This window comes from Hyalella azteca, unplaced genomic scaffold (assembly GCF_000764305.2).
Source record: "Hyalella azteca isolate HAZT.00-mixed unplaced genomic scaffold, Hazt_2.0.2 contig1749, whole genome shotgun sequence".
In the NCBI taxonomy this organism is placed as follows: Eukaryota; Metazoa; Arthropoda; class Malacostraca; order Amphipoda; family Hyalellidae; genus Hyalella; species Hyalella azteca.
Genome location: NW_025932050.1, coordinates 98,774 through 208,100, shown reverse-complemented (window position 1 = coordinate 208,100; position 109,327 = coordinate 98,774). Strand labels below are relative to the sequence as shown.

Below are 109,327 nucleotides of genomic sequence, written 5' to 3'. Positions count from 1 at the left end.
ATACAATATTACCATGAAAATGTTCTTCTTTTAAATAAAACAAGTTTCAACTTCATAACGTTCTTAGTTTTTTATTTATTAACAAATTAAAAGGGTTACTTAATTCTGAAACACCCTGTATATTGCACACATATCATATTGCATTATATTATATATTGCATATATAACTATCGACTGCCGACAGTCTGCCAAAGTTCCCATTTTTCCGCGGATATTTTTACAAGATTTTAGATATTACGTTCCAGTCACGTGCCATAACTCTAATAAAACTAATAGGAATTCCATACGCCGGCGTCGAATCGATGGAGAAAAGAATATTATTGTTCATAGACATGCTACGCTTGACGATGTTCGTATCAAGGTTGTGATTGTGGACCTTGTAATATCATTGAGCAATATGTTTCACTGAGTACAATAATTGTGAATAATTAAGTATTGTACCTCTTTGAGCAATGGGGGGATATGATTCACATTGACACACGTCCTTAATTTTTATTTATTTGGTGCCTGAGGAAAAGCATCTATGTTAATTAATCACAAAACTTCGCATTATGTCTGTTATCTTTGTCTGCATTATGTCTGTTATCTGATGATATTTATTTTACCAACTTCCCTAATAAAAAAGTCACGAACAATTATTACATCAATCGCAACAGAAATTGATGGTTCTTAAATCCGCGAGCGAATGTTGCATGAAAGTTTAAATGCATTCCGCGTAAGTATTTCGGTTCTATGTGAGATGAAACTTGATAAACTTCTCCTTTATGGCTTGAAAGTTTCAATGGATTCCGCTGTATGTATATGGTTCATATTTAAAATAAAGTTTCATAAACGTCTGCATTATAGCTTGTGGGTTTCAATGGATTCCGTTGTATGTCTATGGTTCCTATATATGAACTTCCGCATTATGTCTATGGTTCTTGTTAAACGTAAACGCAATGGTTCTATGGTTCTTGTTAAACGTAAAAGCTAAAATTTGTTAAACGTCTGCTTTATAGCTTGAAAGTTTCAATGGCTTCCGCTCTATATTCATGGTCCCTATTTGAAATGAAGTTAAAGTTTGATGAACGTTTGCATTATAGCTTGTAAGTTTAGTTTATGCTCTGAATATCAACTGTCAGTTTGGTGGTCCACGCCCTCGTCCCACAGTGCTGGCAGCGCTTCATGCCTCGAGCATCCTCCCCTACATCTCCTGCTGGGCCGAAGATCCTGTACCGAAATCTTAAAATTATATTATTAAACCAAAAATTTGACAGTTTTCCCTTCCACTTTGTTCAAGCATCCATTGGACCGATATATTGCGTAAGCCGAAATTGCAGTAAATGAAAGAAAAATTATTTTTGTTTCACTTATTGTCTTTTTTTAGCGCATTTTCTCCTTTATGGAAAAAATTCACTATTGTGCTCGCCATGTCCGTCTGTCTGTCTGTCTGTCCGTCCGTCCGTCTGTCCGTGACCTCAAGTTTTCGTCGACGAGAAAATGCGCTCTCTGTCACTCACTGCTGTGAGTACTGAGTTATATTTTTATATAACTATTTTGAGTAATTTTACTTCCACTCATAACAATTTTGTTTTCATGTTTTCATGGTTTCCATTTTTCATTGTATTCAATGTTATTAAAATGAAAATACCGTACTTTATCTCTACTTTTATGATACGTTTTAGCTTCAAAGTTCAAATTTCATCTATTTTTATTGTGTGTACAATCAGTTAACATAAAATGTAATTAAGTAAACACTTAAAGTGAATATCGGTAATGTACAATAAACACAATTTACTATCATCGTTGGAGTAACGACCACCGTACAAGTTCTTGCTGATGTGTTTTTTGGTCCCCAAATTCTCCCCTCCGCTTCGGCCCATAAGAGCCAGCGCCGCCCCTGGGCGCGTTTGTACGGCCGCAATCACCGGCGCGGCGACCACCGCTGCGCGACACGCGCCCACACGCCTCCGGCTGCCTGCCTCGCCTGCCTGCCTCGCCTGCCTCCACCTACACAAATCTTAGCAGGCGTATAACCGGCCACTGATAACCGGCCACTGTATATTACTCACTCTTTTGCTTGCAATAAGCCGCCAAAAATTATAATGCATGTATAAGGGGGTAAATTTTTCAGCAGGGGCTCTTGAATTTGTTCGAAAATTTGACTAAATTTAAATCGGCATAGGTTATTCATGAAGAGTTCTAAATTATAATGATGCAGTAACTACAGTGTTCACTATTTCGTACAGTTGTATTAGAGTCGATGCATATATTTTACTTTCGCCATTAATACGTGTGTACGTGTGTCATACAAGAGGTAATTGTTATTACCATTTATCTAAACGTATATTTCAACAATATTAAACTTTTTCGAGTCAACAATTAACTTCAAGTAAATAAATTAATTTAATTCACTTATGTAATCATAGACTATCTTTCTATAATAATTTTAAAAAATATTCAGTCATGGAATTAAGTTGATCCATTTAAAATTTCCTCTCATGTTGCGGTTATCAACGAACAAACGGGGCCGCGATGAACTTAAAACTTTGGTTAAACATAACTTAATTCACAAACTTGGAACAGCTTTCAACAGTGAATTGTTAACCTTAGAATTGATTCATTTCCTATTTATTTAAACTTTTTATTGTATTTTTCTTAGTCAGTATGGGCGTTGAGCACTTTGTAAGGTCAATCTTTGTCATTTAGCTGGCAAGTTTTGCATACAATAAGTCATTTTCCAAGCAGGGGATCTCACCTTCCAACTTCATGCATTCATAATGAAAGAAAATAAATATCTTTGTACTAAACACCAGTGACGGGATAATTTCTGAGGAAATTGCAATGAACAAATTAAAACGTATACTGGGGTAAATATGAAGATGATTATGATAAGTTGAAGGATTTACAGAATCTGATGATCGTCCATCAAATCAAAAGCCATGTTTTTTATCGACCCTCACGAAATTATGCGTCATGTTCCGAAAAATAAGGGACCAATGACTAACCTTTATATTATTCAGTCGAGAGTACCTCAAATTTGTGGCTCACTTGATGAGGAATCACAGAATAAATCTCAGTTCTGACCTTGAATCACAGATTTCAACGAATTTCCTTCTAATTAGTATCCATGTCAAAGCCATGATTTTCTTGATTAAAATTGCCCAATTACAACCTTGCTGCTATCATTCCAATTCCGACACGATTTTTCCTTCACACCGTTTAACTTCCATCCCGTGCAGAAATGCTGCCTGTTTTGCTAAGCAAAAAAACAATAACGAGTAGAAAGAATTTTAGTCTCATTAGGACTCCCAAAATAAATATTCTAAATAGTAATTTCATTCATAGTTAGAATCAGGTTTATTGAACTCCTTCCACGAACAAAGACCTCAAGTCGACCTTGAGGTCATTGGTCCTGGAATGTCCAACCGTCTAAAGGCAAAAAATATCAAAAAAATATCATTTTTCTGCGATCAAAATTCATTGGCGTACCGTAGTCGGCGTCATCACGACGTAGCGTGGCCGGCGAAGTTCCCCCCGTAATATTCACGTCTGTCGTGTCGACAGCGGACGCATCTCAGCCACACATCTTCCTTGTCGCGTTTCATTCAACTTCCAATCTACGCTGATTGTTTGCATCCCACACTTCGCATGCAGGATGATGTGCACGTTTCACCTCTAACGAAGCAATTGAAAAACTTTTTTCGAAACGAAACACCGGTAAGACGAGCAAGGTTTTCTGTTTGTGCTCTGCAAGACTCGTGACATATAGACTCGACTAATGCAAAGAGAAAGTAAAAGCTCCATGCTGCAAAAAAATTTGCTGGCACATAGCGGAACCTTTCAGTGTGGGAATAGGATTGCACTAATATTTTTATAATATCTCTTTCATTATGTATCAGAGAGCCTTCCTTATAAAATTTTTAATCTAAATTTATGGCAGAGTAAATGATATGTTTCAGAAAAAATGTGTTGTTTGCAAACATCGATCGCTGCACGATAGTAATTTCAAAAATAACGAGAAAATCTCTCGTTTGGCTTTTTTTATATTATAAATACTTATAATGAACCTCATACTTTTTTTTTAACATCGTGTATAAATTACTGCTAAAACAAATGATGAAAATCATCTGAAATGCATAAGTTCAATTTAAAACTATTTTCCAACAATATACACGGATTTATATTCAGGTAGATTTCATAAATTCTAGCATTTACTTATTGTTAGTTTGGAAAGTAAAACAGTTCGAGTGATTCCATGGTTTCAGCGAAATAAATCCATTAGATCATGCTGAATTAATCGTTTTTTATTACATGAATAACCAGAGAAAATTATCATGAGTAACTATTGTAATCTAGAGTTGCAGAAGATTCTCAACAGAGATACTCAGAGAAGAAAGAGAGAACTATTTTCTTGTTATTACGGAGAATAACTGTTTTAGATATTTTTTTCAAAGTTTAGGGTTATTAAATTTTTAAGAGTATGCACAATGACTCACATAGCGGTAAACATTTAGTTTATAACTGCAAATTGAATACTAAATAACATATCAGCTGATCGATCAGAACGTTGTATCAACAATTGCTTACAAAATACAATTTAGCTAAACTGTTTGGAATTAATAAAATTTCTGCAATGACTGATTTTTGCCACCTTTAAAACAATATTTTTTATTCATTAGTAACGTATAAGTAGCGTATCAACAAAATCAACAGTGACGTAAAAATTCATACATGTATATGAACAATGAAGATACAAACTAAAATAGAATTTTAACTTGCATTATAATCACGTAACCGCAATTCCGTTTGAATTAAACTGAAAAGAATTTATGATTGATTACTTCTAGGGATGCTCATCTAGTGTGAGCAACTCTTATGATGCTCATCTAGTGTGAGCATCACTAGTGACGCTCATCTAGTGTGAGCATCCCTAATGACGCTCATCTAGTGTGAGCATCACTAATGACGCTCATCTAGTGTGATCATCACTACTGACGCTCATCTAGTGTGAGCATCCCTAATGACGCTCATCTAGTGTGAGCATCACTAATGACGCTCATCTAGTGTGAGCATCCCTAATGACGCTCATCTAGTGTGAGCATCACTAATGACGCTCATCTAGTGTGAGCATCACTAGTGACGCTCGTCTAGTATGAGCATCACTAGTGACGCTCATCTAGTATGATCATCACTGGTGATGTTCATCTAGTGTGACAGAATAGGAATGTTCATCCCATTCGGTTATTAGGAATATTCAAGTATTATCATATTTACGCTAATTAAGTTAGTAATTAATCAACACAATTAATTAATAATCACTCATAATAGTATATTATTTTATCTATAAATATCATTAGTGGGAACCAGTAGACTGAGCCGTCGTTGTGTTGTTTTTACTATCCTCGTAACTCGAGGATAGTAAATTAAAAGAATGCACTGACTCTTGTTCATACAAATTGGAACCTTACATGATTATTTTGTCTTGTTATCGCCAGGAAAACATTAACTTCTGAATTGCGTCGTTATTTATTCAAGGCAAGATTTAAAACGAGAAAAAAAAATGACAGGCTGTATCCCATGTTTTTTTCCCAATTGTAAATTTATTTAAAGCCAGGCGCCACTAAAAATAAAGATATATTGAGCATGTATTCTTAATACCTATCCTGGATCTATCATTCCATGGATTTAAAATTGTATTCATGGTGGTGAAAAGATGAGGCATTGCAGAATTCATGAAACATAATATGATATTTTATACATAATTTGTATTCGGTGTAGTATTAAATTAATTTGAATTTCGATCACATTTCAATAAAAAACCTCTCAGTTCAATGAAGAATGAGTAGGTTAACATTAATTCAGTTTGAGAGTTGTTGTGGAATTTAGGATTGACCACTCTGAAGAAATTCTCAAATTCCGCAATTATTTAACCCGATAAACATCTAAGTTACCCGATGATAAATTATTAAAAATGTGCACTGCCAAATTTCACTGTATAATAGCTGCAATTACTGTAGGAATTTTACTTTTTACCAAAACCACGACGTACCTTTCCGCTTCATCAAATTTCTGAATTTTTATGTTCAAACTCGAAGGACTTCAAAAGTTGTTCGATCCAATTTAGGCGCTTTCACTTTCAATACGCAGCTTCCTAAGTCATGCAAAGTTTCGAGCCTTTTGCTTCGGCAATTTTTCCTCCGATTTTTCGCTTCACAAGAAAAATACTCCAGTGACTTTGGAAACGTTTTTAGACGCACATTAAGTCGGGCACATTTGTGTAGAATAGACCATGCACTTAATTCCATTCAGATTAAACATTTGATGCATATATATTTAAAGAAAGATATAATGATATGGCGTTCGATTAATGTGCACATAAATGTCATTTTCAGATGCTCCATTTGTTTAACGCTACGGGATATTCAAATTCATCAGTAACGTATAGAAACGAACATGAACAATGAAAATACACACTAGTATTTTTTAATACGGAAAAAGTATAAAAGTAAGTAAGTAGATATTATCAGCCTTTTAGAAATAATTGGCAGCAACTACAAGCTGAAAATATGTCGCTTAAATACGCCAAATTACGTGATATTTGCTCTCCCCGCCCGCGGAAAAAATAAATGATACATTTCTCTAACTGCGATTAAGTTCCTAAATTTTCTAAGCTTCGTCGAACTTTGCTCGCAATTGGCAACGTCGGAACTTGTATGGCATTAGCAGGACATTTTAAGTGAAGTATTTAGTTAAATATGTGACGACTCAACTTGAGCAATCATGGAACAATCCTAAGTTTGCATGTTCCCGAAGTAAGGAATGATTGAGAGACGCATCTCCTAGACGTTATTGATGTAATTGTTATTGAGGTAACGTTAGACGTTATTGTTATTGAGGTAACAGTAGGAAATAGTGCGAAGAAATAGTCTGGAACAAGTTTTTCATTTAAAATTTTGTATGTGATTTATGTAGTGTTCCCGAACACTACATTGTAATAGTGATACATCCGGACGATAGGTGCGTAGTTAAGAGTTGGTCGAATATTGCCCCAAAAAAATTTTTCTGAAACAATAAAACTTAAATTGTGAGTTCCAGTTATAAAGAAACTTTATAATTATGAAAGAATATAATTTAATTTTTTGCACATTTATTCTACACTAAACTATACTACATTCATTTACCCTAGTTTTACCACGTTTTTCTTGACTTCGTTTCGTGTGTGTCTGTCATCAAAAATTCAAACCTTAATTTAGAGCACTTCTAAACATCCTAGTAAGTTGAAATTTGGCAGGCATGCTTATGCTGCCTAACAATTCAAGGTTTGATCATTAGAAATGATAATTTTGGAAAAAAAATTTTGAAAAAAGAAAATTTTTTAAATAAAAAAAAACTACAAATTCACGGTTTGGAATTGAGTTTTTTCTCGAACATCCACACTTGCCAACCCTGGAAATTGATTTCAATTGCTAAAATTGCTAACTAAAAAGTAGAAAATAAATAAATATAAAATATTTTTATAAACCACGTTTTTCTGGTTTTTTACAAAACTAAAAATAGTGAAATAAAACAAATAAAAAAACTTTTAAAAACCACGTTTTCTTAGCGGACAAAAAAGAAAAAGATTTACTCTTACATAACATTACATAACATTTTACATAACTTAATTGTTATGTATGAGTAAATGTTTTTCTTTTTTGTCCGTTAAAAAAACATGGTTTTTAAAAGTTTTTTTATTTGTTTTATTTCACTATTTTTAGTTTTGTAAAAACCAGAAAAACGTGGTTTATAAAAATAGTTTTTATATTTATTTATTTTATTTTCATGTTATATTGTATTATCAAAAGTAATAGTGTTCATTTATGCGCAGATTTGTGTTCATACATCTTTACACCAATTTTATTTGTATTCATTAAAATTTTTAATTCATTTATTCATGCATCTCTTTTTAGATATTATTCATACCCGAGTGCAGAGAGTGGATACAGGAAACGCCTATGAAAGCGAAGCGAAATTAAATTTTGCCAAGCAAAATGTTTAACGAAATTAGTAAGGTTCATGGAGATAATATTAACTTATAAGATCTTGTAATAAATGAAACTCACAGTCTGTAAAAATCATTCATTCGCTCATGACAAAATAAATGATGAAGTTCTTCGGGAAGAACAGAAAACATCGTCATCAGTATGACTTAGCTCGAAATCACTAAAATAATGAGGCTGTAGCGGGAGAATTGAGCAACATTAATATATCAGGGCTTCTGCTAGCGTGCCCTACGATAAAGGGATGATATAAAACAAGTCAATGAATATTTAAAATCCGAAAGTTTTATTTGTCTATTAAAGAGAATCTCATGACACGTTTAAATTCACCTATATAATTAGAAAGCGACAATAATACAACTAGAAGATTAAATTTAATGAAGTTTAACACGTTCTCAGCATATGGCTGAAGTGCGACTAATGATTAGTTCGTTCACGGTTACTTTTGAAGATTGGTGTGTATTTCTATTTTTATATTAATAACATATAAATCATTATTATATAATATAAAAGTGTGTGATTTTCATAGAAGTGTGACGGATCTTGAAACTAGAACGCTGCGCGCTCCAAGCGCGGTCGCTACAATATCACCGCTAATATGAATGCCGCGACGCGATTACATGCATTCTGATCCCGCGAAAAGCGCACGCTGCATTCACGTACCTACATATACGTTCGTAAACTCTCTCAAGCTGAGGGACTAGACGAGTCCAGCAGCTCACAGCTGTACAAGATGACTTGTCCAGCAGCTCACAGCTGTACAAGATGACTTGTCCAGCAGCTCACAGCTGTACAAGATGACGTGTCCAACTGCTCACAGCTGTACCATATGACGTGTCCAGCAGCTCACAGCAGTGCAAGATGACGTGTCCAGCAGCTCACAGCTGTACCAGATGACGTGTCCAGCAGCTCACAGCTGTACAGTGTGGCATCCATGTACCCCGTATGAGCAAGTGTACTCCAGAGTATACGGAGCAACTGCCGAGGGCACACGAGGGCGTATTGATCTCCATTGCTTGCAGGTCACACGTGTCGCTGCCTCGCTCCCTCGGACATGCACAGGCATCGGCTGCCCTCGCATTGTTGAAAATTTTGCTGCATTTTAATGTCAATTTAGAGCTATTTGCGCAAAAAATTCTCGTAAGCAATTATTTTAATTAATTACAGCATGAATTGCTTCAGTTTTATATACGGATAATGTATTTTGTTGTAATTTTAATTTTCCATAGGAATATGAGCCTCATTTTTAGCGATGCTCTCTAAGTCTACATCTTATCTGTAGTGAAATTATTTTTCCGTTCCCATCAGCAAAGTGAAAATAAACGTGGGTTAATGCACGTTTCTGAATTTCATTAAAACTTACTAAAACGATAACTCTTTATTTTTTTATACCTCATTCAAATGTGTTGTACTTTAGGAATTTTTGGAAGGACGAATATTATATGTGCAACTTCTCAACGTTATTATGTGATAAATTTATGCATCGGATCTTGAAATGAGAATTACACGCGTACTGAGGTATCTTTAATATGATTCATTTTCACTCTCTGTGCCGCTGATATTTCATTTATAAGATTTTTTAACTAGTAAACCTATAACAGATTAGTCTTCCCAAGTTAGAGAACTAAGTCGTGCTTTTAATTTTACCACAATTTCAGGGATGATTGCTCAAAATAACTCCTGGGCGTGCTGAACAATTTCAATGCAAACCAAAAGAAAAAAAAGAGGGAGATCAGATAAACGAAAATCATCGGCCAAATTTCATAAAAACTTGTCTGAACACTTAAAATTCAAGAGTTTCTCGTAATGAAAATTTCGGATAATAGTAACTGTTTCCCAAAGAATAATTTATTTTGTCGAGCAAATGCAAATATTGTTCCAGAGGCCGTAAAGGGTTGTTGGGAAACATATGGACTTACCGTAACGCTCAGGTTATTCAAATTAAGATATGGTATGAGAGATACACTGAATATAATCATGTTGCCAATGGAATTTATATGAATTGAGTTAAATGCAAGCGGCCGGTAAAAACGTTCTGCTAAATTTCGGAGATGGTTGGAAACTTCAGTAATGAGCTCAAAAACTCCTTGGTCTGAATTGTTTGACCAAATTTCGAAGAATGGAAAATTTTCTTTCATCCTTCAATGTCATATTAATTCAGGAGAGTAACTTAGTCGAGAGCCACGTTAGAGTTCGGCTATTATGTTAATTCTGTAATTAATGGGGTTGCTGCGATTTAATAGTCATGAAAATGGGCAAAACGAATCTATGTTGAAGTTTCAGCATCTGCCTCCTTAATTGTGCAAAAAAACGAGAACGTTTCAACCGGAGTAATTTCTTCTCGTCCCTGGTTTTCATTTCGAGTGAACTGAGGAAATGTACTTGGTCTCTGCTATATAATTGTTGAGCAACAAAACGAATTCCAACCAGATTAATTCTTACTACGAAAATTTGTTCCAAAAAATAAATAGACACATTTCCTCTCTGGTTTAATGAAAGCATTTATCATAAAAATTTATGTATTATAGACGAGTGTGATTTATTCTTGTCCGTTGATTTAACCCCAATTCAAATTTGCCAGAGATCCGATGCCATGCATTGAACAGCAACACATCTGCAAGCTCTGGCATGGATGCCAGGCGAAGTCTCGAAGAAACCCTGATGCCTCGTTTGAGCTCAGTTCAATTTTGATTAAAATTGTCCGCTGGTAATTGCAACGCGCGGTAACAAGTCAGATGCCTTGCACGTTAATCAGTTGCAGCTTCGAGCAAAGAGGCATTCCTATAGGAGCAGGGAGATATTCCTAGGAACATGGAGCTGTTCGTGGAGCAATGAGCTGTTCATTGGAGCAGGGAGCTAGCTGTTCATATGAGCAGGGAGCTATTCATCCTACACTTGCAACGTCAATATGAATTTCTGGAGAAGCGATTGACGGTAGGAATGCTGGTTGAAAAATGCTGATCTAAAGCTATGAAAGAGTTTATTTTGATGTTTCCTCGACTAAAAATAGAGGAAGTACGAGACAGATACCTTACATTGAGAATATAAAATCTGATATTACTCCCAATTCATTTTGGAATCGCATCCTTTTAATTTAAAAATCAATATACTATCTTAGGTAAGCCGAACAGGCCACATTCAGCTCGTAAAAGTTCAATGACCTCTTTACTCGAAATTGAATTGCATGCGATGAACATTAACCCCTGCAGTAATATTCCCCAGTAATTGTTAACCAAATTGGGCGCCTCCCTTATATCTAAGTTTAAAAGAGAAAAGGTAAACCAATTCCTATAACGATTATATTACTAGCACTTTCCACCTACAGACCGTGACCTGTACTATATAAGCAGAGCTGGGCAGCTCTACTTTGAAATGTAGCGCCGCTACCGCTACCGCTACATGCTCTAAATGTAGCGGGCGCTACCGCTACCGCTACATGCTCTAAATGTAGCGGGCGCTACCGCTACCGCTACATGCTCTAAATGTAGCGGGCGCTACCGCTACCGCTACATCCACTAGATTGTAACGGGCGCTACCGCTACCGCTACAGTAAAATGTAGCGCGCTACTTTAGCCGCTACAATGGCCAAAATTATTAGAAATCTCTTAATATTTATTGTTCTGCTATTGGGATTTACTCATTAACATTTAATGATAATAAAACCTTTTTAGAACATATCAATGCAACTTTATTGCAATTGACCTAACCGAACTAGTATGGGTTAGATACAGTAAATAAGGTTACAGTTATTTTAATGTTTTACCTTCCCTACATGGATGTGAATTTTAATCTACCAATCTAAAAAATTATCCACATATTAATATACTGTATATGTTATTATCCATATATAAAAATCAGTCTTTTTTGTATATATATGTGGATTATTTTTGAGATTGGTAGATTAAAGTAGACATCCATGTAGGGAAGGTGAAACATAAAAATAACTGTGTAAAAATAACTCTAAGCAAACTGAAAAATGAAAAAAACCTGTAAGTGGTAACTGGTAACAACTTAACAGATAACAACTAAAATGTGGACACTAGTAACAGGCTGAGGTTGACAACATTACACCGAAATCTTTCGTACAGTTTTATTCTGTAATTTATATTATGTGTGTATCAAGCTGGTTTTTAAATAATATTTAATACTATTAAGGGGACCGGCTACACTAAAAATCGGAAATTTTGGCTTTACCGTTTTCTTGACTCATTTTGTAGCTGCTGAAAAGGCGCGTCTAACGCACTTTACCGTATGTCTGTGCGTGCTATAATTTTTCAATAGTTTTTGCGTAATGCAGTTGTAAAGTTATGTAAAATGAATATTTTATATATATATTTATATATAAAAAGTCCCATTTATAGCCTGCTATTCACGTTAAATTGAACGTAAATAGGTCTAAAGACGCGTGCTGGTACCTTGAATGCAAATAATTAGCAATGGGAAAGCTTGGGCTACAATATCAAGACATTTTGGGCATATTCTTCTGTTTTCAATGAATTTTACATTATTTGGCTCCCCTGAACAATTTAAAAATAAAAAAAAACGCCATCTTAAAAAATTATAACTCCAACAGTTTTCAAGCTACGGCAATGAGAGACATACCATTCGATTTGTATAAACAATACCTAGCGACTCTCGAAGCTTTTTTTTAATATGTGCATGGGTGAAAAAAAATGGGAAGAACGCGAATAAAAAGAACGATAAGAAAAATAAAAGATCGGGGCTCTACAGTCGCTAGATATTGTTGTTACAAATCGAATGATATGTGTCTCGACATTGTAGCATGTGATTTGCAAAAGTTATAAACTTTTTTAGAGTACCCCTAATTTGCCGTTTTCTATTAATTCCACGTTTTTTTTCATTTTTTTTTAATTTACATGAACAAAAAGGTCTTAGATTTCTGTTTTACATATGTGTACCAAGTTTCAAAATGATCCGTCTGTAAACAAAAATGTTTTGTTGGAGGGAAGCCGGTCCCCTTAAGTAAAATCTAAAGGCTTTATCTATAAATGTAGCGGTAGCGCTGTAGCGGCAAAACCTCGTATCGCTACTTAAATATGTAGCGGGCGCTACCGCTACCGCTACATTGCCTTAAATGTAGAGCCGCTACCGCTACCGCTACTGAAAATGTAGCGGCCGCTACATGTAGCGCGCTACTGCCCACCTCTGACTATAAGAGTTGCAGTGCAGTTAACAACCATTCATTATACAGATAATGAATGGTTGACTGATCGTTTGGCTGATGTAATGACAGTTCGACTGATCTAACGAGGGCTCGAGTGATCTACTAATAGTTCGTATGATCTAATGATGCTAATTGGATGGATATAATACTGATATTAACAAAACAAATGAAAGTTTGATTGACCCAATAATGGTTTGACTAAACCAGAAATACGAGGGTATACTCTCTCTAACCTTGCTATTGTTACTGTAATACCGCAAACAGGGAGACAACCAATACACTTTTCAAGTTTTAAGATGAATGACTTAAACCGAAATAATAAGTGATGTTATGCTTTATGGTGGCTTTTTTATTAACTAGAAAAAAGAATGAATGGCTTGAACCGAAGTAATAATGCGATGTTAGGCTTTGTGGTCTGGTGGCTTTCTTATTGTCTAGAAAAAAGAATGAATGGCTTGAACCGACGTAATAAGCGATGTTAGGCATTATTTTGGCCTCTTTGATCAACTAGAAAAAATAATCAGCAAGTCGTTCTAAACTTCAAACTTTTTAGAACTCGCCTGACGTTTATACAAGCAGATGCTTTAAGAAGGTCTGGAAAAACAGCACATTAATTCATACAATTAATAATCATTTTTTTGTGTCTCCTCTGACACAAGCTAATGTCCACTCGATATTCCACAACAACAGATACATTATGTACTGCGTATCTATGTGTGTGTGGCGTAAGATAGCTTCGGGAAAGGATCGTGGCGTATGAGTGATGCCGGTTCACTACTTCACAATACGGTATAGACGCTAATTTATACGAGCTCTCATCGATGCAACGGATGGTGTAGGACATATGTTGCTTCCTACACACAACCTTACCAAAATGCTCAGCGACGATTTCAAAATTAATTATCTTATATCAAGTATACAAATGCATGCATTTATAATTGAAAATTCACTTGATATCGACTAGGGTATCTGCAATGAACTTAACAATTCATCACGTTCATTGATATACAAAACATCGAGTTGTTTTCCAGGTCGGGTAGACCTGGAAAACAATTTTTTGGTTCGATAAATGTCGATCTGCGCGCAAGTAAATATGCACTCGTTAATTGAGCGGACGTAAATATTGGCACAGTAGTGACGAAGTTTTAGCAACCGTCGAAATGACGGTTGCTAAAACAAAAATAATCCAATATTGGCAAGGAGGTATCTGCGAACCCCAAAGACTTTGAAATAAAAGCTCATAAAATCATTCGTTATCTCAAAAATTGGAGGGCAATTCTAGACGGCCATTGATGGAATGGCTCATCCACCTTTTTCCAGGCCGAAAGTATGTAATTATTGCGCAAAAGAGTTATATCAACTAATATCTTGTTCGTTGTTGAATATTATTATGTACTTCTAATGGGCTGACTGATGAAGGGTTGACTGATGGTTTGGATGATCTAATGAAGGCTCGAGGGATCTGCTATATAGTTCGTATGATCTAATGATGGTTGAACGTATCTAATGATGATATTATCAAATAAAATAAAGTTTGAATAATTCAATAAACCTAAGGATTTTTCTGATCTCAAGCAAGTTGCTCGTCTTACCGGTGTTTATATTTTATCCAAGAACTTAAGACGTTACTTTTTGAATAAACTATAAAATGACCAGTAATGGTCTATTTCCAGGTAGTCAATACGACCTGCCAAATTCGTTAAGCAGCAACTGTAGCAGCAGAAATAGTTGCTGTAAACACGTCTTCAGTCGAAGCGAAGAGAACACACCTCTAACAGCAATGAGCGAAAGTAACACCTTAAATAACGGAAAAAGGTGTAAAAGTAGCACCTCTTTATACACTCGCGTTTAGAGCTGCTACACATCCGTGTATAGAGCTGCTACACATCCGTGTATAGAGCTGCTACACATCCGTGTATAGAGCTGCTACACATCCGTGTATAGAGCTGCTACACATCCCTGTATAGAGCTGCTACACACCGTGTATAGAGCTGCTACACTCCGTGTATAGAGCTGCTACACACCGTGTATAGAGCTGCTACACACCGTGTATAGAGCTGCTACACATCCCTGTATAGAGCTGCTACACACCATGTATAGAGCTGCTACACATCCGTGTATAGAGCTGCTACACATCCCTGTATAGAGCTGCTACACACCATGTATAGAGCTGCTACTCCCGACAACAGCGTCGGACACATGAGCAGCTGTAGCTGCCACATCTGCTGCAGACGGCAGGCGTTGCATCGACCGCGGCTGGCAGAGCTCCAGCTGCAAGCGCCGAGGAAGCGGGACTTGAGAGAGACCGAGGGAACGAGAGTAAAGAGAGGGAATAATGACACTGAGAGGGAAGAAGAAAAGGGGGAAGAAGAAGAAAAGGGGGAGGAGGACGTGAAATAGGGGAGATGAAGAGGAATAGAAGAAAATAAGGTTTGACAAAGGAACGAGAAAATAAGTGTGAAATGAGGAAGTTGATAACAAAGGAAAGGGAAATGTAGAAAAGGAGAAAAGTTCAAGGAAGGAAAAAACTGAGAAACGAACATAATTATAGATGGAGAAAAACCCAGAGAAAGAAAGTAAAAATGAATGAGGAGGGAATGTATAAATGAAGCCAACGAGGGGAGGAGAGGGAGAATTTCTGAATGAAAACAAGGATTAGGGAGGGAATGCGAAGACAATTCAGAAGGAAGGAGGGAAGATATAGTGCGGTTAAAAATGTCAAGGAGTTACTGGAGCACATCTTGAATAAAGGATTGAACTCAACGTTGGGAAAAATGTGAGGTCAAAGTAAATGTTTTTTATTAAGCTGTTTTTCCGCCACCGGAAAAACAGCTGAATTTTTCAGCTGTTTAGCTGAAAAATTCAAGAATAGTATTCAAAAGTAGAAAAATTACAGCTATTTTTTCATACAATAGTAGAAAATAGCGCACATGAAAAATTGAGCAGAACATATTGAATTCAATTTGAAAATTTCCTATAATCAGTTGACATAGTTTGCATGTTCTGCCCTAATAAATAGTAATTATTTTCATTTAAATAACTCGCACTTCCTTCACAGTTCGCCTTATAAATATGAAAAGAAGTTCATGAATGCTCTCTTACCATCCTAACTATTTTCAACTCAGCAAATCGAAGTTTTTTTGTTTCGATTATATGAAAGCAAATGGGACTTTAAATGACGGTAAGGGTAGCCGTTGCTACGTGTCACTGGTGTAATTATTGTTTAATTATACTTAAAAATTCATCCTTTAAAAATAAAGGTCATTTTCACGTAACTTAAACTAAAATGACGGCGATCCCACTTGATTCGTAAGTCTGTTAGTCATTCCTGATGCATAAAAAATTATTGAATCTCAATGACATTGAATTCCCGTATAAAATTATGCATTATACCAACGATCAGAGACACATTTTTCAAAAATTAATTCACACTCTCATTGATTTCATTGCTGTACGATAATGAGAACGACAATGGAACTGAGCGCTCGTATCCTGATGTTTTTTCTGGAGTTGGTTGACAGAGCAGCGAGTGTGGGCGCTGATGCTCGTCGCAGCAGCAGCTCAGATGTGGAGTTGTTGAATAGTTTGCTAGTGCCTTAATTGGGGGCCACAGGTACTGCAACTGTACTGTAACTGTACTGCAGTTACACTGCAACTGTACTGCAACTATACTACAGCAGTACTGCCACTGTACTGCAACTGTCTGTAACTGTACTGCAACTGTACTGTAACTGTACTGTAACTGTACTGCAGTTACACTGCCACTGTACTGCAACTGTACTGTAACTGTACTGCAACTGCACTGCAACTGCACTGCAACTGTGCTGCAACTGTACTGCAACTGTACTGCAACTGTACTGCAACTGTACTGCAACTGTACTGCAACTGTACTGTAACTGTACTGCAACTGTGCTGCCACTATACTGCAACTGTACCGCAACTGTACTGCAACTGCTGTACTGTAAATATACTGCAACTGTACTGCAGCTGTACTGCAACTGTACTGCAACTGTACAGCAGCTGTTCTACAGCTGTACTGCAACTGTACTGCAACTGTACAGCAGCTGTTCTACAGCTGTACTGCAACTGTACTGCAACTGCTGTACTGTAAATATACTGCAACTGTACTGCAGCTGTACTGCAATGTACTGCAACTGTACAGCAGCTGTTCTACAGCTGTACTGCAACTGTACTGCAACTGTACAGCAGCTGTTCTACAGCTGTACTGCAACTGTACTGTAACTGTACTGCCACTACACTGCATCTGTCCTGCCACCAAATTACTGCGGCACAGCTCTGCTGTCCCGGTAATGTCTTCCACTCTCATTTGATCGCCCAGGCTGTGCGATGGAATTGTTTCCAAACATTGTCAGAAATTGAAGGCTTTTATGGCTCAAGTATGACGTATTTGTATCCATTCTATCTACTGAACCCTTTCCATCCATTGATCCCATTCCCTCTATTAAACTTATTTCATCCATTGAACCCATTCCAGCTAGTGAATTCATTCATGACTGTATAGCCCAAAGGAATTTAAGCAATTCAAACTACTCTTCAAATTAGATGATGCACTAAATTGTATCTGTCAACAACTAGAAGTTTTGTCTTTATGACTTCAGTTAGTGCCGGTGAGGCAATTTTTTATTATTTTGGTCATGTATCATCAAATTTAAGCGCGCTACTGAAAAAATTTGTTGATGCGGATTGAAACAAAAAAATGCTCGTTATTGCCAAATGCTAATTATTCACCATTATGCTTATTTTAATTATTTTCATTTTCACTGCCTTATTGCAAATATGACTAAATTTTCACGTTCTGGATAACATGTAACATGTTTTGCTTATTGTCTTTGAGCATTAATTTTCATTTGTTATTTAATCTTTGTTTACGAAACACCTATTGATTGAGACTTTTCAAATTAGTTGGTAATTAGTAATTCAAAATTAATTAGAACACCAATAGCTTATTTTTTCTTCCAATGTGTATACGTTCACGGCTAGACCGTTGCTATAAACACAAAGCTGAAAGTTTTTGTTTTTTTTTAACTTTTTTAACACGGGAGAAAAATGACAGGGGTTGTACTCAAGATGTATTCAAGTCGAAGATTGATGCACCAAATATGAGCATGTTTACTAATGTAAACATTTAAGCATAGAGATGTATTATGCACATGTCACACATAAACCTTCATGCCAGCTTCCAATCAAAAACTTTTGCACAAACTTTAAAAACAAACGCAAACAAATTAACTCGAGTAAACTTCAGTTATTTATGGCCAAACATTCTGTTCTTAACGAATCGCCTGTAAATTGTATGAATAAATGTTTCGATTCAATATAAGTAACAATTTCCTATGGAATTTTAGTACATATAGAATCTTTTTTCCGGGTTTTGAGTGCATTATACGAGATATGGCTTTTTCTAGTTTGATAACAAATAACTGAAATTTTCACAAGGCTGGTTATATTTTAAATCCCCTTCAGAAGATCATCTAAAACATTTTGTTGTTTATATGTCAAATGAGACTTGATTTTCCTACTGCAGACTGAAATCCCAAAGAGGCAGTATTTCTCGCTAAGAGTCCTATACACAAATAGAGTTCTACCGCAAAAGCTCTCCTCATACTTTATTCGTACTATTAAGAGCATAAATTTTTAAGGAAAAAGTCTCTACAAATATTACATTGCGATCATCTATTTGTGCAAAATTCACATGCAGAATTCACATTTAGCAATACTTGCCATTCATGGCGGTTATAGTTGTTTTTAAGGTAATGAACTAATTTCTTATTGATAATAAACTTCTATTTGTTCACCCTAATAAAATGTAGGAAGTTTATGTCTTACTATTCAAACCTTAAAAATTCGAATTAAGTCAAATATTAGCAAAGTGTCAAGTAAACAAGTTTTTATGTTGCTTGACGCCCATTGTACTATGTTAAACATAATTCGACTGAAGATTTCGCATTACAACATTTCAGGACAACACTGACTTGAATCTCAAAATCAGTAAATAATTTATCTACTCATTATTTTAACGTGAAGGCAAGTTGTATCAAAATCATGCAAACTAACAACTCCTCCTTACCATACATACAAATTTTAAACCTACATTCAGCCGAAAAAATATTTGTCGTCCCAATGAACAAATGGTTTCTTAGCGCACAATAATTTCCTGATGACTGGACCATAGAATATTTTTTCAAGTGCGCCCATTAATTGTGCAAACTTATCGCGGTAATGATAAGCATTGACAATCACATATTGGTTAATATAATTACTTTGTTTACTTCAAGTCCGCCTAGGATTGAGTGGGGATAATTTTCAGGATCTTTCTTTAAATTTTAAAAATCTCCATTCATGACATAACGATCTGAGGAAAATGGTCGTTATTTTTTAATTTACTTTAATTTCAATCAATTTATACTATCAAAATTCTGCTGAACACAAAATTTTGAACACACTCTCGCTAAGTTATTGATATCAACACGAGAGCGCCTAAGATCGCGACCTAAATATGGATACAAATTGGGGAACGAACCTTTCATTGAGAAGAAACGATAATTACATTTGACTAATTTCATATAATGGAAAAATTGATATTCTGAACATCAGGTAATTTTTAACCAACTTCTAGAAGCGATTACGTCTTAGTGAACTCCCGTCGATCGAGCGTTGCAAGACAACGCAAACATGGCAAAGTAAGATGAAGCAGATCCTACTTCAATGCAGCGACCATCACCCGAAATTTGTCGATACTTAAAGTAAAAGAAATCTTTATTGATGAAACATCATTAAATATGTCCCAAAAATGATCCAATGTATATTTTATTGGACATCTTCTTTGATATTTCTGGGTATATAATAATTTTAATGAATCTCTTATTTTACATTAAAATTTACGCTCGGTTTAGCAATCCTAATATTATAGAAGAACTTTCATGCACGTACGTGTTTCTTTTTATCTAGAGAAAAGCTCATGCAGCAACTACTACACAGGCAGCGCGTTCCAACCCTGGAATACCTTAAACTTCGAGTTTTCCGTGACATTTTCATAATGGCCCAATTATGTATGTTTTATAAATTAGATTAAATTATATGAATTTAAATGCGGACATCGCAACTAAAACAATATTTATTTAGAGTTCAAGCCCATTTCCATTATGTACATTCGAGATATTTTTTAACATGATATTGTAACGATAGAACCAATTAGTGACAAGAAGTGCCATAGTTAGCAAGAGTGCATTAATTACGGCACAATGAAGGTTATTATTCAGTATGTACCTTAGATAATTGAAATATCATATTGCCTTGCGTTGTAACTCGGTAAATATATTTTATTTGGTTTGTGTTTAATTACTGTACAGTAAATAACTAGAAATTAATTTAATTATTTAATGTAGCGAACAGTTGGTTTTGCACGGTTGGAACGCCCCTGCAGTCACGCTAACATAACTATAGTTTCCCTTATGAGCTACGGACTACTCAAGTGGAAGACATAATGTATTATGGAAGCCAAGCTTTAGCATACAAGTGCTAGTCAATCGTGAATGGAAACTCTGGAAGCTCTCAGGGTTAAGGGAAGCCTTATTGTTTTATAATTAATGCGGTAGCTCATCTATTGTTCTGGGAGATTATTGCTCACTCTAATATCCTGGTGGTACGATGCTGCTAGTCCTTAATTATGTCTAACAAATAACCATCAATTTGCGACAACTTTTAATAATTTACATCTACGAGCGTACAATACGCTTTCGACGGCGCTGCTCTAGTACGGAGAAATAATTCTGCAAATAACAATTCGGAATGGCATAGATTCTTGCGATAAATTGAAGTATCAATTCAATTATTCTGCCATAAATAATCAACGGTAAGCATGCGATTAAAAATTCTCATAACCTGAAGGAGAATAGTGTTAGGAAAAAGAGCTAAAACTTCTATGGAAAATCGGGTAAGGTTAAATATGCCCCTGTTTAGGTTCAAAGAATTCAACTATAATTAATACACTCGAAAATGACAGACCAGGACTGCGACTCCCTTTAGCTGTAGCAGCTGCTTGCTATATTCTAGGTTCTTTTATTGTTGTTCACATTCTTGATGCTATTCCTGGTACATAAAAAATTTGACTCGTTAGGGCCAATTTCAGAGGTTGGATCGTCTAGGAATGGAAATGCGGGGAAAAAATCTCAGGGAAAAGATTCTATGCCAACTTTCAAATGAAGATTAAGAAAAATTCTACGCTCAAGTGGAGAAAAAATCTACAGTTATTATTCCGTACTACATTTATTGTGGAACCGACGAAAGTTCAGTTCAGACATCTAGACGTTAGAAGGCAACTGCTTGCTAAAAGATCTGCTAAAGAAGGCTTCCAGAGAAGCTTCTTGCTATGTATTCGTTCTGGCTTTTTTATTCTATTTCACTGATTGATCGCATAAACTTTTAATATCATTCACGTGTAGGGATTATCGCGTGCCCTAATTTAATCGCTGGCATCTCAGGAAGGCAAGGTCTTTCATATTAAGGTCGTGTCTTGTTGCAATATTCAACTTTCAACACGAGTTTAATTCAACTATTATAGCGCCGGAAGTTGCTGCACAGGAGCTCATCCTTGAAAAAAAAAATCCGCTGCGAGTGCGCATTTATGGTTCAACAGGAATCCTTAGTTTCCTGCAAGGCAATCAGGAGCACAATTATTCATTGTGCGCTCACGGGTAAGAAATATAAATGTATGGCTCCATTTCCAGCCTGAATAATGGTTCTAAAAATGTCAAAGTCTTCTTATTTTTATACGACTGAATGACGGGAATATAACGTCAACTGTCACAGTGAGATTGAACTACTGTTTAACGTCTTAGATGAAAGCTTCATATAGGCTACTTTAGATATTGTTAACTCCATTCGGATACAATATTTTGGCACTGTCATCAGAAGTTCTCGAGAGGTCCTATTCCATCGAATTCGAATAATAAGGAATATCCTACCTGGGAATCATCAGCCTTCACAGCGATTAGTTATTTTTCAGTGGAAAAATCTGGATGCGTTATTTGCTTCTCCACTCATTTTCAATTCATGATCGGAAAATTTCACTCGGAGAATTTCGATTTTCAAAATTATTGAGCAAGCCCAACTTGAGGCTTGATAATATGCATTCACTTTCACCCTTTTTTGAACACACGAAGTCACGCCTTTTCCTCGGCAGAATTCATTACGTACTAAATTCAGGTTCGTTTCAAATAATGTGGCAGGACACTTGAACGTTAGCTCATTGCCTGAATTGATATTCAGTCCATTTTATTGAAGTTGAAGGTGAGAACTTTTTGGCATTGAAAGATGAAATAACTAACGTTAAGAAGTCGTACGATGCAATTAAGATGAGAGGATAATAGATAAAAAGTGCTAGTGTAGAATTAAAAAATTAGCGAGATATAAGGAATAATTACTCCATATAGAAACTGATAACGAACATCCTAAAAGAAATACATTTTCTATTCGAAGATTGTCTCATACTTAAAATTATATGAAGAATTATAATCGTTTCCGCATTCGATGAGAAACGAGCATAAATACTAAAGTATTGCACATCATGCATATAATGCCTCTATTATAGCTCGTCGTTCATATCTTATGCCTATATTATGACTCATGATCACATCTGAGTAAATAACATGCTGAAACTGAGTCATAATGCCAAGAAAAACCTTCAAGACTCTTGTATGGAACAAGGGCAAAGAGGCAAACAATATTAGCTCGAAGAGAAACACATAGCCAAAATTTTAAATTTCTATTGTATAAAACGTTCCTGCGAAAACATGATAAACGCTTAGAAATTACGGAAATACCGTAAAATTTTCTTAATACAATTCTATAGATAGGAAGAAATAGGCAATTGTACTATAAAAGCAAGGTGAATGCGAGAAATTTTCATCGACTTATACCTTGATAAAATTTTTCAAAGTTCCTTACATAGAATTTGAATGATCCTACGAGATAAAATGACGAGATTCAGTGGCGCGCTCTCCCTCGGCTACAGCAAAATCTCCCTGAAGGGTTTCTGCCCAGGCCGCACGTGCCATTGGACCGTAGGCAGACGGAGGGGAGATCTTGGAGGAGGGCGAGCGGCCTCTTGCTAGATAAAGACGCCTTTGTGTGTTTCCTGCATCTCCTGTAGACTCAGACCCTTGGTCTCCGGCACGAACAGTAAGGTAAAGACCAGCGCCAGGGCTGCTAAAGACGAGTACAGCCAAAACGTTCCATAGAGACCTAGCGTTTGATCCAAATCTACGAAGCTTTTGACGCTCGCAAATGAACAGGCGTAGCTAACTGACGCGGCGAGGGCACCGAAACCTCTATGTTTCAGAGGGAACAACTCTCCGATGTACAACCAGCTGATTGGCGACACACCTAAAGCAAATGCGATTTCAATTACTAATATGCAGAAGAGGGGAACCCAGTCCGACTGTCTCCATTGCTGACGAGCAAACATATTCTCGTTAGTGTCCAGCCCTTTCAAGTACACGTAGCCCCCAAAAGCGGCGAGCGCGGCTGACATCAACATGTTTGAAAACACCAGAAGTGGTCGCCGACCTACGGTGTCAACCAAAGCTGATGACGCCATACCAGCGCATATCTGTACGAATGCTACAACAACAGCTGCACGATAAGGATCAAGACCGACGAAAGTTTCAGATAAAATTGGCACAGCGTAAAAGTTGAAAGCATTTGCACCACTGAACTTCTGGAAGACCATGAGTCCGCACGTGACGAACAGAGGACGGAGGAGGTCTCGGAAAGCAAGGGAAGGCGGCTCAATTCCTTCGTGTCGACGGAACGTTGCGATGTTTGCCTTCATTGTAGTGAGTTCCCGAGACACATCTCGGCCGCTGCGAAGCCAAGAAGGGTGAAACCGAGGCTTCAGTTTCTCTGCCGCAGTAAAGCAAATAACTCGGTGTTTCTGGTATGAGCAAAGCAGCAATGAAGAGGCAAGTTGGGGCAATGGCTGTCACGGTGGCAAGCTCCCTCCAGTTCAGAAAGGCCCCAAGGAGGTACGATAAGAGCATTCCAATGTTACTACTTAACTTGGACAAATTACACAAGCACCCTCGTATATCAGGGTGGGCGATCTCGCTTATGTAAACTGGGGTTACGACTGCAATGATCGCTGTGCACACGCCACCGAAGAAAGATGCTACGTAAAGCATGTAAACATTACTAGCCACCACCGTCAGTACCCAAGACAGGGCGAAGGGGACTGCCACCAGGCACAGAACTTTTTTCCTTCCATATCGTATGGACATTCCAGCGGGCAGTGATCCAAAGAATGCACCCAGGAGAGACAGCGATGCCACCCAAGAACCTTGATCCTGAGAAATAAAGATTAAAACTTATTAAATATTTCGCTAGGACCTATGCTACTCTCAGCGTAACACCGTTGAAGGCAAAGATTATAATAAAAAAATATGCGTAATAAATATTGGGCTAGTTCATCTAAACTGGCATCTCGCACTTTGCCAGGGAAGTCAAACATCCGAATTCAAATATTATTGATCCATACGTTTACGAATGACTGAATTACGAAAACACAGAATCTATTGAAATTCGCTATCATCGCATTAAAGCTCTGAAATAGTTTCAGATAATGTATTATTTTTACATAGTACACATTTTTTTATGTCATCCAAATTAATAAAATAATTCACATTACTACAGTTTATTAATCGTGAGTAGATTAATGGGTTAAATTTCATTTCTAATAGTGTCGGGATTAACCTTGCTTATGGATTATTCTTCTATACTACAATAATATTCACCTTGCTGATGGAGAAGTGCTGACCCTGAGCAGAGAGGGCGGCCATGGAGGCGAGGGCTGGCGAGGAGTAGCCCTTGCCGAGGCCGGCGCACAGCGGCCCGATCGCCACCGCTAGCGTCGCGAGGACCTGAGCATGGCAGCACTGACAGCCTCAAGCCGGCCGTCGTAACTTATTGCAAATACTAACTCCTATTTAACAACAGCCCATAACCGTCGGTAAAAACTGCTTGAAAATAGTCACTTCTATGGACCAAAAGCCTACAGTCGTGAGTCGTCGGGGAAAGCTGCTTGTAAACTGTCACTTTTATTGACAAACAACCTAGATTTATTTTGTGAAAACTGCTTCAAAATAATCTCTTCTATTGACCGTCAGAATGAAGTCGTCGGTAAAAGCTGCTTTGAAATAGTGAAGAAAAAGAAAACTAAACATGTAAAAATTGGATAAAAATGCCCATTTTGAAACTTCACATTTCACGAGCATTCCAGTTAACAAAAATGTAGAAAAATTCCTCCAAATTAAAGCAGTCTTCTCACAGCAATCAATCTGTGAAAAAATACAAACTCCCAAAATATCTCGAGGTTGACATTACCAAGAAACTCGTGTCGATAAGTTTTCGCATCACGCTCGTTCAAAATTCGAGGTTTAACATTCATTTCAGAATCCCCGTATAAAGTGTTAACGACTGGAAATAGCGTCTTCAAATCTTAACTTAGACGGATCTCTGTCACTCTCAAAATGAAATGGTAACGGGACAAATTTGAGATTTAAAGAGGACTCGATGTAGAGTAAACCAGAGCATGATAAAAAAATTATGACGCCGGGGCAAGAAGATGAAGATTGCTATTACCAATAACAAAATTATATTACTAAATCAATTAATCCAAATGACAGCATACGTTTAATGAAAGTCAATATGCTCATCAAGCGACATTCAATTCATTCGCAAAATGGAGGTTAAAATGAAAAACTACATTGAAATCGTGCAAAAATTCAATCTTTAGGAATATTTAACACTAAAACATAAAGTTTAGTAGTGGTGAAAGTATTGTATACCATTTACAAAGTATTCGATTACGAAAACACGAAAAGCAACTTCATGGCATGGTTAGGTTAATGTTTACCAACTGACACAAGAAGATTTTCAGTCTTCACCTTGACATTACAGTTAAATTTCTTCCCTCCCTGAAAATCGTGAATTAGGAGATTAAGTTACCAAGGATTCCCATGTCGAAGTTTACCATGGATATCCATGTCGAAGTTTTTCAAATACTTTTGACCATTTTGATGGATTGCGCCAACTTTGTCTTGCCTAAGCCAAGGAGTGTTCGTTACTTATCAACTTAGGTGATTCTATCGAGACCATTTGGGCTTGGGCAGAATGAATCGATAACTAGACAAGCTATTTTTACATTGATATGGGAGATAAATGATAAATTTAATAATATGACATTATAATCATCAGTCGTTCATTATTCAGAAACCCGAGGCATCGTGCATTTTAGTATTGCGTTTCAAATGCTTATTTATATAGTGTGTCGGGTTTGGTAGAAGAGATTCACCATTTAAAAATTTTTTAGTAGTTAGGACCGTCAGCTGGTATTTCCCGCAAAAAAAATTCATATGCTCTAGCTCCTATGCAGTTGTGGGATTAACTTCAACTGAAACCTATCAATTTTATACATAGTTAAACGATAGTTATCTGATAACTGTTACGGATCATTTTTAATTTATAAGGAAACAGTGTAACAAAAATCTTTACGAGAGCAAGCAACGTACAGAAAGACAAATACCTTGAGGATGGAATGGAAAAGTCAGAAGGGTTTACCAGTTAAAAAAATCGTTACTCGTTAATTGAGCATCTCCTAAAAAACTTAATTGAACGGTAATTTACCGAAGAAAAAGACGGCTTCAAAGAAGGAAGTGTAAGTCGTTACGAAAGTTACCTCACCTGTGTACAGTGTTGTGGAGTTGGAGACCTCATGTATATGAACTTGCTGTCGGGTGACTTTTTATTCATGTTTCGATTCTTGCAGAAACTAAAATTAAAATTAAATAACCTTCTTTTCGGTGGCTGGGACCGGTTGTCATCAGGCCATCGATAGTGGTTAGGAATTGTTTTGTAGTTCGTGTAAGGTGCACTCAGAGACGTTTCGTCGGTCTGGGTCGAAGTCTGAGTGACGTTCGATCCGATATGATGATGATAGTTGTTCATGCTATGGTTGTATGAGAGGGGCGAGTCAAGTGTTGTGTAAGGTCGGGAGTGATACATGTAAGAATTTGAATGATTCTCCAATGGATTACTCTTACTCGAATAATGACTTATCCTGTCCATTTCGGCGTGAGATTCATACATATCAAGATGCAATGATGTTGCTGGTCGGTACCTGAAGTCACCAAGTCCATATTCTTCTGACCGCCGTGAAGGTCTCGAATGTGAAGGATCTTGGCTCGATGATGAGATATTTTGATCTTGCTGTTCCTGGCTTGCTGTTCGATCAAATTTATAAACAACCCTGGATTTGGCAATGTTGCGTCCTTCTTTCAATATCCTGTATGCCTCATCTTCATCGGCTTCTGCGCGCTTTTGGGCTCTGGCATCTTCCTCTAGAGTTTTTGTGTGCAAAAAATCTTGGTAGGTTGTGGACGAGCGCTTCAGTGGTATGTCGACACTCTTGGCACTTTCAAGCGAAGAGTTTCGGCGATGCTTAAAATGTATTTCATACGGAGCATTGGCATCGTTTCCCTCGGCACCGTACCCTTGATTCTTGTCGTATTTTGAATTACTGTAGCTTCGAAAATTGAGAAGCCTTGAATCTGCTTGACGCTTTTTGAAACTTTGACTGTAAGATTCAGATTTTGATGCAAGCAATGGCGCTCGTTTGCCTGAAAACAATTCAGCAGTGGTTTGATATCTGCTAGAGATGACATTTTCTGGAGGATGCAACGAAGAAGAACTGCCTTGGAGAGACATATCTGGAATGCGACTTCGTGAATTCGGAGGAAGAGAAGAACGTTGCCATGAATTTTGAGCTGAATTTGGTGACCGAGGTCTGGTGCGAGCTGGGAGCGAAGACCTCTGCCAAGCCGGAGAAGTTTCTCTTGAAAGTGAAACTCGATGAACATTTGCACGACTGGAAGAACGATACTTAGATTCATCCTGATTGTTAGCCGAAGATCGATCAGGCCAATTTCTACTAGGGGACTTATGAGTCACATCTCGTTCCAATGACCGCGAGCTTGTCCTGAGATGAGCATCGTTACGTATGGAATCTTCCCGCATGCTTCTTGGAGAGTGAGGATCTCTGTAAGACCTGCTAGAAATATTCCTCTGGCTACCAAACGAATCGTAGATAGGAACGTTGTCTGCCGACAAATAAGGTCCTGCTCGCAGGTGAGATGACTGGTACTCTCGACGTCGTATTTCAGTGCGGGAATAATCGTTAGCTGCACTGAAATGTGCCCGAGTTTCCTCATCTTCTTCCTCGTAGACCCCAGGCAGCCTCTCTTGGTGGATCGATACGGGAGGCACTGGGAGAGACCGCTTGGGTTTGTGCGACTGCATCGCGGCCTCAATTTAGGAATAATTATTTAATTTTGACTGATTTAAAGCGGCTTACTTCGTTTCATGCGTCTAATCGAAACTTAATTATCCTCCTTTGTTATTTAAATATTTTTTATTTTGGAGATGGATTCTGCTTTTTTATTATTATCGCATTGCATTTACGAGAAGAGTATTTAGATTTTTAATTTAATAATTTTATTTAAAAAAAAAACATATATTTTGGGGGGGGCTTTTAGTTGTGAGTACACGTTAACAAAATTTTTCACAAACACCCTCTGAAAATAGATGAATTGTGACCTAAATTGGATCCATGAAAATGTCTGCCGTCAGACTTTGGTGGGAATACCGCCCTGAGTATCCTTGTCACGTTTTTCCTCTTGTATTGGCATCACGGGGCCATAAATTCGTTGCGTCTGAAGATTTCCCGGTCGGTCGACCGAAAAAACTTCGATGTTCACTATCGCTTTCGGTCGCAGTCCGAATTTGTTAGCAGGTGAACTTGTGCGAATATTTGATGCGAGCTGAAGATCGGATCAAAGTTCACTGCTGCCTGCAAGAAAGAGAAAACATGAGGTTATTGAAATACCGATCTAGTTTCCATACTTGTCAACATGCACGGAGTTTGCATTCGACAAATTGAGAAATATATAAGGCGAGCGAAACATTTTATGTTATATTTTATGTATATTTTCGTCAGTTATTTCAAAGCAATATCGGCTGTTCAGGCCCTCGTGTTAAAAGTTCATAAATAGGGAAAGCTCGTTCATTGACCCTTAATAAGACCGTGAATATTTTTGTGTACAGCTTGCGTAAGAAAATATAAAACATTCTTTACATTTCGTTAATTTGTCGTGATTATTCCCTTTGGTGCTTAAAAAATTAGTACAGAATTCTTAGTTTTCATGCACATGCTTAACCAAGAACATTCAAATTACACTTTAATTAAATATAGTTAAGAATATACATTATATATTATTTTGTCGTTAGATATTCGCAAGAATGTTCTTCTTTTCACACTTATATTACTAGATTTTAATATGTTCTTATCGAATAGTAAGTATATTCCTGATCCTGAACAACGCCATTTTTCCTGTCCTGTCAACGGCATGCAGGATCTCACAAGACACAACCGTCTCTCTAACTCTGGGACGAGTCTCTCTTCCGTGTCTCATGAGGTAATTTCCTGCGAAAGTCTGCAGTGAACAGCACCATCTACGACAGCTTGCGTGTTCGATGACATCGTCGTGACGGCACAACTTATAATTAATGAAGGGACCGCCGTATAATGCCTACATAAATCACCATCGCTTGCACTACATTGAGTTGATTGGGTGAGATAGCAGCGAGATTAGAGACCATCTTTGCAGTATGCATGGGAGCTTGAAAAATGTTATTTGCAAACAAGTTGTTGAAAACGTAATTTATTTGAGGCAGTAACTTATACGATGAAATTTGAGCTACGTCTAATGAAATTGGTGGGAAATGAAACAATTTTTAGGGTAAAAAAATTTCGATGTAATTCGTGGCATTTAATGACCCTGTACCCCTGCGTAGGTAAATATTAAAGTCTAAACTCCTATGATAAAGCTAACACGTTTTTGCATTTGTATTACGTACAAAATAAAGTTGGTGCAAATGATTTGCCATAAACCACTGACCTCAAAAAAAATAGAATATACTGTATTGTTGATTAACCTTTTCATGCACCTTCAGCTCCAGAGATTTGGGATTTATGAACGAATTCCGATTTGGAATTCGTTTAACAAAAAGTGATTTAGTTCCGTTCAACGAAAAGGTGATTTTAATTTTTAACTTTATTTTTAATTTTTTAGGCCGACTCCAGGATTGTTAAATTAAAATCCCCGAGAATGGTTAATATTTCGTTCATCTGTTTTTCTCCGCTGTTTTTCAAGCCATCATACTTCACCTAAATGAATGAATACTACCCCACTGCAACAAGACTATCATTATATTTATTGCCAGGCACGTTACGATAATCGATCACGAGTGATGCGAGCCTTCAACTAGGAGTTCATGTCGATGAATGAGGCAAGTAATTATAGGAGCGCTAGCGTCGGCTCACAAACAAAAGGTGAGTATAGCGAGTAGAATACCGTGCTTGTGAAAATAACATTTGGAAATTTTGCGCACATCAAAAATGAGCATATCAAGAGGGTGAGAGCACATACAGCTTCTCGCATGGTTGGTCTAATATTAGTTCAACTATGAATACATTAATTGCCACTTTACCAAGATAAACCCAGACAATTAAAGTCAAATTACTCAAGTGAATCACACCTCTACTGACCTGCTTGTATATACTGCGCCAATGACGCAGTTTGCTCGCCTGCTTCTGTGATAGCTTTTAATAAACAATGTTGGCTGTCAGAATAACGGGTTTACCAGATGGATAGTTTTCATGTCGTATGTTCTACATGTTGTTTCAATGTTTCATGACCTCCTAACGCTTCATACAAAGGTAATAATGTAAACCTTTTCATGATCAACATATGAACGCCCTATGTTATTCACGCTTGCTAAAATTTCCATAAATTGTGCGCATAATTCGTCGAGAACAACCGTTGCGGATTGTCATTAACTTCTCCACAGGTAAAAATGTTACTCATACCTTAATTTTCTCAACACTTTTCTAAGTTAAATCAGAAATGTACACCCTTTCTTTATATAAAAAATATTATCAAAAGACCAGACTGTGTTGTTTTTGCTCAACACATATGTTACGCAATTCAAAATTATTTTTTCAACAAAATCATATGAAGCTATAAGCTATCAACACTAAGTAATTTTCCAATAAAAATTGAATGTACTTTTCTCCACGTGCATCCAATAGACCAGAATTCAAAAGTATTCATTTAAAACTGCTGCAGCAAATAAAATGTAATGTCACTGGTGTGTTTTTATGCCAAAATAAGAAAAACTCCAACCTTTTTACCTTACATTTTCTAAAAGATTCCAGAAATTTTGGACCATTTCCCGGGACCTTGGGAGGCTGTCGCGACAGCCGTCAACGACCACGAGCTGCCCCAGTGACATCGTTAGAGGCGGTCATCCCTCGCGCTGAACCCTACCAGGTTTTTATTTTTTTATGCGAGTGAATTTTCCATTTAAAAAAAAATAAAAAATTCAGCGTTCTTTCATAGATATGAAAGGTTCTATAATAGAATGGTGCATACGTTCGAGGGCCTTACGCTGATCGCACATTTGTATTAAAGTCTCGTACCCAATTCGCAGAGTTTCTCACCTTGCAGAAAAGAAAGTTCTCTTGCCGTGGTTATTCCAGGCAGTGAATGAGTATTATGACAAAGATTTTTAAGTAAGGTTTAGGTGTATTGGTGACCAATACGCATGCTCTGCTTTGATTTTATTACCATTACTTTGTTTCTCATGCAAGATTGATATTCCATTCCTCACTTAAAACTGGGAGACTTAAATTCAATCATTTAAAATATGATTTTCAATGCGCTAATATCAGCAAACCACAAGCGCTAACTTTACTGCATAAATTCTTCATTCCCTTTTCTGTACTTCCACTCTTACCACCGTATTTTTTATGGCTCGTTTAAAACCTGAATACGATTTACCAAACAAGTATGGATCTATTTCAACATGTGCGTAATTTCAGTATTGTACGTTCACTAAAATAATTTTCTATGGATTCAATATCATTATTTTATTAACTCTTACAATTAGGAATTTTAACTACAGTACCTAAAATATCGAACCACGTTGTTAGACTTTCAATTTCACCTTCAGATCAATGCCACACATTTTTCTTCCATATAGCATAAGTTCCGATGTCACTCAATTCCATTGGAGCTAATCATTATCTAGAATAGATTTATCATTTCTTTTTCTTACTTATTTCCAGAATCTCGCATTATTTTTCACTCTTCCGCTATTGTTGTTCGACGTTCCTCGTTAATTATACGGCAACGAATCGTTGAACCTTTTTAATTTGCCGCCCGTATTTAGGCACAAAACGAAGCTGTTTTCCGGCCGCTCAAAAGCAAAGGGACTTGTGACGGAATCTTTTGATCTTTTCTTTGATGTTCACACTGACGTGATCACTTTTACTCGTCCTCTTCATGTTTCATTGATCGTAACTTTTCGTTAAACGCTCTCTATTCTTACTCTTTTCTTCGCCTGTATATCTAGTTTTACTCAATGTGTCACGTTATTTGTTATCATTCATTTATCATCATTCATCATTTATCACTATCACATTTATTTATCATCACTAATATTAATAATTTTTTGACCGAACATTGTTTCTCTGTTCATGTCGATTTCACATGATCTTTCTTATCCTCCTAATTTTCTCGTATTGATCAGTCGGCAGCTCTCTTTTTTTTTAATGTAGCTTTTCCAATGGTTAATAATATTGAAAGCCTTATCGTTGCCTCCATTAAATTGCACTATTAATTAACTATGGTCTCGTTTAAAAAATTGATATGGTCCGTATAGGCGAATCGCGAATGCAAGTTCAGCAGCCCTAATTGTAAGCCTTGGTAAAAAAATAAATCAAAATTATTTAATGGATTATCGTCCAAAAATTCCTGAAAATGGGCTACGGAAGGCTCGACGTTGTAAAAAAGGAGCTCATATTTTCTTCCTTTTTTGCAACCAATCTAAGGGGGGTGAAATGGACTATCAGAGTATCAAGAAACTTGCTTTTGTTGTCCGGGTAGATTAATGCTGTCAGGTTCCGTGGAATTATTGCTTTCCCATCTGGTCGTCAGATATAAGAGTTAGCATTGAATATAATTATAAATAAAATAAAATAATTATATATAAAATAGCATCAAAGACTGTTTAGCTAACTTTTAATTTAGTCTATAAAAACGCATGTAGAAGTAAGCGACTTATAAATGACCCCCACCAGAAGATATCATTGGATAATGACGGTTTATTAGTTAAATCTACGATATAATAAGCTACCTCAAATTGTATTTTATATGAATATTGGGAAATAACGAGTAGTCTACCGTGCTGCTAGATCATGTAAACAGAAAAAGACGAGAAAAATTTTGGTGTTGCAGCGCCTATAAAACTACATATTAACAGAGACTTCGTGGAAGAGATCGCGAAAATAGCTTCAATGAAAGAATTATTAGCGAACGTATACAAAAATGCAGATTTCATAGAATTCAAGTCGCATAAAATATTCAATTATTTTTCATCAGATGTATAAATGACATCGGCATGTAATAAAACGTTACTCTCATAATACTTTTTCTTCGCGACATAATTAACGTCATCACAAACTCTAACTTTCAAACTTACGTAAAAATAATGAATAAATTCCTCCAAAGTAATACCACTTTTTACAAGCTTTCGCATGTACTTTAGATTATATTGCTCACACATTTTCAAAAAAAATACGAACTTTCTGCCTCAGATATATATTCATGATTAGAGGGTGTAACATAAAACAAAACCCCCTGGAGACGAAACGAAGTTTTATACGTGAAAATAACGCGGCCATAAATAAACATTTTCGTGAACTGACAGCCTGCTGAAATACGAGTTGTGTTCTCCGTGATTCAGCCTCAGGTGTGTTGATGGCGCCGTGTTTGCGGATCCGGAGTTTGATCCGCGCGCCGCTTGCGACGCCACACACGAAGCAGCGTCTCGAGTGCCAAGCTTGTGATGAAATTAAAACTTGACATCGTTTGTGGATGGCGGCAGCCAGAGACATGATACATCTAGCAGAGAAGCTTGTGCATCTTCGATCATTTGTAGCCTGATTGTCACCACTAAAATATGTAGATTAATTCTTCAACATGAAGCAATAATCACTGCATTATGCATTTGAAGTCGCAACAGAATGCGGTCATTAATTGAAGCATGCAGCATCAATCATTTTAGCATTATTATCGTTCACTGCAATATGCAGATAAATCATGCAACATGCAGCAGTATTCATTGCTCAATGCAATAGAAGTTATAGCAGCATTCGGTCTTTAGAAGTAAGAAGTTGGTCGATCAATGAAGCATGCAGTCTTTATTTCAGTAGTTTGTTGCATCTAATCCAGCAGCGCATATATCAGCAATGGGAGCAGCAATTCGTGTAACGCAAAACTTTACGAAGCATTAATATATAAAGCAATTGCTGCCGCACATGTACTGCACAAAACATAAAGTCATAAAGCAATTATTGAGATCAAAGTAGCATCAGTCATTAACAATCGGTGCATATTGATGAGCAGCAATCAGCCCCACATGAAGTAGCAATCAATCAACAAGCAGCAGCAATCTCAGCGCAGAAAAGCGTTGCTATGCTCGTTGCCATAACAACCTGTTTTCCCTGTTAACGGTGCCATGCACGTGAGAGTTTATTTTTCATTCATTTTACATTCGGTAATTCAAAATTTATAGGAATCTCCTCGCAGATTTGTTATTTTTATTGATTGTGATATCAACTAATTCACTTATTTTAGTTAATTCCTTATTTATAATTTTTCCATAATCTTACTAGATTACTTTTCATCATCTTAATTAGTTCACATCATCTTTCGTTCCTGAAATGAGTATTGAGTTCGTGCACTGCTAAGGGACACTGGTCGATAACGCCAGTGAAGTCGGCACATTGTTCAGCGTTGAAAACATTTGATTGCTTCCAAGAATGTTGCCAGAGTTGGCCTAGACCAAAAGAACTGCAACTTGACGCTGCAAGTCACGAGAGTTGTTCTTGGAGTCGCACTCAATTTCACGGCAGCGCTACAGTCACGGCTATAAACTTGACGAAAAGATTTGGCTCAAGTCAACCCAGTTTTGATTTAGAACAGAACTTTGCTCGCTTTCATTTCAAAAAACGATGCTGATAAATCAGAAGAATATATATTTTTCTCATTTTACACTTTTATTAAGCTAGCTATTTTGACTTCGGTCGAATATTGTGACGATTAATTCCTGATACAAAATTTTGGTAATTCACCTTTGTTCGTAATCCTTTCTTTCTCGGTGTAACACCTCTGTATATAAGTACAGACTGTTAACACGAAAATTCCTCATATAATTTTAAATAATGAAAAAATTTCTAACTCTCATCAAATATGAAGCTTTATTTCGTTCATAACACAATTCGTGTTCAATTTTAATCCCCTGTTTCATCACAACCATCTCCACGTGCCCATGATTAAGGTGGTTACAGCAAAGCTCCTCTTTGCATAGACCGACGAAGCGAGAAAATGAGACGCTAAAATCTCAGCAGCTTCTCGAATTAATCCTAGGTGTTATAGCGACTAATTTAGCTTCGAAAATGCACTAGCTAATTAGGAGCTTGTTTGATGCTAAACAGCTAAATTGTAGACTTAAACCATGAATTTCCCATCGCCAGGCCATTAATTTCAATTTGTGAATATTTAAACTAAGTGAAATAGATTTAAGTGTGTCAAATGGAGAGGTGAATATAATTTTGTCATTCGCTCGCGGGAATCACTATGAATCGTAAAATTTCCATGAATAAATGTTATTTCGATAATAAAACTTTTACTTGAAATGGGTAAACTGCTGTACAAATAATATAAATTCGAATAATTTATTAAATCGTATTTCACTTCACGTGATAGAAAATTTCTATGGTTAATTTTTCGACAGAACAATTATTCATTCATTCAAACATAAATACGCATAACTTTCTTTGGAATTCGTAGTTTCCACATATGTTCAAATTTATATTTATTTTTCAATCGAACGTTAACAGCTTTCCACACATATGGTCTATATTCGCTTACATTGGAAAGATGGACGCCTCGATGTCTTGGACCACACGCCTATTGTATGAGTGTGTCTTGGTCAAACAACTCGACGGCGATTCCAATTAAACGAGAGAGTAGCTGTCGCCAGACGCTGGACATCCCTGTTGCATATTGGCACCGGATCTGCCGGAAACCCGGTATATTGGCCGGATATGAAATTTCATGTTGGTACGAGCCGGATGTGAAATCTGGTATAGACACAAGCCGCATGTAAAATCCGGTACTGACCCAATTACGATGCGCAATCTGACATTGGTGCTGGCTAGATGTGAAATCTGGTATTGGTGCAGGCTGAATGTGGAATTTTTCATTGGCGCAGGCCGAAAGTAAAGTCTTGAAGATTCCGCTAATTATAGCTAAGTTTAACATTGGATGTCCCTACAGTAGGGATATCACTGTAGGGACATCCAATGTTAAACTTGTTTATAATTAGTTGAATCTTCAATTTTTCTAATAGAATCAATCCTTTCGTAAACATCCGAACTACTTCTTTAATTGACTTCTTCTTTCTTCTTTGGTTCAGTTAACTGGGACTTCACTACAGACTTGTCCACCAATATTCGGGGTAAGCTCTTAAATAGCTCCTTAATTGCTCCTCAAACTTGTAACGTACATTTCCTTGTATATCGATTGCACCTAATAGCGACTTTATTTTAATTCGTATTGTATTTCATTTGTACTACAGGTGCAACATACGGATACCTATACACTTGAATACACTTTCACAACACTCGTCTTTCTCGAATAATTCTGTTCTAAATCCCTCTTTGCGTGTAACTTAGCTTATAGCGGTCCTGAACCAAATTACCGCAATTATCTATCATTGGCGAAGGCTGGATTTGAAATCTAATATTGTTGATGGCCGGATTTGAAATCTGGTATTAACACGAGCCAGTTGTAAAATTATATTTGACACCCTGGATTGTGCAATGCGCATCCACTGTTGCCACAGGCAAAACGTAAAAACATTCATAAGCGTAGTCGCTCATTGTCACCGGCCATAAATCAAATTTTGTTTTGGCGATAACTTAATCTGATCTGATAACTGATATTCTCGCAGGCTGATTATAAAATCATACGTTGGACTAGGCAAATTTTAATATCCAGTATTGGATGGTAATGGACTATATAAAATGTTGGTTTTGCGTGACTTCAACTGCAAGTGTAAATTTGAGAAATTGACATTTGCAAGCTTATTTTTTATTTGCATGAAATTCAACATTGACGTTGGATGAATTTTACCTTTTACATTGACCAACTCGGACAATAAATTCAGCAATATCGTAGCATATCCAACAATATCCAAATTCAAATTGATGCCAAGATTTCTCAAAATAATTCAGTCTTCATGTAGGGGTAGAGTCTAGGTTCCTCTCATTTCTTCTACTTGACTATGGATACGCACAGGAAATTTGTTTAACCGTTCAGCTTAACCGTCCAGCACACGCTGGAGTTGGACAGAGAACTGGAGTTGGTCTTCCTACGAGAAATGTTCGTATGTATATTAATGAAGTTTCTAGGACAGGAAAGACGGAAGGTCGATGAAAAAATGAGTGCCAAAGCGAAGGGAGCGCAGAGAGAGGAATCACAAAGCGGGTTCACGGAGAATTTGCTCCAGGTAAACACAAGAAGATCAATCTGCCGGAGCGCTGATGTCGACAGCGTGTCGTAATTAGAAACGCGATGAAATAGGACGATGATGTTGACGCGATCGTAAATGTAGTCGTAGGAGGTTAACGACTAAGCGGCACACCTCCATGCATGCTAATTACGAACCATTATACTGATACGCAGCGTATCTCATTACCCGGCTTTCTTCATCGAAATTTGTCTGCCACTTTTTACGAGGTTGCCGTCGCAGTTAGAAGTTGATTCTGAGTTCGAAACCTTCAAATATTAGGTGGCAAACGGTGCTTATGTAGTGAAATAGTATGATTGCTGTGGTGTGTATGATGGTTAGTTTGTGTCGTTGATATGTAAGACATGAAATAGGGATTTTTCACATGAAAGGGGTGTCTCGACTGCCGGAACAGGATTTTTATGTATAGGCCTCTTATACAGTACTTAATAATGGGAGATGTACTCATCTTGCAACCATAACATTTCAACGTGAACAGATAGACTATGAATGGTTAACTGGAAGATGAATTGTGTTGATAGAGTGAAAGGACGATGAACGTAAATGAAACGAACGTACAATTGCATGTAGAATTCATCAAAGCTGACACAAAGATTTAATTTACCAAATGGGATGCATTTTCGCTCATGTTTGTACGTAATTTTTCGATTCTCGACCGATTTTACTAAGCTTATTTCAATTATTTCTAAAAATAATACGTTGTAAATGGATTGAAAATTCATAGCATGCCTGATTAACTTTATGAATTCAATATAATATGTACTAAATATTATATTAATGTCAATTAGGATAACTCAGAAACTGTTTTGTACTATCATGCAGAATCCTAGTTTCTGAAATTGATTCCAAAACGGAAATTTCTTCCGAAGTTCCTGGAGACTGCACATGACGGCACCAGGCAACATTTGCTGGAAAAGGCAGAGCTTCGTATTGTGCCGGCGCTGACAAGATCCTCGTTTGAAGAGCCAGCTAATTAATTTCTTTCTGTGTTCCTCATTTCTCTTCACTCAGTTTTGTTTCTGTTGACTTTGGGAACTCGTGTAAAGTTGCTACCAGGAAGTGAGGCTCCTGCATGGTAGCTACAGTGACGAGGAAAACTGGGGGCAGCAATTCCATATTTTCTGCTTGTTATCTATAGTCGCAAGTTATAACAGAATCTTCATTTCCAGCTTGCGAATAAATAAATTTATAAAATTATTTTATTAGATGCTGATGCTTTAACGTGAAAATCTAATTTCCAGTTTAAATATTCACTTTTATTGTTAGGATTCAATTAACAGTTTTTGAAGTGAATAATAAACTGAAACAGTGCAGTAATATCTGTGACTTAGTGTGCAAAAAAATTTTTGTGTCTATGAATTCGGCATCGTTGTTCGGTATCATGAAACGTGCGTGATCATTTATTCGAGCTCGTATAGTACGCCGACCATGTAAATAACGGGAATGCGAATTCATGCGATACAGTTTTATGGAAGAAAATTGTTGCAAAAATTTGCTGCTCAATGTTGTCAATTTTAAAACGGAATTTTTCCTAATACCAGCGTTAACTTTGACCAAACAGAAAATTTGACAATGATAATAACAGTTTGTTAGGTAGCAGTAACAAAATAATACAAATCCCACCAATCTATAGATACTAAAACTTTCTTAACTTTATGATCTTCAATTAAAAAGTGAACTATCTTTCATTTTGCTGCGGCATTTTCTCCAAGCAATTTGGCTCGCTAAGTTCCTTGATTGACGCTAATGCTTTCGGAACCTCGAAACCCATCCTCAATTATCCAATGTTCGACGAAAATATTTTCTCCTCGTGAAAACATGTATTTTGTTTCCGAATTTTAGGGAAAAGATGGAGTCATAAAGCCCGGCTTCGACACGAGACCGGACGTGAGCACAGTTTAATATATAATTTTTATATCATAGTTTATATATATGTAATGCTCAGTGTTTCATATTTCAGCCTGAACTTACGAGTAAAGCGTTGAGAAATCCTTCAATAGCAGAAAGTCATTCATGAATGATTTGAATTTTGAAATATTAAACAGAAGGTATTCTAGTGAAAAATTTTATAACTTTCTCACTGTTAATTATAGACATGGTAGATTGTGAAAATGAATTAGGTGCATACGCTCGACATAATTTCATTACTAAATCGACGGGTGTTCGAAAACGACATTGTTTGAACGAAAGATTGCGTATTTTATTGAATTTAAGTCAATTTTCGATGCAATCATCGTCCGTTGATCTTAAATCTTTGAGATGAGCAGTTCGAGCGGATGACCGAGTGTCCCAAACAGGGCAGTAGGTCTGGTGGCATATCGAAGTGCAGTGCGGGGGCATTAGCACCCGTAGGAATAGAACAGGAGTTGGTGCTGTCCACAGATACTCTCGTAGGAATAGCACAGAAGAGAGTGCGGTAGCAGATACTACCGTAGGAATAAAACAGGAGTTAGTGCAGTCTGCAGATACTCTCGTAGGAATAGCACAGAAGAGAATACGGGGGTCAGATACTCCCGTAGTAATAGAAGAGGAGTTGGTGCAGTCGGCAGATACTCTCGTAGGAATAACACAGAAGAGAATACGGGGGCAGCACACTGACACTCCCGTAGTAATAGAACAGGAGTAGGTACGGTCGGCAGATACTCTCGTAGGAATAGCACAGAAGAGAGTGCGGAGGCAGATACTCCCGTAGGAATGACACAGGAGTTGGTACAGTCTGCAGATACTCCCGTAGGAATAGAACATGAGTTGGTACGGTCTGCAGACACTCTCGTAGGAATAGCACATAAGAGAGTGCGGGGGCAGACACTCCCGTATAGGAACTGAGCAAGAGTTGGTGCAGTCGGCAGACACTCTCGTAGGAATATCACATAAGAGAGTGCGGGGGCAGATACTACGGCGGGGCACAGGCTCGGCAGCTCATCTTTAGGATGCCCAAAACAGTTCGAGCCTCGATGGGGCACGCGCGCCCTCCTCGTCGGTGGGTGCAGGGGCGCGAGTTTAGGGTCATTGAATTCCCTCCTCCAGCACACCCTTCACCGAACAACATGAATTGTCATCATATCATAAATAATTAGACTACCTAATAAATAAAATCATACTGGATTCTCTCATTTTGGTTTATTTGCGAATGATTTTTTTATTAAAATGGAACATGAGTGACACATATAGAAATAAATGATAATATAGTATTAAATAATTAATAAAGCGCCGAAGCTAGCATACACCGTACAATTTATTTGTTCCGTGATTCAGGATATGTTCAAAAGTAGAAACAAAAAATGAAGTTTGGTAAATTAGGTTCTGATCCTGCTTTCGAAATTAATTGTCATTATCATGTAATCAGCACAGCATTGTCTGTAGATAAACTATCACCAAAATACTTCATAAAAAGCATAAATTTTATGAAACTCATTATATGTGTATTGGTATAAAACATGTGCGTATTTCATACCTCATATCGTATAAAGAGAAACGTTGGAAATTTTGCGAATCTAAAAATTATTTCCGCATTGTTAAGAGACTTATTTTTAGTTTGGTTTCCTATGGTTTCCTTGCTTTCCGTTGGTTGTGGTTTGGTGTTCATTTATTATTATTTTTTACTTGAGCACATGATTGCATAACTACACTACTTCATGTCGGCTCAACTCTACAACTCCATTGTACACGTGCTACAGGTATTTCCCATTACACAAGTCCAAAAGAATTTGATGCCATCAGGTTCACTGATTTTTTTAAAAGAATGAAACGACGCGAAAATTTTTACTTCAAAAAATGTTTAGACGGACCTTAGCAATTCGATCTTTTCTTCTATGTAAATTACGTCAACGAAATCGCACATCAACAGCAATTAAGAAATTCTGCTTCCGCGTTCCGGTCAAAGGATCGCCGCTTTTGATTGGTTTTTGTATGGAAGTTAATTGAGAGCTTCCTGGAGCAATCAGGCTCTTCGCTTGTCACTTCAACGCAATTTAAAAATTCAACTGCAATTTTTTTCATAATAATTCTAGTAAAATGAACTACCTATCTTCACTTGCTAGGAAATAAAAACGATGATCAGCATTCAAGCGGATAGGTACTGCGGGCACAAATAATTTTTCAAACGGACTCACTAAACTCGCATCTTCCTTTCAAAGCAATACAAATCAAGTTTTAACATGAATTTAATTTCGTTGTATTTGTACGTAAAACGTTCATCAAATTTATGGCATACGGTCATGATGTAAAGCTATGGTATCAATGATAATTTGCAACTATTGTGTTCCGTGGGAAACACCAGGAATATCGGCGCTTGCAACTTAGATAATAGTGACTTATAGTTCATATAGAATCACAAAAACTAGAAAAAATATAACTCAGTGCTCACTGCAGTGAGTGACAGAGAGCGCATTTTCTCGTCGACGAAAACTTGAGGTCACGGACAGACGGATGGACGGACGGACATGATGAGCGCAATAGAGCATTTTTTCCATAAATGAGAAAATGCGCTAAAAATGCCCTCACACTGGTTGACGCAGTGCAATTTCCCCTCGTTTCCTCAAAGTCGTTTCCTCATACATAAATCGTTGCGTAAAAAAAATAATCTTTGCATAAATAAAATTATAGACTAAACAGTGAGGCGTAATAGTCTTACCAAACTTTAGGTCAGGGATAAATTTTGTGTAGTGTGCATGTGTGATAGAATAAAATAATGAAGTACCAGACGAATGATGGAAGAATCACACGCGAGAAATGATGGTGAGGAGGAGAGACAACCCACAATTAGGGATCATTTTACCATTAACGGAATTTCTACAAACTTTCATTGCTCGTCTACTTTTAATAATTGCTTTTCCATGAAAGTGGTGTATTTCTATCTGACATTCACATTCTTTAGAACTCAAAAGGGGATATGCATTTATAAAATTCAGGTTGTTGGAATCCATCCTCAATGTAATGCTTGAACAGATAAAGTAAAAAGGAGCACCATATAGCTGTATTTGATTAAAATCAGAGATAATTTTTATATATGGCGACATTCGTTCGAGGATTGCGTTACAAAATACGCGCAGTCATACAATATATCGTTCATGCTCTCTTTTGGACTCCAAAAACTACACGAGGAGATATTTTACGCTCAATAATATATGTTTCCTAGAACCCAATGCTCATTGGAGTGTCTTTTATCGGACGCTCGGCACCCTCGAGGGTTTGTGATGGTCATCGAAAAATAAGCCTCCTGGACTCCTAAAGAGATGAGACTTTCAAGAAGGTTCTCATAAATTCGTATTACCTTCATTGAAATTCACCGAATAAGGCTCAACGTATCACTGCGAATATCTCGTTTGCTGGTTGTTATTTCTGAACGACTCTGTGTTCATTCTAAAACCACTGGGAAAAATCATAAACGGGCGTCAACATTTATAACGATCGTAAGCAAACATTAATTTCGGTGAATGAATTTCTATCAGTTTATTCTTCATTATCCACAATCACCACTCGATCGTTCTCACTGAGTCTGTTGAGTGGCTTGCTAATTAGGGAAGCAAAGACCGGCCACATTCCGCAAACAAAAAGACTCTCCCGATCTAAAACTCCATTCCAGCTGTTCTAATCTGGCCAACGATCGGTTTCTAATGAGGTTAACTAATTCTATATACAATCCAGGCAACCAATTCCATTACACTAATGAAACTTCAATACTTTCCGAAAAATTCTTTTCGATACAATATAATACAATAATAATAATTTCGATAATTGTTCCTGGCATGTGCAAACTTTTTCGCAAAGTAACTGACCTAAAATTCTTATTCGGTAAATGAAATTATTCGTAGTTGCTCTTCCATTTAAAATTTTTCAAAGAGCTGTAGAGGCGTTGAGATAAAATATGCTCTCATGTCAATTATTCGAAGAGTTTTTACAACTCATTTTCATATCATCTGCATGTTTCATTGAAGTTTCGAAACCTAAATATGAATCATGCTCGTCCTTCCAATTAATCATTGCGCGCCAGCTGCAGTCAGTCGTCGTCAGCTGGCTCAGTACAGTAATAATTAACGAGTGTAGCGGCGCTCTTTCATCAACAGCTGGGTTGCTCCCACGCATGCCTGACAAATTTATGACCAGCCTTAATAATTTGTAAAAACATCAACTCTACTAAAAATAGCCTGCATTGGTATGAGAAATACTTGATCGTCCAACTATTACGATCAACTATGTACTACTGATTAGAATAAGATTAATCTAAGTAATTGAATTTTTTGATGCAATTTTTACATAATGTTGAATAACTATGTACATAAACGTAGACCTGAGCGGCCTCATTTCATTAACATCTGTCATTACTTCCGGTATACTCACATGAAGTATTCATGATTTTAAAGGTGGCCACCAAAATATTCGTGACATGAGCAGTTGCGTGCCTGATCATTTGTGATCATACATAGCAACATCGATTAATAAGTTTACCCTTTCGTCTAAATTTACGGAGGAGACGATACGGATGTCAGTATACATCGAGGTAGGATGTTCATGACATACGAAGGCTGAATTATTACGCTTTGTAACAAGGCTTGCTTGTGCTTCGATCTCCGGTCTTTAATTTTAAACAGAAAATTATTATATAGTATGTTTGTAGTGTTATCATGAATTTCTACAAGCAACTCAGCAAATTAGTTGTAAAGAGACCCCAATTTGAGTAGTGATGTTTTTCAATTCCGATATACGCTTGTGTTGTCAACTCTAAGTATTATGGTTATAGGAAAAACAGTTAAGTAACTGTGTAAAATGTATGTTACTGATGGCGACCGATACATTTGAACGCCTATCCCGGACTATTATTGATGTAGACACGAGTAACTGGAAATTACTCGATAATACTGAATGTATTTCATACCTATTAATCAAAAGAGGAGTGTGGTATTCTATTCTCACATCTTAATTAAACGATACTTATTCGTACGCCTAGCCGGTTTACATTCGTTATTCATAGTAAATCTGCAATTAGATTCATTGACTTGAGCAAGTCCTGCAACTGAGCGACCTAACCTCTCGAAAACTCGTTAAAATTAAAACGTATCGCGATCCTTGAAAAAAAACTCCAATATCCACAGACCAAAAATTCTGAGCAGGTCTAAACGCATAAAAAAAGATGAGCCTGATGCCCCTCTAAAAGCTGTCTCTCGGAACGAAATCCGATCCGCCGCTCCTGAATATTCATAGTCTTTCGCCGTGAAAAGTTTCAAGGATTCTGGTCCAATTCGAGATTTCGATTTGCGGTCTGCTGATGGTAGCAGTGACCAAAATCTTTGATTTTAAAACGTAATAATTGAAGTTTTGGATAAATATTTTAGATAATAATATTTTTCTATCGATTCATTAACTTACTATGAACAATTTATATTCGAATGCAAGTAATTGTGATTCATCAGATAAATTATTAAGGTAGGTATTTACGCACATATATTTTGCAATTTAATAACTTCGAACCAATGTCATTCTCCTTGCAAGCAACGCAGCGACTAGAATATTTGTCATGCATTTATTCAAGGCGAATTACGCACACATGGAGGAGTCCAGACAACGGTATATGAGCTCTTGATGAATTGCCAAGCAGTGTTAACTAAAGATTTACTTTTTAATCACAATAGAATGCGTCAATTTATTCCTTCTTCGCATCTTTAAGAGAATTGTTTATTTCTCTTGTACCTACATGGATCTAAACTAAGTACGTCTTTGACTCAGACGCACAAGTCTACCAAGCGTAGAATTTTCGACGACTTTCATTTCTGTTTCATAAAAAAAATTATTTTACATCCCACGACGGCGCGAGTCAGACTGCGCGATACGCAAACTCATTTCCTCATGTGCGCAGATATCATTGCGTCAAACTTTATCGCTATTTTCCATTCTCTTACTTTCGTTTATATTTCGTACCCTTTCACTAAAATACCAGTGGCGTTGAAAATCCTCTGATTCGGCTACGTTAATTGCCAACAACTTCTAAGCACCCAGTGATCAAGAGCTGAAACGATCTCTTTGTAATTTATTTAGGGTTGGCTGATCGTCTAATAGTCTAGGATTATATCGAGCTTCTTGAAAGACCATGCATTGCATCGGCCATTTGCGGGGTTTATTAATACGGTCTGCAGACTAAGTGGCAATCGAGAAGGAATTTGATGAAACGAGATAAGTAATCGCATGCATGAATCACACGCTCTGTATATCTTTAATTACTATTGGAGGCTAAATTGGAAATGATGTAACACTGGCTGGAGAATAACTCTTAGAATTTTTTTACATTAACCGAAGTTCTGATAGGGAAATGACTGAATTCGAATGTTCATGGAAGGTTGCAAAGAGCTGGTATTGAGAAGCTTTATTAACGTAAGTGAATTTTGCAAGTTAATTCCTCGTTTTTTGGTGTCAAAATTGCGTCGATCACGAAATGATTTCCTCAGCTTGTCATGGATAATAGTTAGGATGATACTGAACAATATAAATTTATAATAATACTCGAAAAATTAAAGAAATGCAATATATTTTCTAATGTCAGAGACTGTTATCTACATCGGCCGCTGTTCCAATTCAATAAAATTTCAAAACTTTTTTATCTATAATCATTTTTTACCACGTGTTTCTTAGCTTCGTTTCGTGTCTGTCTGTCTGTCATCAAAAATTCAGACCTTAATTTAGAGCTCTTCTGAACATCCTAGAAACTTGAAATTTGGCATGCATGCTTATGCTGCCTAACGATTCAAGATTTGATCATCAGAAGTAATAATTAAAAAAAAATTATAGAAAAAATTAAAACAAGTGAAAAAAATTAAAATTTCACGGTTGGAATCGAGTTTTTTGTCGAACATCCAGACTTGCTAACCATAGAAATTGATTTGAACTGCTGAAATTGATAAGCTAAAAAGTAGAAATAAATAAATATAAAACCATTTTTAAAAACCACGTTTTTAGGTCTTTACGAAACTAAAAACGATGAAATAAAACAAATAAAAACACTTTTAAAAACCACGTTTTCTTAACGGACAAAAAATAAAAACAATTACTCTTACATAACGTTACATGACATTTTACTTAACTTTAATGTTACGTAAGAGTAAATGTTTTTCTTTTTTGTCCGTTAAGAAAACGTGGTTTTTGAAAGTTTTTTATTTTTCAGTTCTAAATATTGCAGAATTTTGTGGATTTCTACAATAATATATGTTAAAAAAACTCTAATTTCATGTCTAAGTTTATCGAATCATAGCAAATTTCAGAAAGTTAGTGATTTCATATCGTCTATATTCACGCCACTCGCCATTCATATAGTGCATCTAAGAATAAACAACTGCGCTACAACAGTGCAAAGGCTCAGTGCAGCGAGGCACGTTGAGACCCAGGATTTAGATCGCAAAAACTCCCTGCACAAAAGAGCACCGGCAGTAATTGCCAAGATCAGAGTAATCCTTTTTTTCGGTATCGCTGCCAAATACTAACTCTAGTGTTTCTTCTCGGTTAAAAATTCGGATATGGAAGAACCATTTTGTCTAAAATTCAGAGCATGCCTCAATTTACCGATGAACATATCATCTCTTAATAAATTTAACCTATTGAATACGCAAACGTTTGTCTAAATAGATGAATAAATATCAAACTGTGTCCGATTCTCATATTAATTTCCTTTGTAATCATCAGAAATGCAACGATATAATGAATAATTTTTTTCAATTTGGCATGTGCTTCACTTCTCAGCGATTACTCATCACTCTTTTCCTTTGCAGAGTGGGTGAAATTTTTACTTAAGTTCTTCTTTAACACCTGAAATTAGGACTTTACTCCTGAATAATATTATGAGATCCTTGACGACTCATACGTCGGGAATCAAAATATTTTTCTCGTTTTGTAAAGCTGCTCGAGGCCGTTGGAGGTAACAAGAAACACATGCGCTCCACGCTTGTGTACACACAAAGTTTTAGACAGCGGAAGCCGCGGCAAGTTTGAGCCGCGGTATTTCATACGAAAGTTGCCGTCCTTAAATAATGCAAGTCTCGTGGAATCACGGGCATTTACTTGCACAAGAATGAGCGGTGTTTCATTCCTTTCTCGAGATGGCCGTGGAAATTGCATCAGCAAATATTGTCTTTTTGTTTATGTGAAAAAAGCGGTTGAGAATATCCAGAGGAGTATTTTTAAATCTAGAGATGATAGTAAGTGCGGAGTCATCGCTTAGTGCTGATACTTCCATAATTTTTTAAATTTTCTAACTGTTTTAAGATAAAATTCAAAAATTATTGTCCGGATTAATTTATAATTGCCAGCTACAGTTTCACACGTCACAATCTTGCTTCACAGTAGAATCTCGGATCTTATGAAGTCCCCAGAGAATTTAAAATGCCCGTTCATAATCAAGATGAAACATTTAATGAACCGACGGATATTTGATGCAATAAATCAATGTTTCTATTTACTTATTTAATGGTTTCATTATAACGCGTTTTGCATTTACTAGGAATAGGTTCAAAAAATATTTACCAAAGCGTTAGTAGACATGAATAATAATTTATAAATGTAAGAAAAGCAAGCCATCAGTGAAGATGTTTACATAACAGTTAGTGGCAAATATTTCGGCACCTTTCAGCAAAATTTTGTCTTGGTTAAATGCCAGCAAATACCTAGGTTTTATTCTTCATGATAATAATTATATGATCAGACATTACAAGCAAAAAAATACATCTGAATAGACCATTTATGAATTAAAATTGTAGTTTAAACCAATCAGCATTCATCTGTGATCATTCCACCAACTTTTGAATCCATTTTCAAGAACCGCAAATTTTCCCCCACGTTTTCCTGTGGCCAGTTTCTTATCTTACCCAAGAAAAGGAAGGCTTCTCGGAGCCGGGAGTCCGTTGGTCATCGGCCGGACTAAAATTTGAAGCCAACCACAGCTCCGGGCATCGATTTCCAATAAAGTAAGTCAAACATCGAGGAACCTCGAGTGCCGTACATGTTCAAGCGCCAGCCTCTGTCATCACAGCTCCCAGATGAATCGTCGCAGCGATGATAAATGAACTACTCAGCACATTGCGATCCATAGATTGTAAGAGATTGTCGCGATTCAGAGATTTTTACAGTACCAGAGATTTTCACGATCCAGAAATTATTACGTTCCAGAAATTATCACGATCCAGATATTATCGCAATCCAGAGATTGTCGCGATTCAGAAATTTTTTACATTACCAGAGATTTTCACAATCCAGAGATTAATACAACACAGAGATTATCACGATCCAGATATTATCGCAATCCAGAGATTGTCGCGATTCAGAAATTTTTTACATTACCAGAGATTTTTACGATCCAGAGATTATAACGATCCAGATATTATCGCCATCCAGATATTGTCGCTATCCAGAGATTGTGGCTATCCAGATATTGTGGCCATCCAGAGATTGTGGCCATCCAGAGATTGTGGCTATCCAGAAACTGTCGCGATTCAGAGATCGTTAAATTTCCCGAGATTATCACAAAACATAGATTGTTATAGACTCAGAAATTATTTTAAACCCTGAAATTTTGCGATCCATGGATTTTTCCAGATCTAAATATCGCAGGATAGTATCCTGTTTTTTAATAACTAAATCTTATAGCACTAACCGAAATTAAAACATTTGTAGTTATATTCGACTAAATCTATAATTTATAATGGTAGAATGAAGGGCAGATTTTGAATAATTCTTTGTTTTTGGTTCCGTGATTTCATTTCTGATTGTCAGTTTGATTCTGTGACTTCGTTCTCGAACAGGATTGTTCAGAATTTAGTTATCCCTAATGTCCCTAATCCCGTTAATAATAATAATAAAGCAGGGCTCGGCTAATAAGGGAAAGACATGTTCAATCCCACATTTTAAATAGGACATATAACTCCCATCTGACGCTCGTTTCAAAAGGAATCTGTTTTGACGCATTTTAAATTAATTTTATGCATAACGATTGAAAATCAAATTTAAATTTTTATTCTATATCACTTCTTCCCAGTTGGTCGATGCCTCCGTATTCCCCATTGCTTCCGGTACGAGTAAATTTTCACATTCAGCAGGAAATAACCTGACGTGACAAGTGTGGTGGATTAGCGTCCAAAGAGCCCTAATCAAATAAACATAACATAATAAACATAAACAGCCTTAACATAAATCTATACGGCGCCTGACTACAAACACACACACAAACTTTGAAAAATAAAAAGAAAGTTACTCACCTGTAATGATTTGTAGACAAGAAATTATAAGTAAACCAGCTATGTTATCTCTTCGGATGACAAAATAGTCAATTATATAATTATCGACGTGTTTTGGGGCTGAGGGTGCGATACTGAGTTTGCTGTTTTATAAAATGTTGTGAAATTTTTTCATCATTTCAACGGACGTCAGCAAAGTTTGTGGTCAGTTTTAGTTCAACACGTTTTAATGATCGTTCAATTTGACCTACAGATCACAAGGCATCAGCTGGAAAAACGTGTCCCAATAAGATATCTTCACAACTAATCCGATATAAGAAGTTATTACATTTGATTGCATGAATAACAAATGTAACATATCATTGCAGGTAAAATATGATAATTTTCTTGGCCACTTCTTTGATTTTTAATATTGTTTCATCCGATATAACAATAAATTTCATAAATATTTTAGCAAAGAAACTGATTTGATCATCAAATCTTCATGTCGCTGCCTGACGGAACACTCGAAATTGATCACGGAGATTCCGCACTAAATTTTACACAATCTCCCGCGACAGTTTGCTTGAAAGACACATTCACCGTTGAAAGTGCATTAGGTTCCCGACAGTTTTGTTTAGAATCAGGTACACTATTCACAGTTTTATTGATATGTAGAACAATCGTTTTTCCCGGATATATAGGTTTGATGAACAACACTCATTTGATGGCTTGCAGCACACTCATCGGCAGATTAGGTGATTATCAACACGGAAGACGATTTGGAAGACGACAGTCTTGGTAGCATATCACTCAAACACTTAATTAATATAAACTTGAATAGTTCCTTATTGGTAACAGAAGAAGACTTATGTAGAGATATGAGAGAAAGAAATTTATTTAAATATATTATGGAAGTTTTCGGTTCAGTATTAAACGTTATTAGGGACATCGCATGTTTTTCAAATGCACTGGACCAGAGTAGTATATTCTTCTTTCCTCTTGGATAAATATAATTGATATGCGTCCGGTTAATTGATTGTCGGCGCTCACAAATTTATCTGAGTTAAGAATTCAATCTTATTAGGTAATAAAAATTAGTCATGGACCTAGAACTCTTTTTCCATGAGCAATAATGAAGAAGCTTTTGTGAATTCAGAAATTCTGATTGACTTTCCACATCTGGTGAAGTCCACCGAGCCTTCAGATCCTGCAGGAGTGCAGTTTCCTTGGTCTGATACGAGCCTGTAACCAAATACGCATTAGTCAGCTTAATCGAAAAATCAAAATACATTAAAAGAAAACTGAATTCACGTTCAATGTAAAACTTTTGTTTAAAATACTGCAATTAAAGAATTAAATGAAATCAGCTGACGGACATTCATGTTTACTCGTGTACATTTATTTATATATTCGTGTAATTAATATTTATATGCGGAGTTTATACGTTTATTTATATACGTGATTAAGTATTTTAGCACTGGAAAAAATATTAAATTTTCTAAGAAACGCAAGTTGGAAAGAGTACTTCACTCAAAGAATTTCAGGATCCTGTGAAAATTTGGCGATCAGACATGAAGATACTTTTCAACAAAAGTCTACGGTTATTGATTTTAACATTTAATTAACTCATTGATTTAAATATCGCCATATGTATATTAACAAGATTTCCCAAATCTCATCCTTAGAACCAAGAACTAAGATTGTATTTTAATTATAATAAGTAAAAATGTTTAAATACCGGATTTGTATCATTGTTTTTTAGTTGAATGAATGGAATACTAATGATTTAAAAGATGGATTTCAACTTAGAATTTAAAGACTCTAATTTCAACGTCCTAATTTACACAGAAGATAGAAGTATATTTATATATAAAAATATTTCAGCTTTATAGAGCTAAATGACAGTAAGTTTTCAAATTAAAAAAATTTTCTTAAACCGGGAAAAAATTACCCGGTTTAAGAAAATTAATAGAAAACGAAATGTTGTTTAGGGCCATATCATTATTCCATCATTGTATGAAAATATCTGACAAAATTAGAATGAAACAAGCAGCGCCGCACTGGGAACAAAAAGTTATTTCTTGCCGACTGAGGATTAGTAATTTCAAATCAACAGATCTCAATAACAAATGAACCATTTTAAAAGCGTCAAAGTTCAAAATTTAGATGCTTTTAGGCCTGTATGGGGATATATCATTCATTTAATTGTACAATAAAAATTTCTAGGAATAGCTTACTTATAGCTTATGTTGCAGGGCAAAGAAGTGCAGACACGAGCTGCCACACCTTCTCTCACCACCGCCCGCGGCAGACTGACCCTGATCCTTCCAGTCGAGCGCTCCGTGTCCTCTCAACCGCCGTCTACTTTTAGCTCTACCTTCTCCAGCTGCCGTGTTCTACATTCATTGATCGTTCAGTTAAATCGTGATCCTCAATCTCACTATAGCATGTACAGCACCACTCTGAATCACCACTTTATTACTATCCTACACTCCACAACTACGTCCTACCACATATCCTAATGCTCCAGTTGTTGCATTAGATCATGCTTTATATCTCAACCTCGTTATAGTATTTATAGTTACACTCTAACACACCACTTTCATTGCTTTTTATACCCCACTCACTCCACTTCTTCATTCTCTATCTTATTCTCTTTATTTAACACCAACTGTGACATTCAATGCTCTAATTTCAGCCTTCATTGTACTCCCCCTCACTGCTGAGGCAATAGCCTGGCCTCTACCTGACATATTCTGTTTACATTCCCCAGCCTGGCATACACTCCACATGCTGGCCACATCCTGTTTACATTTCCCAGCCTGGCATACACTCCACATCCAGGCCTCATCTTGTTTACATTCCCCAGCCTGACGTTCACTCCACATCCTGGCCTCATCCTGTTTACATTCCCCAGCCTGACGTACACTCCACATCCTGGCCTCATCCTGTTTACATTCCCCAGCCTGCCGTACACTCCACATGCTGGCCTCTTCCTGTTTACATTCCCCAGCCTGGCGTACACTCCACATCCTGGCCTCATCCTGTTTACATTCCCCAGCCTGCCGTACACTCCACATCCTGGCCTCATCCTGTTTACAGTCCCCAGCATGGCCTCATCCTGTTTACATTCCCCAGCATGGCGTACACTCCACATCCTGGCCTCATCCTGTTTACGGCCCCCAGCATGGCCTCATCCTGTTTACATTCCCCAGCATGGCGTACACTCCACATCCTGGCCTCATCCTGTTTACATTCCCCAGCCTGCCGTACACTCCACATCCTGGCCTCATCCTGTTTACATTCCTCATCCTGGCCTCATCCTGTTTACATTCCTCAGCCTGGCGTACCCCCATAATATTGCTAGCGATTTGATCGCTAATGCGGCAGAGCTTGGCGAGCTTATTTTTCCAAGGTCCCCTTAGTTGGGTGTTGATATTTCTTCGCTAAATATTACTAAATATTCTGCGTTAAATATTAGTTCGCATGTTCAGGTAATAAGAAAGGTAATATTTTTTTGTTGCATCATTTTTGAATAAATTTAATATATTTAACATAGTAATTATTAAATCTTATTTCAAAATTTGTTGCGAGTTATAAATGTAGTCGTCCTGACATTTCATAGTTTTGACTGAGGCTTCCTTGCGAATTTTTTTCCCTAATGTCAGAATAAATAACAACATTAAATTATTTTAATTTATAATAGTTTTTTAATCATCCCAGTAATTTTATTCGTACGAACCTTACCATATTTCCCGTTGAGGGGATGAATTTAATCCCAAAATCAAGTGATCTTGGTACAAAAACATCGCTGATGCGAGGACATGTACTCGTAAAAAATTTGTCTTCAATGAATATTCGATATGCAATAGAGCAGCTCATGTGATACGCCAATCTATACGTATCAGTAAAATTAAATTTTTTTAGAAATTATGCGTCTCTTCATTTTTATTCTTTATATTTTCTGAATACTTCCGACGCGGCACTTTCTCACAAAAATTTATTCACTTAAAAATGGAAAATTCTGTCCAAATTTCATGAGTGTCTATTCAGCCGTTTCTGAAATAGAATTAGAATTATTTACCGATAAAATTCAACTTGGAAATTCCCCAAATATTAAAATTCATTCACTTTACATCTGCACAAATGCGTTTCAAATTTCACGAGTGTAAATTCAGCCGTTTTGTACTGAAAATAGTATTGATAGCTTGTTGAATTAAAGCTAAAATTTCCTCCAAACCTAGACTTTTTTCACTCCAAAACGGAGAAAAAAAGTTAAATTGCGCGAGTGTCAGTTCACCCATTTCTAAAATGTAATTAGGATTATAAACTTATAAAATTAAACTTTAAATTTAGTCTAAACCTGGAAATTGATTATCTTGAAAATTGCAATAATGCTGTTCTGATTTCACGAGTGACGGTTGAGCTGTTTCTGAAATAGAATTAGTATACGTACCTTTTTAGATTCAATTCGAAAATACCCCCAAAGCGAAGAATTTATTCAGTATAAAACGACATAGAAGCAGTTCTAATTTCACGAGTTTCAGTTTAACCGTCTCAGAAAAAAAGAATCGTACACATAACTTAATAAATTCGAATCTAAAATTCCCCCAAACTCGCAAATTTATTCATTTAGGAACATTAGAATAGCGTTCAAATTTCACGAATGTCTGTTTGGCCGTTTCCGAAATAGAATTAGTATGTATAACTTTTCAAATTCAGCTTAAAAATTACCATTAACCTGAAAATTTATTCACTTTAGGCTGGCATAAATACTGTCCAAATTTCGCGAGTGTCAGTTCAGCCAATTTGGGAATAAAAATAGTATTCATAAATTTTTTAATTCAAATCTAAAATTTTCCCAAACATAGTAATTTATTCGCTTTAAAAGGGCAAAAATGTTGTCCTAATTTCATAAGTGTAAGTTGAGCCGTTTCTAAAATCGAATTAGCATTATCAACTTATATTAGTCACTGCAAATATCCCCATATCTAGAAATTTATTCGCTTCAAAATGACAATAAGCAGTTAAAATTCGCGAGTGTCATTTCAGCCGTTTTTACTATAGAAATAGTATTAATAATCTTTTAAATTTAATTTGGGAATTCCCATAAACCTAAAAATGTATTCACTTTGAAATGGCAAAAATGCTTTCCAAATTTCACGAGTGTCGTTTGTTCGGTCGTTTCTAATATAAAAAACTAGTATTCGTAACTTTTTGAATTCAAATAAAAAAGTTCCCAAAGAGTGGAAATTTATTTACTTTAAAATGTGCAAGTATTCTGTCCAAATTTCACGAATATCAGTTCAACTGTTTTTGAAATATAAGTAGTATTATTAACTTGCATAATTCAATTTGACAGTATCCCTGCTCCAAGAAATTCATTCTCTTCAAAATTGCAAAAAAGCAGTTCAAATTAAGGAGTGTCAGTGCAGCCGTTTCCGAAATTGAAACTATTATTCATAAATTTTTAATTCAAATTGTAGCTTTCCCCAAACCTAGAAATTTATTCTCTTCAAAACGGCAGAAAAGTTGTTCAAAATTCACGAGTGTCACTTCATCCGTTTTCGATAAAGAAGTAGCATTTTTAACTTCTTAATTTAAATTGGAAAATTCCCGTTAACCTGAAAATTTATTCACTTTAAAAAGATCAAAAAGAAGCTCAAATTACAAGTTCAGTTGTTTTCGAAATAGAATTAGAATTAATAACTCATTAAATTCAAGCTGAAAATTCCCTTTAAACGAAAATTTATTCACTTTAAACTGGCAAAAATTCTCTCTAAATTTCATGAGTTTCAGTTCTTCCGTTTTCGAAATAGTATTGGTATCAAAACTTAATAATTTCGAATTGAAAATTCCATTAAACCTAAAAGTTTCTTCACTTAAAAATGGTGAAATGCTGTTCAAATTTCTCGAGCGTCACTTCAGCCCTATCTGAAATAGTACTTGAATTAATTTCTTCCCAATTACGAAGCCAAATTTGTCACAAAATTCAATTGTAATGTATAATGGGACAGTAAATTAATTTACAGATATAATATCATTAACGGAAAAAATTACTGAAGTTGCTTATGTATAAATTAGGAATTTATGAAGTATTGATATAATGTAAATTAGTCTAAACATAACAGCTTCTTTATTCACTACCATTTGTTTTAGAATTTTGTCGGTTTATGGGTCCCACGGCTTTTTAGCGCATTTACTCATTTATGGAAAAAATGCACTATTGTGCTCGCCATGTCCGTCTGTCTGTCCGTCCGTTACTTCGCGTTTTCGTCGACGAGAAAATGCTCTCTCTGTCACTTACTGCAGTGAGTACTGAGTTATATTTTTTATAAGAATCGTTCACATGCTTTGTATTGAATTGTGTGACGGTGGCGTTTCATACAATTGCCAATTTCACTCCATCATAGTTTAAGGAGGGATTCCTGTTAGAGGTAAATCAATCATCTTGTATGTTCACTAAACGAGCATACGCAACGACCTACGTTCAAATGATGGCTCATAAGACGTGACTTCCCCTGATGTATTTGATCGAGAAAAAAAAGCTTGACGACTTGCTGTGAAATTATACCGAAATTTTGCATCGGTAGAAATGAAAAGGAATTTTGCGTTCGTTAATCACGTCGACAAGAAAATTTAATCAATGATTTAGTGTAAAAGTTGGCAAATTAGCGGTTTGAAGTGAGAGTTAAATTTGTTGAAAATTAATGAATGGCAAGAGTCAAAATTTAAAATTGAAAGTATCACTCATGCTGTATCATAAAATTTGTCCGGGATTGAAAAATTAATTGTCAAATTTTCCATAGAATATATAGTAATTATGATTATATTCCAAAATAATATTCCTAGCGAGATTCTCACATTCATGCCAGACGTCTGCTTTTCCTTTTACAATTTAGGACGAGATACATTTTGGACAAAATTTTCAGGTAACAATTTAAGACGTAGGTGCAAAAAAGGGTGGCGCGGATAGAAATTGTGTTCAATTACACCGGAAATGTCAATCATGCTAAGTTCAGCAGTTAAATTCAAATTAGGGAGGTAATGTCCCAGACATATTTTCTCAACAAAATTAACCTCCAGGAACGATGTACTGCCGATTACAGAACAACTCGCTTTGTTTTCGCTTCACTCCTCACGAATCGAATCTGAACAGCATTACATTCTGCATTTAGCCGCTCAATGAAACTAGCCGATGAATTTGTGTGACTGTTATTACTGTCAGAATTATAAATCATCGGAAGTCATAAGTTTACCAAGGAAAAAATATAGTCCATTAAGTCTCAAGTTTTTACGTGCATTATCATTCAGGTATGCTGAACCTCGTTTGATAAAATTGACAAATGCCTCAGAAATGATAGTAGTGGGGTACTGCACTGTAGACATAAGAATCGTTAATCTATTCATTCAATACGAGCTCCTGATATAATGGGATAGAGAGGAATATTCGTGAAGTTCGGTCAAGATGCATAACGAACTATTTACTATTAAAGTTACAGACTACCAGGCAAAAACTCCCAGGGTTTTTTGTTCTTGGTGTGCATGTATAAAATTTGTTCGCGAAACGAGCTGTCGTCACAAAGACTTTAAACTCGGTAAAGTAAAGGTAGTTAGCGGCAGCTCAAAGATAAGTGACGCCTCTGTCTTTTCGTTGCTCCTTAATAACTAGAGACTCGGGAGTGATGCTGCTCCTGGATATATGCAAACTATTGATCATCAAAGCGCCTAGATAAGTGGAGACTAGGAGGGGTTTTCGCTGCTCCTTGATGAGTGGAGACTGAAGGTTGCAGCTCCAGGAAAAGTTGAGACTGGATTATTGCAGACCCTGAATAATCTGAGACTCGAAACTATTGTAGCTGCATTATTATTGGAGACTCTGGATTATAGCAGCTCCTGGATTTCACTTATTAGGAATAAGTGAATTAGCGTATGGAGCCTAAAATTTCCGACAACTATTAAGACTATGGGAGTGTTTGAAAAACATATTTCAATTAGGCATCCTTAGTTGGTATTATTCACACCGTAGCAGTGTCACTTTGTACTGCAAAGTTCCGTCGTTATTTCGGTCAATTTTATTAATCGGTATAATTAATATATAACGCATCTACCTTCCTTCATTTACTAGAAATTCGTTGAAACACAATCTTCGAGGGCAACTACATTTCAAACAAAAGAAAGCCATGAATATAGTCCATGCTCTCGCTTACCTTGCATTGTTCCTCCGGTTAAATAATGCAGCTGTCATAACTGGAAAATACAGGAAGGTGAACCAGAATTTTAAGATGCTGATTGTTGACGTACTAAAAAGCGCATGGATATTCTAATATAAACTCGTATCCTGCCTGATTGAATCAAAATTGCACGATTTCAAGTGTTGACGTACGAAAAATCATACGCATATTTGGGAATCAACTTGCATCTTAATGAGCCTAATATTATATACGAAAACAAGTTATTACAATCTCGTCATACCAGCATCTCTTTGGAACCTGAGAATTTTTAATTGGTAAAAACATCAGTGAAATTTTGCTTAAAATACGCTGAAGAACATAACAATTATTCTTAAACAGTTTCAACGTACGAATTCATTTTTAAGCTATCAATGAATATGTAAAGAAGGTTGATAAAATAATCATTGAATAAAACAATTTGTCAGTTGTAGGAAAGTAGAAGCACAACTACAGTTTATTATTTCACAATTGTTCACTTATTAAACCACAAATGTTCATTTATTATATCACAATTAATCATTTATTATATCGCGATTGTTTACTTATTATATCACAATAATTATTGTTCAATCATATCACAATTGTTCACTTATTATATCACAATTGTTCACTTATTATATCACAATTGTTCACTTATTATATCACAATTGTTCACTCATTACATCACAATTGTTCACTTATTTTATCACAATTGTTCACTTATTATATCACACTTGTTCTCTTATCATATCACAATTTTCACCTAATATATCTTATCATATCACAATTGTTCACTTATCATATCACACTTGTTCTCTTATCATATCACACTTGTTCACTTATCATATCACAATTGTTCACTTCTCATATCACAATGGTTCACTTCTCATATCACAATTGTTCACTTATTATATCACAATTGTTCACTTATCATATCACAATTGTTCACTTATCATATCACAATTGTTCACTTATCATATCACAATTGTTCACTTATCATATCACAATTGTTCACTTATTATATCACAATTGTTCACTTATCATATCACAATTGTTCACTTATCATATCACATTTGTTCTCTTATCATATCACAATTGTTCACTTATATCACACTTCTTCACTGCCGTTGTCAGGTGATGGTGGAGCAGGACGACGCGATGGCTTGCGGTGCCGTGGCTCTGTCGCTGCCGCCGCTGTTCGCTCGCCCGACCATCGCGTGCGCTGCGCTCTGCCTTGCCATGGGCAGTGAATGCCTCGTCGCCACCAGCAGCGGTGTGGTCACTCTAAAATAACATCTAATAAAATAATAAAATGTCATCTAATAACACCATTAACATAACAAGGATAATTATTATTATGGTGAAAGACGTTGGTGCGGCACCTGAAAAATTAATATATGCAGGCTGATAAGTATTATTACGGTGAAATATATTTGTGTGGTGCTTCGAAATTAAGATCTACAAGATAATTAAAATCATTAAACTTTGTTATACACTGATACGGTGCCATTAAAATTGAAATCTACGGGAAAATTAGCATTATTACGGTGTAATACTCGTACGTTGATGCGGTGCCAGGTAAATTTATTAATGCAACAATTATAATTATATGAAAGTATTTTGTTTGCATGATTAAAACGGGAATTATGAAATAATGAAGAATTCCCAGTTATTTAAACAACGTTAATTGAGCTTTTTTGTCATCTTAATGACATCTTAACCTTTTTTTCATATAACAACTTTATAGACTTTTACTAAGTTCTGCAATGGTACCTTCTGAGCCTTGTTAATCTCTTCAGTTCCTCAAATTTCTATTCAATTATAATATGAGCCCTAATTATTGTGTTGAATTCACAAAGACGATGGCACATGTACGTTCATCAAGCCGGGAACGTTCAAGAGTGGTTACGACTACTCCTTCGCTCAGCAACCAGTTTCTGCTCACATACTGAGCACTCAGTACCCGTCGTTGGCCTCTCCCAACATAGCGTTCAATAGGAGAGTTGCGGTTGGATCTCAACTAACTGATGCAGCTTCGGTAAAGGGACTAGTAAGTCATAATATCATTATGAAATAGTCTCCAGTATTGAATGTGTCAATAATTTTTTACAGTATTTTAATTGTTTAAGCCTTAATCAAATTAGAATTATACAAAAAATAAAAGGCTCGAAAATTATTTACATTTTCAATTGAAACTTTTGAATACCAGCTTCATAATTAGTTCCATAATCAAGGAATAAGAACACAATTAGTCGGCTCAACTAAACATATAAAAAAATCCCCAAAAATATTTTAATTCATTTCCGATCATTTTTAAATTCACCTCAGAAATTTAACGCGTAAAGAGCACGTAACGTAACCTATCTTCGAACAATTTCTATCGGTACGAACTAAATTCCTTCTTCAGGCTAAACTTCTGTCTAAAAGTAAACAACGATTATAAAATTTTCGAGTTCAAAGCTCTGAACGTGAAAGCTAAAATATCTATCTGGCACCGGTACTTCGTTCTGTTCGGCATAAACGAGAACAGCTGACAGAGGTGTGTGTGCAAGTAGGTTTCCGCTGCGATATCTTTTGCATGGGTCATTCTAGTATAACAGTTTCTTGATGTCGTACCGACGAACGTCGAATCGTATAACGCAAAATTACAGGCATTCTCATGAGGATATAATATAATGCAAGATAATATACTGCATGCAAGAAGAAGAATATTTATTGTTGCAATTATAAAAAATATTTTCAGATTGACGGATAGAACAGGGGCGCCCGAAAAAAAACTGTGTGGCCAATCAATCTTTACCGGGTAGCAAACAATTTTTAGTCGTGAGATAGTATAATGCTCGAGCAATGGTCCAGTGCAGTAGAGAAAAACTTGTTCGAACCTAAATCTGAAAAATTACCCAACTTTTGGAAGTTCTAAAAACATTTTACATGCCATTTTGTTACTGAACGCAGTTGTGCCTCCACTAATCGATGCATTTATTATTTTTTTCATTCAACTGTTTCACGTAATCCAAAATTTGTAGGTTTTATGAATTTTTAAAGAACACAAATAGGAACGGTAAAGTTTAAGATCCTGATCTCAGTCTCTGATTTTGATTCACTTTCATTAGCTTAATCTTCTTGACCTCACAGTTTGGACTCAATTTTAATTAATTATCAATATTAATGCATTCAAATCATTTATGTTATCTGTGGACGATTAATTCCGTAGAACTTCAACCATTTCAGTTTTCAATAAAGTTTCGTGATTTCTCAGACTAGCCCCCTTGCCTGCGTCGATAACTTGTTCTGCACGGGCGACACCGACACCTACATAACCATTGACTTGGGCGCATCGCACCCCGTCGGCAGCATCAGCTTCGTGACGTCACAACAGAGTAATCCGCCCCAAGCCAAGACTATCCAGGGAGCCAAGATATACGTAAGAAACATATATTTTCTTCCACGTCCGTACGTTATCATAAATTTCCAGATCTTGTCTAGAATTGTTTTAGTAATTATATCCTAGCCCAGTGTAATTTACCCACATACACCTGACTATGTAAGACGTACCATCCACTGCAATATGTGAACTAAATGTTAGTGTAAATACGCTTACTCACATAAGGGTAATTAGTCATACATATAATTCTGTTTTGCGAATAAATCTAAAAATAAGATAGTATAGCTTATTTTCTATATAAGTGATCTCGCTGGTTTCGGGGTTTGTGAAATTAATTGTTTTCAAGTGTCAAATTTGTGCAACTTAGCTTATTATGAAATTTCTCGATAATTTACTCGGGAGCGAATGAAGACGCGTAGAACGGATCTCAATAAAAGCTAAACATATCATGTGCATATGTAGAACTCTGGTGACGATTTCACGAAAAACTAATACCTAGCGTTAAATTTCCGCTGCTTGATATCGTTTCTGTTCATCACTAATTACCACTATATGGTATCTCCTACGCAGCCAATTTTACGAACATAGAAGATATATAGATGTTGTCTAAGCATCTCTTAGGTATACCAAGAAATAAAGTACATATAACAACTAAAAATATACTGATAATGTGCAGTAGTTATATCGTACGCTAAATCAATATTATATCGTGCGCTAAATATCGTGCGCTTTTTATATCGTGCGCTAAATCAATATTATTCGTCAATCGGCAGCTTGGCAGCTATGGAAATACGTCGGATCGTCTGGTAGCTGCAAACATACTGAGCACCATTAATCCATTCAAGGGCGGAAAAAAATATACCGTTTCAACCTGTGAGTCATTTCTCTGACGTTGCCTTAAATGCAGAAGTATTTGTAGTTCTATGATGTTGAACATCATTCCAAGTCTAGCCAGTCGCCGAATTTAAGTGTCTTTGGCTTGTTTACAGCAGTTCGACAAACTTGTATTTGACCACATCTATCCAAAACTGACTTTGATGTAATATAGCTACTGGTCTGTTGGCATGTTTTCTGGTCTACTATACCAGTGGATCGAGTGTATTTCATAGAGAAATTGTGCATTGACTAGCACAATGTGCGAGATGAAATTAATGAAATTGTGACTAGCCCAATTGATCATAAAATGCAGTGAAATGACAAAATTAATCAATCGAGTCAGACAACGTATAATTGTAAATAAATCTGATCACCCGTTTCTGTCCCTCCCAGTCAACGTTGCCGGGCGATACCTGACCGTGTTCAAGAACCAATCCGAAATGTGTTTGGACAGCCTTCAAGTGTTTTCACCTGCAAGTCCTCAGTCAGGGTTTGCCCTTGTCCCAGGTACAGGATAAAGGTCATTTTCGAATTACCAGCGTCACGGTTGAACTTAAAATGTCGCGGGTGAATAAATATGTTTACGTTTGAACGCGGAGTCACGTTTGAAAGGCAAGAATCAAGCAAGAACCAAGCACAGATGTGATGTCCGAACTTCCAGCGTTACGGTTGAATCTAAAATGTCACGTACACCATAATCAAGTTTGTACCCTAAAATTCAAGTTGTTCCCCAAGGATCAAGTTTATACCTCGAGAATCAAGTTTGTACCACCATAATTAAGTTTGTACCACGAGAAACATGTTTTCCCCACGAGAATCAAGTTTATCCCACAAGAATCAAGTTTGTACCACGAGAATCAAGTTTGTACCACGAGAATCAAATTTGTACCACGATGATCAAGTTAGCTTCAACTACGCGAGTCAATTGTGAAATATGACAGCGCTTTAAACCACAGTTGTCGAGTTTAAACTAAAATTTTTGCGGCCGACCTTGAGGAGTTACGTTTTAAAGTACATGAATAAAGTCAGTAATAGGCTTAAAAAGGTTGGGTGTTGGACGAAGTGCTTGAGTTGTAACAAGAGGGTCTTGATTCAGCCGAGAGAGCAGGAGTTGAACCCATTGAGGTGAATAGGTCATCGTGGATAAAATCTAAGGTTTGTGATGTAACAATTAATAATTCCTTCGATCTAACGGAAAGAAAATAATCGATTTAAATGATTTTCAATTCAAACGATTGATGCAACTTGCGTTACGAACAAGAATAATTAGAACATAGCATCCTGAAGGCTAAAACTAGATATCTAGGCCATATCAACATTGAGAGAAGAACGTCGTCCATTCAGCAAAATGTAAAAAAATACATTGCATTTCCGTGTAGCAAGGTTATGATTGAGTAGGAAGGATAGTTTTGCATGAAAATAACCTTTTTGTGGAAAAATCTGCTGTTACCTTACCAAAAACATCGAAATTATAACGCTCATACATCAAAACTGATAATATTTTTGTTGGTATTAGCTTTACTATGTCGTGGTCGACCAGCACCGTGAGTTCCAGCAATGACTTTCGTACCACCGTGCTAAATATTGCATTTCTCATGAGCTATCGCTTGATGGGAGAGAAACGAATAGCTTGCGATTCATCAATGCAGATTTATTTCCTTGAATTTAACGCGCACTATAACTCGAATTAAGGCTAGCCATATGTAGTACTTTAGAGTAGTTAAGGCCATATAATTTAAGAAAAGCGTGTAGAATATAACCGTATGAATGAAAGTTAAATTGAGTGTTAAAGAACTCCTCCGACAATAAAGAGAAAAAAATTGTAACACTCTTTTACCTTCAAAACATTTCACACGGAGATTTTTTTCGAACAGCGACTAATTTATGGAATGTTTGCTACGTACTTTCCAGTGAACCCTTGCATTTTTTCGTATATCATCACCTGGAGTCGCTAATACTTGTTTCCAAATGACCACTTTATCTTTATTAATTAAATCGCAAGTGGCAAACAAAAGTAAAACGGAAATGAAAGTTGTGACAAATTGACCATGCTTAAATATTTTTGGTTTAACGGTGGTGCTGTTTAAAAATGTTCGCTCACTTCTGCAGTCTACTACCCTGAGATATTACGAGAGTTCATTCCGCTGCACTCCATGCCTGGTTATTACACTCTGTGATCAGGTAGCATTTAAGCCGCGTGTATAACCAAGTACCACCGTACACCTCAAATATGATATATTAGCTGTTCATAAATCATAAGGCGTGATAGCTGCATTTATATTGCTTATATTTATATTGTATATTGTTTATAATTAACGGCTCAAATGAATGTAAAGTGAGTCTCAGATAACAGATTATCGGCAACAGTTGAAAATCTTTGCCGAATTACTTCGAGCTAGGCAGTAAATATTCTTCCGCGGTAAGAATAATTTATGGAAGTTCGCCCATAACCCAACAAGAGCTCCCGGTTCACCTGGAAAGCCGCACCCTCCAACTAGTAGAACGCGTAGCACAGGCAGTGAATCACGCCACTACAGCGAGTTTTTACTTCGAAAATTTTCTCATAGAATAGAATAGAACTGCCGGCACTGAAGAAATAGGCCCATGGCATGTTGCCGATGCTTGTACTTTTCTTGACTTGATTCACAAGGAATCCGGCCTTTGGAACCCGATCTTTCCATAACTGACGATTGATTGAGATAGTTGCTGGATTTATTGCAGAAGTGGTCCGAATGGTGCTAGGCATTTTAAGACTGAACATATGCTCCTGCATATCTTCGTCTAGTCTGTTCCATGGTTAGTTCTCTTTACTAGCGTTTTGATTGTTTGGCTTCATCAAATCGGTACATCTTTATTTTTACGTTGCTCCGAAACATGCCGTTCAATTTCAACTATATTTTCGTGTTCAGCTATTGTATCCAAATTTATTCAAACGAACTTCATCGCGATTAGTAGCAAATTAAACAATATAATGACCATTTCTGTAAATTCAGATGTTTTCGGTTGAGTTTTTAGGACCAAATCGCCTTTCGTCTTGAGGCATGGGCGCGTCGAACGCGCTGTGTTCATCGAAGAGCGCCCTCGATCCCTCAGCCACCTGCTCCATGTGGTCGAACAACGCTCCGTCGATGACGTAAATCTGGGCGTCTTCCACAGAGATCATATTCACTACAGGAAAGTCGTTGATCGTCACGGTACCTGGATGAGAGTAGAAAATTTGTTACATGATTTCGATATGTGAAATTCTTGTATACTACAGAGACCAAAGTAAATATCTCATTGGAACTTAAGTCTACTCAACACTGCCGGTGCTAATTTTTTTTTTATTCGCAATGGGAGAATGAATCAATCGGTGCAAGACAGTATGGAGTGCGAAAGTGCAAATTTATTTTATTACTTGGTACGTTAAATTTCATTAAAAAATTAAAATGAAGTTTGCTGCGAATTTTAGACTGTTGGTTGAATGGAAGTTCAATGCTTAGCGGAAATACAATTCAGATCGTTTTCTTTTCAATTATCCATGGCAGTGCTAAAAATTCACACGACTTAAATTTTCTAAAATATATATTTCCTAATTTTTAATATGCATGCCAACTACCTGCATATATTTCTTTTATCAAAATACAATGAAGTAAACATACCTACGTTTTGTAAAGGTATTAGTTACCTGTGGCGTTTTTCTCGAAGACTATTGTCTTATTGTTGAGATTCCGCACAGCAAAGCCGTCTGGATTGAGGAGGTTCTTGTCTTCGGGCTCGACAAGGTCGGCAACCAAGTAGTCCCGAACAAGTTTCGTCTTGAGCTCGACAAACCTACCCTGCAGGGAGTACAGCGGACTCGGTACATCCTGGGGCGCGAAGTTGGTGACCACGTGGTTGCTGGGAGATATTATGGTCTTCGGCGCCTCTTGATCTGTTATCAAAAGGGCAAATAATCAAAAAGTGGACAATTGTGACATTGTCCGAAAGTGTGTGACGAAGTTAAGCTAATTCCCTATGCCGTATATAAGTAATGACAAGACTGCAATAGTCACCGACATGTGGAACAGCCTCCCTGAAGATATTGTTGACGCTCCGAGTATGAACGCGTTCAAGAACAGACTAGACTATGCCATGCAGGAGCATATGTCTAGTCTTGAAATGCCTCGTATCCTACGGAATAACTGAAATCTAAAAACGATTTTAAACCTACCGTCCGTTGAAAAGATTTGATCAAAAGGCCAGTCTAGTCAAGAAAAATACTAGAATCGGCGACAGGCCTCCAGGCCTATTCTTCAATGCCGAAGATACTATAACTACTATACTATACTAATAGCAGTGTGGAGAAGGTGAATTTAAGAATAGGTGTCAAACGTCTTGTTTGTCAAACTATCCAACCATAGAATAAAAGTAGTTGAAAGTAAAAATGTTCAGGCGTTGCACTTCGACTTTCTGTATACTAAGATAGAACACATCACTCCTCAATAGTATCATATTAATGCCAATATGCCATTAACCAGCACTACGTTACAACTACAAGTATCAAATCGTTGATACCACTATCAACGTGTGTGTTGCCAGTGAGCAACACGTCGTTGTTTAATGGTGTCGTGTGTACATATAATATCATGTTGAAAGGTTTAAGATTGGAACTCACTATCCATGGTGAAGTTAATTCGCTGCTGCTCCACCATGGAACGATGCCATAGGTCCAGGAACTGTTCAGCAGCAGGTGGCGGGGTTTGCTGGAGTGCCTGTGGCAGCGGCGGCAGCTGAACGGCTGCAGCCGCTGCTGCGAGTAACGTAGCCAGCAGAACCTTACCTAAAGAACCAATTTTTTCGTTTCAAAAACTAGAAAATCAATACTGTGCAGGCCTTGTATCTCACTCATACAGATATGTCACATTTTTACCGAATAAACAATTTAGAATGACAAAATATTTTGCTTGTAATTAGTAGTACAATACACTGGCTGACTGGGCTATGCGTTCTCCTTCGAGATGGGTTTTAACAGAATATTCCTGCCCAACGTAGATAAAATCAGGTGTCTTGACAAGTCAATCTACATGATGTTTTGCAGCAGTACTCACCCAGAACAGTGAGAGAAGCCATGTTGATCGATCGGAGGCTGGAGGTATATGGACGATGTGTAAGCTTACCACCAAAGTGTGGCGTGTTGAAATCCAGTGCAGATGTTGACCCAAACATCACGCTTGCAAGCCAGCTTGCTGGAATTGATTACATAAACAGAACGACAACGAACGTCCGGATATTGTTCTATTCTAACAAGCGAATGCAATAATTCTGCGAATAATATCACGGTTTCTTTATGCACACGTGTAAGACAAGCAACTTGATGGTGCTTAATTAAATGTTTTCATGCAATAGATTTTACCCTAGCAATGTTCTAGGCAACCTGACGTCTTGCCAACATTCTCCGATATCCGCGGAACAAAAGGGAAATTTCATCTTTCAACGAAATTGTCCGTCACGTTGAAGTTAACAGGTAGGAATTCAATAGACGAGGAAAAATTAAATAAAAAACACAAGATAAATGAAAGCTTTATTGTTTGCGCGGTATTGCGCACAATATATACATAGTGTCACAGGGAATAAATATCAGAACTTTATAATACAGGAATGTACACGAATATCATACAATTACTTCCTGAACAATTCAGAAACGTCGATGAAACAGTGATGCCAGATAAAAATTAGCAAAAATTATAGTCTCAAGCTGAACCAATTGCAGAAAAAAACTCTTGCATCACAACTCGTGCTCTAGTAGCTTTGCACTTTCGTCTGTTGGCCGAGGACAGGACATATTCAATGACTTTTTGACTAAAAAGTTATTGATATTAATTAATACAGATGATGAAGCAGAATTGCTAGAAAGTACCTATGGGGGGTGGCATTTAAAATATTTACCTTCCAACTGGTTATTTAAGCACAACTGGCGAAACTATGCAAGGAAGTGACAACCTTAATCCTTGACTGCAGCAGAATGGCGGGAGAAAAAACAACACAGTCGTGGGCTCGAGTTGCTCAATCAAGTCATTTAAGGGAATCCTACAAAAATTATAACCTTATGACCTTATGATAAGTTCGGGACTTCCTAGTCCCCGCTCACGCTGATGCGCCGCCTTCGTCGTCCTCCGTCTCCGAGCCGTTGCTAAGCAGGTCACCCCGCCCCTGGGTCCCGGATGTAACGTTGAACGTAGGCGCAATCATTCTTAGCATACAAAATTGACTTCTTACTCCGTTGAAAAAGGTCTTTCATCTTCTACAACAACTGTAGAACAGGACATTAACAGTGAACTAAGATTCAAGGGTTGGCCAACATAAGGAAGAGAATAGACAAAAAGGTTAGGACCATGGCCAGTTTTTCCAAGGAATAGAGGTCTAGCTACCAAATCACACTGTAGATAAACCTGTACAGTTTAAATCAAGAATAAACATGACTTAAGGATCTTAATATTGAATGTAGAAGCAGCTGGCAACACGACAAGAAAACTTACCAGCCTACAATCTATCAATCAGTCTCAGGAGGAGAGCTTATCTCAAACTTAAACTCAAACGCTATCAATCCTTTGGCGTCTATCGCAAACTTAATACCCAAAAGATTAACCAACTCATCACGATTACGCACAAACATAAATGGCCCTAAAGTTATTGAAAACGGAATGGCTACTGTCAATAAGGGAAAGCAAATACTCTTCAGAAGTTGCTCAAGTTCAACTTTAATTTACATTAGCTTTAATAACTGCACAGCAAGTGATGATGCATCAACATACACGCAAGCTACAAATATTTGCATTTTTTATAACATTACCCGCCTCTTGCAGCAAGTTTCAACAGAGATAAGATAAAAATCCATAGGAAACGTGGCACACGCTGTACACTAGCGCACCTACAAACGCTGAACATATCGACTGTCATCACGAAACACGGCGAAGGGACAGCAAGAGATATCATACACTAAGAGCGCTCTACTTATTATCCCTGGTGAGTTGGTCCAGAAGACGGCGCAGCACGCAGAAACGAAATGATTCGTGATGTGCCACAGGATGGCATCTAAACTCCAAAGCCCCCCCCCCCCCCAAAAAAAGTTTCTGCTTCCTATCTATTGAAATATGAAATATAGAACTGCTTTTGTGGATAAAATTAAACTTTTTTTCATCATACATCGCGGATATATAATTAAATAATTAAATATGAACGAAGACATTCGAATGGAGGCCAAACATACACCAAACACGGAAATTTCACTTTCAAAATTAACAATTCAAAGAAAACGAATATTAGTGAATGAAATCCTTAATTCTATTGATGACATCTTAAAATAATAATTGAATACAATAGCAGGAGTTCTAACGAACATAAAAACTCTTTTTTTTTAAATCGGTACAAAGTTGACATATCTTATGGGTTTAATTCATGATGATAAACTAGCACAGTATTTCACAGCTTCATAAACTATCGTACAAACCTTCAACATGCGATAACTTAGAGAAAAGTCACATAAAACAATACCATCAGATATTACCAGTTTCCCAACAATGTTCTTAGAGGGACGCTTGTTATACTAAGATGATCAACAGGATGCACAGTGATAAATACAACACCTGCCATACAGGCATGAGCGTAACAGGTTGTCTTTATTAGACCCAAAATCCAAATTCAAGTAAAAAGACAAAAAAAGCTAACATAATTCATCAATATTACAACAAAACTTTTTTGTGAGAACGAGTGCTTATCAAGCGTTCAAAGATTTTTACAAAAGGAAACTACGCAACATTGAGGTGTTACTAGCACAGATCGATCGGGTTATAGATTCATCATCTTGCACATTTTAGTAGCGACTGCTTCCTTATTGTCACTCATCACGAATGTGATAACCGTTGCTACAAGCCTAAACATGCCATTGAAGAGATCCTCTCGTCCTTATCTGGAGGTATACAACGAGAACTTCAAATCGTTGCTAGATCACGTAATCTCAGCAGAATTGAACGCACGTCGAAGACTAGATGCTTATCGAGGAGATCTGATGATGACGACATTTTTACTCCGATAATACATAAGATTATCTTTAATGGGCGACGAAACTACAACGATCCAAAAAATTCTGAGATAAATGCCCCAGGTACTACAGACGGGAAACTTTCAAAATAAACCCGTTTGTTTTCTTGCTAAAACGTGTATTCTGATATGCAAGTTTGAATACAATGATAAATACAATTTTTAACCAAACTACATTATCAACTGGAGTTACACAATAGATAGATAGTTACAGTAAATATGTAACAACTGGAAACATTTTCCTCAATAAAAACAATAGTTGAATTTGAACACAAATCAATCAAAATCAAGTTGTCAAAGCTGCTGAGACGCGCACAAAATAAACAGAATATTTCAGGAAAAGAGAGATATTGATAATTAATTGATAAACACGAGACGCCTGCTGCTGCAGGACTCACGACGCCTGCTGCTGCACGACTCACGACGCCTGCTGCTGCAGGACTCACGACGCCTGCTGCAGCAGGATGTGGGATGCAGTGTTCACGTCGTTGTGAGAGTCCCTGAGGGCACTGAGGACGCGCTGCCGATCAAAGCCCATCGCCACCAGCGTCTGGATTTGGTCTTCGGAGGGAGGTGGCGGCGGTTGGGGGTTTAGGAACCCGTTCAGCTCCGCCCCCGCGCGACGGCCCTCATCGCCTTCCATCTGTTCGTAATTATTACAATTATATCAATCTTCATAGTTTACTACGAAATTTATTTTATATATCCACAAAAAATATATGTAGACCATAAAAAATTTCGGAAACCCATTTCCTGGATAGTTTAAAGGATTATAAATGCACGTTTTTACTGTAAAATTTGAGTTCACATTCAGCAATTGAAGCTCTCGGGTGATCATAATACCTGTGATTTATTATTTTCCATTTAAACGAGTAGATAATCATTAATTCTAACGTACGTAGATGCAAAAATGTGTGAAATCAAAATATGGCTCGAAGGAAGCAGCGTTAGCATCTCAAAGAGACGAAGTGACAAGAAGGGACAGGTAAAAAGCAACAGAAACGAAGACACTCGAACAAGAGGTCGCTTACGCGGGACGTCGGCCGCCCGCACGAGAGAGACAGAGAAGGGAAATGTAAGGAATCCTACCTACATAATAACTTAATGTAAGGAATCCTACCTACATAATAACTTTATGTAAGGAATCCTACCTACATAATAACTTAACCCCACAACTGAGACCTGCTGTCAGACACCGCGAGCTCAGCGGTGGGGCGCTCAGGAACAATCCCCCTAGGAACGCGAAATCCCATAGGACTTCTGACGAGCACAGACACCCGTCAGAAGTCCCCCTGAGGGGTTCCAGCTGCTTACTTTATAATATATGATTTACTATATAATTTACTGTCTGGTAATAAACTGATTTTACAATCATCAAAAAATTTCGCAATTAGGAAACTAGACGGCTAACCAATGCCTTACTAAATTTGTAAGCGTCAGCTCGTGGTGATCGAAGCACGTTTTTTTTCGAGCACTGAAGGGCCAACCAGGCATTTAAGTATGTAATCTAAATAATTTTTGCACCCCTGTGAACTCCGATATTAAGGATAGTATAAAATCTGTGTCTCTTTGCCAATGCCTACGTTTTAGTTGGGTACCCTATATACCATCACAGTCATTTCACTTTTACAAGCATACCAACATTATGAATGCCTTCAGTAACAGTGCTAGTGTTCAATAATCCATGAATGACATATTAACGTAAATAACATATGTGCAAAGCAAGGACCTGCATGTGTCTGCCTCGTTGCCTCATGAGCATCTGTTGGTCCCAGAGCTCCATTTCCTCCTGCCGCTGCAGTTCGAGCGTGGCTCCAGTGAGGGTCTCCTGAGGTGGGGCACTCGCCAGCAGCGGCCCCAGCGTCGCCGCCGCGAACCGCCCCACCACGGCAGGGATAAAAGTCAGCCGCTGGATGTAGAGCACGTTGTGCCGGTAGATCAGCCCAGACACCTAACATGCACGGCACGATTTAATGATCGTGTAGTTGCATCATTACCTCAGGTATATTAGCCTCAAACGCAATTCATATTCATGATTTTGTTAATTTTTTAACCAGGTATACCGGTATTGCTTCAAATATGGCCAGAATGAATGTTACATGTTGTTCTATAGTCGAATAACCGTAGTTATATTGGCAGCGATATTCAACTCTGGTAACAACTTTGTTAGGTATATTTTCATCATTATTCATCCAAGTATATCACAATAGTTGCTTAGAACAAATACCGTACATTTGAATAACCCATAATTTACCAATCAAACAAAACACCTGCGTAAATTATATGAAATACAAATAGCCAGCAATATCATTTGGTAGCTGCACTGCTGCAAACAACAAGGCAGAAAGAAATCTATAATAAAGTGACAGAAATCAAGAATAATAAAAAGAGTAATAGAGGCAACTGACAACGCCACATAGCGCCGAGATGGCGGTGGCGGGCGACGTGTAGGCGAGCTGCAGACCCAAGAGGTACGTGAGAGTCTTGCCCGTGATGGGCACGCCTAGCACGCGCGTCTGTGCCACGTGTGGTATATCGCAGTAGTAGCTAACAAATAGTGGGAATATTAACCCGTACCTGCATTAACAAAAAAATGCATATATGAAAATTGAGAATTAACATTCAATGCTAATATGGTAAAAATTAAAAACTACAAATGTTTAATAAGGAAAGTAATAAGTATATGGAGCTTATACATTGTTCCACTACAGAAATAGGACTTGTTTCATGAAAAATTATATTAAATGGTAGCTGTGTATATATGAACTACCATTTATATACGTATGTGAACTTATATGGTCTATACAAACGACAGTAAGAAGCCAAGACATGCGGACACTGTGGGTGCCCAATTGACTGCTCCTAAATAGCAAGAAACAAACTGCATAATCAAGTACTGACGGTCCTGGAGGAAGATGGCCCCCGTTGTGCAGATCAAACCCAGCATAGTGTAGTGATAGCACAGTGACTGTTTCCAATAGAGTTGTCACACATTGATTTGCGATCAGATATGATGCAAACTTGTGTGACCCATAACGTCGCTCAAATATTCTGGAAAATGAAGTACAAATATATTGGTATGAATCAAATTTTTGTATGCCTTCAACAGCCATTGTTTTCATTACACCACTTGACAAACTGTGCTTCAACTCATGCACAATAAAGGACTTTGAGAAAGTTAGTGAGATTTTAAATTCATCAATGAATACGTACCTAAAGGAATAGGTACTTAGTTTTTAGTTACTTGTGAGTAACAATGTTAATCTTTTTGATACTCAGACCTGCCTTGGCATAGCCAAAAAGTATTAAAAAAATAGTGTAATTCAAGATCAATATATTTCTGAATGCTTAAAGAATGAACAAAATGCCTGATATACAAGAATATATATCAATTTCAATCAATTATATGAGGAAACATTCATTTAGTCTGATCAAACAAAAACAAAATATTAGAATAATGTTATGAAGATAATATAAGGTTATGTTGTGTAGCTAACTAGGCCTTTACATAGAATTACAAAATTAAACATTTTAAAATTATACCAGATATTTCCATAAATAGTGCATAAGAAAGACTAAGCACAACAAAATAAACTCACCTGAAATAATACATCAATAAAAAGCCCACCACCAAATCTTTCATATCCACAAATGAAAGCTTTGCTAATAAAATCCTCCATATCTGAAATAAAGAACATTTTCCATAAGAAACATGGTGTAAAATCTGTAATGGCAGCTATGAAATGATTAATTTTTTCCAATATATATATAGATAGGTATATATACAAAATCTAACAATTGTGATCATAATCAAGTTATAACAACGAGTGATTTCTTTGTAGTCAAAATATTTTTGCTTGTTTTCACTTTAGATGGATAATAATTGGAAATTAATTTTTTCGGCAATCAACTTTAAAGCTGTATGGGTGGTCACTATATTTAGTGTTACAACTATCATTGATGTTGTTGCTTACAATTTCCAACTAAATGTTCGAAAATAGGCATGAAATATTTATGATTATAAACCTTTGAATAATTTAGCTTTACACATTTAATGAATTGTATAGCATTTTCCCAAAATATTTTTATTTCATATATTAAATTAACGAAAAAATATAGGAAAATATTTAAATAATAAAATTTTACAAAGAGAACCAAGGAGAAGAAAAAACTTACTTCTCCTTTGCTGATGACTTCTGGAAGGTTGCATATGAGGTAGCGTCGCAGATGTGCAAACAGGGGAACATTGAGGCTTGTGCATGTGAGGAAAAGACAACCCATCAATCCCTTTGTAACTGGGGCATTGTCTGAAATACAAACGAGCCAATTATATATGAGAATTTTACAATATGTCAAACTCTAAAATCTAGTTACAATACAAACTGTGCACATTTTGGTATTATTATAGCAAGAGCCTGATCTTCATCTTGCAGGAAGTGGTATAATTCAGTCACTTTTAAACATGCTGTAAAAATGTTGGCAACATCTCCAGGCTCCAGCTTTATCCTGAAACCAGTTTTCATTATTATCATTAACATTATTATCATCATAAACATTATTATCATGAAAACAATAATACAGATTGAACTTCCTTTGGCAGCACTGCCAAAGTTTATTTGTTTTGTTTGTCAGCCTCAGGAGACAAACCTCTCCATTATTAATAAATACCATCAGAGTTAACCAATTTTATGCTCTTACAAGTTACAATAGAAGTTTAGATGAAATAAATTTATTTAAAATCATTCATGGGCTCATGGCTAATAAACAGCCAAATGAGCCAATTATATACGAGAAATTTACAATAGGTATATCAAACATTTCACTTTAAAATTGCATACTCACAAAAGCCAGTTGTACTAGATCGTGATAGGATAGTTGCCATGATGAAAAATTAGATTGCAACTTAATAATGACTATGATACAAATTACAATACATGTACAGTTGCAATATAGAAATTTACTATCTTCTTTTTCCTGTTGCCTGTATAACTTATTATCTAGAAAGCAGAGAACAGGTTAGAATTTCAAGTTTACAAATCTATAATTAGCCCCAATTTCCAAAACTTGAAAGTTCAACTTTAACAGTTCAACACAAACACACTAGTACCTAGTCTCTACTCTTCAGAGTCCAGAATAGCAAAATTTCTTTTGATTTACCAAGTAGTGAAAGTACCACTCCCACAATACCATCTATAGTAGTTTATTAGTACTCACTTAGTAGGCATCTACCAATACCATAGTAGCCACTAGCCAATATTGCCCAATAACCATACTACTTAACCCTTTCGTGATGGTGACAGCAATGTGTTCTTCAACTTTTTATTTGCATTTTTCTACAGAATCATCATGAACTTGGACCGAATACTGCATCTCCGTAAAAATAATTAAATATTTGTTAATGGTACAAATTATATATTTGGGACTAGAAAATCCCGGTAGTATATGACTATATGGTTCCAACTGAGGTGACATAATTTGCGACATCACTGATTTTGATAAAAAAAAATATTTTCATAATATTTTTTGTTAGGCTAGTAGTTGAAAGTTGAATAATAATATCACAAACTTACTTTGGCAAACGCGTGTAATAGCTTATATACCTAATAACATATCCCAAAAAACCTTTATTAATATTCCTTTAGAATTTAGATTGGACATATGTATAATGTAGGCGCAAGAGTGTTTCTAATATGTCCCTGTAGTTAGCTTACTTAGCTATGCCTTGAATTTAGAGCTACATGCAAGTTATAGAGTAAATCGTTGGGGGGACGTCACAGTCCCGTCAGTCAATTACTTTTGAGTTGACATAGGCACAGGACTCAGCAGGAGTGTTACTCATGTGTCCCTGTAGTTAGCTATGCCTCCAGTCTGTAGAGTATGGCACAACATAGGTCGAGGACGCCGTTTTTCTGCCCAAAAGACTCCAAGGCACCATCTAAACGGACGGTGGACGCCGATGTTTGCAGCAAACGGACGGCGAGGACGCCAAAATTGATTGCCCATGGTCTGGAAGGTGTTGCGACTTGCGTGGGCGCCGGAAGTTTACCATGCACACCACCAGTATGCCAGGGAAGAAAGTTGACACTATGTTTGCTAGAAATACGAAAGTGCATCTCTGACCAATGCCTGATGATAGCGCGTACTTGCACGATCAATGCGGCAGTTGCAAGATGATCGACATAGACACCCGCGCTTCACAAATCACAATAAATGTTCAACATAGACGCCCGCGCATTACGATCAATGCCCGACATGGATACACGCATTTCAAGATCGATGTGGCCGACGCTCACGCTTCGCGAATGATGTGGCATGATTGAAATGGATGCACGCATTTTACGATCGATGTGGCCAAGTCCCAATAATCGATACTGAGGCTCGTGCTTCGCGATCGATGAGGCATGATCGACACGGATGCATGCATTTTACGATCGAAGTGGCCAATACCCCATAATCAATTACGACATTCACGATTAGCGAACGATGCGGCTTGATTGACATGGATGCACGAATTTTACAATCGATGTGACCAATGCCCAATGATTGATTCCGATGCTCATGCTTCGCGAACGATGCAGCATGATTATGGCAGGGTGGCCCAGTGATTAAAGTTCTGAGTACCAGGATTGGCGCGGGTTCTAACCCAGCTCTGTGCGCCAGTCTCTGGTCAGAATCGGCAAGGAGGTCGGGCGGTTAAGCACAGCAGAATTGTAGCAGTGAGTTGCAAGTTCGAGACCACAAGATGCTGTGAATGTTCTGCGATGTTAAGAATTGGTGACAGGCCTTCAGTCTAATGTCAATCATGCCGCATCGTTTGCGAATCGTGAACGTCGGAATCGATCATGGGCATCAGCCATATAGATCGTAAAATGCGTGCATCCATGTCAATCATGCTGCATCGTTCGCGAAGCGAGTGCGTCGGCCACATCAATCATAAAATGTGTGCATCCATGTCAATCATGCCGCATCGTTTGTGAAGCAAAAGCGTCGGCCACATCTGTCGTAAAATGAGTGCATCCATGTCAATCATGCCGCATCTGGGGAGAATTTGAAACACCCAAGTGTTTCAAAACAGGGGGCCTTTTTCACTCAGTGTTGTTCGCGAAGCGAGAGGATCGGCCACATGGATCGTAAAATGTGTGCATCCGTGTTGATCATGCCGCATCGTTCATGAAGCGAGAGCGTCGGCCAAATTGATCATAAAATGCGTGCATCCGTATTGATCATGCCGAATCGTTCACGAAGCGTGAGATTCGGAATTGATCATAGGGCATCGGCCACATCGATCGTAAAATGCTTGCATCCTTGTCAATCATGCCGCAGCGTTTGCGAATCATGAACATCGGAATCGATCATTGGGCATTGGCCATATCGATCGTAAAATGCGTGCATCCATGTCAATCATGCCGCATCATTCGCGAAGCGAGAGCGTCGGCCACATGGATCGTAAAATGCGTGCATCCATGTTGATCATGCCGCATCGTTCGTGAAGTGAGAGCGTCGGCCACATTGATCGTAAAATGAGTGCATCCATGATAATCATGCCGCATCATTTGCGAATCATGAATGTCAGAATTGATCATGGGCATCGGCCATATAGATCGTAAAATGCGTGTGTGACGGAACCCGAATTTTATGAAATAATTTTTTTTTGAGAATGTAGTATTGGCTGGACTTGGAAGATCAACTTCATTAAGAGATTCGAGTCTTGACATTATCTATTACGTCACAATATGACTCAATAATGGTTGAATGTATTTAATTTATGACTAAACAATGTGTAAACGAATATTTATTTCGTGACCGTAATATGGAAACTTGTCTAGCAGTGGTGTTTGTAGTCTTGGAACGAAACAGGGCGTGGCTCCGACGTGATTGGTCAAGCTGCTCCTAACCTCGTTATAGCGCGCGCTAGGCAGTCGTGAACGATGGAGAGTTTGGTCTCTTTGGAATTAGTTTAAGATTATTAGATTTTTTAACTGTGATTAGATTGCCAAATGATTACAAAAATGTTGACTTTATTGTATTATATTATATTATCTATTTTTTTGCACTTAGGAAGTGTTTATAGTCTGTTTTGTACATTGCAAACAGTAGTTGAAGTAAGCTCATTTTGGCTGAGTTACCCCCTCGTTGTGTGCACTCGGAAGTTGTGTGTGCTCAGTGGTGATGGATTAGGGTAACACGGTTTCGACTCTAGTAAGGCAGAGCCAAATTTGGGCTTCCAAGAATAAACTCCACCGCAGTTCTGGGCATAACTCTTAATGAGTTCCACTAACGGACTAACAACGGCATAGGTGGAGTTCTTGGATAGTTCCAGGTTTTGGCTGCGTTGGGCGGTTAACAGCCGTTCAAATCGCAACCTCGAGGTAGAGGCTAATAACCTCTGCGCTCGAGCAAATTGTCAGCGGCTTATTGGAGGCTCGTACCCTTCAATAGTCGTGCTTTTGAGGCATAACTGCCACCCCGGTTCTGTGTTCCGGGCAGTGCATTAGGGCTCGTACCCCTGATCATTGCGTTGGTTGTCGGCATTGTGGTGCGGCTCGTACCCGTACCCTTGCGGTCCGTTCTTGCATTGGTCGTCGGCATTGTGGTGCGGCTCGTACCCGTACCCTTGCTATCTGTTCCTGCGAGGTTGTCAGTTTTGTGGTGCGGCTCGTACCGGTTCTGTGTTCCGGGCAGTGCATTAGGGCTCGTTTTTATTCCTCCTCTCTCCAAACGCAAGGGAATTTAGAGCCGGACCAAAGAGCGACTCTTTAGCCCTTGTGTTAAAACCAATAAGCAAGTCACCGTCAAGTCGGCACGCTACCCATAACTATTTCGACTTCGCGGCGGTGTTTCCGGTCACAATAGGTACCTCATTTCCAGGGGTAATTTGGGGAACTGTTTTTTTGCTCCTGGTACCTTACAAATAGCATATAAAAATTTTTCATAGATACCATATGATAACCCCCACAAAGACCTTTAAAATAAACCCAAACTTGTTTATAAAATTTTCATGGTGAGAAGTTCTCAACAAAAAATGAAAAAAATTGTCCCTTATTACAAAATTTGATGGTATATATACTTACTAAATTTACCAATATGAACTAAATATACTAAAATCAGCAAATTGTACTGAAACTTTCTAAATTGGAATGAATAAAATGAATTTCTGAAGAATTAACAAGTATTGTGGCAGGACAGCTATTCCTCCTAATTCCTTTACTGTATGCTAAAGCCCAATTCCTTTACAGGTACAAAGATTAGTACGGTATGCTGTGATTGCTGTCAGGGAAGTGAAATTTCCAGTTGGGGTCTGAGGAAGATGTATGTTTTTAGGGAATTTTCCTGCTCAAAATCAGCTTTCTGAAAGCAATGGTCCAAGCAGTTTGTGCAGGAAGATTTCAATTTGATACATTTTCACATACCTATAGCATTTTTATAAGTTGATACCAAAAGTAAAATGTGTTCCTTAGTTATTGTCAATTGTTAGTACCTACTTAATTGATATCAGCTTCTATCACTGTCACCGAAATTTGCTAAATATCTTGTTGCCACTTCTAGGATGCTGGTGTGGTTCTATTGTTCAAACTGTGACTTGAGCTTTCTTACCATTTATGGACCTGCCAAATTCCTACAAGATGAATTACCTATTGCCTAGTATCCTATGTAATTGGTAATAAAATTGTATGAGTGGGCCTAGAAATTCTTAATGTATTAAAAATTGGTTACTTTGGATTCATGAGATTTCACTCATGGGTATGAAAATTTCAATCTTAGCTAGGGTGAAATTAAATATTTGGCTTAACATGTATGCACGACTTGGCAAATAAACTCATGATTTGGCAATTAAGTTTTCAGGCTCATAAATGGTTTTTCATGGCCTGTAAAAAAATTCATGGTTAAAAAAAGACTCATGGCTTAGAGCACACTAGCTGCAGCACACAGCACTGTTTTCTGTGTGGAATTCAAGAGGGGTAGGTATTAAATTAACCAAAACACCACAGCATATTGGAAATGCCATCACACAACCAATCACAGTCTGGATAGGATAACATCAGAATCCCACAACCAATCACAGTCTGGTGAGGATGACATCACAATCCTACCAATCACAGATGAAAAGGGCCTTGCATCTGCCAAAAAAATGACAGTATCTTTGACTAAAATGACTAGAATTACAGCCTGACGGCTTTAGTGCTTTATTAACAAAGTTGAATAAATTCTTAACAGCATTTTAAGAAAAGCTTTGCAGTTATGTTGTAATCTAGCCCTAAATCTTAGCTCTGATTTGTATTTTATTGTTTTTATGTACAAGTGGCAAGTCAAGTGCATCTCATGTCAGTTATACTGGTATGTCATTGACTCAATGATGGTAGTAAACATATATAAATTCTCTCAGAATTGGCATTCAATAATTGCTGTCCTGGTATGTGCATGAAAAAATGCAGGTTTGTTGTCCATGAAATTTTGTTTGTGAATTCAATTTTAAATGTGATATGTGAGACCTATCAACGTTTTTTTTTTTTCAGAAACAGGAGAAGAGGACTGAAAATGATTTCATTTTTGGCAAACTCATTGGAGAAGGCAGTTTTTCATCTGTAAGTTAAAGTTAACTCTCTGATTTACATATTTATGTTTTTTACATTTTATTGAGTTTTGTGATGATCACTTTCTTGGTTATTAATTCAGATAAATAGATTGTATCATATATATACATAGTGGCTTATGACATTTCAATAGTTTATCTTATTTTAAAAATATTGTCCACTAGACAAGTGTGCATTTCAATAAATAATAAAATTATAATAACTGTATGCAAAAAGAACTTGTAAAAATACTTGTAATATTATCTATTGCAAAGATATTGGCCTGCCTCTTGTTTGAACTAGTATCATTTATATGTGTGAAGCCCTGATATTATGTTGCTTTTTCAGGTGTTTCTTGCTAAAGAAATTCGCTCCAAACATGAATACGCAGGTTGGGTGTGAACATTAGCCATAAGTATTGTGATCATAATGATGACAAGGATTTTCCAGCTGCCATAAATTATCCAGAATTTCTTTCAAGAATGTCAATTAAAATATATATTTATATAAATATATTAGTATAGGTTGGCAGATATTGTTCTTTAAGCAGGTTTCATTGAAGACCAAAGAATTTGTTTTATTGAAAACTTTGTTATTAGTGTTTTTTAATATACCTTATAGAACAATATGTAGTATAAATAATATATTGTTTGACATATTAAAAAAACAAATACAAAATTGTCAATAAAACCAATTCTCTGGTTTTCGATGAAACCTGCTTTTATAAACATGCATTGAATATTTTGTGTTAATTTTAATGAAACTTCTGACAGATGTCTACCTACATATTAGCAGGTTAGAAAAAAAGCAGTTAGTTAGTGGAAAATGCAAGATATTTCTATCCTTTGAAAAAAAAAGTTTGTAGGAATTTATTATTTTCTGTTTACTTGTATGTTTCAGCTAAAATCTGCAGCAAGCATCTGATTGCACAAGAAAAGAAAATTGAGCAAGTCCTGAGAGAGAAAGAGGTTATGACCATTCTCAACCAAGCCGAGAACAAGACTGCACCCTTCTTTGTAAAGCTTGCTTATGCTTTCCAAAGTGATGCAAACTTATGTATCCTCTACAAACCAATCTATTTTCATTTAGTTTGTGTCTTCTAGGATACAGATATCCCTCCAAACTATTTAGGTTTTTTATGATTTGATTTTTGTCTAAATTTAGACTAGATGTACCTAATCCTTTTATCAATTTCTCTCTTAGCTGGTTTACCATAAAGTGGAAAAATTCTCATAATGCCCAATTTTTAATAGTTAATTTGCTACTGAACAATACCTAGCCAAACAATGTAGGAAATATTTTATTCCACAGTTTATTGGTATATGATTGGAAAAAGAATTTTCTAATATTGTATTATTGAGCTTAAAAGCTTATCTATATTCAAATACTATTGTAGGTCTAATTTCATTCAATGTATTAAAATTAAGCTATTCTATAATCACTTGGTTTTACCTTAGCAAGATACCACTATATTCAAATACTATTGTAGGTCTAATTTCATTCAATGTATGTATTGAAATTAAGCTATTCTATAATCACTTGGTTTTACCTTAGCAAGATACCAACAGATTTTATCCTGAGTTATTGCAAGCATGGAGAGCTGTTAGACTTAATCAAGACGGTTGGTAACTTTGATCACGAGAGTGCTTCATTTTACACTGGCGAGATCCTCAGGGGGCTGGAGCATCTTCATTCACTAAATATTGTTCATAGGTGAGTATCAAGATTAAAATCAGCTAATGTCAATTCTTAATTTCTACCTATCAGCTTTTATCAGTGATACAAAAATTGATATTGCTCATCATTCACTATGTTTTTCAGTGCACAAAGGCTTAAGGTCCAGAATTTTTCTTCAACTTTTGCTTCTGTGATTGTTTCAGAGACTTAAAGCCAGAAAATATTCTCCTAGATGATAGAATGCACATCAAGATTTCAGATTTTGGCTCTGCCAAAATCCTTGAAAAAGTGGAATCTGATGAAGCAAGTGAGTAAGAAATGGGTCTTGTTCTGATGTAACAGTTGTGCTAGTACTTATTTTAAAAAATTTGTATATTTGCTTTCAATGCATTTGTTACCATCATGCAATACCTTTGCCAAAAATTGTTCAATTTATCTTATTCTTGATTATGCAACCAAATAACTCTTACTTGTGTATTGTTACACCATTGCTCACTAGGGCAAATAAAAATCACAGTTTATGAACCATACCAGACATACTCAGTTTCTCATTTGGAACTGATGATGTCTCTATGCAGCTGGGGATTTGCTTCGCTCATCAAGTTTTGTGGGTACAGCCCAGTATGTGTCTCCTGAACTGTTGCAAGAAAAGAAAATTTGCTATGCCTCAGATCTTTGGAGTTTAGGATGCATCATCTACCAGATTGTTTCTGGTTTGCCACCCTTCAGATCAAAGTAAGTTTTGGAAAAGAGTCTCAATTTCTTTCATTTACCCGTTTCTTGAAATTCAATGTTTCTTTTAATTCCCTAGCAAGTATCTTGGTATAACTCAGGCCTTCTTATAAGATTACTCACGTCTTCTACTCAACTTCAGGTTTACTGACTGTAATATGCAACTGAGTATCTAAATTTCAACATGATCAACATTTTAAGTATTTTTAGCTTTCAGGGGCTTAGCAACTGGATTTCTATTTTTATCCACTTATTACCTACTCATTTTCATATTTTTTATTTGGATGGTAATTCAAACCCTGGTTTTTCTTTCATGTTGTTGCATAGAAATTTTACCTCAGGCTTACTATGGCAACTTTTTTAGACTGGTTAGAAGATGCTGAGAAATGTTCCAAAATCTTGATTACTACTGAATGCTCTTACCACGTTTGGTCTCTTTATTTTTCCCAACTAATTGCAGCTGGTGTTCAATATATTTAATCTTACGGATGGAATAATTAATCAGCACTTATGATGGAAATTCTAAGTTGCAAACCTGTTCTGAGGAATTATGTTCATATATACATAGTTCATTGTTAATGCTGCTGATTAGCTAATTGTTAATGTTTGTTATGTTGTAATAGATTATTAGAAGACTGTTTATAAAAAATATTGAGAAAAACTGTGCTCACCAAAATGTTTTATTGAAAGATTATTCTTGGAAATCAACTAAGATTGAATTTTTTTATGTTGCAAAGTCGTCTTTCCATATTATCCTGTAATTTTTGACATTTATTGACATATACTTTATTTCAGGTCAGAGTATTTGATATTTAAAAGCATCCTTGCGCTGAACTACGAGTTTCCATCAGGCTTCTTTGATGATGCTCGTGATCTGGTACAGAAACTGCTTGTGAGTTTTTTGCTCTGCCATTAGTTATAACTATTTTCTCTTAATTTCTGTGTGTATTCTGAATGAAAAATCTTGACTAGGACCCCTTTTTTACAATGGTGTGATGCTGAAGTAGAAGTGTAAAGGTTTTGATTACAAATATTTGTCTAAAGGAAATAGAAGAGAGTATTGAAGATTCTCTTTAATGTGTTAAATCATCAAATATTATTAGTCTGCAAAATTTGATAAATTTGAATGAAGAAAATTAATGCTAAAACTCAACATATGTGATGGTTGTAATGTTTATGTCAAGGTTCTTGATGCAAGTGGTCGCCTCGGAGCTCGGGACCGAGGAGGCAGATACTGCAGTGTGCGCAACCATACTTTCCTGGCTCACCTCAACCTGGATACACTGCACCTAGAAACTCCCCCCATTATCACCACTTATATGCCTGACGCCAGTGAAGAAGTGGGTTTAGTAACTTGGGTCATAGTATTTGATTGAAAGTAAAATGGTATATTCTTTTATTATTAACTACTGACTTGCTAAGGTTCTCTTGCTAGCTATGTGTTTTGGTACAATCTTCAATTCTTTTTACATAATCGTCAGTAATTTTTCTATTTTCAATCAATGTACTATCCTTTATTCCTAATTTATTATTAAGATTGAGCTATCAAATTGATTGTGCAATATCAATAAATTTAGTAAATAAAGCCAAAATTTTACCCAGTTAATAGTATAATAATTTACCTCGTTAACCAGTTAGATGCAAAATTAAAAAATTTGATCAAAATACATGATCCAACTTTATAAATGTGAATGGACGACTGGACTTACTTGCAAGAAATTTTTTTATTGTATGTGCATTCTGCCTGTAATTAAATCAAGAGTATTTCCACAAGGCCCTTTGTTTTTCATCATAGAAAACCAGGCTAATATTTTTTGGGCCTTGCATTTATCCTTAATTGCATCTATGTTTGTTGATCTGTTGAAAAATGTAGTAAAATATTGACATCTTGCTTCACCAATCTGGTGAACTTGCAGTCCATTTGGGACAAAAATGTGACGCCAGGCTTTGAGAAGAGGGAGCTGGACTTGTTGCAACAGACGATAACTACTACATGCAGCAAGCCCAAGGTTGTGGAAAACCTTCAAGACACACAAGGCTCTTCTGCCCCACAATCTTCTCCCAACTATGAAAATCCAAGTAAAAGCTCTTCCTCATCAAAAGTTGTTACATCAAGTCAGGCAAACATCAAGTCTTCAACACCTGGTTCTTCTAGAAGCTCTTCTAGAGGTAATTAAATTTATTTTCCAATTCAATCTCATTTTAAATTGTGTAAACTTGAATAATTTGAATGAAACATTTAAAAATTCATTTTATAGCTGCTTGTTATTAACACGTTTTTCTTAACTTAGCTTCGCGTTTATTTGTTTGTGGATTTGTTTGTTGTTAACATTGACAACGAAAATTAGCCCACTTCTGATTGCTCTAGAGATCTGAAATTCGGCATGCAGGCTATTTTCGCCTAACAATTTTAGATACAATCATAAAAACTAACAATTAGAGACCTAAATTAGCTTAATTGAGTAAAGTATATATAGTAGTACTGTAGTAGTATATATATAGTATGACGTGCGGGCGCTGACGTTATAGACGAGCAGGCGCTGACGCTGCGTATCATCGATACGTACGTCAAGTCATACTTAATCAAGTCTTCATCGTTTTTCTTGTGGACTAAAAGGTAGAAAATGAAATACTTGAAAAAAATTAAAAAAAAACACGTTTTTCTTGTGGACTAAAAAGTCGAAAATAAATTATGGCTCTGTACGTTCACCATCAAATTTCCAAAATTCGTGTGTTGTGTGCTTCTCGCTTTAATCATAAATCTGCCCGACACACGTTTTTTGGGGCGAGCCATAATTTATTTTCTACTTTTTAGTCCACAAGAAAAATGTGGTATTTTAAAAAGTTTTTTAAGTATTTTATTATTTTTTTGCTACATTCATTTTCGCCTGTGTTAGAAAAAGGAGTGGCTTGTTCAGTTATTGTAACAATACGATTTAGATAAAATATTGGTATTCTACCACTTTAAATGCCTGGTGGCGATTTTTCACCAGCAGTTTTTTAAGTGACTGTTTTCAGTTGGTTGTTGGAACTTTTATTTCATGTCACAATATATCTAGTTACATGCTTAAAATTTCATTACATTTATAGAGAATGTTCTAAAGCATTTGTGTTTCGAAAATTTCCAGCAAATTTTTATCGCGTTTTACTGAAAATATTGTTCAATACAGATAACTTTATAGCGGTCATTCTGCTCATTTCTAAACATCTTTACTCATACGTTTTCAAAAAGTTTATCTTGCATTTCAAACTGATATTGTTCTATGCAAATAATGCCAAAGAATTACAGTGCAATGCATTTGTTCTGTGAAGATAATGCAATAGCATAGCATGTTGTATGGTGCTACACATCATGCTCCGTCAAAATAGTCTTTCATAACACAACATATTTCTTTCTATGAAATGGTGTTTATTGCAGGTGTCAAGAATATAGCGGACATTACAAAAGATGAGCACAACATGAGACTTGAAGTACAGAAGAAAGAAAGCAAGTGGCATCGATTTGTTGATGGAAACCTTATCTTGAAGCAAGGACTCGTGGATAAAAGAAAGGCAACTATCACTGCATATTTGTAGTATATACTCTTATTCAAATTATAATTCTAAGCATAAATAATTTTGCTAGCGATGCGTGAATTGTGAAGAGAAAGCAATACTACTCTCATCAGGTATCAGCTGTCGCTCTCAGAAGTATTGTCTTGGCTCTCTAATTTTTAACCAATACAATACCCAGTGGGTCTTTTGCTACTAAACTGCTTAAATTAATAAGTGGTTAATATTGGTACCACGCAATAGGACCATTTGACGCTCCATAACCGCGACGTGTTGCAGGGCTTATTCCCGCGTCGTCGCATGTTCCTGCTGACAACAGGACCGCATCTGTACTACGTGGACCCCGTCAATAACGTGCTCAAGGGCCAGGTGCCTCTCGACGGCACCACGCGCTGTGAGGGCAAGAACTTCCGCACTTTCTTCATCCATACGGTGAGCGCCTCTCATTGTACAACCTCCTTATTATCTTTTGGACAGCTTTGTCGAAAAGATAAGACAGAAGATAGCTCTTCTGTCTGAAGAGTTTTGGACATCTCTCTCCACCGTCGCGTACTGCCTGGTCAGCCAATGCATTCTCTATCCACGCGAGTAAGCTACTCACCGTGGTGCACTACATTTCGTCACTTCAAACATTGCTGTGAATCAAGTCCGAATTTGTATTCCGTTCACACCACCTTGTTTTGGATGAGACGATGGAATTAGTGGGTTTTTATTTCATTTCTTGACGTCTGCGAGTAAATTGAATCGTTAATTTTGTCTGAAAATTGGAACCTGCAGCTTATAATTATACGTTCCTCAATATGCTATCAATCTTAGTATTTGAGTCTTGATTCTCATAAAATTTTTCATCCTATGTATCTTTAAGTCTAAGTTTATAACTTTCAAATGAATAACTGATCTAAAAACTTGGTTGATTTGAAACATTGTAATTATAATATGTATAGTTACTTGGTTTGTAAAAAGTCTTGTTGTTTCAGCCCAACCGCGTGTATTACCTGGAGGATCCTGAGAACTCTTCAAAGCAATGGATGGAAGCTGTCGATCAGGTGTGCAGCTACTACTTCCCGCGCTCCTAGGGCACCTCTGCTCTGATATCTGCTCTACTCAGCTCTGCTTAACTCTGATATCTGCTTTGCTCAGATCCAATGTCTGCTCTGCTGCGATGTCTGCTCTGCTTAGCTCCAATGTCTGCCTTGCTCAGCTGCGATGTCAGCTCAGCTCAGCTCCGATGTCTGCTCTGCATTGCTCAGCTCCGATGTCTGCTCTGCTCAGCTCTGATGTCTGTACTGCATCTCGCCTGTTTTAAGTGCGCACTCAGACCGTAACCCCGCAGCGGCCAGTGCACTGTTTTCACAAACATTTTCAATTTGCAAATCTAACCCTTCAGTTTCTTCTAGTCTTTTCAGATGTCTAACAATTTTTGAAGTCGTGAAAATAATTGCAGGAGAAAACCTTCACTTGAAATCAAAGGTAAGTAAATTTTGTGACACGGGTGCAATCATTTTCATGATTCTTTTTTTTTTTTTTTTGCCAATAATTATTTTTCTCTTGCGCACTATTAATTTAACTTTATGGAATTGTACTTGTTTTATGGAGTTCATAAACTTTTGCGTTTAACCTACCAAATCAATAACTAAATTAATGCAGGTTTTTCTTTAAGGTTATATCCTCCTTGGACTTACAGTGTTAGGCCTACTATGACCATGGAAACAATGCTTACTTATTTCCCCATTTTACGTGAACTCTTGTGCGTTTATGCACTTTCTATGTTCTATAATAATCACTCTTAATCTTCAACATAGCAGTGGCTTCACAAATCGTCTGTGGATCCAAAAATGTTTTATCATCGCGTTCTCTTTTAACGTAATTCTTCGAGAGCAGAACTTTCATTCAACAATTTGTCCGTCTTATCCGCACCGACGTCAAACATGTACCAACAACGTTCCTCCACCAAACTCTTTATTTAATCCCACACCTAACACGATAATGTCCTAACACACAAACGCCTCACGCCCTTGGAATGTTACCTAATGCTACTGATCGACGCGCCTCTACAACACACTACAACTAACTTCAAATCTCACAAGCGCCGCTGCGCCGTCAAACCTAAACTCATAAATACTTGAGATAAAACATATTTTTTGATCTCTATTCTCGTGATGTATGGATCAGACAGTCTACAATAAATACACAACACATCAGCTTGTGACCGATGAATGTGCCTGTGCGGGTTGTGGCCACACTGCTTCCTGAGTGAACACGCCTGCAGAGCCTCAGCCACACGCGCCTTTATTGTATCTCTTTACTTCTTCAAACGACGAATAAATAATCAAAGTATGCCCGCTGTTCACGAAACACTTAATTAATTGGTTAAATTGTATCTCCGTCCCTCAATTTCTAGTCATCAAGATGGTTTTACCCTTCGTTCACGAATGTTACCCTCTTATTCCTATTGTTCCTAATATATTTCCAGAATTTTTCTGCAATTCAGCAGTGTTTGGAATCGACAAATATTTGCCACTCGTTTCTTTTGTGCTTACGTTTTCAAGAGGATATACGGACATCTGCTTCAGTGTTCATCAAACTCAGGCGTGCTTGTACCTACTTGCTGGTATTTGATCAGCACAAAATAAATTCTGGTTGCCTTATATTAATCGATTGTCACTCCATCTGTGGCATTCATCTTTACAAAAGATATCAGTTACTGATTATGCGTGATCACCTCAATTTATAGGACAATCTTCTTGGCTTAAATGTAGCATTTCCGTAACGAGTTACGAAACCAATCATTTGACCTTATCATTTGATAAGGTCAAACATTTTTAACCTTATCATTTGATATCCAATTTTAACGTCGTATGATTATTTATTAACCCTTATTATTTATTCACTCTATTATTTATTGGAACTATTCTGCTATATACTACCTCTGAGAGTTGCGTATCTTAGGACAGGTGTGCATGTGTTATGCCTCTGCGTCCTGGATGCAAGCGCCTTGCAGGATTCTTGCTCCGATGCAACACAGGCTCGGTGTAGGGAGAATCTGTTTCATGGAACTCAATAGGTCGAGTTCTATGCTTATGCAATATATGGTTCGCGATGTCAATGGTCCGCATTATTGACTACTTGACTACCGTGCTATGTTAATGGAACGAAATAACTAGAATGTGTAGAAATATTCCTTGTCGAATGTCTGAAGCTGAATGGTTTTCTTTGACGTTCGATTTCACTTCTGTATTAAAACTGAGTAGTCGCGCCTTGTCCAAATTAGTACTCGTGCTTATTCCTAAATACCTCTATATTCGTGTGTCGGGTAACCTAAAGGAATATATAAGTTGCACTGCCATGAAATTATTTATTTCAGCTGCTTCAATCTTATTCGTCACGAAGCTTTTTCAGTTAACCTCCACTTGGCCACAAATGAGAATTTTTAGAGCATTCCGCAAGAAAGTAACCTAATTTCTATCTTCTTGGCCTCCTTGTATCAGAGTTATTTTAGTACATATTTAGCTTTCAACTGAGCGAGGCTGGATAAAGCCTATCCATACGTTTCATGACTCGTCATATTCACTGTATTACGTTGGAGTGATATGTACAGCTCGAAATTAGAATTCTTGTACTTATGAGAGTAATATTTTCCTCCTGTTATACCAATCATTCTATAGAATTTTTCCGTTCATGTTTTTTGACTGAACTTAGTTTTATTTATTTTAGCCATTGTGTTGTGTAATGATGGCTCTGTATCTGATAGTGTGTTTGTGCTGCGCTTCACACCCCAACTTGCATTTTCATGCGCTGCAAAATTACTTGTCTTGAGCGACTGGATGCAGCACGCCCATGATTTCATTCTCGTATCCATGGAAAGAGTAATTCCTCCTATGAAAAGTTGTACTAAATTGTCATAGTTTTAAAAAGAAATTCGTCACAAATGTTTGCTATAGTTATATAAAGAAAAAGAGTTGTGAACAAGCTTGAAGTGTTTCCATGTTCTTTTTTTTTACTGTGAATATCTAAAATGCACAAGTTTTAACCTGCATAATGTTAGTGTATAAAAAATGTGAGTTTATTTCTCTTTACTAAACTATCATTCTCTCTCAGTGGTTTAGCTTTATTTACGCGAGTTATCAAAATATTGCTCACGCAACCGTTTATAATTTAAGTTTTCTGATGGTTTATTAAGCCGCATGTATTTTAAATGGACAAGAACTAAGTTTTTTGATCATTTGTAACGAACCTGTTTTTCTCCAACGTACCTACTCGTTTAAAACATCTTATAAATACCTATTTTAATGTAATTTCTCTTTTGTTATTCTTTTCCTGTTTCATTACACTCAAGTTCAATGTTTTTTGAAAAATTATTATTAATTTGAGAATAACCTTCATGTACACAAGTGGAAATTTTTCGAAAACATTCCTCCTCTCCTGCACGTTTATTTCGTTTCATATTTCTGAATTTTTTCATGAATTGTTTGTTTCTAAGTGTAGCCCTCGTGTAGAAATTATTAGCAGTATCCGAGGAACGTTAGAGCAGGTTTAGTGCTACTTGTATTTAGTACATTTCGGTACAAGAGGTTATTCAACAGATTTTGTAAAGTTAAGTGTTATTTATGCTTCAATTACGCCTTCATTTAGGACCCAGATATAGTCTTGATTCTCCTGCATTTTAAATTATTATGATTAAAAAAGAACATTTAGAACTTAAATTTCGTCAATGTAGAAGCTGAAGATTATGGAACTAAGTAAAAGTATTAAGAAGCCTTAGCACTTGGGTATGATTATCCCTTCAAGTTCACTGCATTTCGAGGATCTTTGCCAATCCCTATGAATGTCCTACATCATTTAGCGCAATCTATCTTGCCTAATAGTTCAATTCTTGCATAAATTATATTTTTTAAATAATTTTTAAAATATGCAAGTGGAAAATGAAACAGTACTTTTTTTTCCTTTTAACCAAAACCAAGTCAGATTCATTTCTTAAGCTAACAAAAATATAGATGTGTCAACTACCATGAAGTATTGATATCCACTTGAACTCATTGTAGACATAAATTGTAATAGAATGTAAGCTCTAACATAATATTAAAGACATACGACAGTCTTATACTACGCTTCTAGGTGATGTAAGATGAGGCTTAGTACCAATCCTCCAATATCCGATTCTTGTTATAGCAAAACGCTCGAGCCAAAGACAAATAATAAAATAATAGCAACTAGACTGCAACTTGCGATATTTTCAGAGGCTTCACAACAGGTTATTCCTTATCTGCAATAGGTACACACGGTGAAAGCATTCTCAAATGGAGGGAGTGTGATGAAATACATGTAGACAAGCTCTTCGCCAGGAATGTGAAATAAGTTCGAAGTATAGGATATTGACAGAAGCGTGTACTACCAACCACGTACTACAGGAAAAGAATTATCGCCACATGGGTTTTCGAATTGTAACAGAAGTCAGGCAAACACAGCGTGCAGCCTATATGGTTAAGAGCCCGAAGGATAATGCCTTGAGGTGTATGGAGAAGGGCCAGAGAGATACGAGGTGTTGGTATTAGCGGGAGGATAATAGGGCGCGCTAGGGGGCGTCTGACTGTAATGGGGAGGAAGGGCAGACGTGGGTGGTGGGGCGGAATACGAAGGGGCCGCGGGGTGCCCGCTGTAGGGAGGGAGCGTGCGGATGGGCGTCGTGTAGGGAGAGAAGTGCGGCGTTTGAGAAGAAGGATTTATCGGTGGAGGATAATGAGTGGGCGGAGGAGCCAGGGGAGTACTTGGAGCAGATTGCGGTGGAGGTGGAGCAGAAGGAGTGTAGGCAGGGTACGAGTAGCGGGGAGTGGTGGTGGAAGGAGGGGGATAAGAAGGGTTGAAATTCGAGTACGGGTAAGGTGCCCCGTACTGCCCGTAGGATGAAGAAGATGGCGTGCCCGCCGGCGTCACCACCGGAGGAGGCGGCACGTCTACATTGCTGCTGTCTACGTCATCTTTAGCGTGGATGGGGGCAACGCTTGCGCCGATAACGGGGACAGGGAGCGTGGGAGTCGCGGCCGGCGTTGCCAAACTGTTGTTGCTTGCACTAGTCTCAGCTGCTGCAGGTGTTGAAGATACAGCTGCTGTAGCAGCAGCAGTGCCCTGCAGCGGAGTCTGCGGCACTGACTCTACAGTCGCCTGCTTGGCAGCACCGGCGCCAGCGGCGGCAGCACGCTTGGCTACCGCAGCAGAAGCACGGCTACGCTTACCGTCACGGCCCGCTTCTGATTTATTGGGGGCGTACAAGTCCAGCACTTGGTGGCAGATGTCTGCAAACATGCGTGTTTTTAGTTAAGGCGTTCCTCTCATCTATTATAGTTTTATCGAGTTTGAACTATTTACAACAATTGGGGAAGAGTCTGTTCAATATCTACAGATTTCAGATAAATATGCGAGGAAGAAACTTTTAAAGGATTCGTATTGTACTAGTAAAATTGATCTAGTGTTTTCATAGTGGATACCTGATAGTTTCGGCATCAGTATATATATCGCTCCTTTGTAAGTGGCAATTATCAGCAATGCAAATAATTCAAGCGTACTATTTAATGTCCTTTTTGCACTCTCCAACCGTCCTATCTACTGTCATAGTCGAGAAGGGTGTCGGCGAATCTAATGTGGACAAAAATATTCATGTATAGAGATTCGCTCTGCTGTGAACAAGTTCAAAATACACAGATGGTTCTATGTATAAGCTTCATGATGAATTTAAACTTTATTTAAAACGGCATCAAATACGTGTGGAATTCTGCTCGCAATTTTTCCAAGTAACAAATAATTTGCTCTATTACGATTAGCCGACTTTTTTTGGACATCAAACGTCTAATGTGTACAAATAGCCTAATTGATCTCAGTCAAAGTGAAGGTATAGTATTCCGCCGTGCATTGTAAATATTAGGAGGAGCAGGTTGAGAAAATTCGCCAGAAATCTTTGACGTGTCAATTGGGAGAGTTTGAAGGAAACATTACCTCAAATGAGCAGCTTACCCTCGAGAAGGTCGGTAGTGATGCCGTGAGTGAACATATCCCACCAGCGCGTGTGCCGAGGGTTCCTGCCCACCCAGTCCGTCACTTCAAACTTGCTCAGCTTGCCCGCCAAGTACATGAGGGCTATGGCAATAATCTCTGCCTCCCACTGCAGGCACAGCGTCGTGCACAAACTGCAATCAAGTTAACAAAATACAATAATGCAAAAATAATAATCAAATACACATAAGTACAATAATGAAGGTAAAGATGGCAGCCAAATGCGGAAGTATAAAAAAAATCTATCTTAGCCCGAGGAACAATGAACTTGATGGGTAAAGCAAATTGCTGCTACTCAATTAAAAGATAAATTTTTACCATAATTGAATTATACTTTCGCATCGAGTACTAAATTATGTGATTAATCAAGTATAATTCTGACCTGTCATTAACGAATGTCCAAGCCATTTGAACCATGTCCTGTAATTTTTTCTTATCTCCTGAAAAAGTGCAATTAGAAATTAAAGCAATGGATAATTGTTTTTTTCTTCATCGGTAACTCAATTGCATAAATTAAATATTTCTTAGGACTAAGAATCATGAATCATCAAATGGTAGAATAAATAACTTGCGCCCTTAGAATTTTAATAAATTTTAAAATCATAAATTTAGGAAGTCAATTATTATGTTATTTATCAATTATGATGCGAGTTCTTAAGAAGCACAGAAAGAAAAACCACAGTGAGAGTTGTAAGCACCTTCTATGCACTTGGCATACTTGAGGAGGTAGGTGTACGGATGCTCAACAATGAAATCAAACTTGATTGTCTGCAAGATAATCCTCTCAAGTGTCATGACTTCTTCTCTAGGATCAGCACCAAACTCTGCCCAGGTATCATCTTTCATGAGATTTTTTGCAGTCTTCATGATGTCACGGCACTTCTTAGGCGTTTCTTCAACTTTTCCTGCCAAAAAAAGGCAGCAGCAAGCTGTCACCTGCAGCGAAAAAATTCACTTGCATTACAATTTAACAACCTCAATTTATTCATAAAATGTCAAAATTGTATTATTGAGCAAATCACAAATGAGGAAACTAATAGGGAACATTTGGGCCAATTTTAATCAAATATATTGGTGGAAATTGCAGAGTAATTATGATCAATAATAATCATACCTTTATTAAGATAACTTTATTCTTAAATTATAAATTAGATTGCAAATACTAGTACCTTCAACATCCATCATCATCATCATCAGTTTAAAATTCGAATTGAAGCTGATCAGTAAAGGATGTATCAATTGGTATCAGGCAAGTTTTCATTAAAAACAAACTGAATTTCATAGATATTTTATTTGCAGTTGAATTTTTAGTTCATGATACAATGTAAGATCTCTCTAAAAATATAAGACATGCCGATGACACTTCTTTTGAATTTTTTGGAATGCCAATGAAACTAAAATTTGAAATGTTTCTCCATTGAAATTGTTCAAAACTCACTAGATAAGTTAATGACTTGTGAAATATTAGAAATTAATACGTCAGTTTGGTGTAGAAAAAAATTCATCTCAAAGAAGACTTAGGTAGCATAAAAACTATCTCCAAGATTCCTTAGACACATGTTCTGTCGTATATTAATCTTACAATTTTTTAGACAAACATCAAGAACATGTAATTTACCAACTTAGTTGATAGATACCTAACTGACAACAAATACCGTAACTTTTACTGCTCACTTACATGTCTGGGAAATTCCTGGAAGCTGTGTACCATGTAGAAGCGGTGGAAGAACACCACTCCAGTTGCCATGGTCTCATATCGCAATCCCATTTTGTTGCCAACCTGAGAGATCAAAAATGAATATATATATATTCATATATTCACATTTACATAATTTGAACAAATAGCTCATAAGGTTGCTTGGCTGTTAGTTATCATTAACTCAACATCTTAAAGGAAATTTATGTGAAGATCAAGCCACAATTCGATGCTGACTTGCAGTTTGGGTAGCTAAGCATTGAGATATAAATACCTCAAAAGATAACAGTCACTTTTGGATAGTAGTCCCAAAATCTTAAACTAATGTTCAACTCAGAATTCTTCTATCACGGGACACAATTTCAAGACCCAGCAAGCAGAATTCTTCCATGCTGTTTAGATTGGTCAAAACCAAATTACTTGAAATGTATCCATCACTACTGCCAAGTGCCAACAAACAAATCTTTAGATAGGCAACAATTCATAATGTCAACAAACCAGTAAAATGAAACGAGCTCCTTCTCGGCGGTATTGGGTTTCCAGCTCCAGAGTGAGGCCTGCTTTGATGCTGGGAGTGTGACGAAGCTCACGTTTATCATAATACCAGCAAGGCATTTTAACTTCTCAAGAAAATAATTTGACAACAGTGTAGATCTGAAAAATAGATGAATTACAGTTATAACCTTTCAGTGTCCATATCATGAGACAACTTCAGAGTAAAAATTGAATGGCATAGTATGAAATGCGAAGTTGGCAAACTAGGCAAAGTATACTCTAACGTTCTGTAGCTATGAAATAGTGGACAGCATATTTTTAATCAACTATGAAGGCTTCAGGTATTTAGATACCGTAATACACCTTCAAGAAAGTACTGATGACTTGCTATAGGATTATGCAGCTCCAAACTTTAATAAATGACGCATAATAAAGAATTCAGCAGACCTGAAATCTTATAGTCCAATATGCATAAATTATTATAGGTTAATAAAAATTAGTGTCTAAATAAACTTGTCCATAGAATAAAATTAACAGTCAATATAAACTATAGTGATTTATAACTACTTTATTTTACTGATCAAATGGAATAACATTATGTCAATATTGGAATTGGAAGCCATACATGGACCTGTACGACCTGAACAATTTTACTATGGCACAAATTTCAGGTCAAGAAAAGAAATCAATTTAGATATCAATTCATGTGTTGATAAAGCTAATAACAATCCTGAAACAACTCCAACATCTCCCAATTTACAAGTTCTTAATCAAATATAAAAATTAAAGCCGCTACAGACAGTGGCTTTAGATTACACATCTTTCTCGACAACATTCATAGACAATAGCAAATTATCAATGCAGACAATAGTGCATTATGATTCAAGTGGGTGATGGATACCCATCAAAACAGAAGGGAATCCTGATTGATACAGAGCCAATTGGCTTACTGATTGTGCTGGGATAAAATATTACAGGTCTTATTGATGCCCTAAGTGAAAAAAAAACTACCTACATCAGATGGATCACGGATTTGTTTGCTCCTTATGAACTCTGCAGGTGGGTTTGACTGCAAAAAATGGAATGAATTGACAAATAATAAATTAATTAAAATTAAACTCCATAGCACAATCTGGAAAACAAAATCTGATTAAAGTTGAGCGCAGTAGTCAAAATAGGAGCACACTCCCTCCCAAAGTAGCGGGAGGCCCGGGACGAGTGCCATCCAGCACTCCAGCACCCAAATCACTGCCTTTCCCTAACAATTAGCACTCTTGGAGGCCCTTGAGTTGTGCCCTGCCCCCCTGCTCAGGATTGAAATTTTCCTACTTGTTTCTGAAATCTTGTGGCTCCAAAGTGACAAATTTTTAATACAATTGGAATCTCATGACCCAGTCATGCACTTTTGTTAACAATTAGATAGGAGGTAATTCATCTGGCAGAAAACTCGCGGTTCAGGAAATGGCAGGAAAGCTCTAGTTGCGGCCCTAATGGTATATATTTTCCACGCTTGCCCCTGCTCTGGCTGTCCTGGTGGATCAAATTGACCAAGGCCTTCATACAATTCCACCATGTGATGATGTGGGTCATACTTGTACAACATGAATGCAACCAGTCCCAATATTATTTTGATGTCAGACAGTCAGATTGACTTCACATTAGTCAATTATCTGTTCATAGCAATAGATGAGCATATATTTGTTAATAAGTTATTATTTAGTTGTAAATACTTTTGCCCATAGTGAAATATCTCATTTTTGGTTGCCTTATTAGTTATTAGTCTACACTCTACAGACCATAGTGGCTATAACACACCAGGCGTGGTATCACTATGCAGGTATGCATGCACTGGTAATGGCATAACACCTAATATATTTAGTATTACAATACAGTAATGAGAGGAAGTCATGCAAATGATGCAAGTGCATTGTAAAAATATATTTGCAAATGAGTTAATAATAATCATTGTCTTCATAAGTTATGATATCTGCTTTCCATTTCAATAGATTTCTATTACTTGCATATCAAGGCATTGGGCAAAAGCAAAATACATTCTATCTCCATTATACAAGCATGGAAAACTTCTACCATTAGGACTGCGACTAGACCACTAGACGACTAGAGCTTTCTTGCCATTTCCAGCAGCATGAGATTTCCACCAGATGAATTGCCTCCTATTTAATTTTTGACATAGGGTAAACACACCATATTCCAACACCTTAAGGACATATAGCAAGAAATAAATGGCTATAAATAAAATAGATCACCGTATGTGCAACTTGAGTTTTGATTGGTTTACATCACCCTCAAAACACCATACTATGCGCCAGCAATGATGAATGATGAAACGTCACGAACTGTTGCCATATATATTTAAAAGCCTTAAGAATTCAAATCTACAAAATTGCTGAATTCCGAAACTGTGGGTGAGGGTGACTAAATGTGGCATATTGTGACTTGTGAGACTAAATTCCGACAGCGCTTCAAAATCATAATTCGTAATTCCAACACCCTGTGTGAGCTGTGTTGGAATACGACAGTAAACAACACCCTGTGTGTCTTAATTTCTACACCCTGGGTCTCTTGAATCAATCTTGAAACCATCTCTTGAATCAATCATCTATTAATTTATTCACCACTTAAAATCAGCAAATACAAGTAAACTTAAAGTTTTCCTAATATATTCACAGACTTATTTAAGGGGAGCATCTTGCCTGAAATTTATCTCAGTAATTTACAGAGGGATCAATCTGAAATTTGGTACACATGTGTAAACCCTAAAATAAAATAGGTTTTATTCGTGTCAATTTTTTGAAAAAATTGAAAGAAAGCGTGAAATTCTTAGAAAACGACCAAAAAGGGGTACTTTAGAAAACCTATCTCCTCCTAGGATTTTCAAGCTACAACATCGAGACACATATCATTTGATGCGTAAAGACCACATCTACAAAATTGTGTATAGGTTTTTTTAATTTCTCATTTTTGTGAGTGTGGGAGCATTTTGTCCAAAATTGTTTGAAATTTTCGATTTTACCTCCACTTTCCCTCTCTTTTTGCAACATAAAATCCTAACTATAACGAACTTAGAAAAACCCATACACAATTTTGTAGATCTTTCATTTACAAATCAAACGGTATATGTCTCATTGACGTAGCTTCAAAACTCTAGGAGGAGCAAAGTCCCGCGCGCACCACAATATGCGCTCAATGTAGCATAGATTCCAAACTAAACATTTCTGGAGCTTGATTCCACTCAAGGATGATGGGAGCAACTAGGGTAAATGCCGTATATTCCGTCATCGTGGGTAATTCCGTCACCTCTTTAGTTTTTCCTTTATAGCTATTAAGCTTTGTTTTAGTTCCATGCGTTCGTTGATGGTTGAAATGGTGACGTCATACCTTTGCGCGTCGAACTAATGCCAAAACACTAGGTCTTGGCCATCTAGTGGGAAAATATTGAGATCCGAAGAGAGACGATGCACACTACCCAGTGAGATCATCAAAAAATGTGTCAATTTTGACAGTTGACCTTGCTTCACCAAATAGTGAATAACTGTTTGTATAGGAAGAATACCGTCAACCGGGGCTACTTGGGACGGTTTTGAGCATTTTTTGTTAATAACTTCTTACGATGAAACATTTCATAAACAAGTTTAGGCTCATTTTATAGCTCTTTGCGAGGGCTATCAAATGGCATCTTCAAAAAAATTCTATATGCTATTCGTAAGGTGCCAGAAGCAAAAAAAGAGTGTCCCGAGTAGCCCCGTTGAACACTGGGAATAAAACTTCATTTTAAAATATTTGAAGCATGCAGAGTGTACTCATCCATTACTAACAGTACTCTGAAGTCCTCCTCTTTCATTGTAGACAATGTAGAGGTAGAATAAATGACATTTTCTGTGACTTTTACTAGTTTTTCCTTCATTGATATATTACCATAAACATTAATTACTGTCAACTGGGGTGACTTCAGCTGTGTTTTTGATTCATGCTGGGGTCGTAAACCCAGGGTCGTAAACGTCGGGGTCATAAACGCCGGGGTCATAAACGCCAGGGTTGTAAACCAGGTCATAAACGCCTGAGTGACTTTGGCCACTGTTTATGACCGTTTATTACCCCACTTTGGCCATCATTATGAACAAGGCCCAGTTGATGGTACGGTATTATTGATGGGATATTACTGTATTATTGATGTGATATTATGGTATCCATGAACATGCCATTGAGCATTTACAACAACCTTGTCCACTGCAAGCTTCATATCAGCAGCATCATAGCATTTTTTCTGTATCTGTAAGCTTACAGGACGGCTTGTAATTTGTGAGACGATAAGTGAACTTTTTTTTTCGCTCAGCGAGGTAAATGTAATCAATATTCTTTGTTTTTAATCAATTTTTTTCTTAACTGGAGCCTTTGCTAACTGAGGTTCTACTGTAAATGTGCTTTCCGGGGTGTCCGGAATAGCCCTGGGGGGGTGGCCCGAGTAGCCCCGCCATGCGGAAATGGCCGCCATTTTTTTTTTTAATGAGATAGGCAAAACCTGTCAATTACGTTTTCAAGCCGACACCTGGGTGCAACTTTTATGTAAGTAAAATTTTTTAATATGGCAAATATTTTTTTTGCTACAGACCTTAGCAGAAGTAACTTTTCAAAATAGCGTTTTTCACCATTTTTTTCAGGAATTTTTCAAAGCTAGTAAATGTCGTATTTTTCGACTTCCTTTACACTACATAGATAGGAAAAATGTTGTTGTTTAGGCCACTATATTTAGTTTAGCAATATTCCAATTAGTTTTGCTACTATGACTGTTTTACGACGTGTCAGAGGTGCGTCCCGAGTTGCCCCGCCAGTCCCGAGTTGCCCCGGTTGACGGTATTATGGTTTGAGACTTTTAAATACGTCTGTGAATATATTAGAAATCCTTTAAGTATACTTGTATTTGCTGTTTTCAAGTGGTAAATAAATTAATAGATGATTAAGTTGAGAAATGGATTTAGACACATGAAAACTAATTCCGTCACAACTTGAATTGGACACACACAGATCGTTCCAAGCTGTGTACAAAAATTAAAATTTGCTTAATTAAAAGCTTAATAGTTGTTAATCAAAAGCATAATTAAGTAGTGTTCAATATTCATTAGTGTTCTAATTCAAAGCCGTGTTGTATTCCAATACAGCTCACACAGCAAACGGAATTCGAACACGTGGATGACAGCATTACGTATCAGTAGAATTCGAAGCGCGGACGTAATACGCCTCACCACGTGCTGAATATTGCCACACACAGTGACGGAATATATGGATTTGGTAGGTTTCCATTTTAAAGGCTTTTAAATAAATATGGCAACATTTTGTGATGTTTCGTTGTTGCTGGCACGTAGTACGGTGTTTTGCGAGTCAAATAAAGCAAACAGAACTCGAGTAACGCATACGGTTATTTTTTTATAGTTTTTCATTTCTCGATGCGTCCTTAAGGGGACCGACTACCCTAAAATTTTCAATTTTGGCGTTTTCCGGTTTTTTAGCTCATCTTAAAGCTGGAATTCTGCTCTTTCCAATGGTACCACTGCCATCGCTGTACGCCAATATTTACGTTCATGATGTCTCTTTAAAGGGAAGCGGGTGGGAGAGTTCTTTAAGTAATTAGATATAAAGTAATTAGCTGCTGAAATCTTTGAATATAGTTTCTACTTGAGTTGTGCTGCAGTTACATGCTTAGTCTCATCCTAAAGCTGACATTCTGAGCTTTCCAACGATACTATTGCGATCCATGTACGGCAATATTGACGCAGATGGCCGGGCTTTAATGGGGGGTGGGGGGTGGAGTTCCTTAACTAAATAGACCTAAGAAAATTAGAGCGGCAAGACTACATATCTTGGTGTATCTGGCATCTGAGCTCAGTTACCCTCCTAACATTGTACGTAGAGGTGCGCTACAAGTTGCTGCTAGCATCCTTGAGTGGATTAAGCTACAGAAGCCCGTAGTTTGGTATCCATGCTACATTGAGTGCCTATTTCGAGGCGCACGGGACTTTGTCGCGCCGTCCTGAAAAGTTCAACTTATTGTCACGGAAAACCTATGTCCTCCTACAGTTTTCAAGCTACAGCAATGAGACATACACTATTTGATTCGTAAGGAAATTACCTAAAAATTTGATGATCATTTTTTTGAATTTTTGTCTGGTTCATTATTTATATGGGGGAGAAGGGGGGGGAGGGGGGAAAAATGAGAAAAATGGGATAAAACACGCATAAAAAAACTAAGGGGAAAATGAGAAAAGTGATCATCAAATTTTTAGGTATGGTCCTTACAAACTGAATGATACGTGTCTCGATGTTGTAGGATGATATTTGTAGGAGGAGATAGATTTTCTAAAGTAACCCTTTTTAGCCGTTTTCTATGAATTTCACGTTTTCTATGAATTTCACGTTTTCTATCAATTTTTTCTAAAAATTCATAGAAGCAAAATGTTATTTTTTTTTACATTTTACGTATGTATTTGAAGTTCCATGATGATCGTTGATCGGACAATAACTGTAGAAGTTTTTCCAGAGGGTAGTCGGTCCCCTTAATGTGACGGAATATACCACGTTTACCCTACATGCGCATCTCTCCCTACAAAGCCCGGAGGCACACTGAGTCAGACCTCACAAAAACACTATATTTGTAGTGGTGGACAGCAAATTATCTTGTATCTAATTACTGAAAGAACTCCCCCCCTGCCCCCCTTTCATAAAGTGTTGTGTATGTGAAAATCAACGTACAGAGATGGTAGTGGTACCATTGGATAGGCCAGAAAGTCAGCTTTAAGGTTTAAGATGAGACTAAACACATAACTGCAGCGCAACTCAAGTAGACACTATATTTAAAGAGCTCAGCAGCTAATTAGTTCCTATCTAATTACTTAAAGAACTCCCCCACCCGCTCCCCTTTCATGAAATGTCGTGAAATCATAAATAAACGTAGAGAGATGGCAGTGGTACCGTTGGACATAGTGGCAAACCAGTGATTTTTTAGAATCAGTTCATTTTTAATTTCCTAATTTACTCAAGATTTCAACAGATTTCTTATGTATGATAATTCTGGTATCCAAGATACTTTACTGGTCTACTTATAGGAGTCAAAAATGAAATTGAGGAAGAGTCTAAAAAACTCTCTGCTTTGCCACTATGTGGCGTTGGATAGGGCAGAATGTCAGCTTTAAAATGAGTATAAAACCAAAAAAGTGAAAATTTTCAATTTTAGGCGAGATGCTCCCCTTAAAAGTCTCAAACCATAATATTCTTTCTACACAAACAGTTTATCACTAGCCTATTTAGTAAAGCAAGGTCAAACAACAATCAACTTTCATACTACGTGTTTCGATGTTCTCACTACGGCTACGGGCGCGGGGGCGGCGACCACCGTCAGTTCGAAAATTATAACGGTTCAGATACAAATTACAATCAGTACTTATTAGAGCCGAAATTTGATAAACATAGAAATTATAAGCTAAGTTTAGAAACAAGCACTCGCGGACAACCATACGTCACATTTCAAGCTAGAAGCGACACCGCCGACACGCAGCAGGGCAGCACACGCTTCGAGCCTCCTTCTGTGGCCTCAGTGCATTAAATTGAGCGAACAAATGATTGACAAAATATAGCGGAGAATGATGCAATTCCAAAATTTCAATAGGAAGAGAAGTGCATGGTTGAACTAGTATAGTTCAACCATGAAGTTGAACATGCGAATCATGCATGTTCCAAAAAATTTAATCACGCTTATAATATAAACTTCCTTATAGTTATATGGCTTGAAACAAATGGTAGACGCTGTGATTACAGCAAGATTACAGTATGAGAAGACACGGTTGCAAAGACAGAATGATGATGTCGAAGTTGACAATTGAAAAAGATTTAGGAGTTAATGTTGACAATGAGTTGAAATTTTCTAAGCATATTGAACCTCAAGTTAATAAAGCCAATAAACGACTTGGACTGATCAGATGCTCCTAATAGTACATTGATGCTGAAGCGATGAAGCTGTTGTTTGTCGCTGTCGTGCGTCCGAACCTAGAGTTTGGAAACGTCGTGTGGTCACCAAAACTAGAAAAGGACAAAAATTCAGTCGAGATGTTCAAAGAGGTGCAACAAAAGTAATTCCGGGATTAAAAGGCTAGCTTATGGATAAAGGTTAAAGATTATGAAGTTTCCAAGCCTCTGTTATCGACGTATGCGTGGTGACCTCGTTGAAGTATACATGTATACCCACGGTTTATACAAGGTCCCAGAAGGATTACTAGAATTTGAAACAAAAACCGACACCAGGGGCCACGGCTATAAACTAAAAAGAACTAAAAGAATAAACTGAACTTGTAACACATTCATGCGACAACATTTCTTCTCGATTTGAGTCACCGACATGTGGAACGGTCTCCCTGATAACATCGTTAACGCTCCGAGTATGAACACCCTCAAGAACAGACTAGACGAAGCTATGCAAGAACATATGTTTAGTCTTTAAAAGTCAAGAGCCTTGCAATAAGTCAAGCAGCTATCTCAATCAATTCATCAATTATGGAAAGATCGGGCTCATAAGGCCTGATCCCTTGTGGAATTAGATCACGAAAAGTACAATAATCGGCAACAGACCATGGGGCTATTTCTTCAGTGCCAACAATTCTATTCTATACGATACGGGAATATACTCACAACAAAGCGGTTTTGTGCAATATGAGAATAGCACCAGTGACACTGTGCCGAGTAAAACCAGTTCATAGGACCAGCAAAGGGGTAGGTTCCAGCATCGGAATTGCGTTCTCATGACGCGAGTGACGAAGTAGCGCGGTGTCGTCCTGGGAGCCGTCACGAGTGAAATGACGAAGAAGCTCACCAAGCCAGGCTGGCAGTCACGTAGGGTACAAGAAAACAGCAGAACGTACATAAGAAGCAGTAACGAGTGAAGAGTCAAAACGGCTTGACGAGACATGACAGTAGCCACAAATAGTATGATGAAGCATCAACAAAATAGCTCATTGTGGCGAGACAGCCGACACCCGAAGCGTGATGATGTAGCTGCAGCAAAATCAAAGAGAATTGAAATTGGATCACCCGATTTGAATGCCGAAACAATAGGCATGCGCGTTAGCAAGAGAGCTCACAGCTTCGGAGCATGAAGTGATAACTTATAGAATAAAAACTTACATATTCTCTAGATTTCATTTGTTACAAAGAAAATAATCAAATAGGCAATATTGCAAGACTAGCTAGCTTCTAAAGTGTTATATTATAATAATAATATAGCGGTTTCAGCGTTTATTAGGCCGTAGGCCTGTCGCCGATTCTTAACATTGCAGAACATCCACAGCTTGTCGCGGGATAGAACTCGCAACTCACTGCTACAATTTTGCTTTGCTTAACCGCCAAGCCTCCTTGCCGATTCTGACCAGAAACTGGGGATCAAACCCGCATCTCCCTGCTCCAATCCTGGTACTCTGAACTGTAACCCCTGGGTCACCTTGCCCTATCCTGGCAAGAGGCAACGGTCACAAGTGGAGAGTCAGGCCGGACATGGTCTGTCATCAGGGGAGACTTCTGCCAAGACTGAGGGCTGGAAAGCTATATTTGGAGAGTGCGTGAAGAATGAGGGGGAGGAGGTTGGTGAGAATGGATGCCGGCATTGTTTAAAGAAATGAACAATTATGAAATAATAGTAACAATAATAATATAAAAATAAGCAAATAATAATTCATGACCTGTGAGTTCTCATTGCCTTATACAAATTTAAAACTACTGTGCAATAAATATGACACAGCAATAATAGACCGAATAATTTCCCTCTTGAACCTTATATTTACCTGCTTACATCTAACCCTTATCATAAACCTTTTTATCCCTCCAACCACTGCTCTAATGTGACCCCTAGCCGCTGAATATTACGGCGCCATATTTTTGGGTTGCTGAATATTATTCAGCGTCAAAGGGCGATGTTGACAGGTTACTCAATATATTGCACAATCACGCTTCCAGACATATAACTATATCATCGCAACCCATCACAAAACACTGCAAGTGCCTCCCTACACCCCGATCCCATCAACGCACCCCGGTAGGCACCTCCCTACACCCCATCCCCATCACCGCACCCTGCAGGCCCCTCCCTACACCTAATCCCCATCACCGCACCCTGCAGGCACCTCCCTACACCCCGACATCATCACCGCACCCTGAAGGCACCTCATCCCCATCACCGCACCCTGCAGGCACCTCATCCCCATCACCGCACCCTGCAGGCACCTCCCTACACCCCGACCCCATCACCGCACCCCTGCACGTGGGTGTCTCAGAATCCCAGACGCCGGCTGTAGGCAGCTACGTCGCGTGGGCCCCACGAGCTCGTAGCCTGCATCGCAGTAGTAGGTCGCGTGGCTGCCCACCGTGTGGTCGCCCTCCTCCACGCGCAGGCCTCTTAATCCCTGCTTCGCCATGCTGGTCAGCTCGGTGCACTGAATCTCTGCTCACAAAGGCCGAGTGGTTATGTATCTATATCACTATATGCAAGATTAATAGGCGAACAATTTTACCTTTTATGGAATAGAAAGAGTTGACTTACAGTTGTTTAGACGCTAAATTAGATTTGATTCTAATTTTGAGGAAAATTTTCAAATAACATGAATATATTTATGTTACAACCATACCAGAGAATCGTAAAGAGCGATAGGTCGGTGCTGCTAACAGCCAAACAACTGTGGTAACAAAAAAAAAAGTCATTTAGTCTATTTCCGAGACTTTACGTCAATAATTATCATTGCATTACTTTTATTTTCCACAGCTAGAATAGGTGAAAATCTATCTCGGAACGCACGGATGCACTTGGGAACCGGTCCCGACGTGCCGTTTTCCTGACAAAATCTACGGAACTTTTCCTCCACTTTCCAGTTGGGGTCGCACTCTTACGGTACGGACGGTACGGTGGCTCCGTAGCTCGTCTCGTTACTGGGCAGTCTGTACAAGCCGTGGCTGATGGACTTGGTGAGACCACAATCAACAACTGAAATAAAAACATTGCATGATAATCACGAATCATAACTACTTGCGCAAGTTTTCCTCGCCATGGACCAGGCAATAAGTCCAGCAGCTATCTCAATCAATCGTCAGTTATGGAAAGATCGGGTTCCAAAGGCCGGATCCCTTGTGAATCAAGTCATGAAAAATACAAGAATTGGCAACAGGCCAGTGGCCTATTTCTTCAGTGTCGACACTTCTATTCTATATTACGCAAACAGTCTCTGCAAAACTTTCATGAAATCAACATGTTGAACGAAATTTTGTGGCCGAAAGTTGTAGAATATAGAAGGGAAAACTCGCAGATAAAGAAGAAATAGTCCAAGTACTCGTTTATTGATGGAGAAGTTTATTATAAATAGTCATTAAATAGTTAATGAACTAAGAATGCTTACTAATAAGTAGTATCTCATGTTGCTCCCCATTTTCGAACAATTGTTATTATCTTTGAATATAGAATACCATAATGCATGAAGGTCATTTGAAAGCTCAATAAAGTCTCGAATAACTTTCTTTCGCCTGCCATGATAATAACACATGATTGACATAGACGAACTTCGAACGACTGCTTGGGACGCACCTAGCAAAAATATTGCGCAATACAGCCTACAGACGGCACAATATTTTCCAGTATTCGCTATATATTTTCGATGTCATGAAAATGGGGGAGCAGCCGTGTACCACCAATTTTGTGCACCAATAAGCCCTGAATCGAACGCCTTAGATCTCTTCGGACATCCACCAATCAGCCGTGAACCATTCGGCTTTGTCTTCCGCCGGCCTCGCATAGAACCTGCCGTGCACCACCAGGCCGCGGATCGAATCTGACTTCCGAGCATCGTTAAATTACGTAATTTTACGTTCACCGCATCTGAGGTTAGGTTTCAGATAGCATAGTTCTACTCCAAAATTTATCGTCCTTCGACAAGTGGACCTTCGACCGAGGGCTGGTTCGACCCACGGCCTAGATACGGACGGCTTGAAGTGTTGAAGGTTACGTTGCGGAAGGCAGGAATCATGATGGTCTATCACATCCAGGGCAGTGGTGGTCTTCCGCAGGCGACCCCTGAAAATTATGCAATATATTTCGCAACCCGTCAATGTCGCCCCTATCTTACCTTTGTCCCTCTCCTCCTACCAACATACGTGAAGCCGATATAAAGGCCTGGCAGGGTGGGCAGTGGTTACAGTTCAGAGTACAATGAGTGGAGCAGAGAGGCTTGGGTTCGATCCCAGCTCTGTGCGCCAGTTTCTGGTCAGAATCGGAAAAGGAGGCCGGGGTAAGGCTTGTAGTCAAAATGCAGCGAAGTCTGTGAGCGAGGTTTTCGCGACCATCGTGTAAAATCATTGATCTGCCCAAAGCTCGGCCAGTCGCTACCCTCGAGCTTGTACTCTTTGTAATATGATAGCCTAGCCAGACCCTTCTTCGCGGGAACTGGTCGCTTTCAGGTGGCTGAGGAATGGCCAACGGTCGGCTATAACTAATTGGATAGGCCGACCACTGGCCACGTATTATTCTTCGCCCCTCATTGACTTCGCCTTTACCATGCCACCCGTTGTGAACTGACAGTTGGAGTAATTTACGACGTCTCTTTCCCCTCAAACATTGCACAACGTCTTCATTTGCGCAGCTAGTATGCGGGATTTTCCCTCCGCGTATCAGCAGACTCGATCATAAATATTTTTTGGTGGAAAATATCTATAACAAGGAAGCTGATAAAGGAATACCGAATATACCATTCAATTGATAATAAAAATTACAACCCGTTTATATCTCGAAAAAAGTGTAAAAT

General features: G+C 37.2%; 5 protein-coding genes across 5 annotated transcripts; 1 reads left to right on the top strand and 4 right to left on the bottom strand.

Moving 5' to 3' along the window:
- Nucleotides 1-22,465: 22,465 nt before the first annotated feature.
- Nucleotides 22,466-27,934, bottom strand: LOC108672250 (facilitated trehalose transporter Tret1-2 homolog). The gene is given in 4 exon segments (XM_047883856.1): nt 22,466-24,106; nt 24,108-24,569; nt 25,017-25,142; nt 26,965-27,934. Coding segments are annotated over 4 exon segments (1,764 nt in total). The 5' UTR covers nt 27,370-27,934; the 3' UTR covers nt 22,466-23,335.
- A 37,382-nt stretch (nt 27,935-65,316) lies between these two features.
- Nucleotides 65,317-67,781, bottom strand: LOC108672246. The gene is made up of 4 exons (XM_018159887.2): nt 67,733-67,781; nt 67,300-67,464; nt 66,331-66,576; nt 65,317-65,861 (listed from the first exon to the last, which is right to left on the bottom strand). The coding sequence occupies exons 1-4, from the start codon at nt 67,752-67,754 to the stop codon at nt 65,653-65,655; spliced, it is 642 nt and encodes a 213-aa protein (XP_018015376.1). The 5' UTR covers nt 67,755-67,781; the 3' UTR covers nt 65,317-65,652.
- Nucleotides 67,782-70,862: 3,081 nt separating this feature from the next.
- LOC108672247 (ubiquitin-associated domain-containing protein 2) lies at nt 70,863-75,719 on the bottom strand. The gene is made up of 7 exons (XM_018159888.2): nt 75,564-75,719; nt 74,898-75,028; nt 74,321-74,403; nt 73,623-73,772; nt 73,130-73,298; nt 72,451-72,672; nt 70,863-71,364 (listed from the first exon to the last, which is right to left on the bottom strand). The coding sequence occupies exons 1-7, from the start codon at nt 75,601-75,603 to the stop codon at nt 71,164-71,166; spliced, it is 996 nt and encodes a 331-aa protein (XP_018015377.1). The 5' UTR covers nt 75,604-75,719; the 3' UTR covers nt 70,863-71,163.
- A 5,429-nt stretch (nt 75,720-81,148) lies between these two features.
- On the top strand, nt 81,149-89,897 carry LOC108672262 (3-phosphoinositide-dependent protein kinase 1). Its single transcript, XM_018159904.2, has 13 exons — nt 81,149-81,154; nt 81,236-81,304; nt 81,641-81,683; nt 82,193-82,348; nt 82,861-83,005; nt 83,173-83,276; nt 83,548-83,704; nt 84,497-84,593; nt 84,886-85,041; nt 85,618-85,870; nt 87,120-87,253; nt 87,533-87,685; nt 88,231-89,897. The coding sequence occupies exons 1-13, from the start codon at nt 81,149-81,151 to the stop codon at nt 88,327-88,329; spliced, it is 1,572 nt and encodes a 523-aa protein (XP_018015393.2). The 3' UTR covers nt 88,330-89,897.
- Nucleotides 89,898-92,620: 2,723 nt separating this feature from the next.
- LOC108672266 (cyclin-K) lies at nt 92,621-96,674 on the bottom strand. The gene is made up of 6 exons (XM_018159911.2): nt 96,492-96,674; nt 95,976-96,077; nt 94,996-95,233; nt 94,680-94,737; nt 94,259-94,431; nt 92,621-93,543 (listed from the first exon to the last, which is right to left on the bottom strand). The coding sequence occupies exons 1-6, from the start codon at nt 96,606-96,608 to the stop codon at nt 92,735-92,737; spliced, it is 1,497 nt and encodes a 498-aa protein (XP_018015400.1). The 5' UTR covers nt 96,609-96,674; the 3' UTR covers nt 92,621-92,734.
- Between the last annotated feature and the right edge of the window lie 12,653 nt (nt 96,675-109,327).

Excerpts from the sequence above, each read along its gene's own strand:
- LOC108672246 (XM_018159887.2), bottom strand. The coding sequence starts at position 67,754 with ATGGCTTCTCTCACTGTTCTGG. Across the intron at positions 67,465-67,732 it reads GGCTTCTCTCACTGTTCTGG|GTAAGGTTCTGCTGGCTACG; the intron begins GTGAGTACTGCT and ends TTGGTTCTTTAG. Across the intron at positions 66,577-67,299 it reads AATTAACTTCACCATGGATA|ATCAAGAGGCGCCGAAGACC; the intron begins GTGAGTTCCAAT and ends TTTTGATAACAG.
- LOC108672247 (XM_018159888.2), bottom strand. The coding sequence starts at position 75,603 with ATGGCAACTATCCTATCACGATCTAGTACAACTGGCTTTT. Across the intron at positions 73,299-73,622 it reads GGCCATCTTCCTCCAGGACC|GTACGGGTTAATATTCCCAC; the intron begins GTCAGTACTTGA and ends TTGTTAATGCAG. Across the intron at positions 72,673-73,129 it reads TCTCGGCGCTATGTGGCGTT|GTGTCTGGGCTGATCTACCG; the intron begins GTCAGTTGCCTC and ends CGTGCATGTTAG.
- LOC108672262 (XM_018159904.2), top strand. Across the intron at positions 83,277-83,547 it reads AGTGGAATCTGATGAAGCAA|CTGGGGATTTGCTTCGCTCA; the intron begins GTGAGTAAGAAA and ends GTCTCTATGCAG. Across the intron at positions 85,042-85,617 it reads TGCCTGACGCCAGTGAAGAA|TCCATTTGGGACAAAAATGT; the intron begins GTGGGTTTAGTA and ends GTGAACTTGCAG.
- LOC108672266 (XM_018159911.2), bottom strand. The coding sequence starts at position 96,608 with ATGCCTTGCTGGTATTATGATAAACGTGAGCTTCGTCACACTCCCAGC. Across the intron at positions 94,738-94,995 it reads GTATGCCAAGTGCATAGAAG|GAGATAAGAAAAAATTACAG; the intron begins GTGCTTACAACT and ends GCACTTTTTCAG. Across the intron at positions 94,432-94,679 it reads TGGACATTCGTTAATGACAG|TTTGTGCACGACGCTGTGCC; the intron begins GTCAGAATTATA and ends ACTTGATTGCAG.